The sequence below is a fragment of the Lemur catta genome, chromosome 7 (genome assembly GCF_020740605.2).
Source record: "Lemur catta isolate mLemCat1 chromosome 7, mLemCat1.pri, whole genome shotgun sequence".
NCBI lineage: Eukaryota > Metazoa > Chordata > Mammalia > Primates > Lemuridae > Lemur > Lemur catta.
In genome coordinates, this window is record NC_059134.1 from 95478808 (window position 1) to 95599627 (window position 120820).

Consider the following 120820-nt stretch of genomic DNA (forward strand, 5'->3'; position numbering starts at 1 on the left):
GTGCTTTGTATTATTTTTATTTTGCTACATTGCTATTTGGACAGGAAACCTGCTCATAATGATTTCTATCATGTTCAGTCAGCTAATTGACCAACCCATGTATTTCTTGCTCAATTACCTTTCACTCTCTGACCTTTGCTATACATCCACAGTGACCCCCAAACTAATGGCAGACTTACTGGCAGAAAGGAAGACAATTTCCTATAGTAACTGCATGATACAGCTCTTTACCACCCATTTCTTTGGAGGCATAGAGATCTTCATTCTCACAGGAATGGCCTATGATCGCTACGTGGCCATCTGCACGCCCCTGCACTATACTGCCATGATGAACAGGCAAAAGTGTAATGCAATCATCACAGCTTGTTGTACTGGGGGATTTATTCACTCTGCCAGTCAATTTCTTCTCACCATCTTCTTACCATTTTGTGGCCCCAATGAGATAGATCATTACTTCTGTGATATATATCCTTTGCTGAAATTGTCCTGTTCTAATACACAAATAATGGGTTTCTTAGTCATCGCTAATTCAGGCCTGATTGCTTTGGTGACCTTTGTCATCTTGATTTTGTCTTATTTTTTTATATTATATACCATCAGAGGATACTCTGTGGAGAGTCGCCACAAAGCTCTTTCCACTTGCAGTTCTCATGTGATGGTTGTGGTCCTGTTTTTTGCACCTTCTTTATTCATTTACATTAGACCCGCCACGACGTTTCCAGAGGATAAAGTGTTTGCTCTGTTCTACACCATCATTGCTCCCATGTTCAACCCTCTGATCTACACGCTGAGAAACACGGAGATGAAGAATGCTTTGAGGAAAGTTTGGTGTCGTCAAATAGTTCTGAAAGGAAAGTAACTTTTCTGAGTTATTTCTGCTTTGCATGCCGCGGTTCTATGAGACCACAGCTGTGAGTGAGATCCATTCTCATCATCTTGTCCTGTTGTTTGGAGAGATAAGTGGGCAGACAGGAAGCGCATCCCTTCTGTTGTTTTACACTGTTACATTGCCACCTCATCAACAAATTGAACGTTATTGTTGTTCCTACTTCCCTCCATCTTTCTTAATCATTAAAATTGCGATCATATGATATGAAATAACCAGATGATTTCTTAAAAATAAAGGATTATATTGCCTTGTATTAAAATACATAATGCATTTTTGCCTTAAAATGCTGAGAAGCTGAATAAAATAATACCTCCAATTTTTAAAACTTTTATTGACTATAAATACAGAAAATCAGACATATCACCCATGTATAGCTTATAAATTTTTTTCAAACTAGAGTATTATCATGCAATTAGCAATCAGATTAAGAGGCAGAAGTTACTATGCATCAGAGGTCCTCCTCATTCCTCTTTATGAGTAATACCTTCCAAAGGTAGCCACTGTAAGTTTTTAAGACCGGAGTCCACAGGAGAGGGGCAGCGCAGCTGAAAGTTAAAGTATCCCAGGAGAGAGAGAGAGAGAGACCCGAAAAGTCGCATCGTCCAGAAGTCTGAGTGGGTTTATATATGTTTTTAGGGATGGGGGTAGGGTTTTTTTTGGCAGGAAGATTTATGGTGGGGAGAACAATGAATCGTCCCTTGTAGTTTTAGGGCGGGTATTGAGAAATAGGAGGGGCCGGTGGTATGTGTGGACTCCAGGAACCGAGACTCCTATCAGGGTAACCATCCAGGTGTGGTCATCCTTTAACTTAGCTGGGCCTTACAGGCCTTGTCCTTGGCAGGTCTCCTGGGCTTCTTTTTTTTTCTATTAGGGAGGGGAGGGGTGTCTGCCACCAGCCTTACAGCCACAGTCTTCATCTCTAAAATCAATTAGTTCTACCTGTCCTTGCACTCTGTAGAATAAAAATGATATAGATTGTACTGTTTACTGTATGTCTTCTCATGATTACATTTGTGAGTCACTCCCCATGTTTGTGAATTTTCTGACTGTTTTCATGGATCTATAGTATCTTACTGTATGAATATATAACAATAAATTTATCCATTCTTTTGTTGCTAGACATTTGGGTGGTTTTCCATTTAGGGATGTCAGTGCTGCTTTGGAAATTTTGGAACATAACTCTCTGGTGTCTTCTACTGTTTTATTATACTTTATGTTGTAAATAAGACTTAAAATTTTAAGAAAGTGGTTGCCCATTTGTATAAATACTCTTTCATAATATATTGCTAATATAAAATAAATATACATTAAATGAAGACATTATCCATAGAAAAACACAATGCTAAGTGGAATAAAACCTTAGAAATAAGTATGTGAATCTTCTGGCATTCTAGGATCTATGCAATGGGGAACCTAAATTTTAAAATCTTAATTACATTAATCATAAATATACTGTATTTAAAGATGGAAGTTGTCAGAGAAGACATCGCAGAATATTCTTCACCACACTGTTGGCCAATAAATTAATATTACTATATTGAGACAGAAATGATTGCAGGAGTTTTGCAGGGCTTCTCCCTGAAGGAATATGTGAACGTGAACCTGTTAGTTCGGACGTCAAAAGCTGCCTCTCCTCGGGAGGGCGTCTCAATGGTCAGTAGCAGCTGCTTTCCAGGGTGATTCTGCAGTCTCAAGCCTGTGGTTTTCGCCTGCTTTGAATGACAAAGCAGGTTTGCATGGAGCCAGGGGACTGGAGCTGATCAAAGATGTGCCGCCCAGACAGACACCTATGGCTAAGAGCAATTAGCCTAAGGGACAGCTCTTGCTTGACTTCCAAAGAATCTGTCTCAATACACAATAACTAGATGAAAAATGGAGCCACTACGTCTCTATTTAACTTTTCTGCTAAAGTGACAGTTTTATCTTGGAATTTAGAAGTTTGTCCTAGAAAGATTTTGTAACCCTTTGTTCACATAGGGTTAATTAAGGGATCTATAGAAGCCTTAAGGGAGACTTTGAACCTAAAACAAACTATCTGTTATTATGTAAATCTGTTACCCCTGGCAACCAATCGCTGTACCTGTAAATACTGATGTAAAAATTCAGTCTTGGCCCTAAAATTCACTGGAATATTTTGGGGACGCACCGAGCACCCTCGCTTTTTCTATATTCATAAATCTATACTTTATAAACTATATTTCTGCCTCTGTGTATTATTTTATTCCTATCTTCTATTATTTTTTCATCCTTTGCAATGACCCCTGCCTGAGGGACCCAATTCTTTGCCGGGAGCATAGCTAACTCTCCGCACCACACACTCTTCAGCAAAGAAAAATAATGGATGGACGATACACGCAAAAAGTGACAAATCTCAAGAACAGAGTCCAGACAAATGAATAAATGCTTTGATCACTTATTGTGAAGCTGTAGAATTGGACAAACTAAAATTGGATGATAAAAATCAGAAAAGAAGTTGTATATGGGGGAATGGAAAGGAGGATGACAACTTCTGGGTTGATAAAAGTGTTCTACATCTTGAATTAGCTAATGGTTACATTTATCACAACTCATCAAAGCATATACTTGAAAGCTCTGCATTTCACTACAGTAAATTTTATCTCAAAGAAAAAATATATTACCAAAAGAAATTATCCATATCTCCTTGTCCTAAGAAAAAAAAATGCCTGTCAAATCTACAGAAACAAAGCTGAACAGAAACTATCATTAAGAATTTCATTCCCATGAATGGAAGATGTAAAATATTTTATTAAAAATTAATACATAAAAGTTACTTTGGATACATAAATTGGACTTCATCAACATTAGAAACTAATGCACTGAAAATTATGCCATCAACAAAGTGAATAGCCAATGCCTAGAGTGGGATAAGGTATTTGCATATCATGTGTCTGATAAGGGACTTGTTTCCAGAATATGTAAAGATCTCTTGCAACTTATTAATAAAAAGATAAATAAACCAATTAAAATAGGCAAAACATTTGTCCACAGAAAATATGCAAGTGACCAAAACATATGAAAGAAAGTGTTCAACATCTTTAGATAGTAGGAAATACAAACCAAAGCCACAATCAGGTATCTTTTCACAATCACAAGGATGTCTAGAATAATAACAGACAGAAAACAAGTGTTAACAAGGATGTAGAGAAATTGGAGCTCTCAAACATTGCTGTTGGAAATATAAAATGGTGCAGTTGCTTCGTAAAACAGTTTGACAGTTCCTCAAAAAGTTAAACATATATTGATAATTACCATATGACTCAACAATTCCACTCTTAGATACGTACCCAATAGAAATAACACATGTGCTCTCACAAAAACTTATACACCAATGTAAATAATAGCATTATTTATTATAGCAAGAACCTGGAAATAACTAACATGTCAATCAACCGATGAATGGATAAATAGAATATCATCTGACAATCAAAAGGAAAGAAATGCTGATGTGTGCTACAACATGGATAAACTTTAAGACTTCTATGGTAAGTGAAAGAAACAATTTGTAAAAGACTACGTATTCTATGATTCCTTGTATATGAAAAATCCATAGAAGCAAATCTACAGCAACAGCAGCAACAGAAACTAGATTAGTTTGCCTAGGACTGGGGGCGATGGTGGTGGAGATAAATGAGGATTGACTGCTAATGAAAATGTCTTTTGGGGGGGGGACAAAGATGTTCTAAAATTAGATTGTGTTGAAGGATGTACAACCCTGTGTACTAAACACCAATATACACTTTAAATGGATGAATTGTATGGTATGTGAATTACATCTCAGTAAGGCTACTATAATAGAAAAATGTTAAATCTACTGATACATCTCTACAGAATAAAAGTCAGTTGAGCAAGTATCATTAAAAATTTCTTTACCATGAATGGAAGATGTGAAAATATTCTATTAAAAAAGTAATACATAACTGTGACTTGGAGTCACAAATTGTCATTGCTATACTTCTAAATTATCAATATTATAATCAATAATATAATTTGTATAATTCACACAGAATGATTCTTAGTAAGTTTTACTATTATGAAATAAACAGTATGTAGCATAAATGGTCACCTGTTTCTATTTTGCAAAATGGTGCCATATGGGTTACAGCATAGACCCTTGCTTCAGTAACCAAGGGCAGGGCATGGTGCTGTCCTTGGGCGAAGGTCCTATGTGCTCCTGGAGAATTCCATGCTCTACGTGCCTGAGCAGCAGAGTGAAAAGCCCCAAGTGGAAACGAGGGTGAGGGTGGAGACCAAGCATTACACTCAGGGGGTCCCTGACATATCCAGCTCCAAATAAACAACCCCAAATTTCTGCCCTTACAACTATTAGATATTTTTCTGCTTTTGAGTATGAGCTGTTCGTTTTAGTTTTCAAGATAGCTACATGATGACTGTTCTCAATAAACCATGTACACTCTCCAAATGAGAGATTTAACATTATTTTGAAGAGTGTACATCTGAGATGGGAAGGAGAAATTTGGGTGAGAAAACTTAAGATCTTGAACCTGCAAATGCTCTGATCCTTTGGGCTGGCAGAGTCAGTCCTCTGCCTTGCTCCAAAATAATAGCATTCCCTTGAAAGGAGAATACACAATAGCTTCAACTACAACAGGATCCTTGAAAGATGGATATTTATGTTTCTCAAAATCAGGTGCCACAAATCCTTATTACCTCCAGACCAAAAAGCAGAGTCAATGGGATCTACTGGCAAGGGCAAAGAAAAGGTCAAGTCCTTTTTGGGTGAAGTGAGTGTCACTTGAGCAGTTAAGCAACTGAGAGCCAACAGCTGAGTGTGAGGGAGTTCTAGCCCAGGTGGTTGGAGAAGTAATTTGACAAGTTATCAACTGTCCCCCTAAGATCAGCTGCAGCACTGGCGACAATGATTGATTTTCTAATCCATTTTATTAAAAAGTCTTCTGAGGAAATTCCCACCACCTTGAAGAAATTGACTTGTACCTCTCATCTTCTCTGTTTTTATGAAAGAAGGCAAGGTATCTCACCATACAGCTAGAATCCCAATACCAACAGAAAATATAAACAGATGTTAAGTAAAACAAGGATGTGCTATACTGGACATTGTTTTAATGACAACTAGATTCTTGCACTTGTCTTGCATGTAGCTAGAGATGACCTAGCAATGGTCTGCACTTCACTATGGTATTAAGAGACTACAGATAAAGGTCTATGGAAAATCTACTCCATAGTGCAGGTCACACATGGGCATGATGTGACAGGACCTGGCTCATACACATGTGGGCACTTCGGGAGTTTTCCAGTGATTCCTTGTTGTTGCAAATGTGGTAGATCTTGTGGGACATTTTTGGAGCCTAAATATGCCTGATGGCTTTCTCAGCAAGTTTCCTTCCTGCTACAAATGCCCCTGATGCCAGTTTGGACTCTTTTTTCTCCTACAACTGCAGGATGGCCCCAGTGACACGGCTGGACCTTGTAGGGAAAATGACACACTGTAGAATGAACTTTGGTGTGAAAGGGGAGCCAATCAATACATTTTACCCCTTCCTAGCTATTTTCAGATTTGGAGAAGCAACATAGAGCCTCTCTTCAAAGATCTTGTGAGATCAAGAAAATAGCTGTGCTACTACCAAGTAGTGGGAAGCTTTTATGTCCCCTCTAGTATTTATTTTCTTCCCTTCCTGCCTCACTTAGTTTTCCCCCCTTGCTGCTTTCCTGAGATCGCACTCCCTAAAGTACTGTGAACGAAAGAGCTTTCATTGTGGGCTCTGCTTACTAGGGAACCAGGGCTATTACAAATACATATGACTTGACTCCATTTTTTGTACTGTTCCAAAACAGAAAAAACTAAATGATGGTGTTAGAGTTGAGGATACAGATGAAGTTTATGGATAGGGAAGACAGCAGTGACTAGGAAGGGTCACAAGGTAGGTGTCTGGGATGCTGAAATGTTCTATTCCTTGATGTAGTGTTTACATAGTGTTCACTTTTGATAATTATTTGAGTGCTGTTTTTATGAATGTGCAACTTTATATATCTGTACTATACTTGACAATATTTTAATTGACTTACTCTCATTCTACTATTATATGATATATAACTGTCTTTTATCATCCAAGAAGTTACTCTCACATGATATCCTTCCCTTGTTCATATTTCTATGTATAATATATGGATATTCATATTCCATTACTTACCTGTATTTAGCATTTCTTCCAAAACATATTTTCAAACATATCCTATCTCTTAAAGTACATTGTGCAAACTGGGAAAAGAAGAAGGTAAATTGACCTTCCTAACCACTCCTCTAACTGTGTTTAGCAGAGTAGGGGCCCCCAAAGATGTCCATGGCCTAATCCCTAGAACCTATGAATACGTTTTGTTATGTGGTAAGGGGAGATTAAGATTGCAGATGAAATTAGGTTTGCTAATCAGTTCACAAAGACGTTATCGTGCATGTATTCACAAGGTGTCTTTAAAGTGGAAATGTGAGGCAGAAGAGAGGTCAGACTTGAAGATGCTACACTGCTGGATTTGAAATGAAGGAAAAGGGCCACAAGGAGCAGGTAAACCCTAGAAGGAGGAAAAACCAAGGAAGCCAGTTTTCCCCAGAACCCCCAGAAGAATGCAACCACCCCAATGTCTCTAGTTTTAGCCCAGTGAGACCAATTTTGGAGGTCTGACCACCAGAACTGTAAGACACTGAATTTGTATCAATTTTAGCCACATAATTTGTGGTTATTTGTTTAAGCGGCGATAGGAAAATAAGACACTCATTAATCATGTTGAATGTTTCCACAAACTTGAGAACACTTGATCTGTCCCTTCCTGCTCGTTATTCTTTACTCATTTCATCTGCTAATCCCAGATAGTGAACGTATGAACAAGACCTCTTTGACATTTTGTATGCTGTTTGAAAAAGGAAGGTGGTGAGGAAATGTTAACCTATAACATTTATATATAGATTAAATATACTACTATAAAAAAAGAAAAAGAAAAAGGAAGGTAAGCAAGGCAAGGGTGAGGGAAAATAAAATAATAGCAATAGGAAAGGAAAAAGCAAGACTATCATTAGTGGTCAAGATTCAACTTTAATTATGTACAGTCAAAAAGTAGATGACTTAAAATCAACATCACAACTTGTCCCAAGCATAGGCCAGAAATGAATCTCATCCCACCTCTTTCTCCAGAAATCAGCATAGAACCAATTAAGAAGAAAAACAGTGAACCCCTATAGCACAATTGAATCCACTCTTTTCCACTCAAATGAAACTTTCAAAGAAGTAAAATAATTAAAATTCAATAAATAATATAAAACAGATGTTTTAATATATTTTATATCAAATATATACCATTTAATGTATATATCAAAGCAGCATAATTCATAGAACAAGGTTTACAATGATAAAGCTATTACTTTTGTTTGGGGAATTGCTGTGTATTAGGGTTATGATCCTAAATGTGAAAATTGTTTTTTATAGTTATCAATGTTTTTTTTAAATTTAATTTTTAAAAATTGAACAGATACTGGGAATTAAAGTTCATTGGTAGATCTACAATTTGGTTCGGACTATGGAGGAAGACTTTGGGGAAAAAGCTTTCCCCAAGGTCATTATCATTTTGCCTCATTCTCTTTAAATAGACCCATAAACAGTGGAGAAAAGAGCATTTATTGCCATAGGTACTGTGAAATGGCAGATTTCATTAGATGAGAGAAGCAGAAACAACGAAGACTGATTTCCACCAGACTTTGAGTTTATGATACCGGGCATTATCTGGTACTAATTATTCAGAAAACAATGCCTCCAGCATCATTCACACTTTACTTTGGACAGCTTTACCTAAATTAATTCAAGAAGAAATAGGAACATAAAGCAAACTCAAACTTTGGAACACACTGGTGAGATACTTTTTTTTCTGAGACTAATACAGAATGTATATGGAAAAAGGGAATTCAATTAAATTGCATAATATAATTACAAGACATTGGTCATTGAAATAAAAGAGAGAATTCAATTACTAAGATGATGATTAGATTATAACATTATCCATACATAACTATGAGATAGGGTAGCATGGATATGAATAAGTAAATGTTAATCATATTAAAGGAGAGTGAGTCACCATCATGTTTGAAATGCTCAGAAAGCGGAGAAAGGAATCCTTGATATGAATCTTGGTTGAAGGAGAGATGAGGTTTCCTCTGGCACCTTGTGGTATCGACAGCAGAGGAGCAATCTCCAGGCTGGCACGTAAATGCCCAGTTTCTTCTAGATGAGAGTCAAGGAACATAAATAACAGTTGCCAGAAACTGCTATGACTTGAGCTCTCCTAAATCGAAGGACTCTCTTAGTAGAGAATATTATTGTTTTTTTTTTTTAATTCATCAGGAAAACCAAAAGGGAATGGGTATGTACATTCAGGGGATACGCTTGAGTCTGTATCTAAATTATATTATTAACATTACTATTATTACCATGATTACTATTTTGCAATGCACAACAGAAGGCACAACTGTAATGACGACTCTACCAGCTCTAACATACAGAGCTGAGGAAACACAGCCCTGTACTTTTCCCAGAGCTGGAAGTGCCAGACACAATGTTGCAACACAGGGATGGCCCAGAGCACAGAGTTCAGTAGGAGTTGTTAGCACCAAACAGGATGGATCTTAAAGGGATGTGGTTTCTGGCAGATAATGTATAACTTGAGAAATTACTTACATCTATGGCTTAATTTAAGGGAGATTTTTGAAAGCCTCTTTACTCAAAACTATTCCACATACCCTTTTCAATTCAAACATAAAGTGACCCCCCTGGAGTGCCTGACATTTCCCCACTGAATATTTATCCATTTAAATAAATATTGTCGTTTTCCTAAAATCACTCACATTATCATTGAATGATGATCTATTCCAGAAATAGTTAATTCATCCAACTGGGAGAATGAATGTAGCTAGCATGAAATGTTAACGATTAGAAAGGTACATGTCCCTGGCTTGGGTGAGGCAAAGGCATGATATGTACCAAAATGTTTGTACCCCCATAATATTCTGAAGCAAAAATAAAAAATAAAAAAAAGCAAGGTACATGAAGAACTGTTGGCATTAAAGGGTATAGTTTTTCCTTTATTTGAGTCCTTTTTCTTTGTTTCAGTTAACAAACAATGTCTAAAATACCAAAGGAAAGCAAATCCTGGGGAATCCTAAAGTACTCTGAGTTTGCACGTGGATAAATTACACTTATCTTCCTTTCAAATCAAACAGGTCTAGCTTTGTATCTAGCACTGTATCTTCTCTTATCTCTGCCTCCCTATCAGGGTTTTATGGCTACTTCATACTGACAAAATTGATTTACTTTCAGGGTCAAAATAACTAGTAATATGACAGGTGACAGTGAAATGGAAACTCTCTCATCTCCCACATGGGATAAGACAATCTGTGAAGTTAAATGATTTACCTGGGGTTACAGCACTAGCATTTTTTAATAAGTTTGTGTCATTTTGTTCCTCTTTCTAATACACCACACCACACATAGATTATGAGTGCTTGAGCTCTAATGGGGCATGTGATAGATTCGCATGCACAAAGATCCAGTCTCAGACGAAAGGGAACTTACAGAGGTTACCCAGTGCTCATGAGAGATGAGTGACCATGGTAATGTTTACATGGGCAAAATGGGCATATGTCTTCACTTATGGGCCAGAAATAAAGCAAACATTTCCAGATATATAAATGTTACCCTATCCAAAAAATATAGAAATTGTTTCAAAACTGAGTGCTGCATACAAAATAAGAACTAAGTTTAGAAACAGAAGAATAAACATTGAGAAAACTGATAGAAGAGAGAGATTTAATACCATGTGAGATTGAAGGGAATTGGTTTGTCTCTCTAGAAGTCACTTCCTCATCTGAAGTGAATGAATCGGATATTCTATTGAGGCATAATAACATGACCAGAAGAGATGCGCTTCAATTTCATTAAGTATGTCTGCCAATCAGCATACTAAGTACCCATTTTTCCAGCAGTAAGTACCCATTTTTCCATTTTCAGCAGCAGTAAGTACCCATTTTTTCATTTTTAACTACTATGGTTATCCGTTGTTTCTCAGTTAAAATAAGTGCTGCATGTCCTTTTTATGTTTCTTGCAGACAATGTAATTGCCTCCTGGGAACTTGGCCTTGTGGACTCATTCCATGGAAAAAATAAACAATGTCACTGAATTCATCTTCTGGGGCCTTTCCCAGAGCCCAGAGGTTGAAGGAGTTTGCTTGGTGGTGTTTTCTTTCTTCTACACAGTGATTCTTCTGGGAAATCTCCTCATCATGCTGACAGTGTGCCTGGGCAACCTTTTCAAATCTCCTATGTATTTCTTTCTCAACTACTTGTCTTTTGTGGACATTTGTTACTCTTCTGTCACGGCACCCAAGATGATCGCTGACCTGTTAGCAAAGAAGAAAACTATCTCCTATGTGGGGTGCATGTTGCAACTCTTTGGGGTACATTTCTTTGGTTGCACTGAGATCTTCATCCTTACTGTAATGGCTTATGACCGTTACGTGGCTATATGTAAACCCTTGCATTATATGACCATCATGGACTGGGGGAGATGTAATAAAATGTTGCTGGGGACATGGGTAGGTGGGTTCTTACACTCCATTATCCAAGTGGCTCTGGTAGTCCAACTACCCTTTTGTGGACCCAATGAGATAGATCACTACTTTTGTGACGTCCACCCCGTGCTGAAGCTTGCCTGCACAGACACATACTTTGTCGGTGTTGTTGTGACAGCCAACAGTGGTACCATCGCTCTGGGGAGCTTTGTTATCTTGCTAATCTCGTATACCATCATCCTGGTGTCCCTGAGAAAGCAGTCAGCAGAAGGCAGGCGCAAAGCTCTCTCCACTTGCGGCTCCCACATTGCTGTGGTCATTATCTTTTTTGTTCCCTGTACCTTTATGTACATGCGCCCTGACACTACCTTTTCAGAGGATAAGATGGTGGCTGTATTTTACACCATTATCACCCCCATGTTAAATCCTCTGATTTATACCCTGAGAAATGCAGAAGTGAAGAATGCAATGAAGAAACTGTGGGGAAGAAATGTTTTCCTGGAGGCTAAGAGGACGTAACTGGAAGTGGTAATTTTAGTTGGATGACCTTAAATGTTCTGAACCTTGGTTAACTCACCTGTGTAATGTAGACAATTATAACCTCACAGGATTTTGGGGTGGAAAAGTGAAAGCATACTATGTTCCAAAGGTGGTATTTCTCATTATTATCATGTTTGTTATAATCGTTTATAATCGCTTTCCTGAAATATCTACTACAGAAATGTCTAAAAATCAGAATCTAAAATGCACGGACTAGCAATCCCTTTTTGCTTTCATTTGAAGATGGGTTTCTTTATTATTTTTTTTTTTAAGAAGGAGCAGTGGGTTATGAGGAAGGGTGTTCAGTTGTCTTATTTATTTATTTATTTTGATTGTTGTTGTTGAGGTAGAGTCTTACTCTGTAGCCCTGGGTAGAGTGCAGTGGCATCGTCATCGTAGCTCACTGCAACCTCCAACTCCTGGACTCCAGGCAATCCTACCGCCTCAGCCTCCCAGAGTGCAAGGATTTCGGGTGTGAACCACTGGGCCTAGCCTGAAGACATGTTTCTATTAATATTAAACTTCCCATTAGCTAATCCTGTCATCCTACTTAAAAGCAGAAACCTTCCACTTATAAAGCTGAGGGAATTAAAAAAAAAAGTCATGTAGAATGTCACAGTGTGTGGGCAGTATTTGTACATTTTTTGGGCTTAATTTGTGGGGCTTCAGGCAGTATTATTAGTCATATAGATTCTCCTAAAAAATTCTTTTACCCTCCTCCTTAGGCTATGTGTGTAGTTGTGGAAAATGATGAGGTCACGATGCGTGCTGACTGCTGACATCCAGGGAGCAGCCAGAGTAAAGGACTCCGTAGTTCACTGTGTGGATTTTCACTTGTCCTTGTAGATGTTGCTGCATGTGTGGTCACTGTCCTCCACGTGAATATCAGAAATCCTTTAGCTTAATTTTTCAAAAGAATAAACCTCCAATCTTTTGCGGAATAAAGTAGAGGAGGTGTCACCTGTATTGTGTGGAAAACGGCCTGGGAAAATAAAGTAATTGTGATGTAATTTAATGTCTGTTTCACTGCTACACTCTGTGGAATATGAAGCTCCAAACTTTTAGCATCTCAGAGTTTTGCAGGTGAATTAGCTTGCTGGTTTTCTCTGTTCCTCTTCAGATGGCTGTAACTCCTTCAACCCTGATAAGTCAGTTACCTAATACTTCTCTTTATGTTTCTAAAAATGTGTCAAAGTCTTTCACCAACTGGTATTTCCTGTCTCGTTCTTTTTGTCATTGTAGATTATCTTATAATTTTCTATTTTACTCCTATTTTAGTAACAATTCAGATGACAGAGGAAATTTATTTTTATGGATAGTTCATGACATTTAACAGAAATTCTATTTTTTTTAGTATACATTTGTTAGTTTGTTGTCATAATGCAATGACATAAAAAGAAGAAAACCAAAAGTTGCATAATATCACTGTATAGATGACTTATTTACATGAAAACATTAAAAATGCATGTTTTGAAAATTCAAAGATAATAATAATGTATAAAATAAAAAAAATTAATCACTTCTTTCTCATCCTTTCTCAAGAAGATACTTGTTGTTAGCAGTTTCTCCTAATTTCTTCCATTAAAAAATGATCTTATACCTACATACACTTACACTTTCTACTTTTATGCTGTGCTTATATTCACAGAAAGAAATACTATAAACATGGCTACATAATTTGCTCCTTTATATGTAATGTACCTTGACTGTCTTTCCACAGCAGCAGATACAAATGAAATCTGATGGTCCAGTCAAATTGGATGCGGATGCCCCTCACCACTACAGATACATGGGAGACCCTGTCAAAAAATAGTCCTCTCTTTGATGGCGAGTACATGTGGAGCCTATTCTTCCCTTCTTGTGATATGTTACTTCGGAGGATGGGCTCAAGCTCATAATATCCTGAAATAAATCAATAAATAAATAATAGTCCTCTGCTAGGGAAGGCCAAAGGTGCTGGCAGTGTGAGAAGACGAAACAAAGGTGGTAACATCCAGGGTTCGAAACTGAGCACGTGGCCAAGGTCTGGGAAACAGTGACTCAGAATCCCCTAGGGTTGTGACCAGTCATGTTTTCCAAACTAGACCTAAGGAAGGACAAAGAACTAAGGTACATTGTTCCCTACTATTCCAGCAATTCCCAGAACGATAACTGCTGTAGAACATCTCCCTTTTCCACCACCCATTCTAGATTTCTCTCACCCTTGGCCCACACTTAGTGAGTTTGGGCTGTTTGCCTTGTGGGGTGAGTGAAAACTTTGTGAGAGTTGGATTCCAGTTGCCTTGTTCTTACTGGGCTACATTTGCAGCAATTGTCCAGTTATAGCTATCATTGGGTGTACAAGTGCTAAGCCATATTCCACTAATTCTGTGTATTCTGGATATTGTCATCTCTACCCTAATCTATAGTAGCAGCCTAGCTACTCACAATAGTTGCAATCAAGTACCCCAGTCAGAAGAGTAACTTTTTTCTGCTTGCTAGTTCACTTGTATAAGGAGCACAGAATTGTGGTTCCTACTATGTCCTTGGCAGGTTATTTTTCTCTCCAAAAACCAAGAATTCCATTCTGGTGAAACTGCAGACTCTAGAAATGAGTTCCTGGGAGGGTTAACAGTAGGGAACATTCTACTTCCCCCTCTTAGGTCTCACATGATGTATGCCAGGCAAGTGGGGACCTCACGTCGTATGTCAGGCATTGGTTCAGTTACAGCGCAGGTACCGACTCTGAAGTGCAACATCCCAGCTCCTCACAGAGCTGACTTCTACCTAATCCCTTAATTGGTCTGTTAACAGGCCTTTCCCCTCTTCTATCACATGGATTCTTGTGGATGGTAAGTTAGTTGGTACAATCAGTTCCTCATTTTGAGATCATAAGAATATTTTCACATCTTTACCCACAAATAGGTATAATGTCCTTGGAAATGTTTAAGGGATATCATGTCAATCTTTCAGTCAGTCTTCAAACCATCAAATGTTGGTGCAGGCACTGTGCAGATGGATGACAAACTATACCTAAAGTGTGTATCATTTCTCATAAGAGTGACTTGCTGCCATCTTCCTGGTAGAGCAGGTCAGGTATGATTAACCTGGTGTCAGGTGGAGACTGTTCTCCCAGGGGCTGATGCAACATTGTGGGCTCAGACAAAGAATCTCCTACTGGTAGGTTGGACATCCAGAAGTTCCAGAGGCAGATAAGGAGAGCACATCACTGAGCCCATGTATAGCTTACATCCTCACCACTGTAGACATTGTTCATGTGCCTATTTGCCAGTACTGGAAGATCTTAGGCTAACTCATATCAGACCATAGTTCATAATGATCATCTGAAAATGTAAAGCTACTCTCTTGTAGATGCTTACTAGTGAGTACCCACTTTAATAGGTCTATTCACATAACACTTTCCAGGCAACTTTATCCAGGTTTTTTACTTTCCAGACATTTGATCAACAACCCATAAATTAATCACGGCCCTTGAGTCAACATATGTCCATAATCCAGGAGATCTTTTCCCCTATATAAAGTGGAAAATAAGCATATTATTCAGGAATTTGTCCACTAGCATAAATTCCTTATATTACTTAAGTTTGAGACCCCCTTTGAATCAGGCCATCATGGGCAGCAGTTCTTTTCATATTGATGCCAATGTGTTTTGGTGCCTTGTCTGAAAACCAGACCAAGATCCTTTCCTTCTGTGTCAGTTGATCATAGATTAGTCCTAGGAAGTCATTCTTTTGAGTTGAGGAAAAGGCATGGATTTAACAGCACTGAGTGATATGAGAATCAGAATCATCCATTTGTTCATGAATTACTCTGACATTCTACCCTGCTTAGAGCCAGCTCTTACAAGTTCAGGCTGCTGCACCCTCCAAATGCAAGACTTGTTGAATCCTATCACAGCCAGTTCATAGTACGTAGCTGAGGTGGAAAGTCTTTTGGTTTTCCTGAGTCACTCAGTACCTTCTGTACCTTCTGTGTAAACGTGAACTGATTGTATCCTCCCTGTCTATGAGGATCAAGAAGTGTGCTATTACCGAGTGCAAAATTTCTGTGATGATACTAGATGCAAAGTACTCAGGTAAAGGAGCTGTGATTGAAATCCCATCATTATGCTTCATGATACATCTGCTTTTAGCAGGGCCAGACAAGTAAATATAAAACGTGATAGCCATCTCCACTGCAGAAATATACTTTCCATCCAAATATTTCCATCTGTTCTGCTCGTTACTCCCTTCTGGATTCTGTTGAAAACTCATTGTAATAAGTTATATCTGTGATGAAACTATTTCTGTTTTAAGTCTAAAAATGTTCCTCTTGGTTATTACATTCTCTTTTAATCTGTTAATACATTCAAATTCCCTACCCTCAACTGGTTGCAATCTTTATTTCTAGCCTACCTAAATGTCTCTACCTTAATTTGAACTATCTATGTCACAAACATAGTAACCCTCATCATAAACCAATGACTATAATTACTATGATTCAAGAGAAAACCTAATATTGTCCCCAAATTAGAAGAGATCAAATTAGGAGCAAAAGGTAGATTTTGCAAAGAGAATAAATGACTACAACCCCAACAGTGAGATCCTTCCTAAGATCACGAACCCTTTCAGAAGGGTGAATTTTCTCTCTGTGCTCCATCCCTATTCTAGAATGATGTAGATAAACGTATGGTAAGATTTCAGTGTATAACCCCAAGAACTGAAAGGGAGATTACCTAGATTATATATACGGTCCCTTGTTACATGATGCTTCTACAATTATTTAAATCTGGTACTCTCTGCTGGGTCAGGGAGAGCAACTAGATTGATTATCAGACATGAGGCTTCCAAAGTGTCTAATAAAGGCAACTGTTTAAAAAAGAAAATTCTGTCAGGCTGTAGATATAAATGTTGGGCATATAGTTGGGTAACTAGTAGCAGGGAATTCCAGAAGTCAACATGGACAAGAGCATAAAAAATAAAAAACCAAAACCGCAAGTGATACCAGTCAGGCAAGAGAGGGAGAGACACAGCCATGAACAATGGCCAAGGCGATGGGCTTTATGTGTCTCTTTGTATCTCAACCTGTCTCTTCCTCTGCATGAAAATGGCTCAACATCAGCCAGTGTTTGTGTTCATATTGTCTGTTTTCCTAAAGGAACTAACAGTCATGTCCTAAGATAGAATTACATTAAATCAACAATAAGAAGATAATATTCTCTATTGACTTCTTCTAAGTCACTCCAAACTATAAGGAAGGATTTAAAACATTCATTCATCTTTTGTCATCTGAGATCAATTTCTTGCTCCACAACTTCCTCATGGCATTTTTCACTTCTGCATTCCTCAACCTGTAAATCACAGGGTTGAGCAAAGGTGTTCCAAGTATATAAAACGCAGCTATCATCTTATCCATGGGGAAAGTGGCTGCAGGGTGCGTGTATATAAATATACAAGGTCCAAAGAACAAGATGACCATGATGATGTGGGAGATGCAGGTGGACAGAGCTTTCTTCCTCCCTTCAGCACTGTGGTTTCTCAGTGTGCTTGTTTTTCCATTCTCGTGATACTTCACTTAGTAGAATGGGCTCCAGCTCTATCCAGGATAATACAAGAGGTGCTAGATCACCATTGTTTTTGTGGCTGAATAGAACTCCATGGTATACACATATACCACATTTTATTAATCCATTCATGTATTGATGGGCACTTGGGTTGTTTCCACATCTTTGCAATTGTCAATTGTGCTGCTATAAACATTCTATTGCAGATGTGTTTTTTATAGAATGTCTTTTGTTCTTTTGGGTAGATGCCCAGTAATGGGATTGCTGGTTAAAATGGTAGTTCTACTTGTATCTCATTGAGGTATCTCCATATTGCTTTCCACAGAGGTTGTACTAGTTTGAAGTTCCACCAGCAGTGTATGGGTGTTCCTATCTCTCTGCATTCATGCCAACATTTATTTTTTGTGGACTTTTTGATAAAGGCCATTCTCCCTGGAGATAAGTAATATCTCATTGTGGTTTTGATTTGCATTTCCCTGCTGATTAGACGTAACTCTGGGGCCTGATCTTCGTGTCCAGTCTGCTGCCAACAATGGAGTTCCGCTGTCAGGGAAGGAAAATCCTGGCCAGAGGCCTCAGCAGGTGCACCAAGCAACCCTTCTCATCAGGAGCAGCCTCCCAAGTGTGGTAGAAGAACCCTAATAAAATATTAGCGGCTCCCCCTAGTGGCAGATCAAGCAACCGCAGAAGCAACACATCCAGGCTGGTCTGCAGCAGCTGTGATCTGCCTTGCTCCTAAAGACCACCTACTGGCTCAGAGACTAAACAGCGCGTGTCATTATCCAAAGGTAAACCTAAAGCTAAGAAGCAACAGCTGATCCAGATGGGAAGTAATCAGCAAAAAAAAAAAACCCACAAAACTTCTGGAAGTATGAAGAATCAAACGGAAAGCACACCCTTAAAGGGTAACACCAGCTCTCTAGCAATTGATTTCAATCAAATTCAGAACACTAAAATGACAGAAGAAGAATTTTGAACATGGCTTGTAAGAAAACTCAATAATATGCAAGAAAAAATGGATAATGAACACAAAGAAACCACAAAAGAAATCCAGGACTTGGAAGAAAAATGCAGTAAAGAAATTTAAATATTAAAGAAAACTCAAACCAAACTCCTGGAAATGAAGAGTTTATTCAAGGAATTACAAAACACAGTGGAAAGCCTCAAGAACAGGATAGATGAAACAGAAGAAAGAATCTCAGGGATTGATTGAGAAAATTATAAAAGCAAAGACAAAAGACATGTATAGAGGAATAAAGGTAAAAATTGCAGTGTATTTCTCACCAGAAACATTGAAAACCAGAACACACTGGAGCAACATGTTTAAAATACACAAACAAAAATTTTCAACATAGAATCACTGGTCAGCAAAAATCACACTATTTCAAAAACAGAGGTGAAATAAATATTCTAGATAATATAATATCTATATAAACCAAGGAATGCATCAGCAGCAACTGTACTACAAGAAATGTTAAGCAAGTCCTTTAGCCAGAAGGAAAATATTCCAGATGGCAAGCTGGACTTACTGAAGAAATGAAGGCCACAAGAATTGATCCATGTATGTACAAATACCAGTAATATGATTTCTATGTCAGCAAAAGTAAATATTGATTCATTTTTCCTTATTGAAAAATGTAAGCTTCATCACAAAACAATAGAATTTTCATATTAATATTTTCTCACCCATATACTAAATATTAAATACCCAAATTTAAATGCCCACTTGATAGAGTGACAACACTCCTCCTAAGTCCTCTGAAAGTTAAGTGTGCTATCTCCTACAACACAGACCCAAACCAGGGTAAAAAACGAGTTTATTGTAATTTTTAAATTTAATTCTATTTTTAATTAACAAATAATAATTGTGTATATTGATGGGGTACAATGTGATTTTTCAATACATGTGCAAATTGTAGAATAATGAAATCAGGCTATTTAACATATCCATAGTCAGAATATTTAAAACACACTCTTTGAATAATTTTGAAATATGTAATATATTATAATTAACTGTAGTCACACTAGTATGCAATAGATCACTGCAACTTATTCTTCCTATCTAACTGAAACCTTGCACCCTTTGCCTAATATCTCCCCTTTCTTCAACCACTCCTTTCTCCCATAGTCTTGTAGCATCATTTTCCCTTCTACTTCAATGAGTTTGAATTTTTAGACTCCACATATAAGTGAAATCATGCATTTGTCTTTTTTAAAGTTTCATTAGCTCTGAAAAATATCATCAATTTATCAAAATGGCCTTAATTTAAGAAAATAACCAACGTATTTCACAGAATGGCTATATCTGTTTAATTCAGGTTCGTCAGGCATCTGTCAATTTAGATAACTGTCCTGTCCTCTGAGCATAGAAACCAGCCTTCAGACAGCAAAAGCCACTGGGCCCGGCTGTGTCCTGGAACTGTACCACGTTCTAGGAAAATGAAACTGCGTAAGAAAAGTGACTTTAACAATCTCTTCCTTGAAAACTGATTGGAACCACATTTACAGTGATAGGTACAATAAAGTGGAACAATTTTGCTAATTAGAGGAAGATTTAGAAACACGTATTTGGAAGAAAATGAGGAACAGATGATGTTCATGACTGCTCCTGGGGCGGCAGCCTCAGCTTTCGCACCTGGATCCCCTCCAGATGTGAGACGTCTTGAAATCTATTTAGAGAGGTTGAAAAATAGACCATTTACAGGACTAATAACTGAAATCCAACACTGTTCAGACCTTTCAGAGAAAGATAATAGATAAAGACTCTCAATCTGAAGGGAAAAAGAGAAGTTTGTTACTAAGAGACTTGACAATACTTTTTTTTTAAAGTGGGAAATTTGTGACACCTGTGGACAAATAAGCTACTGCTGTGATAAATGCTCATATAAACTCTGAAGACCACTTCCTAAACAGGTACTGATGGGAGGAGCCACAACACACCCTAATCCCTGCTTAGATTAGAAAAACCTGTTTAAAGGCAGGCGCTCACATGGTAGTAATGTTCATTGGGTGCTGGTCAGGTGGGGGCTGGGGGTGGGTAAACTCACGAGTAATGAAGAGGGAGCGCACTATATGGGGGAAGGGCAGGCCTCTAGCCCTGGCTTGGGTGAGACAAAGGCATTACTTGTATCCAAAATGTTTATACCCCTATAATGTTCTGAAATAAATAAAAAAGAGAAAAAAAAAGTACCAGGAAGGGGATTAAGGAAAAAAAAAAAATAGCAATTTCCACAGCTCTATGGCCCTTTAATTTGGCCCTTATGTGATTTTTCTTTTCCCCACAAGGTGGCACTCAAGTCAAATACTACAGGCCAAGTCTCAGCTCCCAGTTTAACCAAATCCTAGAGTATTTTGTGGATTTGCCTATCTTCGGGAAATGTTAATCAATTATGTTAATTTTTAAACAAGTTATGCTTCACTCTGTGAGCACCAGGTGGTCTCACTTTACGTTCCTGACCTGGATCTCAAAGGAGCTCTTGAACTGGTAGAGCATCACACGGTTGGTCCACAGTCCATTTACTCTCTCACCCTCCTATAGGACTATGTCACATCTCTTTATCTTTAAAACCCCAATACCTCCATCTTTTTCCTCAGTCTCAACCAATGGCTTTCTTTTCTACTTCACAGAGAAATCAAGAACCAAACAAAAAAAAATTTCTATAAACTCATACCACCCTCCAGCATGTATACCCACAAAGTCAGCCCCCCTGCCTGTTACCAGAGAGTTCTGCTCCCTGTAAACTGTATTGCTGCTGACTGGGCCAATATGCCACTCTGCATCTGATCACATTTCCTCTTGTCTACATAAGAGCAGTGGTCTCATAGTTCTCTCTCCTTAGCGACTTCTGCTCTCTACAGAATCATTCCCATCACCGTGAAAATATCCTATTATTTTCCCCATTTTGAAAATTCCCTTCTTTTAGCATAATGTCCTTCTGGTTCATCCACGTTGTTGCAAATGACCAAATTTCCTTCTTTTTCAAAGCTGTGTAGTATTACGTTGTGTACAAGTATCACATTTTCTTTTTCTGTTCATCCACCGATGGATATTAGGCTGTTTCCATATTTTGGCTATTGTAAATAACGTTGAAATGAACATGGGAGTGCAGATATCTATTTCCCATACTGGTATCCGTTCTTTTGACTGCATACTCAGAAGTGAGAGTGCTAAATCATATGGTAATTCTATTGTTAATTTTTTGAGGAACTTCCATAGTGTTTTTAAAAATGGCTGTAAAAATCTATACTAAATGAAATAAGCCAGGCACAGCAAGACAAATACTGCATGATCTCATTTACATGTGGAGTCTAAACAACTCAAACGTGCAGAAGCACAGAGTAGAATGGTGGTCATCACAGGCTAGATGGTAGGGGAGACGTGGGAAGGGAGATGTTCGTCTAAAACATTTGCAGAACTTTTCAAAATATTTTCAAAACTTCTCATTATATATAAATTATTGTAAATTATATGAATTCTTTTAAATATTATTAAATGTTGGTTACATAATACATTTGGAAAATTAACCATTCGATAAAATGATCACTTTACTACTACAGTTTTGGCAAAATGGCTTAGAATATAGTGTAAAGCACCAAGGGTGGAAATTATTCCAGTACCCACAAAATTCCCATTTTGTTTCCTTTTTTTTTCTGTATTGCCTTCATATGGCCCAGTATGAAAAATGTATTCTTTCCTGTGAATACCCACATTCCATGTTTTATGTTCGTATTTAGCACTTTGCTTTGGTTCCCTTGAGCTTCTTTCCACCTGACTTCACTTTGAAAGATGTTTCCCACACTCCCTGCATCTTGTTCTTTGATTGTAAATTAGGTTCCTCCAATTATATATACTCCTGAGATACTTGGAAGATGTTACTGCAAAGGCTGTTTTCTTGCTGCTCCTGGCAACTGATGAATAAAATGAGACTAAGTGAAGATTAGTAATTAATTCACGTAAGTCCAAGGTTTCACAGCTGGTATGTAGCAGATAAAGCATTCCAATTCATATCATCAAAGTACAATTCAATATCCTGAATAATGAAACGTGGCTTTATTTGGTGTGTAAATTCCCATAATTATGGTTAAACCCACTGCCAATTACATCTTCAGTCATGAAAGAATGATTTGACTAACTTGTTAGAAAATTATGACAAAGTTGTTGCCATACTCATCACCTGTGTTTTTCAGCATAATATTCCTTGGTGAAAATGTGGAACATATAAAGATTCTCTGAAAAGGATGTTTTGTGTTAAAATCTCACAAAGCAATTTTTTTCCCAAAAGATCTGTGTGTCTCTCAATCCTCTTTGAATCTGTTGAAGTTTTGGTAATGGCACTCCTGCTGTTGGGTGGCTGTAGTTCTAAGGACTGCTTTCCTAATTAGTTTTCTGAGCAATTACACACATATCTAGAAATTCTAATTACCCCAAAATATTACAAACAACACCTGAAATATTACAAATTACTATAGTTGCAATTGTTGCTGAAATTAGAAGCAGCAGAAATAAGAATGTTAGGTAACACATGCCCTTATTAGCTCAATGTAGCCTTTTCACAATGCATACATATTTCAAACCAACATGTACATAATAAATATATGTAATTTTTATTTGTCAATGAAATGATAAAAAAGCATACCAAAAATTAAAAGATTTCTGACTTTTTATTATCTTCTGAGAGTCACGTGCTGCCTTAGAGGTTGGAATACAAGTCAAGGGTCAGAATTTGAGAAGTATTGAAAACATATCATTTAATCCAAGGCACAAGCAAGTTTTTAAAGAATAATATCAAAGCTAATAAACGGGAGTCTGATTGAAAGATGCCAAGAATTCAATGGGAGGGGTGATAAAATTATGAGTGAGAAACACACATGCAAAAATTGGCAACAGCAAATTTGGAAATGACAGGACTCCAGGAGATGCTGTAAGTCAGTTTGACAATCTCAGAATGGAAAATATTGCTAGCTTATGAATTATATTAGGGAACCAAATCTTGTTTTCCACTTATGTTGCAGAACTGCTCACAGATAGCAATTGCTGTTGAATAACATTTTGTGCCTTAAAACAGAAATTATTCTGAAGTTTGAAAATAAACAATGAATGCAAAGGAGCGTATGGCTCTGTTACATGATGACACGGGTAAAGCTACATAGTCAATTAAGAAATAAGATATTATTTTAGTATTTAAATGAGGAGGTGAACAATGTTTTGTGGTTGCTAACCATGAGCTAGGTACCATGAAAAGCATTTTACAAACATTTGCTTTCTCTGTCTTCCCCTCTCTCTCTCCCTCTCTCTTTACTATGATAAAGACATATAACATGAGATCCAACCTCTTAATAAATTTTTAAGTTAATAGTACCATATTGCTAGCTACAAACACAGTGGTGTACACCAGGTATCTAGAACTTTTTCATCTTGCATAACTAAAACTTTATACCCATTAACATAGGAAGCCTATTGCTCTCTTTCGCCCAGCTCCTGGCAACCAACATTCTGCTTTCTGCTTCAATGACTTTTTTACTTTAGACACCTCATAAGTGGAATCGTGCAGTATTTGTCTTTTTGTAAAGGGTTCAAGGTTTATCCCTGTTGTATCAGAAAGAATGTCTTTCCTGTTTTGATCGCTGAATAATGTTCCATTACATGTATATACCATATTTACTTTTTAGCACACATTTGTTTATTATTTTTCATGTTCTACATACTAAATTAGCCACTGAAACTCAAGTGGTGAAAAATAGACAAAGGGCAGTGTTCTTGTGGTGAATATATTCTTGCGAAAGACATATAAATATTAAACAATATAAACTAAATGAAAAGTATAATTTCAGATAGTGATGAATATGAAGAAGAAAATAAAACAGTGGTGTGCTAGACAGATGTTGATGTGTAGTGCAATCATTAGAATAACTGCTGGTTTAGAGGTTGCAAGAAGTAAATACATAGCTGTGTGTTACTTTCCTCCCCGTCTTCCCCCACCATGAGCAGGTTATGTCAGCCCATGTCGAAATGGCTCCAGTGACTGTGGTAACAGTGGATAGTTAATGAAAATGACCCTAGAGCAGAAGCCAGTGCATAATCTGACAGTACTGGGTTCAAAAATTGAGATGATCATGCTAGTTCTTGATAACTTATAGGATGTTGAAGATAAATGAGTCAATGTGAATGAAATCACCTTATAGAGTGGAAAACTGTTGTGATTTCTATCGTTAATGTTTATTTCTAACTTTGTCTTGTGGTGTCTTTCCTGAGAATGGCCACAGTTTTAGCCTTGCTCTGATCAGGAATTCAAGGGATGTGGTCATGGTTGCTTAAAGTGTGTCTTTCATGGGTCCTTGTTTATGGTGGCAGCCAGCCTAATGCCTAAGTGTCATGACACATCTCCTCAGAAGCTGAACAAAAACTGTTTCTGCTTTCATCTAAAAATATAGTCAACCAGAATTTGAAAAGAACCATGAAATGATTTGGTAAATTCCCTATTTGGCTACCTCTTTAGCAATTGTTCCTAACTGGGGAATGTTCCTAATTATCAATTCCTTGGTGACTCAGAAAGCTTTTTCCCTCATTAGCCTCATGGATGATTAAGGCTTCTGCTTTAAACTTTTCTTTGTAAACAATAGAAATTTTAGTTTTAAATATTTGACCGAGAGTTAATAATTGGATGACTTTTCACCCATTTATATCTGGGTGGCTTGCCTTCACAGGTAGAAACATCAAGTTTAAATAATTTCAACTGGTTCTTGGAGTCTCTGAAGAAGTTACTGCATATGAATGAATCTTGGGTGTGGTAAGATCTTAGGTTACACCTCAGGTGGCCTTAGAATCTTTATACAATTGTAAAAGCTGAGCTCTACGGGTCACCTTATTATTTGGTTATATAGTATGTAATTTTAGCAAGTGCATAAAATTATAGCATAGAAATGATTTTCAAAATCTAAAATTATTAATTTTATCAATGTTATTGAATAAGTACATATATATATCTAAAAGTAGATCTCTTAATATCTCAGTAATTCACACTCAATACCTCTTTGCTTTACCTGTGAGCATCATTATTCTCTGAGCAAGGAACTTTGAGTTATGAACTTGAGTTTCTGTTTGAATTCTAACTTGAGTTAGACCAAGTTATTTTGCTTGATCTACTTTTAAATCCTTTTGAGCAGGTTTTTAAAAAATTAAACAAACCAATCTCTAAGATATGAAAATTGATAAATAAAATAATATGTGTGGATTTCCAAAAAATACTCATAGGCAGCAATAAAGGGAGTGGATGGTATATTTGGAAAAAAATGCTAGATTCTTTGATGCCCTTTTTGCTTTTTTACAATTTCTCTTTAATCTCTTTATCTCTTTTTGCTCTTTCTTCCTCCTTCCCTACATCCTCATTTTCTGTCTCTTTCCTCTCTCTGCCTTTGCAGGTATATCTGTGTCTCACACTCTTTCTTTCCTTCTCTCTCTTTCTCCTTTTTTCAAATTGGCCCCAAGGGCCTTTCTTCTTTTCCTTTCCCATATTGGTCTATAATTTATGACTTTGAAAAAATGTGCTATTTTCCTTTAAATTTGTAATATTTTTTCAATACCATGTTGGAGTGATGGTTTTAATTTAGGAATGGGTTCAATTTTTATATTGTCTTTGTGTCAAAACATAACTACTAAGTTTAGTTGTAAGCGGATCTACTTTACAGGAATGGCTGTAGCAACAGTGGCTGTGATGATGATGGTACTGGTGACAGTGGTGCTGATGGTGGTGATGATGCTGGTGGTTTAGTGATGTTGATGATAGAGGTAACTTAGGAGTGCTGGGCAGACACTAATAAGTTATTGGAGATCACAGTTTTAAAAATTACAATATTATTGCCATTTCTACCCTGAAAAATTCTGTTGGACTTAGTTACACTCCCACTAACTAGTTGTTAGTTATATAAAAAGATAAATGGACTCGGAAAATATTTGTATTAAAGGCTTGTTTTGAAGTTCTTCCATGATAAATCTAATTGTCTAGTTGAGTTCTCACAGAGCTTCATATGCTATCTAGGTACTCAGGCATTTATTGGGAAATCTCACTCAGAGGAGTAATTAATTAATGCCAATAAGAACTGAATGTTTGTGTTTCAAGAGCACAGAGTCACTCCTGTTACCATTCATCTAGTGAATCATCCTTATACTGCAGGTGAGGAAACTGAGGCTCAGAGATGCCAGCAACACACCCAAATAACAGATCATGGTAGCAACCCAACCCGGAATAAAACCCACTACTCATTTCTTGACTCCTGAGCCAGCATGCTTTTTACTTCACAAGAGCTGTTGCAAGAAAGACCTCAGCTGTTGGGGTAGCAGTGGGAGGATGAGATTAAGTAATATATGGCGAGTCCACAGTCTGCTGTGGCTGCTCTGCACTTTGTGTAAGGGATGGGGGTGGAGTGGGTTATTGAAAGCAAGGGTGACCTTTTAGCATCCACAGAGTGGTATAACCTAAATACCAATGTGAAGCTATGCCTTTTGAAAAATGCCTAAGAAATGGCATCTAGTCTGTGCTTAAAAACTCCACAGTAATATGAGACATGTTTCATTTCAGCTTTCATCTTGGTTGCAGCAGTAACTCCCCTTGAATATCACGTAATCTCTTCTCTTCTCCTGTGGCGGAACACAGTAGGTAAGAATTTGAGTTGTGTGATCAAAGTGCCAGCTCCACAACAAAATAATTATATAATATTGTGCAAGAGATTTAACTTCTCAATGCTTGTTTCTCTTTACAATGGGAGTAGTACAGGCACCTACCTCATATGGTATCCTAAGGTTTAAATGAGGTAATATATCTAACATACTTGGCACTGTGCCCAGCAACACAGTCAACCCAAAAGCTAATTGTTGAGTTGTCGTCATTATTATGCTCAGAATCCTTTGCTCCATTTAGAGGACAAAGGAAACTGAAAGGAATGACCTGGACTGACTCAGGTTCAAATCATTTATATTGGGGATCTGGGTTTTTGCTGGACCATCATGTTTTGCAATCTTCATCATTAAACAATATATTAACCAGAGATTACATAATCATTACTTTTAGGTATATGATCATTTAAAATGTAGAAATGAAGTGCAAAATTATAAAATAATTATTTTTTTGAAAAAAGACACAAAAGAATAATTCCCTTTATCAACTTGTTTTTAAGATAAAATGGGATAATTATAAAGTAGTTATAAATTATAAAGCATATTTATATTTATAAGTTATAAAGTATAATTATAAATTATAAAGTATTTAAAGTAATTGAAGAATGATAGGCTAAGAGCATACTTGCTGAAGAAGCAATATTGATGTTTGAGGACACTGATTCTGGAATCAGAAAATATGGTCCACGTTCTGGCTTCACTTCTCACTAGCTATGCAACCTTGGTCAAGTTTCTTAAGCTCTGCAGGATTCAGATTCTTCCTATGTAAAACAAAGCAAATCATGGAATTATTCTAGTACCAGGAGTATTTTAGTGCCTAGAATGAGGAATTGCCCCCAATATGAGGCAGGTGCTCAAAAAGTTGGCCATTAATAATAACAATCATAAAGGTAGGAGAAGGAGGGAGAGAAAGCCATTGCACATGGAAGAACAATTTAGAAAGAAAGGAGAAAAGGTTTGGGGAAACCTTGTATTAATGAAGTATCTGTTTTTTTAAATTCTTTATTTAGCCCATTCTTAAAAGCCAAAGGTTTGGATGGCAAATAAATTAATAAAAAACAATTCCCACACAGTCCTGGAAATATAGGAAGCCAACTAGTCACTAATGATAAATCATATGTTGATTTTTTTTAGGATTCTCAACTCTCAGCTGGAACTCATATCAGCACCTGACAAATGGAAAATAAAAACAATGTGACAAAATTCATTCTTCTGGGCTTTATAGAGAACCCAGAGCTGCGGAAAATATCTTCTGCCATGTTTTTAATCATGTATGTGGCCACAGTGTTGGGAAATCTACTCATCGTGGTCACCATAATCACAAGTCAGAGTTTGAGATCACCTATGTATTTTTTTCTTACCTTCTTGTCCATTTCGGATGTCTTCTTCTCTTCTGTTATTTCCCCCAAGATGATTGTGGACTTTCTCTCTGAGAGCGCTACCATCTCCCTTGAAGGCTGCATGACTCAGCTCTTTGCAGAGCATTTCTTTGGCGGTGTCGGCATCATCCTGCTCATTGTGATGGCCTATGACCGCTACGTGGCCATCTGTAAGCCCCTGCACTACACCAGCATCATGTGTCCTAGGCTGTGCCGCCTGATGGTGGGAGGGGCTTGGGTGGGGGGATTTATTCATGCAGCAATCCAGCTCCTTTTCATGTATCAAATACCCTTTTGTGGTCCTAATATCATAGATCACTTTCTATGTGATTTGTTTCAGTTGTTGGCACTTGCCTGCATGGACACCTCTATCCTGGGCCTCTTAATCACCCTCAACAGTGGGGTGATGTGTATAGCCATCTTCCTTATCCTGATTGCCTCCTACACGGTCATCCTATGTTCCCTGAAGTCTCGTAGCTCTGAAGGGCGGCGCAAAGCCCTGTCCACCTGTGGCTCCCACCTCATGGTGGTTGTGTTGTTCTTCGTGCCGTGTATTTTCTTGTACACGAGGCCTGTGGTCACTTACCCCATTGACAAGGCAATGACTGTGTCTGATGCAATCATCGCACCCATGTTAAATCCCTTGATCTACACCCTGAGGAATGCAGAGGTGAAAACTGCCATGAAGAAGCTTTGGATGAAACAGGAGACTTTGGTTGGCAAGTAACTGTCATGCTGAGAGTGTTTCCCCTATGCAGTAGTCTTTCTTTCAGAAATGAGTGAGAACTAAACCTGTGCATTCTCCCTGGCAGCCAGGGGCACCTTTTAAAACTACAGACTCTGATTTATGATTCAGATTATTTACAGTTTAGAGATTATGACACTCTCCTGTTTTATACTTGTACTCAGTTCCCATTGCCTCAGAATCTCCTAGTCTTGACCTAGGATTCCCTGATCATCTTGCTGCTGCCTCCACCTCTGCAAACGCATCTCGAACCCTCACCCGCTCCCTCCCTAAGCATCAGCCCTAGAAGTACACAAGCCCTTCCCCACCTCAGTGCTTTTACTTCTCTCTATCTGAAAATTAGCCCTCACACTCTGCAGCTGGTTGTTTCTCTCTAACTTCCAGTAGTTAGATTAAGTTGCATTTTCTCAGAGAAGCCTTTCCCCTCCATGACTCTATTCGAATTTTCTTCCATTCCTGCCATTATTCTCTATCTTAACATCTTCATTTTCCTAGTAACAATGACCAAAAGTATAATTATCTTTGTATAATTACCATTTGACTTCTGCTACTTTCCATCTCCTTCTCCAGAATGATGTCAATGAGGGAAAGACTTTTGTTTTATTTATGCTTGGCACCTGTTAGGTTTCCAATAAGCATTTGTTTTGTAATTATAGAATACAAGAGCTTTTGTTTTCCAAATAGACAAATTTAGATGGTTAGGGAAGAAAATGAGACAACCATTAATTTAGTTTAATTTAATTTAAAATAAAAAAAGTCAGAAAGTGATTATTAGAATGAGTTAATGGAAATGGAGGGCTAGGATTATATTTTAGAGGATACTTAATAGTGAGTAGACAGAGAAGGATTCTCTAAGTAGGTGACATTTCACCTGATTTTATATTCTTTTCATATTTCCTTAGGAAAAGTTATTAAATATGTTAATTAATAAGTTTAATAATAATGAAGAGCACCAATAATTGAAAAAATGATCAGAAGATAATAGACATATACAGATTAGTAGAGTGAAGAATCTAGAGAGAGAAAACTCTCATGCAAAACTACCATGGTATTTTCAAGAAACCCTAAAAGACCAGTGTGGGTGGAACATAATGATCCAAGTAAAAAGTAGAAGAGGTTTGAGAAATGTAGCAATGTATCAGATTATGAATACATCTAAGGTTGGAGCCCTCCCCAAAGCCCCAAAGAGAATGAATGTTGTTATCACCTCTTCAAAATGACCCAAGGTCAAAAATGTGTTCAGAACACAGGTAGACTAATTTTTGTGCTGTAGAGGAGTTGTACCACATGGCATGGAGAGATTTTATAGCTAAAAATAAATGAATAAATAAATATAATTTTTAAATAAAATAAAATAAAGATTTTGTAGCTACCTTCTTGTGTCCTTTAATTTTCAATTGTAGAGCAAATGTCAAAATATCTCCTTAAAATATTTCAGATTATGGTAGCCATCTTGAATTTACATTTCTTTATTTTTTTCACTTATCAACACAGAAGAAAATTCAATAATAATGTGATTATTTGGATCTTTATTAAAACCTTATGATGATTTTTTATTATAGTCATAGAATAAAAACATTGGAATGGACCTTAGAGTGATGTCCTTAATCTTATATTTGTATATGTGAGGATTAATAACTTGACAAATGCCAATCAAATAAACAGCTTAATATTAGTTTTAGGTTTATGTTTCTTATTGTATAGTTGAGAGTTTTTCTGACAACATGATCCTATAATTTAGAGTCAGTTGCCAGTTTGTTCACTTTTCTGTGGATGATTAAAATTAGTTCTCATTAAATGGGGTGCTTCTCTTTTTTATTAAGTACTTTTCCACAAGTAAGTCTTGGCAATTTTTTTTTATTTCAAAATATTAAGGGGGTACAAATGTTTTTGTCACATGCATATCTTTTACAATGCTTACGTCAGGGCTTTTAGTGTAGTGTTTTCTAGTTTATATTCTTGATGTTGAGAGACATATTTTATGATTATAATTCTAATTCTTTGAAATGTGTTGAGAATTGCTTTGTGGAGCAGCATGTGCTTGATTTTTTTAAAATGTTCCATGTGCAATTGAAAAAGAATATGGATTTTACAGCTGTTGGATACATTCTTCTCTGAAGTCAATACGTGAAAACTTTTAGTGGTGTTGTTTAAAGCTTAAATAATCATATGAATATTTTTCTGTGCATAGTTTTGCCTCTACTGAGAGTTGAGCTAAAATCTTCTTGTATTATTGCTGATTTGTCTATTTCTCTTTTTAGGTCAATCTATTTTTTAAAAGTCCAGTGAAGCTATGTTTTTAGGTGCATACTAATTTATAATTGCCATATCTTCCTTTTACTGACCTTTTGCTATTAAAAAAAATTTATCTCTGGTAGTGCTTTTTGTCTTGAAGTCTAGTTCTGCCTGATACTAGTAACAAAACTGTTCTTTTGGTCAGGGTTTATGTTGTTTCTACCTTTTTTGTCTTCTTATTTAAGAAATTTCGCTTGTTAGGCTCTTACAATTACGTTCTTTTTTTTAATATGGAGAACTTAATCATTTATTTTTAAAAATAAAATTAATCATTATAAATATTAAAAAGTTGAAAAACAAAAGATTTTGGCATGGATGCAGTGAAATGGGAACATTATACACAGTTGATGGTAATGTAAACTAGTACACAGCCACTATGGAGCGCAATGTGGAGATTCCTCAGAGAACTATTAATAAAAGTAGACCTATATTTCAATCCAGCAATCCAATTACAGGGTATCTACCCAAAGGAAAAGAAGTCATTTTATAAAAAAGACACCTGCACTCAAATGTTTATTGCAGCACAATTCACAATTGCAAAGAAATGAAACCAGCATAAGTGCCTATCAACTCACAAGTTGATAAAGAAAATGTGGTGTGTATGTGTACCATGGAATACTACTCGGCTATTAGAAGGAATGGAATAATGTCTTTTGCAGAAATGTGGGTGAAACTGGAGACCATTATGCTAAGTGAAGTGTCTCAGGAAGGAAAAAACAAATACTGAATATCCTCACTTATAAGTGGGCACTAAACGAGATATACATGGTCATAAAGTGGTGTCATGGACATTGAAAACTAAGAAGGGGGGAGGGATAAAAAGCTCCCTGTCAGGTACAATGTACATTATTCTGGTGACAGTTACACTGAAAGTCCTGACTTCAGCATGATTCAATTGATCCAGGTAACAAAAAAAATTTGTACCTTGTAAACTTTTTGAAATAAAAATAATTAATCATATTTTTTTATTTTAATTTACCATCTTCCTATTGGTTTTATATTTATAAATATTACCTATATTTAATATTCATTTTTTATTTACTCCCATATTTCTTCTTTCTCATAGTCTTCATTCTTTCCTGCGTTTCCTTTTTTCAATTTCAGAGCTTTTTCCATTTTCCTGAAGATCAGTCTTCAGAGGTCTATATAGTATCATCTGGCTGGTCACAGAATCTCTAAGTATTTATTTGTTTTTTTTCATTTGGTCAGGAAAATCTCTGCATTTTGCTTAAGTTTCTATAAGATTTTAAAATTGATATTTAGTTCTATGTGCACATATATTTCCAGTTAGCACCATGAAGATCTATTTCCTTCATCTTCTGGTTTTCACCACTTCTTTTTAAGAAATAAGTTGTCAGTCTTACTGCTATTTTCTTGAATGCAGTACGTTCTTAATAGTCTCTCTTTGTATTTTGGTCTCATTATGCTTGACTTTTTCTATTTACCCTTTTAAAATTATTCTTTTTAAAATTTATTCTTCATGAAACTTTTAACACCCTATGAATGTACTGCTTAATGTCTTTCAACAGTTTTAGAAAATTTTTGGCTGTATCTTTTCAAATATTTTGGCTACCCTATTCTCTTTGTCTTCTCTTTCAGGAATTGTAATTACACTAAATGTGCAGTACAGTTTAGCACTGTATCCTTTATACTTCTTTTATACTATTTTCTGCATTTACTTTATTGCTCTCAACATTGGTCTGTATATTTTTTTCTAATATTTCTTCTAATTCACTAATTCTCTATCAGTTTCTAGTCTGCTGTTAAAGCCAATCATTGAGCTATTAATTTGAGTTAATATATTTGAGTTTACAAATGTATTATCCATCTTGTTTTTTTAATTTTTTGTACATGCTAAGCTTATTTTAAAATGCATGTTTTTTATTATTTGAATAATCTATATCTGTTTTTATTGCTCTTGCCTTTCACTCAGGCCTTGTCTTCTCCTATACTTTGTTATTTTTAAGTGCCAGATTTTGTATATAAAATATCGTCATACAATTCAAGACTTTTCTGATGTTTTCTTTTTTAAGAAAGGATTTCCTGTGTTTCTAGCTGGCAGTCAGAATTGGAGAAGTAAACATCCCGGATAACATTCATCCAATCAAGAAATTAGATGATTAAAGCTGGGCTTGATTTCCTTTGAGGACCACTCTATGGTCTAAACTCCCCCACTCCAAGAGTAAAGCCCTCAAATGGTTTCAGATGAAAGCCTGGCTGTTAAAAAAGACTCTTCTCCTTGGTAGACCTTGAATTTCCTGTCCCTCAGGGTAAAACATGTATAGAAGTTTCCTCCCAACTTTTCAGGCTTTCATTTGTGGATTTTAGGATTATTCCATATTTGTATAGAAAAGAGACCCCACTTGCAGAGTTTAGCTCTCTGACTTTCCTTCAAAATATTGGTACCACAGATCCTTTGTACCTTGCTAGTTTTATAAATGCTTTCAAGCTCATGCATATTACATTTTTCTAGTTCCTCTGGTTGTTCTTATTTGGAGATTTGAGGTAAAATGAAACATTTTTGCTATCTCTATATTTAACTTTCTAGTTTGGCAATAGATATTGGTTACAGAGAATTACCATGGATTATGGCATGTTTTGAAGCAACATTTCCATCAGTTAATATTTTTGATGTATTTTTTATTGCAGTAAATAAATTCAGATTCTAGGCAGTTGTAGGCATCATCTATTCTAGCAAATACTTTTGCCACATAAGCAGAAAGCATTAGTAGTTCTTTGAATTCAGCTGAAAGGGAAGTACAGAATGAAATCTTATGCATATATTAGTACTTCATCTTGGAGTCATATTTTAATCAACAGTAACTTTGATCACATCAGGTAGTTCTTCAGAATTAAAATGGTTGTGCATCTTTTAGTACTTACCACTAAGAGAGGCACAGTGCTTAGATTTGGCCTTTAAGTTTTAGAAATAATACATAGGACATCTGCGTTGGCTGGATGCAGTCGATTTATTAGCTAAATTGAAATCTGCCAACTTTTACTGGAGGCCATTGCATGATAAAGATCTTTGGCTGGTCAGATAGGTGTTTATTTGACTCTTTATCTAAGGCGCTTATGGCACAGAGATCCAATATTTAACTAAACATATGATGAAATAAAGATGTGCAATAGAGCCATATAAATGGAAGAATTATTTTCCTGATAAAATAACTCAGGGGATTTCTGAAAACTCTATTTTCTTCCCAAGTTTGATACATATTCAGTTGGTCTCTAGTCCTCTAGGTGTCATGCTTTCTTCTGATATCCATCATTGCTTGTAGAAATTTGCAGAAGGTCTCCATTTCCTCGGATGAGACTGGGGACATACAGGGAGATGCTTTTAATAAGGAAAGCAGTGGTCATAGAGGTATGTTATTTGAATGACTGAAAAACTAAAGATTTTTTCTTCTGCCTGTAAGAACACTCTGTCATTAGCCTTTCCAACAAGTTAGATCCCAGCACTTGCCTTGTTAGATACCGAAATTAATAGCTAGGCACATGAATGTTATAATTAATGCTCAAAGTAAAGTGCTTTTTGGTTGCTTCTTCAAAACTGAGAAGAAAAAATTTCAGTAACTAAGTTTAGTGTTGATAAATTTGTTGTTTATTTTTGGCACCAAATAATGGAGCTGGCATGTTAATTTCCACTAATTAGGTCAATTTTTACATAGTCAGGCAAACATAGCATCTCTGTTTTTTTTGAATGAATTTTCTCATCAGGTGAGAATATTCAACTACGTTGGTACAGTAAATATTGATATTATGTTTAAGTGTCTTGATGTTTTAGGCATCTTCTTTGAATACTTCTACATCTGTGAAAGAATGAGATAATGGGAAGTCTGTATGGAAATATAGAAACTGTAGCCACTTGCAACAATTTCTAAATTCAATCATCATCCACATATTACCATGTGTTGTATGATCACACATGGATGCATGAGGTATCTACAGTTACAGTCAGTGAAAGAAGCCTTGATTTTCCCAGACCAAGGACAAGATTCAAGAAGTGAGTTCTTGAAACTGACACAGGATACTCATTGAAAATTCCTGTGATGTGTTGAAATATAACAACCTCTTAAATATCATATATTTTCACTGGAGAAATCTGAATTGGAAAAATTAAGCTAGCAAAACACAGAAATTAATCAGAATATACAAAGTGTATTTCATTTTAATATACAGCCTGATAGGTGTTTGTTTTCCATTTTGCCAAATACATAGAGAAACACATTGCACATTATGTGTATAACACATAAACCCATGGATTATAATCTCAGTTTTTTGGATATGATATTTTACATGATGTATTAACAAAGCTGTAGAATTACTTTAGATATATTTGAATTAGAGAATTTAAAATTGCATATCATACCAAACATGTTAGAGTATAAAGGAAAAAATGCTTATTATGTTCTAGAACCAAGATATTGGCATTTATGTAGGAATCTAAAAATTGTCCCTGCAGATATGTTAATATATATATATGAAGAAACAATTGCCCAGGGAAGTACTTGTCTACTGTCATTTAGAAAGATTTATAAGACTATAATTTTAACATACTACAGAGAGTATTTTTGTTAATATGGGAATTTATCTTTTAAAAATGTCATGTTCTTAAGAATCTATGTTAAATTATTCATATTCTATGAATGTGTTAACTTATTGTTTTAAGTTGAAAGACTAGGAATACTACCATTTGGTTTTTAAAGTATTAAATCTTTGACGACTTAAACTTCAGAGGATAGTTTATGTACCCTATTTTACAAGTAAATATTAATAGTAAAATTGCCCAATAGAAGATTTATCCTGGTTAAATCTGTCGGTGATTAAAGCGAGAAAAGGCACTAAACCTTGCGGAAAGTGAGATGTGGATAATAAAAGAGAATTGGATACAAGACTATCTTATACAGTTATGTTTTTTTGACAGTTATGCCATTATCAGTCTATAGCTTCGAAATTGACAGAACTCCTGAATTATGTGAAAGAGACTTGTACAATGTTCATCACAGCTGGTTTCTAGCGAGAGCTCAAACTCCTCATACACCTGACGTCCCCCACTGCCAAATCCCTGTAAGTGGAATCATCTTGTGCACATAGGAGGTGTATTAATTCTGTAATATTCCTCACAAATGAATAACCAAAAATTTGGGGTTTGTATCTATACTTGTCCCATTCTTCTCGGTTCTTTAACTTTGTCCTTAACCATCAGATCTAGAAACTTTAGGAAATCAATGATTTTTCTTTTGGAATTTTAAAAGGTTTTCTTTATGAGGATCTGGTCTGTGTTTGTTATGGCTGCCCCGTGAAGCCTCCTGTGTATCCGCAGGGACCCTCAGGAGATTGGGCTCCCAGTAGTACTTCCTCCCTGAAAGAAATTTTTCTGAAGAAGATTTTTAAAAGAAAACTAACCTCACTTAATTATCACATTAATATTCTTATTATTTGTGGACATTCATTTATTAGCTATAATTTCTCTGTTTCCCGATTTGATCTTTCCTTTCTTTCATTTTCTACTGTGCAGCTTTCCCTCTGGTGACGGGTCCAACTTTCCCCCTATTATTCTGCATACTTGACGTCAAAGTCCATCCCAGCACAGGTATAATTACTACTCATATATAATTAAGGAGGTAATTCCTAAGATGTATAATTTTATTGTATTCCCAGAAAGAAATTAATGAGTATAGGTGAACTATTCTTTCTACCTTGGACTATTTCTATAATTCTTTTCAAGTTAACCAAGATCCAGATGATTTCTTTTGATTGAATGTTCATAGTGACGTATTCAAGAACACTAATAATAGCTCTCATTTATAGAGGCTTTACCAAGTGCCAGGCACTTTACTTTGCTGTAATACAACAACAACCCTAAGAGGGTTATCCTCATTATGGGTATCCTCATTCTAAAAACAATGACACTGAAGGACAGAGAGTTTTATTAAGTGGCTCAAAGTCACATAGTAAGTAAGTGTTGATGCTGGGATTGTGGCAGAGGCAGGGTGGCTCCAGAGTCCACATTATTCACTGCTGTGCTGTGCTCTCTCTCTAAGAATGTCTAGGATCTTAAATAGGTAGGCCCTGATGAGAAACTTAGAGTCATTATTTGCTCACTGTAATGATCAAATCCCATTTGCCACTGGCTTACATTTTGCAAGGAACAGTGACAATCTGGGAAATTGCTATTTTATTATAAAAAATAAGAAAAATGAAAAAAAGTCAGCAGAGTAGAATAAAGTAGGGCTGCATTGATGGGATCATAGAGAGTTCCAATAAAAAAGATTTTGAACCTGTTTGGTTCAATCCTATTATTTTCCAATGGGCAAACCGAGACAGGCTTGTGATTACATTTAGAAAATGTCTCAAACCCATGTCTTCTTACATTGAGCTTGGAATTCTCATTGAGTTGCTTCTTTTTGGAATCTGGACAATGAAGTTCTATTTTTGAGAATTTTCAATGCCTAAAAACCATTATAAATAAACCCCTGTCCCACTGATCTTTACCTCACTTTTCAGTGTCTATTTTCTCCTCCCTCACTACCTAGCTCACCCCAAGAGTTTTGAAAAAAACTACCAACTGTTAATGTGCTGGTTGGTGATAGCCATGAGTTAGTTCAGTTCTCTTCAAAATTAATTGCTAAATATCAGGATAATGTACGTGAGTGTGATAGGAATTGTCCTACAGGTAAAGAGGAAATGAAGAGAATTACAGCTTCTTAAAAAGTAGACAGTAAGAGTCAGACCAATAAATAATGTCCTAAATAACTTTGTAGTAATTTAATACAGTTCACAGTCCAATCTCTTGATATTTAATGAGAGATTCATAAGACAGAATACCCTTTCAGACATGCAGTATCGAATGTATGACAGTGATTGCCATAGCATTGAGTGAGATATTTCAGAAGAGGTTTGTATGTTTGGTGCTACACAGATGATATTGTAAAGATGCCACAACTGCTACAAATTCAAAGGACTGACTCTACGCCAATTTATTTATTTAAAGTTCATTGTCACCACAAGAGAGTAACTTTCTTGAAAGCCAGAACACTTTCCCTGTTCTTTATAGCTGATATCCAAGCCAAGAAGTGACATATTTTACATAAAGAGTTAATAAATGTAGGAATGATTGTTGGGCATTTAACGATTCTTCTCTATAGGATATCTTCTAAGACTTAGAGATAGAAACTTTTACTTGTAGGAGCAAAACAATATCATCTGAGGATAATGGAGTTGTTAAATGAAGGTCTAGTGTGAACTTTAGAAGAAAAACTCACTGGATACTTAATAAATGATCATTGTACATAAACCACTGTTGAAGGTATGATGATGAAGATGTGCTGCATGACATCGTGGGTGTGTTCATAGTCCTGTTCACCATTTCATTACAGGTGCTGGTCTCCTGAGCTCTCAGCTCTGATACAAGACTTATAGAAGAGTGAATGGGAGAGAGTAACAATGTGACAGAATTTGTCCTCCTGGGCCTCACTCAGGATCCTGATGGGCAAAAAGCATTATTTGTAATGTTTTTACTCACATACATTGTGACGATGGTGGGCAACCTGCTCATCGTGGTGACTGTTATCAGTAGCCCCTCCTTGGGCTCCCCAATGTACTTCTTCCTGGTCTCCCTGTCACTCATGGATGCTGCCTATTCCACTGCCATTTCACCGAAATTGCTTGCAGACCTACTCTGTGATAAAAAGATGATTTCCTTCCCAGCATGCATGGGCCAGCTCTTTATAGAACACTTGTTTGGTGGAGCTGAGGTCTTCCTTCTGGTGGTGATGGCCTATGATCGCTACGTGGCCATCTGTAAGCCTCTGCACTATTTGACCATCATGAACCAACAGGTTTGCATTGTTCTGTTGGTGGTGGCCTGGGTTGGAGGTTTTGTGCACTCTGTGGTCCAAACTGTCTCTGTGTACAGTCTCCCCTTCTGTGGACCCAATGTCATCGACCACTTCGCCTGTGACATGTACCCGTTATTGGAACTTGCGTGCACTGACACCTACTTTTTAGGTCTCACTGTGGTTGCCAATGGTGGAGCCATGTGCATGGTCATCTTTACCCTTTTACTCATCTCCTATGGAGTCATTCTAAGTTCCCTTAAAAGTTACAGTCAGGAAGGGAGGGCTAAAGCCCTGTCTACCTGTAGCTCCCATATCATCGTGATTGTCCTCTTTTTTGTTCCCTGTATTTTCATGTATGTTAGACCTGTCTCCAACTTTCCCATTGACAAATACATGACTGTGTTTTATACAGTTGTCACTCCCATGTTGAATCCTTTAATATATACCTTGAGAAATTCAGACATGAAAAATGCTATGAAAAAACTCTGGTATAAAAAGTTAGCTATAGATGGACTAAGAATCTCTTCCCACTGAACATGTTTATTACCAGTTCTAAGCAACAAACAGTAAATTCTAACCATGGATTTTGTAGTCAATTCAATGGATTCTCTAGAAATGCTTCTCTTTATTTACACAAAGTCAATAGAAAGGTGGATTAAATTACATTTTCAGATTAGAATCAATCAAATAGAAAATTTCTGCAGGATAAATACAAGGCACAGGTATCCTAGTATAAGTAAAAATAAAACTAAGCTCACTAAGTTTATATTGAAATGGGACTTAGAAGAAAGTGGTTTATGCTTTTCAAAGGAGAAACAAGCTGTTTTTGAAAATTTACTATCACTCTCATTTAGTTTGGCTAACATATAGAACAAATTTCTCGTGCCAAAACAGTGGATTTTAAGTTTTAATGTTCATTATTCTATCAGCAAAGCAGCTTTCTGTAGCTGCTCAATTCATTTTGTCATAAGATTACTTCTGTTCCTCAGGTCAGTGACCATCCATTTCTAGTTCAGGACATTTGGTTGACATGATACTGTGTTTAGAGAAACTATCAGTGGATAATTTTGTTGGCTGGAATGTGGATGATGAGGAAAACATATTCTAGTTCTTAATTATGATATAGAGACTTCACTTTGGTTTCTCTTTGTGAATTTTCTCACTAGCTATCAACAGCATTTTTGCCATTCTTCTGTAAAGCTTCTCATTTTGTCTTCATGATGCTGAAGATATTGGTAAAGACATGTGTTAGTTTGCATAAGCAATGTGTTTCCCTAAATGTTCATTTCAATTTAAATACTTACACATTGAAGAATGATTTGCTGAAGTATAATTAACTGCTTTTTCAATTTTATAATAAAAAAGTTTTTATCAAACAGCAGCTATCTTGGAATATCAGAAACCAGGAAGAATATAAAATTGCTTTCATTGCAATATGGAACATTATCTATGCTTTGTAAAAGTTTACAGTTTTAACAAATAAATTTTATTATGTATATTTAAGGTATACAACATGGTGTTATGGGATACACATAAACAGTAAAAGGTTACTACAGTGAGGCAAATGAGCATATCTATCATCTTACGTAGTTACCCATTTTTTTGTTTTTGTGAAAAGAGAAGCTAAAATATACTCATCTAGCATGAATTCCAAATATAGTACAATTTTGTTACCTATACTCCTCATGTTCTACATTAGTCAGAGGATACAAAGTAGCAGAAGAAGACATGAGGACCAGTGAATTTAGAGATCTAAAGTACAAATTTACCTTACTAAATGAAAATGTATTTTAACATTCTTATTATTTTAACTGGAGCTGGGGTGCACATGGGGACGGCTCACCTTGCCCCACACATCTCTAGCCAGGGCTCTGCCCTGCTTCTGGACTCACACCCAACTTCCCTCACCTTCCCTCTGCTTCCCTGAGCTTGACACAGACTTGCACTCAGACCCTCACATGTGGGTTTGTGGCAGCATCAGACCAAGGCCTGTTGTTGCCCACGGGACCAGGACCAGGAAACAACTGCATTCTTAGAAAGGGAAGGCAAAGACTTGAGGGCTGATGAAAGTGACCTTTCACAAATGGCACCAATAAAACTGCCCTGAAAGGGGCATAGGTGGGCAAGTAATAAAATGTTTTAAAAATAATAAAACAAAGTAATAGAATTATTTTATTCATATCTTATATGGAGTTTATTCATAAATTATATAGCTTCTTACCTAAAATATTATCAATGTAATTGAAGCTACTAGTGTGTACTTCCCTGATGCTGTTTCTCTGCCTTTCCCCTAAGGTAATACCAACACTAAATGTACCCTTAAACTATATCATGTAGATTTTATTATTGCTTACCTTTATTAAAATTACATTTATGGTACAAGATTTTCTGAACTTTACTTTTATCCACAATGTTAACTTTCTAATATTTGGTCACATTGGTGCATGTTGCCTCAGTTGCATCATTTCCCCTGCTTGTATAATGCATTGTGTGAATATAGTACAGGTTATGTAATCACTCAATCAGAGACCATTTGGGTTGTTTCCAGTTTTGCATATTGCACACAGTATTGCTATGGACATCCTGAAAGAAATTCTTTTGTGTTAAGTAGAATGTTTATATGTTTACTTTTACAGATGGCTGTAGTTTCCCCTAATGCTGTGCTACAAGTTACACTCCTACCAGCAGGACATAGCACTCCCATTATTGTACATCTTCACCAAAATCTGATATTGTAAGATGCTTGATATTTTTGCTAATAAATGCCAGGAAGAATTTGGCTGACTTTTACAAGCTTTGTTATGTTATATCTTCATCATTAAGCTCAAAATATTTTCTAACTTCTATTGTTATTTATTTTGCCAATGGGTTCTTTAGAAGTTATTTGCAATTTTCAAACATACAGAAATTATCTGGCTAATTTTAGGTTTTTATCTTCTAGCTTATATTCTTCATGTTCAGAGACATACTTTATGATTATTAATCTTTGAAATTTGTTGAGAGTTGCTTTATGGAACAGCATCTGATTGATTTTGAAAAATGTTCCATGTGCACTTGAGAAGAATGTGTATTTTACAGCTGCTAGATGCATTCTTCTCCTGTATCAGTAGGGGACGTTTGTTAATGGTGTTGTTTAAATCTTAAATAACTTTATGAATGTTTTTGGGTGCATAGTCTCGCCTTTACTGAGAGTTAAGCTAGAAATCTTCTCGTATTATTGTTGATTTTTCTGTTTCTTTCTTTAGGATAATCTAGTTTTTAATCCTGTTTTGCAGTCTATTTTTGTCTGATATTAGTAGAGAAATTATTCTTTTGGTCAGGGTTTATGTAGTTTATTCTACTATTGTATTTTTACCTTTTTTTTAGCCTTTTATTTAAGACTTTTTTTTTTGTAAGGCTCTGACTATTGAGTTCTGTTTTATGTAAACAGGTGACATTTACTCATTTATTTTTTAAAATAAAAGTAATCATAATTATTAAAAAGTCAGAAAACGATAGATGTTGGCATGGATGCAGTGAAATGGGAACACTTATAAACAGCTGATGGTAATGTAAACTAGTGCAGCCACTATGAAAGCAGTATGGAGATTCTTCGGAGACCTACTAATAAAAGGAGACCTACCATTCGATCCAGGAATCCAATTACTGGGTATCTACCCAAAAGAAAACAAGTCATTTTATAAAAAGATACCTGCACTCGAATGTTTATTATAGCACAATTCACAATTGTCAAGATACGGAACAAACATAAGTGGATAAAGAGAATGTGGTATATCTATACCACAGAATACTACTCAGCTATCAAAAGGAAAGGAACAATGTCTTTAGCAGAAACATGGGTGGAACTGGAGACCATTATCCTAAGTGAAGTGTCTCAGGAATGAAAAAACAAATATCACATATTCTCATGTATCAGTGGGAACTGAACAGGAGATATACATGGTAATAAAGTAGGGTAATGGACATTGAAAACTAAGAAGCAGGGAGGGATAGAAAGCTCCCTGTCAGGTACAAAGTACACTATCCTGGTGACAGGTACACTGAAAGCCCTGACTTTAGCATGCTTCAGTTCATCCATGTAACAAAACCACTTGTACTCTGTAAATTTTTTGAAATAAAAATAATCATATCTTTGGATTTTAATTCACCATCTTCCTACGTGTTTTACATTTATAAATACTGCCTATAGTTAATATTCATTTTTACTTACTCTCATATTTCCTGTTTCTCGTAGTCTTCATTCTTGCCTGCATTTCCTTTTTACCACTTCAGAGCTTTTTCCTTTTTCCTGAAGATCAGTCTTCAGAGGTCTGTAATGTATCATTTGGCTGGTTATAAAATCTCTAAGTATTTTTTTTTATTTGGTCAGAAAAATCTCTGCATTTTGCTTAAGTTTCTATAAGATTTTAAAATTGATATTGAGTTCTATGTGCACATATATTTCCAGTTAGCCATGAAGATCTATTTCCTTCATCTTCTGGTTTTCAGCACTTCTTTTTAAGAAATAGGTTGTCAGTCTTACTGTTATTTTCTTGAATGCACTATGTCCTCAATAGTCTTTCTTTGTCTTTTTGTCTTCTTATGCTTTACCTTTTCTATTTATCCTTTTAAAATTACTCTTTGTAAAATTTAGTCTTCATGAAACTTGTAACACACTACGGATTACAGTTTAATCTCTTTCAACAGTTTTTGAAAATTTTCAGCTGTATCTTTTCAGATATCTTGGCTACCCTATTCTCTTTCTGTTCTTTTTCTGGAATTGTAATTACATTAAATGTGCAGCACAGTTTAGCACCATGTCCCATATACCTCTTCTATGCTATATTCTGCATTTACTTTATTGCTCTCAACATTGGTCTGCATATGTTTTCTAATCTTTCCTCTAATTTACTAATCCTCTATCAGTTTCTAATATGCTGTTAAATACAATCATTGAGTCTTTAATTTCAGTTGTTAGATATTTTATTATAGCTTTCAAATTTATTATCTGTCTTGAGTTTTAATTTTTGTAGATACTAAGCTTATTTTAAAATGCTTGCTTTTTATTATTTGAATCATCTATGTCTGTTTCTATTGCTTTTTCCTTTCAACCAGGCCTTGTCTTCTCCTATACTTTGTTATTTTTAAGTGCTAGATTTTATATATAAAAAGCTGTCAGATGACTCAAGACTTGTGACGATGTTTTCCTATTTTTTTTTTTGATAGAGTCTCGCTCTGTTGCCCGGGCTAGAGTGCCGTGGCATCAGCCTAGCTCACAGCAACCTCAAACTCCTGGGCTTAAGCGATCCTCCTTCCTCAGCCTCCCGAGTAGTTGGGACTACAGGCATGCACCACCATGCCCGGCTAAATTTTTCTGTATATATTTTTAGTTGGTCAGATAATTTCCTTCTATTTTTAGTCAGCTCTTGCTCAGGCTGATCTCGAACTCCTGAGCTCAAACAATCCACCCGCCTCGGCCTCCCAGGGTGCTGGGATTACAGGCATGAGCTACCGTGCCTGGCCCATATTTTCCTATTTAAGAGAGGATTTCCTGTGTTTCTAGCTGACATCTAGGATTGCAGAACTAAAGATCCCAGATAACATTAATTCAATCAAGAAATTAGATGATTCAAACTGGAGCTTTATTTACTTTGAGGACCCCTCTATGGTCTATTCTTCCCAACTCCATGGCCTAATCCCTAGAACCTATGAATATGTTTTGTTATGTGGTAAGAGGAGATTAAGATTGCAGATGAAATTAGGTTTGCTAATCATTTCACAAAGACGTTATCCTGTATGTATTCACAAGGTGTCTTTAAAGTGGAAGAGTGAGACAGGAGTGAGGTCAGATTTGAAGATGCTACACTGCTGGATTTGAAATGAAGGAAAAGGGCCACGAGGAAGCAGGTAAACCCTAGAAGGAGGCAGAACCAAGGAAATGAGTTTTCCTCAGAACCCCGAGAAGAATGCAACCACCCCAATGTCTCTAGTTTTAGCCCAGTGAGACCAATTTTGGACTTCTGACCACCAGAACTGTAAGACACTGAATTTATTCAATTTTAGCCACACAATTTGTGGTGATTTGTTAAAGCAGCAACAAGAAACTAACACCCTCATTAATCATGTTGAATGTTTCCACAAACCATAGAATTTTCCATTGCTGCTCTTTATTTTTTCCTTATTTCATCTGCTGACCCCAGATAGTGAATGTATGAGCAAGATCTCTTTGACATTTTGTGTGTTGTATGAAAAAGGAAGGTGGTAAGATAGGGTAGAAAAAGGAAAGCAAGAGTGAGGGAAAAGAAAATAATAGGAAAGGAAAAAGTGAGACTATTATCGTGATCAAGATTCAACATTAATTGTGCACAGTCAAAAAGTAGATGAATCAAAGCCAACATCACAGCTCATCCCAAGCACAGGCCAGAAATGAACCTCATCCCACCTCTTTCTCCAGAAATCAGTACAGAACCCATTAAGAAGAAAAGCAGTGAACCCTAATAACAGAATTGAATCCACTCTTTTTCACTCAAGTAAGCCTTTCAAAGAAGTAAGATAATTAAATATAAATAAATAATATAAAACAGATGTTTTAATGTATGTTATATCAAATATATACTATTTAATGTATACACTGAAGCATAGTAATTCTCAGAACAAGGTTTACAATGATAAAGCAATTCCTTCTCTTTGCAGAATTGCTATGGATTAGGGCTATGGTCCTAAATGTGAAAATTGATTGGTGTTTATATTTAGCAATGGTTTTTTCAAATTTAATTTTAAAAAATTGAACACTGGGAATTAAAGTTCATTGGTAGATCTGCAATTTGGTTCGGACTATGGAGGAAGACTTTGGGGAAAAGCTTTCCCCAAGGTCATTCTCATTTTGCTCATTCTCTTTAATAGACCCATAAGAAGTGGAGAAAAGAGCATTTATTGCCAAAGGTACCGTGAAATGGCAGATTTCATTAGGTGAGAGAACCAGAAACAATGGAGACTGATTTCTATCAGACTTTGAGTTTATGAGATCGGGGATTATCTGGCACTAAATATTCAGAAAACAATTCCTCCAGCATCATTCCCACTTTACTTTGGACAGCTGAACCTAAACTAATTCAAGAAGAAACAGGAACATAAAACAAACTCAAGCTTTGGAATACGCTGGTGAGATACTTTTTTTTGCTGAGACTAATACAGAATGTATATGGAAAAAGGGAATTCAATTAAATTGCATAATACAATTACAAGACATTGGTCATTGAAATTAAGAGAGAATTCAATTACTAAGATGATTAGATAATTACATGTATCCATACATAACTATAAGATAGGATAGCATGGATATGAATAAGGAAATGTTAATCATATTAAAGGAGAGTGAGTCACCATCATGTCTGAAATTCTCAGAAAGTGGAGAAAGGAATCCTTGATATGGATCTTGGTTGAAGGAGAGATGAGGTTTCCTCTGGCACCTTGTGGTATCGACAGCAGAGGAACAATCTCCAGGCTGGCACATAAATGCCCAGTTTCTTCTAGATGAGAGTCAAGGAACATAAATAACAGTTGCCAGAAACTGCTATGACTTGAGCTCTCCTAAATCGAAGGACTCTCTTAGTAGAGAATATTATTATTATTATTTTTTTAATTCAGCAGGAAAATCAAAGGGGAATGGGTATGTACATTCAGGGGATACGCTTGAGTCTGTATCTAAATTGTATTATTAACATTACTATTATTACCATGATTACTATTTTGCAATGCACAACAGAAGGCACAACTGTAATGACGACTCTACCAACTCTAACATACAGAGCTGAGGAAACACAGCCCTGTACTTTTCCCAGAGCTGGATGTTCCAGACACAATGTTGCAGCACAGGGATGGCCGAGAGCACAGAGTTCAGTAGGAGTCGTAAGCACCAAACAGGATGGATCTTAAAAGGATGTGGTCGCTGGTGGACAATGTATAACTTGAGATATTACTTACATCTATGGCTTAATTTAAGAAAGATTATTGAAAGCCCCTTTAATCAAGACTATTGCACATACCCTTTTCCATTTAAACATACCAATGAACCCACTGGAGCTCCTGGCATTTCCCCACTGAATATCTATCCATTTAAATAAATATTGTCCTTTTTCTAAACCCATTCACATTATCATTCAATCATGATCTATTCCAGAAATAGTTAATTCACACAATTGGGAGAATGAATATAGCTAGCATGAAATGTTAATGATTAGAACGGTAAATGTCCCTGGCTTGGACAAGGCAAAGACATAGTATGTAACCAAAATGTTTGTACCCCCATAATATTCTGAAACAAAAAAAAATTTAAAAAGAGGAAGGTACATGAACAACTGTTGGCATTAAAGGGTATAGTCATCCCTTTATCTGAGTCCTTTTTCTTTGTTTCAGTTAACAGACAATGTCTAAAATACCAAAGGAAAGCAAATCCTGTGGAATCCTAAAATACTCTGAGTTTGCGCAAGGATAAATTACACTCATCTTCCTTTCAAATCAAACAGGTCTTGCTTTGTGTCTAGCAGTTTCTTTTATTGCTGTATCTTCTCTTATCTCTGCCTCCCTATCAGGGTTTTATGGCTACTTCATACTGACATAATTGATTTACTTTCAGGGTCGAAATAACTAGTAATATGACAGGTGACAGTGGAATTGAAACTCTGTCATCTCACACATGGGATAAGACAATCTCTGTGACGTTAAATGATTTACCTGGGGTTATAGCACTAGCATTTTTCAATAAGTTTGTGTCATTTTGTTCCTCTTTCTACTACACCACGCCACACATACACTATGAGTGCTTGAGCTCTAATGGGGCGTGGGATAGATTTGCATGCACAAAGATCCAGTCTCAGAGGAAAGGGAACTTGCAGAGGTTACCCAGTGCTCGTGAGTGATGAGTGACCATGGTAATGTTTAGACGGGCAAAATGGGCATATGTCTTCACCTATGGGTCAAAAACAAAGCAAACATTTCCAGATACATAAATGTTACCCTATCCAAAAAATAGAGAAATTGTTTCAGAACTGAGTGCCGCATACAGCATGAGAACTACGTAAATTTTAGAAACAGAGGAATAAACTTTGGTAAAAGGTGAGAGAGGAGAGAGATTTGGCACCATGTGAGATTGAAGGGAGTTGGTTTGTCTCTCTGGAATTCGCTTCCTCATCTGAAGTGAATGAATGGGATATTATATTGAGGCCTAATAACATGACCAGAAAAGATGCACTTCAGTTTCTCTAAGTATGCCTGCCGGTCAGCACATTAAGTACCCATTTTTCCATTTTCAACCACTATGATTATCCGTTGTTTCTCAGTTAAAAATAAGTGCTGTGTGTCCTTTTTATGTTTCTTGCAGGTAATTTAATAGCCTCCTGGGAACTTGGCCTTGTGGACTCATTCCATGGAAAAAATAAACAATGTCACTGAATTCATCTTCTGGGGCCTTTCCCAGAGCCCAGAGGTTGAAGGAGTTTGCTTGGTGGTGTTTTCTTTCTTCTACACAGTGATTCTTCTGGGAAATCTCCTCATCATGCTGACAGTGTGCCTGGGCAACCTTTTCAAGTCTCCTATGTATTTCTTTCTCAACTACTTGTCTTTTGTGGACATTTGTTACTCTTCTATCACGGCACCCAAGATGATCGCTGACCTGTTAGCAAAGAACAAAACTATCTCCTATGTGGGGTGCATGTTGCAACTCTTTGGGGTACATTTCTTTGGTTGCACTGAGATCTTCATCCTTACTGTAATGGCTTATGACCGTTACGTGGCTATATGTAAACCCTTGCATTATATGACCATCATGGACTGGGGGAGATGTAATAAAATGTTGCTGGGGACATGGGTAGGTGGGTTCTTACACTCCCTTATCCAAGTGGCTCTGGTAGTCCAACTACCCTTTTGTGGACCCAATGAGATAGATCACTACTTTTGTGATGTGCACCCCGTGCTGAAGCTTGCCTGCACAGACACATACTTTGTGGGTGTTGTTGTGACAGCCAACAGTGGCACCATTGCTCTGGGGAGCTTTGTTATCTTGCTAATCTCGTATACCATCATCCTGGTGTCCCTGAGAAAGCAGTCAGCAGAAGGCAGGCGCAAAGCTCTCTCCACTTGTGGCTCCCACATTGCTGTGGTCATTATCTTTTTTGTGCCCTGCACTTTTATTTACATGCGCCCTGACACCACCTTTTCAGAGGATAAGATGGTGGCTGTATTTTACACCATTGTCACTCCCAGTTAAATCCTCTGATTTATACCCTGAGAAATGCAGAAGTGAAGAATGCAATGAAGAAACTGTGGGGAAGAAATGTTTTCCTGGAGGTTAAGGGGACGTAATTGGAAGTGGTAATTTTAGCTGGGTGATCTTAAATTTTCTCAGCCTTGGTTAACTCATTTGTATAGTGTGGACAGCTATAACCTCACAGGATTTGGGGGTGGAAAAGTGAAAGCATACTATGTTCCAAAGGTATTGTTTCTCATTATTATCATATTGTTATAATGGTTCACAATCAGTTTCCTGAAACATCTACGACAGAGATATCTTAAAATCAGAATCTAAAATGCACAGACTAGTAATCCTTCTTTGCTTTCATGTGAAGACAGGTTTCTTCTTAAATTTATTTTTTAAGAAGGGTTGGTGGGTTGTGAGGAAGTGTTCAGTTGCCTTGTTTGTTGTTGTTGTTTTTGTTGTTGTTCAGATAGTCTCATTCTGTCACCCTGGGTAGATTGTAATGGTGTTGTCATCGTAGCTCACTGCAACCTCCAACTCCCGGGCCCCAAGCCATCCTTCTGCCTCAGCCTCATGGGTAGCTGGAAATACAGGTGTGCTTTTTTCTTTTTCTTTCTTTCTTTTTGGTAGAGATGTGGTCTCACTCTTGCTCAGGCTAGTCTCGAACTCCTGAGCGCAAGTAGTCCTCCTGCCTCGGCCTCCCAGAGTGCTAGGATTGCAGGCGTGAGCCACCGCGCCTGGCCTGAAGACAGGTTTCTATTACTATTAACCTGCCTTCCCATTAGCTAATCCTGTCATCCTACTTAAAAGCAGAAACCTTCCACTTATAAAGCTGAGGGAATTAAAAAAAAAAAAAGTCATGTAGAATGTCACAGTGTGTGGCAGTGTTTGTACATTTTGGGGCTTAATTTGTGGGGTTTCAGGCAGTATTATTAGTCATATAGATTCTCCTAAAAAATTCTTTTACCCTCCTCCTTAGGCTATGTGTGTAGTTGTGGAAAATGATGAGGTCACGATGCATGCTGACTGCTGACATCCAGGGAGCAGCCAGAGAAAAGGACCCCGTAGTTCACTGTGTGGATTTTCACTTGTCCTTGTAGATGTTGCTGCATGTGTCGACACTGTCCTCCACGTGAATATCAGAAATCCTTTAGCTTAGTTTTGCAAAAGAATAAACCTCCAATGTTTTGCAGAATAATGTAGAGGAGGTGTCAACTGACGTGTGTGGAAAACGGCCTGGGAAAATAAAGTAATTGTGATGTAATTCAATGGATGTTTCACCCCTACACTCTGGGGAACATGAAGCTCCAAACTTTTAGCATCTCAGAGTTTTGCAGGTGAGTTAGCTTGCTGGTTTTTTTCTGTTCCTCTTCAGATGGCTGTAACTCCTTCAACCCTGATAAGTCAGTTACCTAATGCTTCTCTTTATGTTTCTAAAAATGTGTCAAAGTCTTTCACCAACTGGTATTTCCTGTCTGGTTCTTTTAGTCATTGTAGATTTAATTTATAATTTTCTATTTTACTTTTATTTTAGTAACAGTTCGAATGGCAGAGGAAATATATTTTTATGGATAGTTCATGATGTTTAACAGAAATTCTATTTTTTAAAATATACATTTGTTAGTTTGTTGTCATAATGCAATGACATAAAAAGAAGAAAACCAAAAGTTGCATAATATCACCATATAGACAACTTATTTACATGAAAACATTAAAAATGCATGTTTTGAAAATTCAAACATTATAATGATGTATAAAATAAAAAAAATTAATCACTTCTTTCTCATCCTTTCTTAAGAAGATACTCGTTCGCAGTTTCTCCTAATTTCTTCCACTAAAAAATGATCTTATACCTACATACACTTACACTTTCTGATTTATACTGTGCTTATATTCACAGAAAGAAATAAACATGGTTACATAATTTGCTCCTTTATATGTAATGTACCTTGACTGTCTTTCCACAGCAGCAGATACAAATGAAATCTGATGGTCTAGTCAAATTGGATGTGGGTGCCCTCACCACGTTACACAGGAGACCCTGCCAAAAAGTAGTCCTCTCCTAGGGAAGGTCAAAGGTGCTGACAGTGAGAAGACGAAACAAAGGTGGTAATATCCAGGGTTCGAAATTGAGCATGTGGCCAAGATCTGGGAAGCAGTGACTCAGAATCCCCTAGGGTTGTGACCAGTCATGTTTTCCAAACTAGACCTAAGGAAGGACACAGAACTAAGGTACATCATTCCTTCCTGTCCCAGCAATTCCCAGAACCATAACTGCTGTAGAATACTTCCCATTTCTACCACCCATTCTAGATTTCTCTCACCCTTGATCAGCACTTTAGTCAGTTTGGGCTGTTTTCCTTGTGGGGTGAATGAAAATTTTATAAGAGTTTGATTCCAGTTGCCTTGTTCTTATTGGGCTATTTTTGCAGCAATTGTCCAGTTACAGCTATCATTGGGTGTGCAAGTGCTAAGCCATATTCCACTAATTCTGTGTATTCTGGATATTGTCATTTCTGCCCTAATCTATAGTAGCAGCCTAGCTACTCACAATAGTTGCAGTCAAGTACCCCAGTCAGAAGAGTAACTTTTCTCTGCCTGCTAGTTCACTTGTGTAAGGCGCACAGAGTTGTGGTTCCTACTATGTCCCTGGCAGGTTATTCTTCTCTCCCCAAAACAAGAACTCCAACCTGGTGAAACTGCAGACTCTAGAAATGAGTTCCTGGGAGGGTTAACAGTAGGGAACATTCTACTTTCACCCCTTAGGTCTCACATGATGTATGTCAGGCAAGTGGGGACCTCACGTCGTATGTCAGGCATTGGTTCAGCGCAGGTACTGACTCTGAAGTGCAGCATCCCAGCTCCTCACAGAGCTGACTTCTACCTAATCCCTTAACTGGTCTGTTAACAGGCCTTTCCCCTCTTCTATCACATGGATTCTTGTGGGTGGTAAATTACTTGGTACAATCAGTTCTCAATTCTGAGATGTTGAGAATATTTCCACATCATCTTTGCTCACAAATATGTATAATGTCCTTGGAAATGTTTAAGGGATATCATGTACATATTTCAGTCAGTTTGCAAACCATCAAATATTGGTGCAAGCATTGTGGAGATGGATGACAAACTATACCTAAAGTGTGTATCATTTCTCATATGAATGACTTGCTTCCACATTCCTGGTAGAACAGGTTCGATATGATTATCCTGGTGTCAGGTGGATGACTGTTCTCCCAGGAACAGATGTTGTATTGAGGGTGCAGACAAAGAATCTGCTACTGGCAGATTGGACATCCAGAAGTTCCAGAGGTGGATAAGGAGAGCACATCACTGAGCCCATGCACAGCTTATATCCTCACCACTATAGACACCGTTCATGTGCCTATTTGCCATTACTGGAAGATCTTAGGCTAACTCGTATCAGAACATAGTTCATGCTGATCATCTGAAAATGTAAAGCTATTCTCTTGTAGATGCTTACTAGCTAGTATCCCCATTAATAGGTCTATTTACATATTGATCAATGACCCATAGATTAATCACTGCCTTTGAGCCAATGAATGTCCATAACCCAGGACACTTTTCCCCCTACATAAAGTGGAAATCAAGAGTATTATTCAGGAATTTGTCTACTAGCATAAATTCCCTATATTACTTAACTTTGAGACCCCCTTTGAGTCAGGCCATGATGGGCAGAGATTCTTTTCATATTGATGCCAATGTGTTTTTGTGTCTTGTCTGAAAACTAGACCAAGATGCTTTCCTTTCATGTCGGTTGATCATAGACTAGTCCTAGGAAGCCATTCTTGTGAGATGAGGGAAAAGCATGGATTTAACAGCGCTGAGTGATATGGGAATCAGAATAATCCATTTGTTCATGAATTACTCTGACCTCCTGCCCTGCTCCAAGCCAGCTCTTACCAGTTCAGGCTGCTGCACCCTCCATACGCAAGACTTGTTGAATCCTGTCACAGCCAGTGCGTGGTGCGTAGCTGAGGTGGAAAGTGTTTTGGTTTCCCTGAGTCACTCACTACTTTCTGTACCTGCTGTGTAAACGTGAACTGATTGTATTCTCCCTGTCTATGAGGATCAAGAAGTGTGCTATTGCCGAGTGCCAAAATTTCTGCGATGATACTAGAGGTAAAATACTCAGGTAAAGGAGCTGTGATTGAGATCTCATCATTATGCACTGTAATACATCTGCCTTTAGCAGGGCCAGACAAGTAAATATAAAATGTGACAGCCATCTCCACTGCAGAAATGTACTTTCCATCCAAATATTTCCATCTGTTCTGCTCGTTACTCCCTTCTGGATTCTGTTGGAAACTCACTCTAAGTTATATCTGTGATGCAACTATTTCTGTTCTAAGCCTAAAAATGTTCCTCCTGGTTATTACATTCTTTTTAAATCTGTTAATACATTCAAATTCCCTACCCTCAACTGGTTGCAATCTTTATTTCTAGTCTACCTAAATGTCTCTACCTTAATTTGAACTATCTATGTCACAAACATAGTAACCCTCATCATAAACCAATGACTATAATTACTATGATTCAAGAGAAAACCTAATATTGTCCCCAAATTAGAAGAGATCAAATTAGGAGCAAAAGGTAGATTTTGCAAAGAGAATAAATGACTACAACCCCAACAGTGAGATCCTTCCTAAGATCACGAACCCTTTCAGAAGGGTGAATTTTCTCTCTGTGCTCCATCCCTATTCTAGAATGATGTAGATAAACATATGGTAAGATTTCAGTGTATAACCCCAAGAACTGAAAGGGAGATTACCTAGATTATATATACGGTCCCTTGTTACATGATGCTTCTACAATTATTTAAATCTGGTACTCTCTGCTGGGTCAGGGAGAGCAACTAGATTGATTATCAGATATGAGGCTTCCAAGGTGTCTAAAAAAGGCAACTGTTTAAAAAAGAAAATTCTGTCAGGCTGTAGATATAAATGTTGGGCATATAGTTGAGTAACTAGTAGCAGGGAATTCCAGAAGTCAACATGGACAAGAGCATAAAAAACAAGAAACTGAAACCACAAGTTATACCAGCCAGTCAAGAGAGGCAGAGACACAGCCATGAACAATGGCCAAGGCGATGGGCTTTAGGTGTCTCTTTGTACCTCAACCTGTCTCTTCCTCTGCATGAAAATGGCTCAACATCAGCCAGTGTTTGTGTTCACATTGTCTGTTTTCCTAAAGGAACTAACACTCATGTCCTAAGATAGAATTACATTAAATCAACAATAAGAAGATAACATCCTCTGTTCACATCCTCTATCTAGGTCACTCCAAATTATAAAAAACAATTCAAAACCTTCATTCATGTTTTGTCATCTGAGATCAATTTCTTGCTCCACAACTTCCTCATGGCATTTTTCACTTCTGCATTCCTCAACGTGTAAATGACAGGGTTGAGCAAAGGTGTTCCAAGTGTGTAAAACACAGCTATCATCTTATCCATGGGGAAGGTGGTTGCAGGGTGCGTGTATATAAATATACAAGGTCCAAAGAACAAGATGACCACGATGATGTGGGAGATGCAGGTGGACAGAGCTTTCTTCCTCCCTTCAGCACTGTGGTTTCTCAGAGAACGCAAGATGAACACATAGGAGAACATCAGCATGACAAAACTCACTGTACAAATGGCCCCACTATTGGAAACCAAAAGTAGGTTGATCACGTAGGTGTCTGAACAGGCAAGTTTCAGCAAGGGCTGTAAGTCACAGAAATAATGATCAATGACATTGGGACCACAGAATGGCAAACTCAGGGCAAAGAAAATCTGAGCTGAAGAGTGCACACAGGACCCCACCCAGGCAATGGCCACCAACACACCACAGACATGGGGGCTCATGATGGTCATGTAGTGAAGGGGCTTGCAGATGGCCACATAGCGGTCCACTGCCATGAGGATGAGGATGAAGATCTCCCAGCACCCAAAGAAATGGGTTGTAAAGACTTGGATAATACACTCACTGAAGGAGATAGTGGCCTTCTTCAAAAGAGCATCCACAATCATTCTAGGGGCTGTTGAAGTAGATAAGCAGGCATCACATAACGATAAGTAGAAAAGGAAGAAGTACATTGGGCTCTCAAGTGCCTGGCTGCCTTTGATGGTAGTAATAATCAGCAAGTTACCAAACAACATCCCCAAATAGAAAAGTAAGAAAGTGAGAAACACTATTTTCTTCCAAAAAGGATCCTGTGTCAACCCAATGAGAATGAACTCAGTCACATTATTACTCAGTTGCATGGTTTCATGAATGAGGAGAAGGGGCAAGTGTGAAATGGTTTATCTGCAAAAAATAAAGGAATTAATTTATGGTGTACTCTGTGCTATTATGGAATATTTTCAGCAAAAGCAAATGTTTCTCATCAGGGACATTTCGTTTGTGGTTTCTGAATTTTAATGACTACTTCATGGGGTTATTATGAGACTCAGAGATGCTTATAAAGATGATACTTTCCTATAGCATTTTCAAACGCAATTCCTTCTTAGCTGCAGAATGATTCTGATTAATTTTGCCAATTCAATAAATGTAACATTTAGATGTATGGGTCTATTCTAATATTAACTTCACTTTTTTTCATTTTCAACAATATTGGGGCCCATGCTTTGCATGGTATATCACTAAACATTTAGGTTATATTTGACTGCCCTGCCCTTGGATTTCCATGATAGAAAGTATCCTGTCACTGGGGAAGGATCCCTCCAAAGGGAAGGTTCCACCCACCCCCTTACATCCAACCAGATCATTTCTACTCTCTTCACCTCCAACTTCTTTGGCATCTGCTTCAGCTGGTCCCTTCACTACCAGTTCTAGGTGTGGTATTTCCACACAGTGCCCTACCTCCTGTGGACCACACCTGTGTGCTGGCTCACACACCTGCTCAGGTGGCTGGTGCTGGGGCTCATGGAGCTCTCCTGGAATAGGTACCCATCCACATTCTGTGGCTCTGCCGCCCTGTATGTATGCCATGCTGTCATCCTGCTGCAGCTCTGGCTGGGTCTGCAGGATTTCCCTAAGAGCATCCGGCACAGCAAGAAAGCCCACTGAAATCCACCCTTTTCCCTCCAGTGCATTCTCATGACCCTGAGTGGGATGGACTCTGTGATCTTCCAAATAAACCTAGCCAAGTAAAAAAAAAACAAAAAACAAAAAAACAAAAAAACCACACCACCGCTTAGATAATGTCTTATTTACACATAGTTTATACATTATGTATTTATATTGGCATACTTTTATGAATGCATAATAGGCTCCACTTCTTTGCAAAATTTCTCCTATATGTTCTAGGTTTAAAAGAGTAAAAGGAAACACTTATCGCCTCTAAATTATCTACTGCTACCTTGAAATGACCTTGTCATATCTAATACTTATACTAATGAACAGTTACTTCAGTCATCTTCAAACTTCAAGTCCCAACTGAATAAACTTCGTCTAAACATCCTTTTTTGATTGTGATAAAGTATATTACCTCTGCTGCTCTCTAAGGGCTCTACTTACACTTTTTCTTATCCTATTACGTATATTTGCTTAAATGTAATTATGTGAGTGCTTCTTTCAGCTTCCTTACTGGAATAAGATTATTGGCAAGCTATGTGTTTCAGGCCATTATTCTCCACTGTACCAAATCCAATGTTTGTATAATTAAGTTCTTAGTGTTTTTTGAATTGAACATTCTCTCTTACCTCTCAAAATGTAGTAATATTTGCCTGATTATTTTAGTACTATTCTAATAACAAAAGACATTCACATCATTAATTCACTGGGGCTTTCTATCTATTATGGATGTCTATCTATTACGGATAGACAAATATGCTCCTCTTTAGAAAACATGTCTGAGAGCTGTTTGAAATAACTTAGTGAATCAGCTCCACAACCTGGAGTCAAACAGGCTGCACTCTGCACAGCAAGACACTGCCGTGAAACACACTGGGACTGTCACTCTCATAAAAGGATCTTTTAAAGAATTTCTTGTTGTTTTACATGAATCTTTGGCCTGGAAGGGATACAAGGAGAGCCTTGACACATGTCATGGCTTCCTGGTATTGATGCACATTTTGGGGGATTTCTATGTGTATGACTCTATATTCATTTTTTTTTCCAGAGGACTGTTAACACTTTTCATCAGGTTCTCAAAGGAATCAGACACAAAAATGAGCTACAATAGTCCAGAGACAAAACAGTCTCCATAACATAGCACATCATTTATAATAATACAATAACTACCGCAGTGACCTCAGCTCTTCAAACAGGTTTGGCCAACTTTAGAATGACTATATTGCCCCACCCCCAAAAATATTAAATAGATGGTGTGTTGGTGTTGGAGGTAACAGAGAAAAGCTTAAAGAAAAGCAATGAAGAAAAGGTGGAGGATGGATGAGGGTCAAATACAGTGTCAGGTGCTTCTTCTGCACCTCTGTATTGTCCTGCAGAGGACATAAGGCGAAGCGTTGTTAAGGAATCTGTCTTCATCTACCCAAACTCTCTAAATCAGTTATACCAGACTTCTATCTTTGTAAGAAACTCTATGTTCACTTTATTTCTATTCAGAATTTACTATTCTCTGTGCAAAAGAAAACAGGTTGTCTCAAACTGTTTTATCCTCCACACGCCCAAGTTAAAGAGTGATGTAACCTACCCACCTTGATTTCCTCACCCTGTGTACATGAATCCAACAACTCCTGCTCTCTGGTCACAGGATGCCCTGGAAAATAGCCAGGCCTGAGGACCAAAATATAACCATAAAATCCAACACCCATCATCTATGCTTCCTATATCTGGTTGCCCCAAATGTCATGAAAATAATGTTTAATTATCCCTCTTCCCAAATCTTACTAGACAGAGAGCAGGAGCATTGTCAAGGGTACAAAAGATGACATGGAGAGAAGGCAGGGCAGGGACAAACATTTAGCAAAAGGGAAGATTTTTATCCAAGATATTTTTAGTAATGTCCCTACCACATGTATTGCATAATATCTTTCAGCTTTAATATAAAGTGTTTGGACTCTGCATTTCCAAGCTTGCTCTGAATATTTTCTGAGGAGTAATTGTCCAATTTTCAAACTACATATATCTCAGTTGTGTGTTAACTGCAAATTATATTCTTATGATGCCATTTAAGAAACATACAAGGAGTAAAAATTCCATGCATTGATAATCTATTCAAATCTGTCACTTATATATGGAAAAACTGACATTCTCTAGAAGCTTTACCAAGGTTATTATATTCTATTAACCATTCCTTTAATTATTTATTGAACAAAATCTTGTCTAAGTTTCTGGTACCCATAGCTCTTAGAGAGGACTTGTCCTGCCTACCTGCCTTCCATTAAAGAAAAGAAAAAATTTATGGAATTTTCTGTATTTTGCCATCTCAAAAACCTGTAATAAACCTCAAGTCATATAATGAATGCATCCTTCTCTGCCCCCACAACAATGATGAATTTTCACGTGCTTGGTGCTAAGAAAATATTTTTTGAATTCAAAAGTTTGTTTTGTTCCAAAGCTTATATTTCATTCAATTTCCTTCCTATATTAACAGCAAACTTATAAAAACTGGGTTATTCACTTTTTCCTGTTCCTTTCTCAGATGATGCGGGAACAGTATAATCACAAGACATATCATAATATCCTGAAATAAAAATTAAAAAAAAGAAAAATATTTCAAAATTATGTTGAGTTAATTTGTAATCATGACTCTCTGAGCTCTTAAAGATGGAAATAACCTATCACTTACCTGTGAGAAGACTCTCTAAATTAGGGTCATCTATCCAGGCCTTTTTAAAAGCAGCCTTCACATAGAATAAAAAAAAAAAAAAAAAAAAAAAAATTCATTGTGCAATCCAGAGGGAATATTATAACACATAATGATGTAAGATATTAGCATATCCTAGAGACTATTAATCCCTAAAGTTTCCTTTATTTGATAATCAGAAACATCTCAGATGTTATAACAAATTTAACTTGTGATTTGCCTATTTAAACTATAACAATAGCAAGTTAACACTCCTCATATTCAGTAATCAGACACAAACAAAGGTGTGGACATATTAGATGCCTCAGGCACACCAAAGGTAGGAGGGAAAAAGAGAAAAATTACAAATGGATTGTGGAGAGGGTTATAGAAAAACAGGAAAATGAAAAAAATAATATCATTAGTAAAAGAGGAAGAGGATCAATGGGAAATAACTCTGCTCCCACCCAGAGCCCTAAATTTTATTCTGTGCATGAGGAAACAAAACTTTCTAGCTCCTGTAATACACTTGTAATATATTTGCAACCCAGGGATGGCAGTGTGGGGTTCTTTTTGTTTTTATCAAGATGGGGTCTCATTATGTTGCCCAGGCTGGTCCAGACTCCTCTCCTCAAGCAATTCTCCCACCTTGGTCTCCCAGGGCTGAAATTACAGACATGATCCACCACGCCCATCTTGGAAATAGGGTGTTCTGAAACCAGAGGTTCATTCTGTGGGCTACAGACAACACCCACAAATACTCACAGATTTATAGCAAGTGGTCTGAGGATTTAAATAATGTATAAGGGGCATTAATATCATATTACTTTCAAATTCATTTCTATTGATTTTACTAACTCATGTTAGTAAAAAGACATTTAATAAGGAATACATTTTATTGAAATAATATTATTTCACCAAATATTTATTGAAAACCTTCTATGTACTAGGCTCTGTGCTTGCCACTTTACGTAAGTTACATCTTTGAATTCACGTAGTTGTTACATGAGGTAGGTATGAACAATGACATTTCACATGAGAGAAAACTGAAACTCATGGAAGTTAAGCTGCTTGACCAGGTTACATATTTAGTAAATTCAGTATTAATGTTTGTACTGACTGTTTTATTCTGTGTTTTTTCCTGTTTGCAAACATTTTCCTTACACTACCGAAAATTAAAAATAGGGAGTACCAGAAAGTATGAGGATGAAAGACATTTGTACTGCTGAGTAATGGTATTATTTACTATTAATTTAATTGCCAATTAGACATGGCAATCAGATTCACTGCTAATGTATGAATATTGGCTCCTACATATTGGTGGACACTCCAGATGTAACTTGAAGAGAGTATCTCTGTATTTATTTATTTTCAGTTTGGCTTTCTTTTGGATATCAAACATTAACCAGATTGGGATTCTTACAGTATCTATAATTATAATACTAACATCCTTTCCAAAGTGAAAACACAGAGATGACATGCACAGCTGGAATCGACACTAAATCACTTCAGGGACAAACGCGAACAAGGTCACAAAGCAAAATAAAATGGAAGCCAAATAAAGCAACATAAATGGAGTAAAATAAATGGGGCCAGTATGTGGCAGTTTTTTTATTTTTTATTTTATTTTTTGAACCTGTGACCAGCTCTAGCCCCTCAGGAGAAGGACCCAAATGCCCCAGGCGGTGGGCGGGACCCTGGCACATCCAGGTGAGGCCTTACCCTCCACCACAGCAGAGGTGGGTGGAGGAGTGTGGCCGGGCAGGGCTGGGGCAGGTCAACCTGTCCTCAGGCTCCACAAAAGCCAGGAAGGGAGCTGCTTTGGTAGGGGTTGAAGGTCTGCTCCCAGGCTGCTGGAGAAAGCTACCAGGGAGGGGCTGAAGCAGCCCCGCTAACCCAGAAAGTGGCTGGTGGAGGCAGGGGCTTTCTGAGATTCACACTCTGGCTGTCAGGAGTGGGTTTCGCTCTTCTCCCCCATCTCTTGCTCCACGGTTTCCCTCAGGCATCTGCCAGGAGGCAGGAGCTCAAACCAGCAGAGCCCAGGTCCTGCCCTCGGCTGAGAGCACTGCTTTCCTAAAAGGGGAGGGGTGCTCCAGGAGTGCACAGTTGCTGGGACCCACGCTGCACTGTCCTCTGTGTTCTCTGCACATGGGCCATCTCACCTCCTGAGATTAGTTCACGTATTTCCCATCTGAGCCACTGAGCACCGTGTTCAAGTTCCAGGGGCATGTGATCTGGCCCGTGGGCCTGTCCCCAGGTCCCCCAAGTTTAATCCCTGACCATGCCAGGAAGAAACGCGCTGGTCCTGAGTCACCCGTAGAGTGCTCTAGCAGATTCCATGTCCCTCTGCTTTGCGGTGTGCCCTGCTCTGCCGTAGCAGCCAGGCGAGCAACACCTGGGTGGGCCGGCAGGCAAGGAGCTCACAGATAGAGCTGCCCCTCAGTCTACTTCAGGTCTTTAAGAGGAAAGGTGTGAGCCTCACTCTCTGTGGGAGCCTTGGTGTGCTAGGTACACCAACAGAGGGGAAGCAGCCGCTTCTCAGAGTCTTAGTTCAATCATAGCTCTCTAATGCCACAGGCGAGGGGCAGTGGGGAAAGGAAGAAAAGAGTCTGAATGGAAGAAAGCCAGCACTCTGGTCATCTCTGTCCCTCTTTTTGGAAGGCAGCCCCCCTGGAATGTCTAAGCTCTGGGATCACACAGAATCCTTGGGGCCCTGTGCCTCCCACAGTCTGTGCCTGGGCTGGAAAATGTTTGTGTGGGAATTAGCAAGACAAAAACTGAGCCACTGAAGCCCCCTGGGGAAGACAAAGGTGCATGCTGGGTGGAGAAGCAATATGGCACCTGCCATCTCAACTGGGGTCTATGGGGATGGGAAGCAGCCCCAAGGGGGTGGCAGCCTGGTGCTTTGTCCTCAAGAAGCTCCCAGTTCACTGGCAGCAGCAGCCCTGGGGCTTGTTGGCATAGACAGGCTCTTCAGCCATTCCCAAGCCTGCTGACTTCTAGAGTGTGAGGCAAGGAGAAACAAAGCCCACCTACTCTTTTTTCCTGGCTCCAAGCCTCTCTGTGGTTGATCTCTGCCAATATTTTGTTCCTTCTTGTTCTGCTTCACAACTTCCTGTGGAATCCCTGGTAGTTCTGGCACTTTTCCCTCAGAATTATGCCCAATCAATTTCTTTTTTTCTCATGTAAAAAAATTCTTTTTTTTTCATCCCTTCTTTCTGGGATGATCTGGCAGCTGATGTCTCTAGTCAGTCATCTTCTTGTACTATATTTCAATATGTGATAGGCCTTTCTTCTTTTTTTGTCTAGGGTTCCCTGTCCATGTATTGCATATTTATTTTTCAATATGAACAAAGTTGGCTTATTAAAAAGTATACTGTTAGTGATTTTACTGGGGATCTCTTTAATATGTGGATTACTTTGTGGAGAGTTGAGATCTTTAGGATGTTGAAATCTTTAGGATATCAGTCATAATTAGTGATATTAGATGGAACAATTCCTGGAACTCACACAGGAACTGGAATAGTTTGGGCTTCCCAAAATAGAAAGCCTCATAATTCAAAGTGCATCAGGAAGAGTGTTCAGAAATGCATGGCCTTAGTAGTGCGTTAAAATTTGTCATAAACTAAACACTTCTTTAGTCCCACTTAACATTGTTCAAGAATACTTATAGGAATGCAAAATATCCAGCAACTAAGATAAAATTCATAAAGTCTAGAATCTAATAAAAATATGAAGTATCTAAAGAAGCAGAAATATATAATCCCCAATCAGGAGGATCAATTCAAACCAACACAAAAATTACAATGAATTTGTCATTTGTAATTTGTAAATAAATGCAAGTTATTGTAACTGTATTAAATATTTTCAAGAAAATAAAGATAATATTGATTATGGTATGTAGAGATAGGGAAAATATAAGAAAGAGCTACACTGAAATTCTGATAATAAAGAATACGGTAACTGAGATGAAAAACACACTGGATGAAAGAATAACAGAAGGTTGGACACTGCCAAAAATTGGTGAGTGCGTAAAAGATCAGTAAAATAGAAGATATAGCAATAAAATTAAAGAAAATGGTAGTTCTACTTTTAGTTCTTTGAAGTATATCTCCATATTGCTTTCCATCAAGGTTGTACTAATTTGCAGTTCCACCACCAGTTGCAAGAGTGTTCCTATCTGTTCACATCCACACCAGCATTTGTTGTTCAGGGACTTTTTTATAAAAGATATTCTCACTGAAGTTAAGTGATATCTCATTGTGGTGTTGATTTGCATTTCCCTGATGATTAGAGATGTTGAGTAATTTCTCATATATTTGCTGTCCATTAGTCTGTCTTCTTTTGAAAAGTTTCTGTTCATGTCTTTTGCCCACATTTTTGAGTATTTACCCAAAGGAAAAGCAGACATTCTATAATAAAGACATCTGCACTGGAATGGTTACAGCAGCACAATTCACAATTGCAAAGATGTGGAAACAACCCAAATGCCCATCAAAACATGAATGGATTAATAAAATGTGATATATGTATACCATGGAGCACTAGCATTAATTGATTAACACATATATGCACATATGGAAGTAACATTCATTGGGTATTGGGCAGGTGGGGGAACTGGGAGGGATGGGTAAATTCACACCTAATGGGTGTGGTGTGCACTCTCTGGGGTATGGGCACACTTGTAGCTCTGTCTTGGGTGGTGCAAACACAATATATGTAACCAAAGAGTTTGTACCTTCATAATATTGTGAAATAAAAAAAAAGGAGGAGAGGCACAAAAAAGTACATTGAAGAAAAAAAGAAAAAGACAGACTAAAAAACAAATAAATAGAATTTCAGTGGGCTGTGGGAAAACATCAAACAGCCTAACATATAAGTAAGTGGATCCTGAAAGACTTATATGGGAGAAGGAACAGAAAAAATATTTATGGAAATAATGGCCAAAATTTTTATGATGAGAATTATAAACCCACAGATCCAAAAATCCAACAAACTCCAAACACAAAAATTATGAATAAAACAACACTAAAAGATATAGCATAAAAAATGGGCAAGGCAGTGATAAAGAGAAAACTTTATTTATTTATTTATTAAAAAATTAATTAATTTATTTTTCTTTTTTATTTTAGCATATTTTGGGGGTACAAATGTTTAGGTTACATATATTGCCTTTGCCCCACTCGAGTCAGAACTTCAAGCGTGTCCATCCCCTAGACAGTGTGCACCGCACTCATTATGCGTGTATGTACCCATTCCTTTCACCCCACTCCCATCTGCCTGACACTCAATGAATGATATTACTATATGTGCACTTAAGTATTGATCAGTTCAAACCAATTTGATGGTGAGTACATACGGTGCTTGTTTTTCCATTCTTGGGATACTTCACTTAGTAGAATGGGTTCCAGCTGTATCTAGGATAATACAAGAGGTGCTATATCACCATTGTTTCTTGTGGCTGAATAGAACTCCATGATATACATATACCACATTTTGTTAATCCACTCATGTATGGATGGGCTCTTGGGCTGTTTCCACATCCTTGCAATTGTGAATTGTGCTGCGATAAACATTCAAGTGCAGACGTCTTTTTTATAGCATGCCTTTTGTTCCTTTGGGAAGATGCCCAGTAATGGGATTACTAGGGCACACCTCTAGTCCTAGGCACTGTGTAAAGGATTTTACAAACATTTGCTTTCTCTGTCTTCCCCTCTTTTTCTCTCCCTCTTTCTCTTTACTATGATAAAGACACATAACATGAGATCCAACATCTTAATAAATTTTTAAGTTAATAGTACCACATTGATAGCTACAAACACAGTGTTGTACACCAGGTATCTAGAACTTTTTTATCTTGCATAACTGAATCTTTGTACCCATTAACATAAGCAGCCCATTTCTCCCTTCGCCCAGTTCTTGGCAACCAACATTCTGCTTTCTGCTTCAATGATTTTTTTACTTTAGACACCTCATAAGTGGAATTGGGCAGTATTTGTCTTTTTGTAAAGGGCTCAAGGTTTATACCCCTGTTGTATAAGAAAGAATGTCTTTCCTGTTTTGATTGCTGAATAATATTCCATTACATGTATACCACATTTACTTTTTAGCATACATTTGTTGATTTTTTTGATGTTCTACATATTAAATAAGCCAATGAAACTCAAGTGGTGCAAAACAGATAAAGGGCAGTGTTCTCGTGGTGACTATATTCTTGCAAAAGATATAACTACTAAACAATATAAACTAAATGAAAGGTATAATTTCAGATAGTGATGAGTATGAAGAAGAAAATAAAACAGTGGTGTGCTAAACAGATGTTGATGTGTAGTGCAGTCATTAGAATAACTGCTGGTTTAGAGGTTGCAAGAAGTAAATATATGGCTGTGTGTTACTTTCCTCCCCGTCTTCCCCCACCACGAGCAGGTTATGTCAGCCCATGTCGAAATGGCTCCAGTGACTGTGGTAACAGTGGATAGTTAATGAAAATGACCCTAGAGCAGAAGCCAGTGCATAATCTGACAGTACTGGGTTCAAAAATTGAGATGATCATGCTAGTTCTTGATAACTTATAGGATGTTGGAGATAAATGAGTCAATGTGAATGAAATCACCTTATACAGTGGAAAACTGTTGTGATTTCTATCGTTAATGTTTATTTCTAACTTTGTCTTGTGGTGTCTTTCCTGAGAATGGCCACAGTTTTAGCCTTGCTCTGATCAGGAATTCAAGGGATGTGGTCATGGTTGCTTAAAGTGTGTCTTTCATGGGTCCTTCTTTATGGTGGCAGCCAGCCTAATGCCTGAGTGTCATGACACATCTGGAAGTTGAACAAAAACTGTTTCCACTTTCATACATACATAATGAGTGCGATGCCCACTGTCTAGGGGATGGACACGTTTGAAACTCTGACTCAGGGGGTTGGGGGGACAAGGAAAATATACATAACCTAAACTCTTGTACCCCCACAATGTGCGGAAATAAGAATAAATAAATAAATAAATAAATAGTCAACCGGAATTTAAAAAGGACCATGAAATGATTTGGTAAATTCTCTACTTGGCTACCTCTTTAGCAATTGTTCTAATTGGAGATTGTTCTTAATTATTAATTCCTTGGTGACTCAGAAAGTGTTTTTCCTCATTAGTCTCATGGTTGATTAAGGCTTCTGCTTTAAACTTTTCCTTATAAACAACAGAAATTTTAGTTCTAAATTTTTGAAAAGAGTTAATAATTGGATGACTTTTAACACATTTATATCTGGGTGGTTTGCCTCCACAGTTAGAAACATGAAGTTGAAAAATTTCACCTGGTTCTTGGACTCTCTGAAGAAGTTACTTCATATGAATGAATCTTGAATGTGGTAAGATCTTAGGTTATACCTCGAGTGGCCTTAGAATCTTCATACAACTGTAAAAGCTGAGCTCTAAGGATCACCTTATTATTTGGTTATATAGTATGTAGATTTTAGCAATTGCATGAAATTATAGCATAGAAACTATTTTCAAAGTGTAAAATTGTTAATTGAGGAAATTTTATTGAATAAGTACATATATACCTAAAAGTAGATCTCTTATTTTATGTCAATAATTCACACGCAATACCACTTTGCTTTACCTCTGAGCCATATTTATTCTCTGAGCAAGGAACTTTGAGTTATGAACTTGAGTTTATGTTTGAATTCTAACTTGAATTAGACCAAGTTATTTTGATCTACTTTTGTATCCTTTTGAGCAGAATTTAAAAAAATTAAACAGTCTAATCTCTAAGATATGAACATTCATAGATAAAATAATATGTGTGGATTTCCAAAATTACTCATAGGCAGCAATAAAGGGAGTCGACAGCATATTTGGAAATAATTACTAGATTCTTTGATGCCCTTTTTGCTTTTTTACATTTTCTCTTTAATCTCTTTATCTCTTTTTTCTCTTTCTCCCTCCCTCCCTAAGTCATCTTTTTCTCTCTCTTCCCTCTCTCTGCCTTTGCAGGTTTATGTGTCTCACACTCTTTCTTTACTTCTCTCTCTTTCTCCTTCTTTTTAATTGGCCCCAAGGGCCTTTCTTCTTTTCCTTCCCCATATTGGCCTCTAATTTCTGACTTTGAAAAAATGTGCTATTTTCCTTAAAATTTATAATATTTTATCAATATTATGTTGGAGAGATGGTTTTAATTTAGGAATGGGTTCAATTTTTGTATTTGTCTTTGTGTCAAAATGTAACTACTAAGTTTAGTTGTAAGTGGATCTACTTTACAGGAATGGCTGTAGTAACAGTGGCCATGATGATGATGGTATTGGTGCTGATGGTGGTGATAATGCTCTCGGTTTAGTGATGTTGATGATAAAGGTAACTTAGGAGCTCTGGTCAGACACTAATAAATTATTGTAGACCATAGTTTTGAAAATTACAATATTATTGCCATTTCGACCATGAAAAATTCTATTGGAATTAGTTATACTCCCACTAACTGATTCTTCATTTTATAAAAAGATAAACATAACTCAAAGTTCCTTGCTCACACCTGGAGGATGGGCAGGCACTAGCATTAGCTGAGCCCACAGCTCATTGCTGTCTCCTACCAGTTGATAAATGTCTTGGATTGTGCTGGTGCCTGCTGAATCCTTACTCATCTGTTAGGAAATCTGAGATGTGTGAAAGATGTAGCAATCCTTAAGCATCTCCCTGTGGAAATAAGAGAAACATATAATGAGACGAAATAATGATATACAGAAAAAATGTTTTACAAGTAGGTGGGATAAATATTCAGGCTGGTGAAGACAGCCATCGGGGAGGACCAGTTGATAGAAGACACAGAGAGAGGCAGGAGGTAAGCCTAGACACACAGACATATGTCATGATCAGGAAAAATTCAACAATGTGTGATTGCTGCTTTCCCAAGCTTTATGACTCACACTGCTGTTCTGTGAGCCAGGAGTTGAAAGTATCAGGGGGGTCTGTGAAGTGTAGCAGTTGGAGTCAATCACATGCCTAGAAGAAACTGTGAGAAAGTTACACAATTTCTCTAAACCTCAGTTGCTGCTTTAGCAAATCCAGATAATTATGATGCTTACTTTATTTGGGTGTTCATGATAATTAAATGAGAAAAAGCTTTTTGGTCATTGCCCATACTTCATAAGCAATGCAAACATAATAGCTACAGTTTCTCTTTTGCTAATTGCACTGCTGCAGAAATTGAGGCTTGGGAAGGTTGAGATTGCAGAGCCAGTGAGTATCCTGGCTGTGCCTTAGAGGTAGATTTGCGGATCTACCTCTGGATCCAGGAATATTCCCTGAGAAAAGAAAGGCGGTGTGGAAAGAAACTGGGTGTAAGTCTGGCAGGAAACGGGTGGGACTGACAGAGGAATAAAGTGCTGAGGACAGAGAAATAAAGTCCCATCAGTGAGGGACTGGTGGTGGGAGTTGAATTTCAGGTGGGAGAGTTCAATTTTGTTCTGCATCAGCAGGGGATCACTCTAGGTGCCAAACCTTAAGGACAGACAGGGCACAGATATTACCTAAAGCAGCACTTTCAATTTTCATTTTTTTTAAAAAAATTTCAAAATATTAAGGGGGGGTACAAATGTTTTTGTTACAAGGCTTGAGTCAGGGCTATAAATGTGCACATTACCCAAATAGTGTTCATTGTACCCATTAGGTGGGTTTTTACCTTTCCCTTCTTTCCCCCTTCCCCCTGCTTGATTTCCAATGAATTTTACTTCCCTCTGTGCACTTGTGTGCCCATGGGTTAGTTCCAATTTATTAGAGAGTACATGTGATGTTTGTTTTTTCATTGTTGAGATACTTCACTTAGGATAATGGTCTCCACTTCCAAATTGCTGCAAAAGGCATCGATTTCTTGAACATGAAAATGAACCACTCCTTAAGGAATCTTACTCAGAGGAGTAATTAATTAATGCAAATAAGAACTGAATGTTTGTGTTTCAAGAGCACAGAGTCACTCCTGTTACCATTCATCTAGTGAATCATCCTTATACTGCAGGTGAGGAAACTGAGGCTCAGAGATGCCAGCAACACACCCAAATAACAGACTACGCTAGCGACCCAACCCGGAATAAAACCCACTACTCATTTCCTGACTCCTGAGCCAGCTTGCTTTTTACTTCACAAGAGCTGTTGCAAGAAAGACCTCAGCTGTTGGGCTAGCAGTGGGAGGATGAGATTAAGTAATATATGGCGAGTCCACAGTCTGCTGTGGCTGCTGTGCACTTTGTGTAAGGGATGGGGGTGGAGTGGGTTATTGAAAGCAAGGGTGACCTTTCAGCATCCACAGAGTGGTATAATCCAAATATCAGTGTAAAGCTATGTTTTTTGCAAAATTCCTAGGAAGTGGCATCTAGTCTGTGCTTAAAAACTCCACAGTAACATGAGACATGTTTCATTTCAGCTTTCCTCTTGGTTGCAGCAGTAACTCCCCTTGAACACCACATAATCTGTTTTTCTCTTGACAGTAGGTAAGAATTTGAGCTGTGTGATCAAAGTGCCAGCTCCACAACAAAATAATTATATAACCTTATGCAACAGATTTAACTTCTCAAGGCTTCAATTTCTCTTTGCAATGGAAGTAGTGCAGGCACCTACCTCATATGTTATCATGAGATTTAAATGAGGCAATATATCTAACATACTTGGTACAGTGCCCAGCAAAACAGTTAGTCAGCCTAAAAGCTAATTGTTTAGTTGTTGTCATTTTTATGCTTAGAATCCTTTGCTCCATTTAGAGGATAAAGGAAACCGAAAGGAATGACTTTGACCAATTCACATTCAATTGATTTATATATATATATATATATTTAGTTTTAGGTTTTTTTTCTATTTTATTTTATTTTTTTTATTTCAGCATATTATGGGGGTACAAAAGTTTAGATTATGTATATTACCCTTTGGGGATCTGGGTTTTTGCTGGATCATCATGGTTTGTAATCTTCATCATTGAACAATATATTAGTTAGAGATTATATATATTCATTACTTTTAGGTATGTGATCATTTAAAATGTAGACGTGAAGTGCAAAATTACAAGAGAATTACCTTATTTTTTTGAAATAAGGCACAAAAAGAATAATTCACTTTACTAGATTGTTTTCACGATAAAAGAGGATAAAAATTACAAAGTATTTAGCACAGTTATTGGCGAATGGTAAGCTAACAGCATACTTGCTGAAGATGCAGTATTGATGTTGGAGAACACTGATTCTGGAGTCAGAAAATATGGTCCTTCTTCTGGCTTCACTGCTCACTAGCTATGCAACCTTGGTCAAGTTTCCTGAACTCTATGACAGTCAGATTCTTATCTGTAAAATAAAACTAATTATGGAATTATTCTAGTGACAGGATTATCCTAGTGCCTGGAATGAGGAGTTGCCCCCAATATAAGGTAGGTGCTTAAAAAGTTGGATTTAATGATTACAATCATAAAGGTAGGAGAAGGAGGGAGAGAAAGCCACTGCACATGGAAGAATAATTTAGAAAGAGAGGAAAAAAGTCTTTGGGAAACCTTGTATTAATGAAGTATCTATCTTTTAAATTTTTTGTTTAGCACATTCTTATTAATAAAAGCAGATGCTTGGATGGAAAATAAATTTATAATAAAACAACAGTTTCCACAAGGTCCTGGAAGTATGGGAAGCCAACCAGTCACTAATGATAAATCATATGTTGTCTCTTTTCAGGATTCTCCACTCTCATCTGAAACTCATATGAGCAATGAAAAATCAAAATAATGTGACAGATTTCATTCTTCTTGGCCTTATAGAGAACACAGAGCTGCGAAAAATATTTTTTGCTGTGTTTCTAACCATGTACGTGGCCACAGTATTGGGAAATCTACTCATCGTAGTCACCATAATCACAAGTCAGAGTTTGAGATCACCTATGTATTTTTTTCTTACCTTCTTATCCATTTCGGATGTCATCTTCTCTTCCGTCATCGCCCCCAAGATGATTGTGGACTCTCTCTCTGAGAGCGCTACCATCTCCCTTGAAGGCTGCATGACTCAGCTCTTTGCGGAGCATTTCTTTGGCGGTGTGGGCATCATCCTGCTCATTGTGATGGCCTATGACCGCTACGTGGCCATCTGTAAGCCCCTGCACTACACCAGCATCATGTGTCCTAGGCTGTGCTGCCTGATGGTGGGAGGGGCTTGGGTGGGGGGATTTATTCATGCAGCAATCCAGCTTCTCTTCATGTATCAAATATCCTTTTGTGGTCCTAATATCATAGATCACTTTATATGTGATTTGTTTCAGTTGCTGGCACTTGCCTGCATGGACACCCATACCCTGGGCCTCTTAGTCACCCTCAACAGTGGGGTGATGTGTGTGGCCATCTTCCTTATCCTGATTGCCTCCTACACGGTCATCCTATGTTCCCTGAAATCTCACAGCTCTGAAGGGCGGCGCAAAGCCCTCTCCACCTGCAGCTCCCACCTCACGGTGGTTGTGTTGTTCTTTGTGCCGTGTATTTTCCTGTACATGAGGCCTGTGGTCACTTACTCCATTGACAAGGCAATGACTGTGTCTGAATCAATCATCGCACCCATGTTAAATCCCTTGATCTACACCCTGAGGAATGCAGAGGTGAAAAATGCCATGAAGAAACTTTGGATGAAACAGGAGACTTTGGTTGGCAAGTAACTGTCATGCTGAGAACATTGTGTGTTTCCCCTAAGCAGAAGTCTTTCTTGCAGAAATGAGCGAGAACTAAACCAGTCTATTCTCTGCTGGCAGCCAGGGGCACCTTTTAAAACTATAGACTCTGATTTATAATTCAGATTATTTGCAGTTTAGAGATCATGACACTCTTCTGCTTTATATCTGCCCCTAGTTCCCATTGCTTTAGAATCACCTTGTCTTGTCCTATGATTCCCTGATGGTCTTGCTGCTGTCTCCACCTCTGCAAACACATCTGGAACCCTCACCCCCTCTCTCCCTAAGCATCAGCCTTAGAAGTGCACAAGCCTTTCCCCATCTCAGTGCTTTTGCTTCTCTCTATCTGAAATTAGCCCTCATCCTCTTCAAGTCATCGTTTTTCTCTAACTTCCAGTAGTAGTTAAGAGATTAAGTGGCATTTTCTCAGAGTAACCTTCCCCCATGACTCTGTTCAAAGATTCTTCCATTCCTCCCATTATTCTCTATCTTAACATCTTCATTTTCTTAGTAACAATGAGCAAAGGAATAATTATTTTTGTGTAATTACTTCTTGACTTTTGTTACTTTCCATCTCCTTTTTCAGATTGGATGTCAGTGAGGGCTGGACTTTTGTTTTATATATGCTTGGCAACTATTAGGTTTTCAATAAGTATTTGTTGAATAATGATAGACTACAAGAGGTTTTTTTCCCCCAAAATAGTCAAATTCAAATGGTGAGGGATGTAAATGAGATAGTCAATGATTAATTCAAAATAAGCAACAAAAAGAGTCAGACAGCGATTATTAGAACAAGTTAATGGCAATGGAGGGCTATGGTTACTGTTTGGAGGGTACTTCACAGTGGGTAGGCAGGGAAGGAGTCTCTAAGTAGGTGACATTTCAGCTGATTCTGAAGTCTTTTGAAATTTCCTTAGGAAAAGTAATTAAATATATTAATTAATATATTTAATAATAATGAAAATCACTAATAACTGACAAAAATGATGAGAAGGAAATAGACACATACAGGTTAGTTGAGTGAAGAATCTAAAGAGAAAACTCCTGTTCAGAAACTACCGTGGTATTTTCAAGAAACTCTAAAAGACCAGTGTGGGTGGAACATAATGATCCAAGTAAAAAGTGGAAAGAAGAGGGACAAGAAATGTAGCAAGTGTTAGATTATGTAGTGACAATACATCTAAGGTTCTAGCCCCCTCCCCATATCCCCAAAGAAAATGAATGTTGTTGCCTTTTTGAAATGACCTGAAGTCAAAAATTCTTTCAGAACACAGATGCACTTTAACTTTCATGCTGCAGAGGAATGGCACAACGTGGCATGAAAAGATTTTATGCCTATAAACAAATAAATAAATATAATATAAAAATGAAATAAAAAAGATTTTGTAGCTAGTTTTTATTTCTCCTTCAATTTCAATTCTAAAGCAAACTTCACAAATCCTTATTAAAATACTTCAGAAAAATAGTACTTGTTTTTTTTTTAACTTTACATGTTGTATTTCTTCTCCTTATCAACACAGAAGGAAATTCTATAAAAGTGTGATTGTTTGCATCTTTGTTAAAACCTTATGATGATCTTTATTTTATTATAATCATATAATATAAATACTGGAATGGACCTTAGAGTGAAGTCCTTTATTTAATAGTTGTATAATATGTGAGGATTAATAACTTGACAAAGGTCAAATAAACATCTTAACATTAGCTTTAGGCTTATGTTTCTTATTTCAGAGTTGAGAGGTTTTCTGACTATGTGATCCTATAATTTAGAGTCACCTTCCAGTTTGTTCACTTCTTTTCTGTGGGTGATTAAATTTAGTTCTCCTTAAATAGTGTGTCTCTCTTTTTTATTAAATACATTTCCACAGATTATCATTAAAGCAGAAGAACATGTGTGGTGAATTGATATTCGTTCTCATTATCCTACCTAAATGTGTGATATCTGTTGAATATATTTTTGCTTCCTTTGCATAGAAAACAGAGTGACAGTCAGTTAAAGTTAAATACAGACATCTTCTCTGAATTTGATACACTGATTTGTTTTGAGCTTAGGGCAGCAATAAATTCAAGGAGTTGCAGAATGAGGGTGCAATGTGATGTTCTACAGGGATAGGTAGATAGTAACAAGGGATGATGCTTTGCTAGGTAGCAAAATTCAAGTTAGAAAGAAACAGTATCAAAAAAAAAAAGAAACAGTATCAGAACTTTTGGTAGAATGTCAACAAAGTATCATCTAAAAGAAAAGAGTGATTCATAAGTTACCAAGAAAATGAGAAAACCCAAATCAAAAGGACAAATAAGATCCCTGCAATAACCTGTACTATGATCATTTTTTCCCACACCACCAGAGGAAAAAAAAAGTTAGACCAAGAATTAACCAGACAGAGAGCCTAGGCAGGTCACTAAAAATCAAATGGAAGTGTCTCAAAGTTGGGGCTGTGTTTACCTGATTTCTATTTACTTTGTTGCCTGCCCTTGCTGCCTATAATGGTTATATGGTAATGATTTTAATTGTTGAATAATTTATTTATATATTGTTTTAAATGATTTAAGTTATTTCTTTTAATCATTCAACAAACATTTATTGATTGTTGTTTCAATGAGTGATACCTTGTATTTGACAAGAGATAAACAAAAATGAAAAGATTGGAAATCATTATTTTTTGAGCCCCTAAAAATGGACTGGGTGACTTTTTCATGTACTTTGTCAAGTTAATTCTCTCAAAGTAGCTGGAAATAAATGTACTCATCAACAACATACTCATCAGAAATACAATGATCTGAGAAAAAAGCATTACATGCCAAAAATTGCGCAGATCAGGGAGGGGGGTGGCTAGAATTCAAAATTATATTTGTGCAAGAACTTCTGAATATTTTAAGGCAGAGTGTGAGCCAGTCTCTCAGTCAGTGAGGTATCTAGGATCATGCAGATTAAGCATGCATTGAGTTTACTTTGGCATAGATTAAAAATTGAAATGTTTGAGTCATTGAGTAATAATAGTATCAAATATTTATTGATCACACATTATATAGCAAGAACTTTGCTAAGCAGATAAAATTTTGTTAAGTATATTGCCAGGTGAGGTATATATTTGGTTTTAGATCTTGACTTTACTACTTATTAAGTATATGGCTTTGAGCTAATTATTTAATTTCTCCATGAGTTTTCCACTTTGTAAAATAGGTTTATTTATATTTACTTCTTAGAGTTATTATGAGGATTTAAAAAGTTAATGCCTATAAGGTGTTTGGAAGAATGGTAGGCACATCTTAATGCTCAAATTGTAAGGTAATATAAAAGTCATTAGATCGAATGATGGTTAGTGTAGTTAAATAGCTTACTGATGTCATATACTTACACATAGCAAGGCCAGAATATAAATCTAAGCAGTTTTACTTGACTATGTTTTAGATTATACAAAAATTTGCTTTTTGTAGTGGTAGAGTAACCAAGGGTCATGTAAAATCTTAACTGAAAAGTATCATAAATCATCGAGATTAGATTAATTATTTCACAGACTTGTAACCTAGAACAAGTGAGTATAAGTTTCTAAAGTGAGTGAATAGCTGTACTAAAAAATGAACCATGACCTCTTCTTTCCTAGCCTATTGTTCTTGCAGAGGGGCTGGTGTGGCTGTAACAGCATTACTCCTGTTTTAGAGCAAGAGGAGGTTCCATGCTTTTTATTCAGGTACATGAGCTGTAACTTTCTTGCTCTTTAGAGATGAGACACATTTGTGGGAGAGAGAAACAGGTTGAGTATGCAGGGTTTTTTATTACCTATATTTTATAGACTTAGGGAGTTTGGCTTAATTTATTATCCCATTTTGTCATCTACACAAAGGGAATTGGACTACTTGGTTAACAAGGTCATTATTTTACCAACAGATTTGAAACTGAAACTAAATTATTAGAAACTCTGGTCAACCCCAACTACATTGCCTAGATTTTCATAAACTAAATCTTGGTTTAATATTTGCAGAATGGTGAAGATATTCAAACTACTTTATTCAGTCTATATTAGATTTTAATTAAAATTTCTTCTATTTATAACCAGGGAATTTGACTAGTGAATCTCAAAGTTTCCTTCTTACTTAAATGATTTTATGATCCTAAAATTTGTTTTCTTCACGGGAGTCAAATTTATCAGACTGTACTTTTGACAACTGTTAGAGCAGAGGTCCCCAACCATTTTGGCACAAGGATGGGTTTCATGCAAGGCAATTTATCCGCGGATGGGGGAGTGGGTGGGGGTGGGGAATGGTTTCGGGATGATTCAAACACACTACATTTATTGTGCAGTTAAACCTCTCTGTTAATGATAATCTGTATTTGCAGCCACCCCCCAGCGCTAGCATCAATGCATCAACTCCACCTCCGATCATCAGGCATTAGATTCTCATAAGGAGCGCACAACCTAGATCTCCTGCATGTGTAGTTTACGATAGGGTTCATGCTCCTATGAGAATCTAATTCTCTTGTGAAGATCTAATGCTTCAGCTGATCTGACAGGAGGAGGAGCTCCCGTGGTGATGCCAACGATGAGAGCAGCTGTAAATATAGATGAAGCTTCCCTGGCTTGCTGGCAGCTCACCTGCTGTGGCTGTGGGCCCACTTCATAACAGGTCACTGACCGGTACCGGTCTGCAGCCTGGGGGTTGGGGACCACTGTGTTAGAGTCCTGACCTGCTAACACTAGCGTTTAAATAACAAATTCAGGCATTAATAATCTCTATTTAATAAAACATTGACCATTTATTAATTTGAGTTTCACAACCATTTTGTGACAATGTCCAGGCAGATTTCCTCATTTTATAAATGAGGTAACTTTAATTTGGAGAAATAAAGTGTAACCCAAATTCACACACTCTGATATAATTAGATAGCAGAATCCAGGTGCCAATTATTTCTCTTCACCTTCTTTCCTATGAACTTTCAATTTTTTTTCTCTGAATCATTCAGTGTCAAAATTCTTCTTGGGTTTTGGCAAGAGCAATAAGTTGGACAAAATAAGAAAGAGAAATGTAGACTCTAATTAAAAAGACTGAGAAAAATTGATTTGCAAAATATGATAGAGTCAAGAGCAAAACTATCCAGGTAAAACTGCCTTCTGCTCCTCTTCTTAGTTTTAACTACTGCTTTATTCTGTGGTTGGTTGAAGTATATAATTGTAATTTAAATGCCTGCAGAAGTAAATATACCTCTGTTATAAAATTCAGCATTTTTCTGTCTACATTATAAATAAGGAAAAGGCAAACTAGAAATCCAAAATTTACTCTACCCAATTTCATGGGCTTCTTGCTGAGAGATATTACTTTCCACTTTGTAAATATATGTATATTTTATAAATACATATATATTAATAAATGTATACAATGTAAATGTATATTTACATTAATCTTTAATTTTGTCTTCTACTTCACTCTAAAATGATTTTGAGGTAGTACATATTCCACTAGTGATCACCGGTAAACGTAACATTTTGTAAACATATTGTGTATGATTTAAACTTTCCTCTTTAACAAATTTTGAGTTAGTAAGGATTTCAAACTATGTCTTTCATAAGGATTTAATTACATATTGGGTAATGTTTGGCAAGTAATAGTAATTATAAAACATCTTAAAAATTGAATGTGTTTATATTTACTAATGTCATAACGTTCTGAAAGAATAACATAGGGAAATCACAGTGAGACTAGTCAGGGAAAAATACTTTTTATAAAATACCAGGTTTTTCTGTTTTGAAATTCTGGAATCATATCCATTAAACATAATTTCATGGTATTAATATTATTATCAATACTCTCCATGGCATTTCTGACAATAACCTATGCATTTTGTATTTTCAGGTGGCTGTTATGTATTTTTACTGCTCTGGACCATGGAGAGTAGGAATAAAGTCCCTGTGTTTATTCTCTTTGGACGTTTTCAAAATAAGAGCATTGAATTCCTCTGTTTTGTATTATTTTTATTTTGCTACATTGTTATTTGGATGGAAAACTTGCTCCTAATGATTTCTGTCACATACACTCAGCTAATTGACCAGCCCATGTATTTGTTCCTCAGTTACCGCTCATTCTCAGGTCTTTGCTGTACATCCACAGTGACACCCAAACTAATGGCTGATTTACTAGCAGAAAGGAATATCATTTCCTATAATAACTGCATGATACAGCTATTTATCATTCACTTCCTTGGCGGCACAGAGATCTTCATTCTCACAGGGATGGTCTATGACACCCACTACATGGCCATCTGCAAGCCCTTGCACTGTGCTGTCATCATGAACAGGCAGAGGTGTGACACAATCATCATAGCTTGTTGTACTGGGAGATTTATTCACTCCACCAGTTAGTTTCTTCTCACTTTCTTCTCACCGTTCTGTGTTCCTAATGAGGTAGACCACTACTTCTGTGATGTGTATCCTCCTCAGGTGATCCTACTTAATTCTTATATACCACTATCATTGAACATATTACATGTATTGAAATTGCCAGCGTGTCACTGTTTTCCTACCATTAATGGGTAAGATTTGCAAGGGAATGTATTAGGTTTAACATAGGAATTATTCAAAATGCATTTGGGGAGTGAATGCAGTGATCCTATCAGCCAGCTTTGAAGACATCTAAATATATCAAATAGAAATATTATAGATTCAAATTATTATAGGTATTCAGGCTATACTTATAGTTGTTATTCAATATATAACTCTGTATTTTCTTTTTAAAATTGATGACAGTGTAAGTGACCAGGAGACAGTGCATTACTTCTAGTCAAAAATGATAAATGGAGAAAATAAAAATAAATATCAATAGATGTGCATGTTTGAATGTGGTCACGTAATTACCGTCTTTGAAAAATTCATCCCTTACATATGAAAGAAAATGAGATGGATTGAATGGTCTTTAAAGTACATTCAAACTATAAACATCTTGCTGTTTCTCTATTTTCTCTTTAAAACAATACAATGAGATTTTTAGTTTCTTGATTTAAATTATGGTATTATTCTGCCATCTGGTGGATATTATGTTTTTACCACTTGTAAGAAAAATTTGTTCTCTCAGTTACTATTTTGGAGATGGATTTTGTTCTACTGGACCATATGAAAACAAATTCTATCAATTATCATGCAATTAGCTGAGAATGAGACAACAAATAGATGAGAATCAATTTGGTAATAGTGGTGGAAAGTAAAATATGTTGTTCTCATTATGTCAAATGAGGATAAACTTTATAAAACAAAACATTGCCTCATGTAAAAGAAGAGAGAATACTGTACTGGGATTTAAGAGATCTGGGTTTTATTTGTTAACTTCTGATATAATTAGGTATGTTTCCCTAGAAAAATCATTAAAATATTCAAATTTTGGTTTATCATACAATATTTTTGCAAATCTTATTAAATACATTCAGACTTTCTTTGAAAATTAAATGCTATATAAGTTTGTAACTGACTTGTAAATATACAATTCCGCAAAACATAAAGGAAAATGCAAAATGCAAACAGCCTGTGATTTTTATATTTATGTAAATATGCATATGTGGTTTATGCATAAATGCTTATGTTTCTGCATTTATCAATCTTTCACTATATGTCTCTGTATCTATATCCATATGTCTATTTGTCTATCCATCCATCTATCATCTATCCATATCTAAATTAATGTTTCCCTTTAGCCTTCTGTTTCAAACATCAGGCATAAAGAGGATTTTCTTGCACTAAGATTTAGGTAATACTATTCCAGATATCATTTGTCTTCTGACAATGGATAAGAGGAAGTCTCTCATAACTAATCCATTTTCAAATTAATACTATGAATTTTCCAATTAAATCCAGGAAGACTAAACTCACTGTGTATTTTAAAAATTAAAAAAAATTGCATAGATCTTAGGAGTCCACTTCAATGAGACGTGACAGTTATAGAAGCCTGTGTAACTCGTTTACCCACTTATGAGCTATGCCTGGGTAACAGTTGCTTCACATTCTTGTCAGAAATTGGTATTGTTAGATTTAACGTTGTTAGTCATTTCTATCAGGCGAGTAGTGGTATCTCATTAGAATTTTACCTTTAATTTCCCTGGTAAATAATTCTGAGCATTCTTACAGTGATTATTGGTCATTTTCTGTCTATTGAAAATTGTTTGCTCATTTTAAATTGGGTTGCTTGTCTTGTTACTGACTTGTTAGTGTTTTTTCTAATGTAATATTTTTATTGGGATAAAATTCCCAGAACATAAAACTTATCATTTTAAACTATAAAATTTTATAGCATAAAGTATATTTATATAGTTGTACAACCATCACCCTGTCTCAAGATCTTTTTCTACATCTCAAGCTGGGAGCCTGTACCCATTAAACAATAACTCCCAATATCTCCCTCTCTCGGTCCCTCATAAACAGTATTCTAACCTTTTGTCTCTGTGAATTTGACTCTACTAGGTACCTCATATATATGGTATCACACAATATTTGCCTTTTGTGTTTGGTTTGTTTCGCTTAGTCTAATGTTTACATTGTGTATCCATGTTGAAGCAGGTACTGAAATATGTTTTTTCATAGCAGCATCACAATTTTATATTCCCACCAGTAATATTCAAGGAGTCCAATTCCTTTATATCCCCCCAACATTGGTTATTTTTCATTTTGTTCTTTTTCTTTTTTCCTTTTGTTTATATAATAGCCATTAATGGGTGTGAAGTGATATCTCATTTTTGTTTGTTTTGTTCTGTTTTTGTTGTTGTTGTTGTTCATGAAAATTTTAATGGTTTGGAAACCAAAATATCTCAGCTTCATCCTGATTAAGAAAATGGATTTTTAATGTAGTTTACATTTTAACTAATGAGGGTCAACTCACACAGTTTATTGTCCTTGAGAAAAGAAACTTGGTTTTAAGAGCCTAAAATATGGCATTATTTATTTCTCACCAAAGGAACAGATGAGTCAATATTTTTCCCTGCTAATTAAACAAAAACTAGTAATAATAATAAAAGTATACTATAGCTAAGTATACCTTACCTACAATCTGGTATACATCCTATTGGAGTATAAGTGAGGACTAATTAAAATTATGATTTTATTTTTTTCACCTATGCATGTATTCAAAATTTATTTATTAATTGGTCTTATTAATTCCATGACAGTTTTGCTTCTCAAACTAGATTGTAAACAGCAAATGTGTCTGCACCTTTTTAATATTATCAAAAGAAATTTGTTCTGTTTTATTTTTCTCATAAGAACAGATACATGAGATCTACTCTCTTAGAATTTTAAGTGTACAATAGAGTGAAGTTAACTGTAACCACAATATCGTACAGTAGAACTCTAGAATTTATTTTTCTTGAAAAATGAGTTGCTTTTCATTGTGTTTTTGATTTTTGTTTCCCTAATGATTAGTGATATTACGAATCTTTTCATATGCCTATTAGCCATGTATATATCTTCTTTGAAGACAAGTCTATTCAGGTTTTTTGCTCATTTTTGAATTAGGTTGGTTTTTATTGTTTTGCTGTTGATTTGTAGAATATTTTAAAATTTAAATGGAAACTTTAAATAATTCATAAAAAGTGGAATTAAAAATAAAATATAGATTTTGTTTCTCAACATAATCTCCATCAAGTTTAAGACACTTTAGTAAGTAATAATACCAGCCATTTAGTCCATTTCTAAATAACTAAGGGTCTTCAGAATTTAACCATGCCAATGAAGTATTTTTTTACATTATCAACAGAAGAAAAAAAATCTTTTTTTTAGACTAAGAAACAAAAAGAAGTTAGAAGGAGCCAAATCAGGACTGTAAAGTGGATGCCTAATGATTTCCTATCAAATTCTTACAAAATCACCCTTGTTTGTTGAGAAGAATGAGCAGGAGCATTGTGTTTGTGGAGAAGGACTCCCTGGTGATGCTGTCTTGGGCATTTTTCTGCTAAAGCTTCTGCTAACTGTCTCAAAACCTTCTTGTAATAAGCAGATGATATTGTTCTTTGGCCATGCAAAGTTTCAGCTATTACCTTTAGGTCTTTGATCCATTTAAAGCTAATTTTCTCATGGTGTAATATAAGCTTTCAAATTTATTTTTTTGCATGAAGCTATCCAGTTTTCTCAACATCATCTGTTAAAAAGATTACCCTGTTCCTATTGAATAATCTTGGTACTCTCGTATAATTTATTTGACCATATATGTATGTTTACTTCAGGTTTGTCTATTCCATTCCATTGGTCTATATGTCCAAATATCTCACTGTTTTGATTACTGTAGCTTTGTGGTAAATTTGAAGTCAGAAAGTGTAAAATCTCCAATGTTATACTTTTTTAAAGATTGTTTTGGTTATTTGGGTTCTCATGCAATTCTGTATGAATTTTAGAATGGGTATTTGTTACTTCTACAGAAAACGTCTTGGGGATTTTTAGAGAGATTTCATTGTATTTGTAATTGTTTTGGGTAGTATTAGCACCTTAAAATATGAAGCCTTCCAATCTATGAACATGAGATGTCTTTCCATTTATTTACGTTCTTTTTAATTACTTTAAGTTACATTTCATAGCTTTCAGTGTGGCATTCTTTTTCTGTTTGGTTAAATTTATTCCTAAGTATTTTATTATTTTTGATGCTGTGGTGAATTAATTGCTCTTTAAATGTCCTTTTCAAACTGTTCATTGAAAGCATAGAAATGAAACCGATTTTTGAATGTTGAATTTGTGTCCTACAACTTTGCTGAAGAGAGTTAATTTTACTTCTTCCTTTCAAATTCAGATTCCTTTAAAAAATTTTTTCTTGCCCAATTTCTCTGGCTAGAACTTTTAATTCTATCTTGAATGAAAGTGGTGAGAATGAATAGCCTTGACTTGTTCTTGATCTTTGGGGACAATCTTTCAGTTTTTCATCATTGATTATTATATTAGATGTGGGTTTCTCATATACATCCTTTATTATGTTGAGGAAGTTTTCGTCCATTCTTAGTTTTGTGTGTGTATGTGTGTGTGTGTGTTGTTATTATGACAGAATGTGAACTTTTGTCAAATTCTTTTTCTGCATCAGTTGAGAGAATCATATATTTTCCCTTTATACTATTAATGTGGTATATTGCATTGATTGATTTTTGTATGGTATTAATATTATATTGATTGATTTTTTGTGTTTATTCCTGAAATGCAATTCCACTTGGCATAGTATTTAATTTAATGTCATTTATTTATTTATTTTAGAGACAGGGTCTCTCTCTGTTGCCCAGGCTGAGGTGCAGTGGTGCAATCATAACTAACTGCACCTTGAATTCTTTGGCTCAAGCCATCCTACCACCTCAGCTTCTCAGGAAGCTAGGACTACAGGTGTGCACCACCATGCCCAACTAATGTTTCATTTTTTGCAGAAACAGGGTCTCACTATATTGACCAGGCTGGTCTTGCACTCCCAGCTTCAAATGAGGCTCCTCTTTTGGCCTCTCAAAGTGCTCAGATTACAGGCATGAGTGACTTAATTTGGCCTTTAATTTTCTTTAATATGCTGTTGAATTCAGTTTCTAATATTCTGTTGAGGATTTTTTTGCATCCCTGTTTGTAATAAAATTCACAGTAAATTTTGAAAACCATTGATATACATACCTAATGAATTAAAGAATAAAGCACATCACATTTGATGAAAAGTTAAACAGCTCTTTATAGAAGTTGAATAGCTATTTATTGCATAAAAATGAAGCTCACAATATTATATTAAAAAGATAAACAATATAACTATGATACTTATTGTATAAGCTTTGTATCCAGATATACACTGATATATATATATATATATCTGTGTATATATATATACACACACACACACACACATAAGCGTGAGAAAACCAGAAATACAACAGAAATTAAGTATAGTTATCTCTAGATTTTTCCCAATAGCTGATTTTTTTTCCTTTTGTACATTTTTGTATTTTACAGGTATTTAAAGTAAAAATGTATTCAGTCTGCTTCAACATATTTACAAGAAGATCATGGAATTAAAGTTGATAATGAAATTATTCCTCAATCTTTAGAAGAAGTTACATAAGTAGTATGTCACCTGGGACATTGTTTCATCTAATTGTTCAGTTTGTGGTCTCCTAAGCAATACTTTAATTATATTCTCTAGGGTTAACATCTCTAAGGCCTTGGTGGCATATATGTGTGACACAATTTAGCATCAGAATTCAGTTTTTTGGTTTCTGTTTTCTCTTTGTTATCATTGAGTTTATTTTCAAAATATTAGGAAGAGAAAGTCATTTCCTAGAAACATACACTGAAATATATCTTGCTACTTTTTTCAGGTTTGCTATAATATTTAAAATCTGAGTTTTTGGCAGGAACTTTTCTGGAGTCTATTAATCTTTGCAAAGAAGCTTTAGTAAATGAATAAGTCAAATTCTTTTGCCCTTAGGTGAGTTGATTCAATTCTCACTTTATTTCACATTAGAAGGAAAATAAGGTGTTCCAGTAATCTTTGCAGGAGGCAAACTCATGTGTAAATCTAACTGCTATGATTACTACCTAGATCCTCTAATTAGAAATATTTGATTCATTATCTGTCACCATATTTATTATTATTAATCGGTCTGCACTACCAGGAAATATTTGCATTTTTTCTTGATAACAATCTTCTCTTTCTTTTTATGCACACAAACTTTACATTTAATAAGTAACAAGAATTATATGTTGTATTGTATCACTGCAGTTATACACATTATTTCTCAGATTAATTCTTAGAGGCAAATAAATTTTGAGGACAGGACTGATATTTCAAAAATTTATAGTTTCTAAAATACCTATTATTGTGCTGAGTACATAGGAAATATGCAATTAGAAAGTCAGAGTGGCTGTCACTAGATAGGAGGGAAAGAGTATGCACAGCACCTTGAGCCCTCAGTCAGCTGAATGTGAATGACAGCTCCGGGGGCTAATTGAGAGATTGTAAACTCTGGCCCAAGTCTGTTTGTATAAATACAGAGTGTAGGAGGCAGATTAAAAACCCACACAGGTGGAAAAGATGTCTGGGTAAGAATGAGCTGAATATATATATAAGAAAATATATTTGTCTTTGACAGGGATAATTTTCCTTTCGACCCTGGGCTGCTCAGATTTTGTTAGAGCAAATCCAGGGAGAGAATACAGACTTTCGAAAAAGTTTGAAAAAGTGAAAAAAGTGTGCTCAGGTATGAAATTTGCACTCAAAGTATTTTGTGTTAAACTGAAAAATACATTTAGGAAGTAGTAATAAATGTAGTAGAAGATCAAATCACAAATATCAAATAAAATGAAGCAATTAAAGGAGAGCAATTAAAGAAGAAAATCTTCAGGTATATGTGAATTATATCTTCATATATACATGCAGGAAATGTAAGTGCTATATATCGTCTTAGAGTATTAAATCGTGATAATTCAGTGAAAACTTGAGAGCATTTAGTTTCAGCTTGTGATAAAAGCATGTAGTTTTTAAAGGATTCTGTGTTGAATGGTATTTCTTTAATGCTGAGTCTTATTTTAGCTTTCAGTAAGCAGTTATGATGTGGTTCTGGATTATGATGGCAGAAAAGGGCAGTTGACTTATTTTGAAGGCACTCAGAACATTTAAAAAAAATAATCCAGTGTATCATTCCCCCCCATCAATGTCCTCATTTTATGCTAATTTAGGATGCTTAAGTCTCATGAGGTTTCATTACAGTTACTTGTTGTGTAGGACTCAATATGTATCTCAGTGTATTGTAAGTTTACTGTGTGGTCTTGATTTAATAGGAAAGTCTAATTTCTTTAGCATTATTATAAAATTTTGCTGCAATATATGTATATTATATATCAATAGCTTATTTTTTATTTTTTTCTTCTTCTTTTTTTAAATTTTTTTAATTCCAGCATATTACAGGGGTACAAATGTTACATATATTGCCTTTGTCCCACCCGAGTCAGAGCTTCAAGTGTCTCAATCCCCCAGATGGTGCACACCACACCCATTAGGTGTGTATATACCCATTCTCTCCTCTCCTCTGCCATCTGCCCAATAGCTTATTCCTTTACATATGCCTTCATTTAGTCAATGAGTATTATTGAGCACCTATTATGTCCTAGTGTTCCATATTTGCCCTTGTGAATTGTATTTTATCGTTCAGTAACACTGATAAAATGGTAAATGATAAAAAAGTTAAATATGTATTGTTACAGGGGTTGCTTGAAGTTGATATTTTTCAGAGTTTATAGTTACTGATAATGACATAGTTAATAGTGTAACTATGGCTATGAGAAATAAGTTAAGTAGAGATACAATTGTTGCAAGAGATGAAGAAACTAAGAAACTAGAGAATTGGTAGTACTGTCTGTGTGTCTATTGAAACTAATTCAATACAAAAAAAATCTCTAAGTAAAAACTGTAGTAATTTATCAGTAAGCAATGTCTAATCTTTGGAGCATTTGAGGTAGACTATATTCACCAACTGAGCATGATGTTGTATGTAGAAGGCTCTCCAGCATAATGAAAATGGTCTGGACATATAATTATTAAGTTTGTTTCACCCAAAATCATTCTGAATACCTTACATTATGATACACCAAGAAGAGGTAACAGATATTTATAATTTTCAAAAATTAGGTAACTGTGGATGATCAAGTACATTATTCATTTACAGGAAAGATCTAAAATATATGGAGAGAAATGTGTGAAAGTGTAAGATCACTGGAAACAGAACTTTGGAAATAGCTGTATAAAAATAGTAAAAAAATGCAATGACCATTATAGTGAGTCATTAATTTTTTAATTTTCTTTTTTGAGTTCTAAGTTCTCATTGTTTAAAAGGGGAAGAAGGAAATAAATTGTTGAAACTTGTGATAATTTTTACTTTCAAACTCTGATTCATACAAAAATCTAGACTGGCCTTTCTCATGAAGCTAGTTGCCTCTGATGATACTGAGTCTGATTGTTAAAAATATACCAGGGCCAACTGCACTTAATTTCTTCCTCTCACACCTCCCATCTTTTATTATTTCACTTATACCAATTTAATATTTATTTTATAACTATGATATAGGTAAATTATAGCTTTTGAAATAATGTAATGGCTGAAACTGTTTTTCATAGCACTCTTTATGAATAATCATTAAGCCTCTCAACATTTCCTCATTTTAATCCACTTTCTCCAAGTTTTTCTTCTCACTTCTCTCAATCAACTTTCCTATTTTGTCCCAGGAACCAACAAAATCAGACTTCTGGAGTCACCTTTATCCTCTTGGGCTTCTCAGAATATGCGGACCTCCAGGTGCCCCTGTTCCTGGTGTTCCTGGCCATCTACACGGTCACTGTGCTGGGGAACCTGGGCATGATCGTGGTCATCAGGGTCAACCCCAGACTCCACACCCCCATGTACTTTTTCCTCAGCCACTTGTCCTTTGTGGATTTCTGTTATTCCACCACAGTGACACCCAAACTGCTGGAGAACTTGGTTGTGGAGGACAGGACCATCTCCTTCACAGGATGCATCATGCAGTTCTCCTTTGCCTGCATCTTCGTGGTGGCAGAAACCTTCATGTTGGCAGTGATGGCCTATGACCGATTTGTGGCCGTTTGCAACCCTCTGCTCTACACAGTTGCAATGTCCCAAAAGCTTTGCTTTTTGTTGGTGGCTGTGTCATACTCTTGGGGTATAGTCTGTTCCCTGACACTTACCTACTTTCTACTGGAATTATCCTTCAGAGGAAATAATATCATAAATAACTTTTTCTGTGAGCATGGTGCCATCGTTGCTGTGTCCTGCTCTGACCCCTACATTAGCCAGAAGGTCACTTCAGTTTCTGCTACATTCAATGAAATAAGCAGCCTGATGATCATTCTTACTTCCTATGTTTTTATTTTTATCACTGTCATGAAGATGCCTTCACCTGGGGGGCGCCATAAAGCCTTCTCCACCTGTGCCTCCCACATGACCGCCATCACCATCTTCCATGGAACCATCCTGTTTCTCTACTGCATTCCTAACTCCAAAAGTTCATGGATCATGGTCAAGGTGGCCTCTGTCTTTTACACTGTGGTCATTCCCATGCTTAACCCCCTGATCTATAGCCTCAGGAACAAGGATGTAAAAGACACAGTCAGGAAGTTAATCAATGATAAGTTTTTATGTCATAAAATATAATGTTAGAAATATTACTTATTTATCTTGAGATTACTGGTGTAATAGTTCACTATCAAATCAGTACATGAATGTTTGGTAGCCCTCCCTTGTCTGTTTACTCTGATGTTTAGTAAAATAACTTTTAAAATTATAAATATTATTGAGGATGAAATCTCAGACTACTTAAGCCAAATACTTGATTCACATGTTGTAATACAAAGGTTTCTGTGTTAGTAGAGTTTACCTTATGTTTTCCCAGTTCAACCTACAGTCCAATTTAACTCTTGTGAAGTTAAAATCCAAGGTCCATCTGTTTGGTAGTATGTCTCAGCACTTCATTAGAGTTAATGATGTATAATGCTCCATTGCATGGATATGCCACCTTACGTTTACCCATTTGTTATTTTATGGACATTGAGCTGTTTCCATTTTTGGCTACTATGAATAATCTTGCTATAACATTCATGTACAAGTTTTTTTTGGATATTTGTTTTGATTTTTCTTCACTGAATATTAATATCTAGGAGTGGAAACGAGGTTATATGGCAACTCTATGTTCAACTTTTTGAGGCATTGCCAGATAATTTTCCAGAGCAGTTGCACCCTTTTGTAGTCTCATCATCAGCAGTGAATGAGGTTTCCAATTTTCCCACATTCTCAGCAACGCTGATTATTTTCCCTTTTTTGATATTATAGCCATGCACATATCTTCTGACTCAGCAGTTCCATTTCTAGAAATGTGTACTGTGACACACACTATCATACAAAATGACATATTTATAAGGTTATTTATGTCAGCACTGTTTTAATAACAAAATATGGGAAATACCCTATAATTCCATTGGTAAGCCCAGAGAAATACATTATGGCACATCCATACAATTGGGACCTATGCAGCTATTAATAAAAGTGAGGAAGCCTCCCTTGTAGTGATATGGAAAGACCATCAAAATATGTTCAATAATAAAAGCAAAGTGTCAAACAGTAAGTATATGGCATGTTATTTATTTAAAGAGTGTGTGTATGTGAGAGAAATTTATGGTATATGTATAGAAATATCTCTGCTGGAATACGCCAGGTGTGGGGAAAACTGGGATGGCTGAGGACAGGGGTGGAAGAGAGAGTAACTTTTCACTGGAAACATTTTTTTAAATACTTTTTCAATTTTACGCAATGTTAATATATTGTCCTGTTCAAAATAATACAATGTAAAGCTTTAAAACACTGGCAGCTCAACAAGACTTAGCTGCAGGCCTGATACAAACAAGAGGCTGCCAGCCAGGGACTTCTGCATTGCCCAATTGACCCTCATGTTGAGAGGAAACTGCTACCCAGGGAGGCAATGTGACTTGCCTCAGGTCACACAGTAGTCAGAGGTGCCATCAGGGGTTAAGTCTAACTCCAGAGCCCTCCCATCTTACACGACAAGAACACTCTTGTTTGGAGAAAGTAATGGGGGGAAATGAGAAACAACTGGCAATGGCAAAGAGATAGGAAAGGAGCCTGTATTAATTTCCTGTTGCTGCTGTCACAAATTACCACTAATTTAGTGGCTTAAAACAATGACATCTATTCTTTTACAGTTTTGAAGGTCAGAAATCCCAATCAGCTTTATTGGGCTAAAGCCAAGGTGATGGCAAGGCTGGCTCCTTCCGGAGGCTCTGGGGACAGAATGCATGTTCTTGTCCTCAGCTTCTGGTGGCCCCTGTATCCCTTGGCTTGTGGCCTCTTCCTCCATTTTCAAAACACATCCCTCCAATCTATGCTTCATCTCATCAAGATCCCTTTGATTGACTCCTCTGTGACCCCCTGTAAGGGGAGACCATTCTATTTAGGACCCGCCAAGATAATTCAGTGTAGTCTCCCCATCTCAGGATCCTTAACTTAATAACATCTGCAAAGTCCCTCTTGTCATGTTAGCTACTTATTCACAGGCTCTATGGTTAGGATGTGGACAACTTTGGGGCCATTATTTAGCCTACCATCCACAACTAAGAGATGCCCAGGCATTTCTGGCAGACAAATAAGATGGAGGTATAAGGACAAGAATCAGAGTGAGGAAGACCACAGCATTCAGGAGGGGGCTGCAGGAAAGAGGGAGCCAGGTATGAGCCAGGCGGCAGGAAGCAGGCAAGAGGGAGAGAAGGCAGACCAGATGGACTCAGTCAGATAAGAGCCTGTCTGTGTCTCTTGCACCCTCTTCTTCCCTTTCCCTAGGGCAAATATCCATGTATAGGAAAACAAGAACTGAAGGGTGGTTTCCTAAAGAAATCCACCTCTCTGACAGCCTGAGGGGGTATCCAGGCCAGATGCTGGCTTCCGAAATGAAAAACAAAAATGACAAACAATGTACCATGGAGTGCTTCTCAGCCATAAAAAGAAATGAATTCATGCCTTTTGCAGCGATTTGAATGGAACTGGAGACCATTACCCTAAGTGAGGTATCCCAGGAATGGAAAAACAAATGCCACATGTACTCTAATAATTTGAAACTAATCAATGGGCTCACATAGACACAGAGAAAAGTAAAAGTCATTGGAAATCAATAAGTGGAGAGGGGGAGGAAGGAAGGGGTTAAAACCTACCTAACAGGCACAATGGCCACTATTCAGGTGATGCACACACTAATGGCCCTCACTCAAGCATTTTAAGAACTATCAAGGTAACAAAAACATTTATACTCCCTTAATATTTGGAAACTAAAAACCAACCAACCAACAAACAAACAGCCCTATCCTGGCACTTTTGGCACAGGGGAGGGACAGCTAGAAGAGGGGCTCCTGGACTCTTTCATCCACATTTGAGATCAGCCCGTGGGAAAGCCCCATCCCCATACACAAGGCTCCCATTCATGCTCCAATGAAGGCCAGAGCTGAAGGGAAAGACTGTAACATTAATAAAAGGATACACATCCCCATCACCTACAAACACCAGCCTTGTCCGTCCTTTGAGGACATCAAGGGGTGGGCAAGACTCACCAGATAGGAATATAAAACCAGCTCCAAGCAAGAGAGGGCCCAAAATTAATGGACAACACAAGACCCTATCCAGGTGTAACAACTCTATTTGGCTGCTTAGATCTCTTTGGTCTCTCTTTTGGTTATTTATACATTTTCTTGAAGAGTCCTGGCAAGTTATCTTGGGGGTGTTTCCCATTCACATTGTCTGATTGTTTCCTTTTCATTACATTTGGGTTCAACGGTTTCTTTTTTAAAAAAATTCTGTATAGGCAATTTTGGTCCCATCAAAAGATATTTGATGTCAGGTTGCCCCATTTGGGGGGATACTGTTCTACCACTTGGTTAAGAGGATGTCTTTCAGTCTTTCCCTACTCCAGGTGTAGAGAGTGAGGATGCTCCTGCTGAAAGGCAGATGTTCTACTCACTGCCCGAGCCCTGCTCACACAGTGACCCTGGAGATGTGCGTCATGGGGTTGGACTGGCAGGTCCAGGTGCGTGTACTTTCAGTGAGAGCGTGGGGTAGGCCTGTATTGCAGCCTGTGCTGATGGTGGTTTCTCATATCCTTCTCCAAGAGTACCTAGGCCTGGTCAGGGACACGTTTTACCAGGTGATGCACCTGCTTGAATACTACCTGAGCACAGGCACAGTGTGTCTATATTGCCTGCAGCTGCTGGGCATCCAGCAGATTTTCTTTTCCTTTCTCTTTTGTGATCGCTTGATTAGCAGATTCAGGAATCACATAGATGTTTTAAAAAATAACCAGCTCTATGACCTAAAAGGCTATACTTCAGAGTGCAGCTGGTCCTATGACCACAATTAAGATACATGATATATCCTCACACTGTCAATCATCTCATTAAAATACCTGTAAAAATTAAGGTGTATTCAGGAGTACTCAGGGTATAACAATACGACTACAGAGAGGAATGTAAAAATATGTGTTGTATAACGTTAAGTGCACTGTTAAACACATGCTCAAGTATAGAAATTCAAAATGGAAAGACTAAAAATAATCATATCCACTACACAGGGTTTTTCAATAGACTTGAGAGTGGTGTTATTTTTGCCATTTTCAGAAATATAGCCTCTACATATAAACTTTTCTTATGAACAAAACACAACATGTTAATGGTGTAAAAGAAATTTCATTCTAAATTGAAGAAGAGGAAGCGTCCTCTAATTATTCAATCATGATTCTCCAGGGCCCGTGTCTCCAAGGTTGGACAGTTATATGTACAATAAACAACACAATCATGGAACATAGTTTCCAGGTCTGTCTTTAACTCAAGGGTGTCTTTATGCTCCTCCAAAATTTCTCGACAACTGTAAAACTGTCATTAGTTGACTCCTGTACAGAAGTTTGTTTTGTAAGAGTCACCCACTGCCTTTAAAGTAACAGGAAGATTTATAAGAACATTTTACTTTTGAGAGGGATTATGCATGCAGTAATTAATAATAACAAGGAAGCCATCAATAAGAAAATACACATCAGGAAAATCTGGCTTTTGGTGAGTTGCTTCAATATTCATTCTTAGATGAGGTATATTAAAATCTGGAAAGCTTTTGGGAGGGGAAAACTTATATCAGCTAAGTATCTACTTAAGTCATCTAATAGTGTATATTCCAGGTGATAAAGTCTACTTTTACTGTTCTTAGGATCATTATACTGAATTGAAAACTTTGTCTTTAAATGCTATTTTAGGTACACTAAGGGTTTTAGATGAATTGTTAAATGTAAGTTTTGTCCTTAAGAAATTTAATGAATTCAGAAAAAATAAAGTAGCATACACACATGAAATTAGTAAAATATGCGAGGCATTTCATAAGGATTGTGATAATATAGCATCAAGGAAAATAGAGCAGGAGAAAAATAGTGATATTTGTATTAACCAAAGAAGTTTTCTTGGAAGAACTATATAGGGAATTTCTCATTTAGAGCTGATATGGTGGCCGGGCGCGGTGGCTCACGCCTGTAATCCTAGCCCTCTGGGAGGCCGAGGCGGGTGGATCGCTCGAGGTCAGGAGTTCGAGACCAGCCTGAGTGAGACCCCGTCTCTACTAAAAATAAAAAGAAATTATCTGGCCAACTAAAAATATATATAGAAAAAAAAATTAGCCAGGCATGGTGGCGCATGCCTGTAGTCCCAGCTACTCGGGAGGCTGAGGCAGTAGGATCGCTTAAGCCCAGGAGTTTGAGGTTGCTGTGAGCTAGGCTGACGCCACGGCACTCACTCTAGCCTGGGCAACAAAGTGAGACTCTGTCTCAAAAAAAAAATAAATAAATAAAGCTGATATGGTATAAAACACTAGAGGAGAAAAGGTGTCATTTCTGTAGTTTAGAAGCAATAAATTTTTATATAATAAAATTTTAAGATATTTGTATAAGTAGAAAATTATATTTAGTGACAAAATAATTTGTTTATATTCTTCTGGGAGGGATATTGTAGAAATCCATATAGAACAGTTTCAATTTGATGCATTTTGCAATAAAGTGCCGTCAAAAACATCTAAATTATTATATCTAAGGGTAGAGGATAGTTGGGTTGAAGTTTCATAGGCCAGGAAGGAACTTTGTATCTAAATGACAACTGGTGATGATGAGAATGAAGAGGAAGGAACATTTTGAAATTTCTGTTTTTCTTTTTTCCTGACTGACTTTCCAATAGCCATAAGCCTGAGATTACAAAAGGACAACCAGAAAGCACCAGACCGTGATGAGAAAGCAAGGGGAAAATGAAGATTATATATCATTGTGTTGAGAAATCAATAATTTGAATTCAAATCTGAATGTTGGACTGAAAATGATTGTGAGGTAGGTAAGGAAGAAACACATTTAAACTATTCTCACTTTTCAGGTCGTTATGGTTCCCTGTATTTATTAAACTGAAAGCACATATTTAACACAATGTGGGCAATAGTCATAAGTTAAGATAAAAATATTTTATAAAAGCTTAACAAATTGTCCAAATCATAATGGGATACAGAAAAATAGGATGGTCCCTGATGATCAGTAACATTGATGAAGGTATTCTAGACAGAAAGAGAGTCCTGAATTAAGGCAAAGATTGTGCTCAGGGATCCATCCACTTAGAATTAAAAGTTCTGCAGGCAACACAGTAAATTAGAGAAGATTCTAGTAGCATATAAAATTAATAATGAATGCACAATCCTTAACTTTGTTCAAAAATTCTAATTATATAAGCATGGGGTTTGTGGCTTAAGAGTGAACTATGGTTAAAGTTCGACACAGTAGTGAATTGACCCAACTCAGTTCAAAGAATTAACTACAAATTTCAATTTTATTTGACATATAGCAATTATAAACAGATTCTCGAGTTCATACACTGTTGGCCTAGATTAGATTTCATTGGAGTAGTAGGTCTAGTTGTTAGTACGGATGTTAGAGCTCTAATTTTTTTTTTTTTTTTTTGAGACAGAGGCTCACTTTGTTGCCCGGGCTATAGTGAGTGCCATGGCATCAGCCTAGCTCACAGCAACCTCAAACTCCTGGGCTTAAGCGATCCTACTGCCTCAGCCTCCCGAGTAGCTGGGACTACAGGCATGCGCCACCATGCCTGGCTAATTTTTTTCTATATATATTTTTAGTTGGCCAGATAATTTATTTCTATTTCTAGTAGAGATGAGGTCTTGCTCAGGCTGGTCTCAAACTCCTGACCTTGAGCGATCCACCTGCCTCGGCCTCCCAGAGGGCTAGGATTACAGGCGTGAGCCACCGCACCTGGCCCAAAGTGAAATTTTTAAGAATATCTCCAAAATATTTCTTCAGGAGATAGTTTTATATCATTCAGCATTTTGAGCCATATAAATGACCATGTGGTGGGTATATCATTGACAGACCATTTCTGATCAGACCACTTAAAGACACTCTTAAGTAGATGTTCGATGAGTCCTTCATAGTGATATAAACCTAGAATAGGTAATAATCCAACATATGAATACAGAACTGTGAATGGTTGACAAGATACATCTTTCCCCAAAGGAATTTGCTACCATGTATTTATTTATATACATTCGAAGTGCTTGATCTTCTCAAGGACTCTTCTGCCATGATTAACTGACTCCTATGATCTGATTAACGCTTTCCTGATTTTGCTCTATGCCTCCTTTGCTTTCATATAATTATTTTTTATTATAGAGCATTCAGTGCTCCAAGTATCACGTAGATTAACAGATTATATATATTTATGTACATATATATAAACTAATTTTTAAAAAAATTTTAGATAAGAAAACGAAAGTACTAAAGGCTAAAGCTCATTGTCCATAATCAAAAAGACACCAAGTTGTCAAGTGAGACTCCAAAGTGAAGCAGAAAACTATGAATACAAACTGACCACACTTGTCCTCACTGGTTTGCACTGGGCCTCTCCTGAGTGCCTGACACCTCACCTTCTCAAGTTCTGCTGCTCAGTTTTCTTTTTTTTTCTTTTTTTCTTTTGTTCTTTCTTTTTCTAAAATCAAGGATCATGGTCCTAGGTGAAGGAAACCAGAGCTCCGTGACCACGTTCATCCTCTTGGGCTTCTCAGAATATCCACACCTCCAGGCACCCCTCTTCCTGGTATTCTTGGCCATCTACACAGTCACTATGGTGGGGAACTGGTTCATAATTGTGGTCATAAGAATTAATCCCAAACTTCAAACACCCATGTACTTTTTCCTAGGACATCTATCCTTTCTGGATTTTTGTTACTCCAATGTATTTACACCCAAACTGTTGGAGACCTTGGCAGTGGAAGACAGAACTATCTCCTTCAGTGGATGCATGGCACAGTTTTTCTTTGGCTGTGCATTCGTGATCACAGAAATGTTCATGTTAGCAGCAATGGCCTATGACCGGTTTGTGGCTGTGTGTAACCCCCTGCTCTACACAGTTGCCATGTCTCGCAAGCTCTGTGCTCTCCTGGTAGCTGGGGCTTACATATGCGGTGGACTCTGTTCCATGACACTCATGTATTCTCTTTTGGAACTTTCCTACTGTGGACCTAACATCATAAATCACTTTGGCTGTGAGTACTCTGCCATCCTCTCTCTGGCCTGCTCTGACCCCACCTTCAGCCAGATGGCCTGTTTAGCCATTTCTATATTTAGTGAGGCTTGCAGCCTTCTGGTCATCCTCACCTCCTACGTCTTCATAGTTGTCACTATTATCAAGATGCCTTCTACAGGTGGACTGCGGAAGGCCTTCTCCACCTGTGCCTCCCACCTGACTGCCATCACCATTTTCCATGGTACTGTCCTCCTTCTCTACTGTGTGCCCAACTCCAACAGCTCATGGCTCCTGGTCAAGGTGGCCACTGTGTTTTTTACAGTTGTGATCCCCATGCTGAATCCCCTTATCTATAGCCTTAGGAACAAAGATGTGAAAGAGACAGTCAGGAGCTTAATCAACTTCAGATTTCATTCTTGCTCATAATAATTTAAGTACATTTGTTTATTTATGTCGATGTCCAATGTTTTTCATATACTTTGTTGATGACTGTTTAGCATTATTCTGAATAAACATATGATTATGTTTTAATCAATTAAATATAGCATATGCCATGGTTTTTAGTGTTCAGAATGTCTTAAAATTATCTTCAGTTTAATATAATTATAATGAAATCTGATTCACTTCTTCCCAGGAGGTTTGAGAAAGAAATATATTTCAAAATCATCCCCCTGGATACTGTGGAAGTCAGGATGATGAAGAAGAAGTCTATATTTAGGTATTTGCTACTGATGTTATGGTTAACTTCAAGCTATGCTTAAACAGTGCTGCAAACATAGGTGATAAGGGCACGTAGCCAGGTAGTGGATTCATGCTCAAGTTCTCATAATTGTTTTGACTCAGCAGGTTCTGTATAGCATAAATTTTTGTTCCCCTTTAAAACTTTATTTCAGATAAAATGAGGATCTTAGGGTCTATATTGTGAAAAATATCTGCTTGCTTTAAGAAGTTGCTGCTGAAATTATTGGCTACCATTTACAGGCATCACACATTTTTTGAATGTCAATGTATTATATTTTGGTTCAATAAAAGGTGTTGAAATAATGCTGAATATCAAGAGAAAGTCCAATTTTCTTCTAAGAATACTTACATCTATTACTGAGTGATATAATGATCAAGATTAATAAAAGCTACTTTTGGATCACCCATTTTTATAATACACATTTCTCCAACTGGTCTTCTCTGTAGCAGTGAATGGGGTCTTCATTTACTCAGTTGCTTAAAGAAAGAAGAAAACATTATTTATTATTCCAGAGTCTCTCACAAAAATCTTACAGTAGTCATGTTCTTTCTATCTCCAAAATAGATCTTCTTCATGTCTCTGCTCACTAAGCCATCATTAAGTTGGTATTAAGCAGTTAATAGAAAATTAATCTATTTCATTTTTCATTTCTTTTAATTTCAGCATATTATGGGGGTACAAATGGTTAGGTTACATATATTGCCTTTGCCCCAACCGAGTCAGAGTTTCAAGAGTGTCCATTCTCCAGACAGTGTGTACTGCACCCATTAGGTGTGAATATACATATCCCCTCCTGCCCCCTCCCACCTGCCCAACACCCGATGAATGTTATTACTATATGTGTACCTAAGTGTTTATCAGTTAATACCAATTTGGTGGTGAGTACATGTGATGCTTGTTTTTCCATTCTTGTGATACTTCACTTAGTAGAATGCGCTCCAGCTCTAGCTAGGATAATACAAGAGGTGCTAGATCACCATTGTTTTTTGTGGCTGAGTAGAACTCCATGGTATACATATACCACAATTAGATGGTGGACAAAAGCAACTGCCAGCCAGAGTGTCTCTGCAAGAAAGATAGATTTTAGATGAAAGTGAAAAAAACAATCAGGCAGACAAACAGATCAGATGAGGGTCGGAAGGAAGGGTGCCTGAAACTACAGGAGACTCCGTGGGAAGAAGTTGTGGAGCAGAACTGATTGGAGAAAGGCATCAACAGAGTCCAAACCATGAGAGGCTTGGAGACCAGCGACGAGGGTAGGTTGAGCGGTTTAATTTCCCCTCCCTTGCATCTCAGACTGCTGGTGGGCTCCTGAGCTGCTGGAGAGACCTGCCGACACCAGCCCAGAGATGACTGCTGCCAGTGAGCCATGAGCCTCTTGCAGACAGGGCACCAGGCTCCCAGATCTCTCGGGGCACCTCCCACCCCACCTGTGATGATGGGCAGGAGCCATATTGCTTCCTTCTCCCCTTCTCCTTTCCTACCCATGGCTGCCAAGAGAGACGATTTAGCCACCACCCAGAGGCATCTGCAAAGAATAGGACCTTTCCTTTTGGGGCCCTGCAGCTGACTGAGGGGTCCTCGGGCTGTGAGCTCCCTATCAGCCGGCCCTCCCAGATGCTGCTTTCCTGGTGACTCCAGCAGAGTGGGACAAATCCTAAGATGGAGAGATATTGATCCAGCTTGGGCACCCAGTGGGTGATTTGAGACCAGCACTCTTCTTCATGGTGAGGTCAGGGATTGATTTCCAGGGCAAGAGAACGGGGATGTAGGCCAGATCCCCAGATCCTGTACACCCCCAGGAGAACAAAAGGGATATTTGTGAACTAGTCTACTGGGGTGTGTATGCCTTTAGGGCCAGATCAGAGTGGGTCCTAGCTGCAGCATGCACGAGGGGCAACCACCCTCCCATGGGAGGGCTGTGCTCACATCACAGTCAGGGGAGATCCTCTGGCTTGTGGTCCTGCCTGCCAGCAGAGGCCCGGGAGAAACTGTGGAATAGGGGAGGGTGGAAAGGAGCATGAAGAATCTTTGGCTGAGTGGGGCCATTTCAGCCCCTCCCTGGCAGCTTTGCCCAGAAGCAGAGAACAGATTTAATAAATTAAAGAATATTGCACATCACATTTACTTGAAGAAAATTTGAACAGCTATTTGTAGAAGTTGAATAGTTATTTATTATATAAATATGAAGAGCTCGATACAATGTTATATTACAAAAGTATAACAAACAGTGTAACTACACTTGTGTAAGATTTGTATCTGTGTATACACTGATACTTAAATACCCATATAGGAGTGAGAAAACCAGAACTAGAACAAAGATTATGAATAGTTATCTCTTGATTGTTTCCTAATAGCTGATTTTTTCTTTTGTACATCTTTTGTATTTTATAAGCATTGAAAGTCAAAATGAATTAACTCTTGTTCAACATATTTAAAAGAAGATCATAGAATTAAAGTTGGTGATGAAATTATTAATATTACCCAATCTTTAGAAGAAATTACATGCAACCAAAATATCACATGGACCATTGTTTTGTCTAATTGCTCGATTTGTGGTCTCCAAGGCAATACTTCTATTATGTTTTCTACTGTTAACATCCCTAAGGACTTGGTGGCATATATGTGTGACACAGTTTAACACCAGGATTCAGCTTTTTGGTCTCTTCTTCTTTCTGTTATTGCTGAGTTTATTTTGAAAGCATTAGGGGAAAAAGTCATTTTCCTAAAACATTTATTGAAAGACACTTTAGGTTTGATATTTTAAAAAAGTTGAATTTTCAACAAGAACTTTCCTAGATTATATTCATTTTTGCAAACAAGCTTCAGTAAATGAATAAGTCAAATTGTTCTCCACTTAGGTGAGTTGCTTTAATTCTTACTTTATTTCATTTTAGAAGAAAAATAATGTGTTTCAATATTCTTTGCAGGAGGCAAACCCATGTGTAAATCTGACTGCCATGATAACCATTTAGTTCCTCTAACTAGAAATATTTGATTCATTATCTTTTACTATATTTATTATTATTAATTGTCCTGATTTATCAGGAAATATTTTCATTATTTTTAATCACAATTTCCTTCTCATGTTTTATGAGTATAAACTTTAGTTTTAGTGAGTAATAAGTTGCTGGGTGTGGTGGCACATGCCTGTATTCTTAACAGCTTTGGAGCCTGAGGCAGGAAGTTTGGTCTGAGTCCAGGAGTTTGAGATTACAGTGAGCTATTTTCCGCCACTGCACTCTAGCCTGAGTAACAAAGCGCGATCCTGTCTCAAAATAAATAAATAAAAGGAATAAAAATTATTTGTCGTATTGTATTATTTGCAATTACATGCATTATTGCTCAGTTAATTCTCAAAATAAAACAAATTTGAGGCCAGGGCCTATATTTGATAATTTCACAGTTTCTAAAATGCTTATTACAGTGCTGAGTATATAGAAAATATGAATTAGAAAGCCAGAGTGGACATGGCTAGAAAGGAGGGAAAAAAATTGCACAGCACCTTGAGCTCTCAGTCAGGTAAACGTGGGTGACACTTCTTGGGACTAAATTGGAGATTGTGAAATTTTGTTCAAAGTCTGTTGCTATGAATACAAAGTATAAGAGGTGGGTTGAAAAGCTACACAAGTGGAAAAGATGAATAGGTAAGAATGAGCTGAATATATCTATATCTATACATGCATATGAAATATATTTTTCATTGATGGTGATGATTTCCCTTTTAATCCTGAGCTGCTCAGATTTTGTTAGAGTAACCATAGGGAACAAACATAGATTTCAGAATGAGCTTGAACAAGTGAAAAAGTGTGTTCAGTTACGGAAATTTCACTCAATGAGTTTGTGTTAAACAAAAAAACACATTTAGAAATTAATAATAAATATAGTAGAAGATCAAATTGCAGGTATCAAATGAATCTAAATTAGCAATTAAAGAAAAATTACATGTGTATATAAATGATATCTTTATTATATATATGCAGGAAACATAAGTGCTGTATATCTCCTTGGAAGATAAAATCATCATAATTCAATGAAAACTATAGAGCCTTTAATTTCAGCTTGTGATAAAGCCTATGATTTTTAATGAATTCTATGTGGAATTGTATTTCCTTTATACCTAGTGATATTTTGGCTTTCAGTAAGCAGTCATGATCTGATTCTAGATCACAATGATGCAATAGGGCAGTTGAGTTATTTTGAAGACACTTGGAACATTTAAAAAAAATAATCCAATGCATCGTTTTTCCCCCAACTGTCCTCATTTTATACTAATTTAGGATGCTTACGGTCCCATGGTGTTTCACTACAGCTCCTTGTTTTGTAGAATTCAAGATGTGTCTCAGTGTGTTATGAGTTTACAGTGTGGTCTTAATTTAATATGCAAGTCTAACTTCCTTATTATCATTATAAAATTTTACCCCATACATGTATATTATATGCCAAGAGTTCATTCACTCACATATACCTTCATTTACTCAAGTGTTATTGTACACCTACTATTTCCTAGTGTTTAACATTTGCACTCTTTAATTGTATTCTACTGTGTAGCAATAACGATAAAATGGTAAATGATAAAAAAGTATTATATTCTTACAGAAGTTTCAAGAAATTGATATTTTTCAGAGTTTATAGTTACTGATAACGACATATTTAATAGTATGACCATGGCTATGAAGAATAACTAAAGTGAAGATAAAATTGTTGGAAGAGATGATAAAACTAAGAGAATAAGACAATGCAAAGATAATGTATGTCTATGGAAACCAACTTAATGCAAAATAATCCATAACCAAATGAAAACCATAGCAATTTCTCAGAAAGCAGAATCTAATATTTGCAGGATCTATGTAGACTAAATTGATCACCTGAGCATGACGTCATAGAAATATCTCCAGCAAAATAAAAATGGTCTGGATATATTATTGTTTTCACTCCAAATCATTCTGAATACCTGACATTATAATACACCAAGAAGAGGCAACAGATTTTTATAATTTTCAGTAAGTAGGTAACTAGATGATCAAGTACAATTATTCTTTTATAAGATAGATCTAAAATATATGGAGAGAAATGTGTAATTAAGTGTAGGAAGGTCATTGGAAAGGGAAATTTAGAAATAGCTACAGAAACAATAATAAAAAAGGAGTAATGACCATTTCAGAGAGTCATTAATTTTCTAATTTTCTATTTTGAGTACTAAGTTCTCAAGCTTAAAAGGTGAAGATGGGAAGAAATTATTGAAATTTATGATAACTACTTCTTTCAAGATAAGCATTTTTCAGTGAACTCTGATTCATACAATAAGCTAGACTGGCCCTACTCATGAAGCCAGTTGCCTCTGATGATATGAAGTCTGATTGTTTAAAATATACCAGGGCCAACTGCTTTATTTTTTTCCTCTCTGAACTCTCGACTTTTATTATTCCATGCATAACAATTTCATATTTATAATTGTGATATTAATGAATTCAAGCTTTTGAAATAATGTAGTGGTTGAAACTCAATGTTTTCCATAGCACTCTTTGCGAATAATCATTAAGTCTCTCAACATTTCCTCATTTTAATCCACTTTCTCCAAGTTTTTCTTCTCACTTCTCTCAATCAACTTTCCTATTTTGTCCCAGGAACCAACAAAATCAGACTTCTGGAGTCACCTTTATCCTCTTGGGTTTCTCAGAGTATGTGGACCTCCAGGTGCCCCTATTCCTGGTGTTCCTGGCCATCTACACAGTCACTGTGCTGGGGAACCTGGGCATGATTGTGATCATCAGGGTCAACCCCAAACTCCACACCCCCATGTACTTTTTCCTCAGCCACTTGTCGTTTGTGGATTTCTGTTATTCCACCACAGTGACACCCAAACTGCTGGAGAACTTGGTTGTGGAGGACAGGACCATCTCCTTCACAGGATGCATCATGCAGTTCTTCTTTGCCTGTATCTTCGTGGTGGCAGAAACCTTCATGTTGGCAGTGATGGCCTATGACCGATTTGTGGCAGTTTGTAACCCTCTGCTCTACACAGTTGTCATGTCCCCAAAGTTCTGTGCAACATTAGTGGCTGGGCCCTACGCATGGGGTATAGTTTGTTCCCTGACACTCACCTATTTTCTACTGGAATTATCCTTCAGAGGAAATAATATCATAAATAACTTTGTCTGTGAGCATGCTGCCATTGTTGCTGTGTCCTGCTCTGACCCCTATATTAGCCAGAAGATCATTTTAGTCTCTGCTACATTCAATGAAATAAGCAGCCTGATGATTGTTCTAACTTCTTATGTTTTTATTTTTATCACTGTCATGAAGATGCCTTCACCTGGGGGGCGCCATAGAGCCTTCTCCACCTGTGCCTCCCACATGACCGCCATCACCATCTTCCATGGAACCATCCTGTTTCTCTACTGCATTCCTAACTCCAAAAGCTCATGGCTCATGGTCAAGGTGGCCTCTGTCTTTTATACTGTGGTCATTCCCATGCTTAATCCCCTGATCTATAGCCTCAGGAACAAGGATGTAAAAGACACAGTCAGGAAGTTAATCAATAACAAATTATTTTGTCACACATTGTAAAGTCCAGAAGATTTCCTTGTTCATTTTCAAGAACATTGTGCAGAATTTTCCAACAGTTCTAGAATTTATAACAATTCGAACTCCATTTTCAAGTAGCAAAGTAGTGCTTTTGCTTTCATGTAACCTCCAATTGACTGAGTATTAAGCATGTGTGTAATTTAAGGTTTAGTAGATAGCTAAAAAACAATAAGTAGCACAGTAATTAAATCTCTATCAAAATTAAGTCTTTAAACTCAGATTTTGTTATGGATAGATTTCTTAGTTATTACACATTACTAATTGTCTCCTTAGGTAAATCTTCCATTTTTTTTTTCAGTCATTGGAGAATGGGCTTATAGAGTTGTTTTGAAAATTCATAACTTACCATGGGAGAGGATGCATCAAATGCAATATAGTAAAGTAAATGATGTTCAACACTCAAGCACTACATTTTAAAGACATATTTATTTCATTCCACATAGGGAATTTTGGTACATTATAAGCATAGATAAGGCATATCTCTGCACCACAAAGTGCAGAATATCGTTTGGTTAAATTTTATTGGTTAATATAAATTTTATTTGGTGATTGTATACAAGTATTAAAAAAATATAAAAGCTACATGTTTCAGAAATAGCTGTTTCTAAATCCGAATTTGTCATTCACACCAATCTTGGTTTGTCTATAAGTTATCTATTGATCCATAAAAAAACCCACGAAGTTTCAGTGATGCATAACATTAGGCAATTATTATTATTATTATTATTATTTGGTCAATTGATTTGGCAGCACTACTAATATTTTCAGTACATTGGGTTATATAATTTTAGTATTATATAATTTATTTAACTTTTAATTGTCTGTCAACCAGAGGTCATATGCACTTAACTAGATGTTCCAATCCAGTACTTTAATGGGCTATGTGTAAGTTATTTAAAATATTTTAAGGAAAGAGAAAAATATATTTAGGGAATGTGAACACAGTATAAAATGAACTATATTTGGCAAATTCTGTAAGTCCTTGGATTTAAAATCCTAATCTTTTTTTTTAAAGCATAGATGATAGCTATTAGGCATATTATAATCTTTGAAAGTATAATTAGCTTTCTGTCTTGCAAGGGAAAACAAAACAAAAACTAAAAATAAAAATAAAAAAAAAAACCCTCTGGATAGCTGCAGACTGCTTTTGAATACATTGTTGTTTTATTTTGGAAATTGCTTTGGAATGGACATTCAATTACACAAATGTAATGCAGAAATTCTTCAAGAACTCCCAAGTTGAAATTTTAATATGAAAGTAGGTGTTTTAACTGAGGAAGTAAGTTTATGTTTGGTAATATGAACTAATTCATGTCAGATTGTGCTAAGTAATGATCATGTTATATTCTCTTCTTAATTTAAATTCTTGTCTGTGTCGTGATAGTTGTGTTTTTCTTTACATTTATTTCAAAGGACTTGGCAAAACATTTGGTGAAGATATTTACAATAGTAAAGGAATAATGTACAGAATTAATAGTCACTTCTTAGTGGAGGAATATTATAAAAATCATATGCAGGCTACATTATGTAAATGATAATTTTCAGATCATGTTTATCAATAAATAAGACCAGGAAATTTACTGATGTTGGACAATTGTCTTATTATATGAGTATCCCAAGAATAGCAGATGATTTTTTCCTTGAGTAACTGGCTTCCCTAATGTTCATCATCATAGAGAACGATTGGTCATAAAGTGAAAACAAAAAGGGAATTTGTGTGGGCAGGTAAGGAAATGGATTGTGGAGTTCCCACATCAATGTCTTGTGTTTCCTGATTGTTCTGCTTAGATGGAAAGGGCATTCAAGCCCAAGGGCATTCTTGGTGAAAATAACCACATTCCAAGCACAAGGAAAGAGCCCAAAAGGATGTATTAATACATGAAAACAACTCTAAATTTGTGGATCTGAGTGAGGCAACATTTTCGGGTGGTTTTCTAGTTATTTTTTCTATTTTGTTTCTATTTTGCTACCTCTGAAATTACAGTAAAGCCTTACTAAATATAACAGCCTTATCATCAGTGTGACATGGTTAGAGAATAATACTAATACTATGCAAACTCACTCAGAAAACAGAATAAGAAGGAATACTTTCCCATTCATTTTATGAGGCTAGTTTTACCACAATAGAAAATTACAGACAAATTACTTTCACAAATATATTTGTAAAAGTGCTAAAAATATACAAAATCAAACACATTAGTACATAAAATTCTAATATTAATTACTTACCACATTGCAAAAATAATATTGTGGTAAGATCCCTTAATATGAGAACTATGCTCTTAATAAAATTTTTAAGTACATAAGGCATTACTTTTAAATATGTTGTACACTATGTTGTATAACAGATCTCTAGAACTTTTTCATCTTGTATAACTGAAAATGTATATCCCTTGAACCACAACACCCAGTTTCCCCTCCCCCTGGGCCCTGGCAACCAGCTTCTATCAGTTTGGCTAATTTAGATCCCTTGCATAAGTAGAATCATTAAGTATTTGCCCTCTGTTACTGACTTATTTAATCTAGTATAATGCCCTCTAGATTTATCCCTGTTGTCACATATGGCAAGCTTCCTTCTTATTCCATTGTATGTATATACCACATTTTCCTAATCCATCTAAATGCCCAATCACCGATGGCTGTTTTCGGCTATTGTGAATAATGCTGCGGTGAACATGTTATCATAGATATCTCTTCAACATCCTAATGTCAGTTCTTTTGTATACATACCCAAAAGTGGGATTGCTATGTCAAATAGTACCTCTATTTTTAATTTTCTGAGGTGTCCCCATAGGGTTTTCCATAGTGGCTACAATATTTTACAGTCCCACCAACAGTGTAGAAGGATTTCTATTGCTCCACATCCTCACAACACTTATAAATTTTTACTTTTTTGATAGTAGCCACACGAACAGGTGTGAGGCAATATCTCAGTGCAGTTTTGATTTGCGATTCCCTGATGATTAGTAATGTCCAACATCTTTTCATGCATATATTGGCCATTTGTATGTCCCTTTTGGAGAAATGTCCATTCAAGTCCTTTACCTATTTTAATTGGATAATTGATTTTTTGCTATTGAGTTGTACGTGTTCCTTATATATTTTGGTATGAACTCTTTATAAAACGCATGGTTTGTAAATATTTTCTCCCATTTCATGGGTTGCCTTTTTAGTCTGTTGATTATTCGCTTTGCTGTGCAGCTTTTTAGTTTGATATATTCCCGTTTATCTATTTTTGCTTTTGTTGCTTATGGTTTTGGTGTCATAGCCAAAAAATAGTTACCAAAACCAAAGTCATAAAGCTTTCTCCTTATATATTCTTCTAGAAATTTTAGAGTTTGGGTTCCTATATTTAATTATTTAATCCATTTTGTGTTTATTTTTGTTTAGGATGTAAAATGAGGGTGCAATTGCATTCTCTGCATTTAGATATACAGTTTTCCTAACAACATTTATTATAGATACTATTCTTTTTCCCTTTGTGTATTCTTGACACCTTTGTTGAAGATTAGTTTGCTATATATGTGTGAGTTATATCTGGGCTCTCTGTTCAGTTCCCGTAGCCTATATGTCTGTTTGCATGCCAGTCCATGCTGTTTTAATTATTTTACCTTTGTAGTATATTTTGAAATCACGAAGAATGATGCCTGCATCCTTTTTCTTCTTTCTCAAGTTTGTTTTATCTATTTGGGTCTTTTGTAGGTTCATATACATTTTTTTCTATTTTGTAAAAAAATACCTTTGGAATTTTAATAGTGATTGCATTGAATCTGTAGATTTCTTGGGTAGTATGAAAATTTTAAATATATTGAGTCTTTGAGATGGGAGGCATAAAAGTTAACAGAAAGAGTTAAATGATAAATGTTAGAGTAGAAAGAAATGAGATAGATAATATAAACAACAAATAATCAATGAAACTCAGAGGGTTTTTTTTTAAAAGACAAATAAATTTGGCCAAATCATAGTGGATTAGAGAAAAAAGAGAAAATACACAAATAAAATCAGAAATGGAAGAGGAGACATTGCAACTGATGCCACAGAAATTAAGAGGTATCATAAGTTACTAATAAGAACAATTACATTCCAACAAATTGGATAACCTACAAGAAATGAACAAATTCTTAGAAACATAAGACCTACCATGACTGAATCATGAAGAAATAGAAAATCTGAACATACCTAAAACTTGTTATTAAGCAAGTAATCAAATCCTATCAATAAAGAAAATCCACAACCGGATGGCTTCATTGATGAATTCTACCAAACATTTCAAGAAGCTTTAAGATCAATCCTTTTTAAAATCTTCCAAAAACTAAAGAAGTTAGAACACTTTGAGACTCATTTCATGAGAGCAGCATTATGTTGATAGCAATGCCAGACAAAGATACTACAAGAAAAGAAAACTACAGGCCAATAATCCTGATGAACATAGATTTCTATTGCTTTTTATATGCAGTTCCTTAGTTTTATTGTTTCTGAGACTTGTGACCAATATCTCTTGCCCTTGATTTCCCTGTGAACTATAAATACGGGGTCATCTTCAATGAAATCAGCTTTATGTAATGAAATATTTACAGGTGCACTGTCTTATTGCCTCTTCTTCACTTACAAAGGAGAACCATAACCTCAGCTGTACCATGAATATGGTGAAATTTAAGCTGAAAGGAACCTGGGGCCCTGTATTACTACGTGGAACAGAGCTGCCCAATATTTAGGAATGCATTTTGGACCTTGAATTAGTGGGAGATAAACTTTTATTAGTTTAAGATACTGGCCTTTTTATGTGTATCTTTAAAGGAATGATGGATAGAGTTATCAGAATTAATGAATATATTTTCCTTTCCATAAACTGACATTTTTCCACAAACTGGTTTATTTTAGAGACATACACTTCAATTTTTGCAGATACAATAGTACATATAATCATTTGAAGATCTTTTGGCCACATTTGAAAGACCAACACAAATTTTTTTTTTTTCATTTCAGCTTATTATGGGGGTACAAAAGTTCAGGTTATATATATTGCCCATGCCCCCCCATCCCCCCGAGTCTGAGCTTCAAGCGTGTCCATTCCCTTGACAGTGCACATTGCACACATCATGTAGGCATACACCCATCCCCGCCCCCCACCCCCCACCCCCCGAGTCAGAACTTCAGCGTGTCCATTCCCCAGACAGTGCACATGACACTCATCACGTAGGTATACAAATTGTTTTCTATTAAAAAAAAACTAATAGTGTGAATAGAAATTGTAGTTTATAAAATATTCTTAAAGGAAAAATAAACAATGTAACATTATTTAGGAAGCTCTATATTTAGATGTAAAGTAAAATAAATATACCTTCATAAGAAGAGAGAGAAAATAAAGTCAACAAGGATTAATAATAGCTATCTCTGGACTATGTTTTACAGGTGATTTTTCCCTGCATATTTCTGTATTTCACACTCATGTACAGTCAACATATATTTACTATTAAGATTAATTGAGTAATGTTAATGATACAAATGCCCCAGGGCTTTAGAAAAGTAATATACAACTAAAATACCACTTGGGACAGTGTTACGTCTAATTGCTCACATTTTAGCCTCCAAGACAACAAGTAAGTATTCTCTAGTTTCCAGGTCCCCAAGGTGCTGGGGACATATATTTGTGACAGTTTGGTACCAGGACTTAGTTTGTAGGTATGACCTTATCTCTGCTATCTTTGAGTTTTCATAATACGTTGGGAAAAAAGTAACATATGGAACATTCATGAAATATACTGTTGTTTCCTATTACTGTTTTCAGGTCTGTTTTTATTAATTGAGTACTAAGCAGGAACATTCTTGTAATTCATTAATCTTAGCAAAAAATTCTTCAGTAAATGAATCACTCAAGTGCTTCTGTATTTAGGTGAGTTTATTTTGTTCCTTTACTTCATTTTAGAAGGAAAGTATTGAGTTCTAGTAATTTTTGCAAGAGACAAACACATGTGTAGGTCTAAGTCTCCCCAAATCCACTTGGTTTGACTAAGAGAGGGCCAATGGCCATATATCATAATTTTTCTTTCTTTCAAATAATATCAATCCTGGTTTTCTCATTGGGTATCTGCCATGTATTCTGCAATGAAATCTGCACTTCTGCAAAGAGAAAATAATATTTTAAAAGGGCCTTATCTTTAAATTTCCTATAATCTCTAAGGAGGTGAGTGACAGTAAAAACCAAATCTGTAAATGATAAGATGTAGCTTATGGTAATTGTGAGTTATAAACATTAATGTTTGCATATATAGAGAGGAGAAGAAACAATGAGTAATATTTATAATAGTAGATGGTAAATTAAGCATTGGAAGTGTGAGAATAAGATGGAAAATTAAATTTTATGTAAATCAACATGTGCTATGTAATAGCTTGATAAATCAACCATGACTAGATAATGAATATCTTAAGAAATGAATTGAACATCTAGATCTGGGCAGTTTTGGAAAATCCAAGCTAAATAAGGTATATTGGAATAGTTGAAATAATTGGCTGTGAGGTTAAAGTGATTATGGAAAGTTATCCTCACAGTGTTGCAAAGAATATCATAAATTGATAGTATTATCACTCAGAAATACAGCCATAATCGAGTTTTGTAGTGCTAAGATGTTATAAATGATGGTTGTATAGGAATTGTTGAGAAATTGGTCTTTTTGGATGATATATTTCCTACAGGCACAAGCCTGTATGAACCAGAGAAAGTTATTATGTGATGGGAATACATATAGGAGAATGAGAAAAATATTGATATATGTCTTAGAATAAATCTCCAAATGAAATCCTACAGTATTTCTATTGTGTGGGTTCAGAGAATGATTTTATACATTGAATTCTCAAATATGCGTATGTTTTGATACCTGTCCTGCTTGTGCCTAATTTAGACAACCATATAAGTTTTCTGAAATCACACATAATTCTAATGAATATAAAACTGAATATCAACTATCCTTCATTCCATGTCTTATAATCATTTACTTCATTAGCAAAGTCTCTATTTCCATTCTAATGATGTATGTTATCTTATTAATATATTATCTCACTTTACTGTGGAGAAAATGCATAGTGGCATCAAGGAATATTCAAAGAATATTATGGCGTCCTATTTGAGATGAGTCTCTATCCTGACATTTGTCCTTGGCAAAGCTTTAAACTTGACTTAAAATGGGAGAATGGGTTTTTGCTACCACCTAAAATTTATTTGTATTATACAGTACTTTCATATTTGTTACTGCTTGTCACAAATATATTTGCCACATCAGAAAATGAAGAGTTTTTTGTTTAATATTGGTTCAAGTATTTTATCACTGCAGACACAGCAATATTTTATTGTGATCACCTTCTAATAAATAATGTAATATTTCCTTAAGAATAACATTAAAAATGTTTAAAATTAGTTCAAAGTGAGTGAAAAAGTTCATCATATTCTAATAGTACAGCAAAGCTCTAGCATATGCTGAGAGTATGATGGAGTAAGAAGGGCACTTTAAGAAAAATAAAACAACAAATAAATGTTAAATTTACCCCTTTACAGGTATATTAATATCTTATAATTTGTTATGAGTTTTAAGTTAGTTGTCTCATAGCTAAAGAGGTAAGGCAGGAATGAAACTATAGGAACATAGGACATATATTTCCTCCAACAGAAATATTTTCACTATACCCAGGTTTATGCAGAGAGTTGGAATGGTCCTTTTCATGTAGCCGGCTGTCTATGATGATAGTGAGTCTCATTATTTGAAATATATCAGGGAATACTCTGTTTTCTTTTTTTGTTCTTCCTGTCTTAATTTTGTTTTTATTTTTCTTTTCATAAAAAATTCTTATTCACTGTGTAATTGTTAAAAACAGTAACTTTTTAATTTTTTAAAAATTTCAATAGATTTGGGAGTACAAGTGGCTTTTGCTTATATGGATGGTACAGTGGTGAAGTTTGGGCTTTTAGTGTACCATCACCTAAATAGCGTACATTGTATCCAATAGGTAATTTTTCTTCCCTGCTCCCACCCTCCCTGATTCTGAATCTGTTATATCCTCTGTATGGGCATTATTCCATTAGTATCATTCTCATTTATAAGTAGGTACATGAAGTATTTGCTTTTCTGTTCCTGAGTTACTTCATTTAGTATAATGAACTCCAGTTCCATTCAAGTTGCTGAAAAGACATTATTTCATTTTTTTTTCTGTTATAGCTGAATAGTATTCCATGGTGTACAAATGCCACATTTTTTTATCTATTCATCAATTGATAGGCATGTAGGTTGATTCCATACATTTGACATTGTGAATTGTGCTGTGATAAACATGTGACTGCAGGGGTCTTTTTGACAAAATGACTTACTTTCCTTTGGGTAGATTACCTAGTGATGAGATTCCTGGATCAAATGGTAGGTCTACTTTTAGTTCTTTGAGGACTCTCCATGTTATTATCCATAGAAGTTGTACTATTTTCCATTCCCACCAACAGTATATAAGTGTTCCCTTTTCACTGCATCTGCACCAACATCTTGGTTTTGATTTTTTAATAGTAGCCATTCTGATTGGGGTAAGGTGGTATCTGATTGTGGTTTTAATTTGAATTTTCCTGATGATTAGTGGTATTTTTTTTTAACATTTTTTATATACTTATTGGTCATTTGTATATCTTCTCTTAAAGATGTCTGGTCGTGTTGTTTGCCCACTTTTTAATGGGATTACCTGTTTTTTTCTTGCTGATCTATTTGAATTCCTTATAGATTCTACCTATTACTTGTTTGTCAGAGGTATAGTTTGTGAATATTTTTTCTCATTCTGTAGGTTGTTTGTGTATTCTATTGATTATTTGTTATGTTGTGAAGAATCATTTTAGTTTAGTTATGTCCCATTTATTTATTTTCATTTAAGTCTCATTTGCTTTGGGGTCTTAGTCATAAATACTTTGCTTAGGCCAATGTCCAGAAGAGTTTTTACAAAGTTTTTTTCTAGAAGTTTTATGGTCCAGGTCTTACATTTAAGTATTTAATCCACCTGTAGTTAAGTTTTCTACATGGTGAAAAATAGGAATCCAGGTTCACTCTTCTGCATGTGGCTATCTGATTTCCTGAGCACCATTATTGAATAAGGAGCCTTGTCCCCAGGGTATGTTTTTGTTTGCTTTGTCAAAGATAAGCTGCTTGTAGTATTTGTTTTTATTTCTGGGGTCTCTATTCTGTTCTGCTGATCTACTCGTGTACTTTTATACCAGTACCATGCTGTTTTTGTTACTATAGCCTTGTGGTATAATATGAAGTCAGGTAATGTGAAGCCTCCAGGTTTGCTCTTTTTTCTTAGGATTTCTTTGGCTATTCAGGCTCTTTCTTTGGTTCTACATGAACTTTAGGTTTGTTTATCTCCAATTCTGTGAAAAATGACATTGTTATATTAATAAGATTGCATTGAATCTGTAGATTGTTTTGGGCAGTATGGTTATTTTCACATATTGATTTTTCTAATCCTTGAGCATGGGATATTTTTCCATTTGTTTGTGTCATCTATGGTATCTCTCATCAGTGTTTTGTAATTCTCCTTGGAGATATCTTTCACTTCCTTATTTCATTATATTCCTAGGTATTTTAATTTTTTTACTTATATTGTAAATGGGATTGACTTTTCCATTTGATTCTCACTTTAGTCGTTATTAGTGTACAGCAGTGCTACTGATTTTTGCATGTTGATTTTGTAGTGTGAGACCTTACTGGATTCATTTATTAAATCTAAGATTCTTTTGGAGGAATTGTTAGGGTTTCCTGGGTATAAGATTATATCATCAGCAAATATAATTTGACTACTTCTTTTTCAATTTGGATCCCCTTTATTTCTTTCCCTTGCTTGATTGCTCTTGCTAGGACTTCCAGTATTTTGTTGAATAGAAGTGGCACAAATGAACATCCTGGTCTTGTTTCATTCTTAGGGGGAATGCTTTCAACTTTTCCCTACTCAGTGTGATGTTGGCTGTGGGTTTCTTACATATGGCTTTTATTAATTTGAGGTATCTTCCTTCTGTGCCTAATTTGTTGAGTGTTTTCATCATGAGGGGATGCTGGATTGTATCAAATGCATTTTCTGAATCTATTGGAGTGATACTATAATTTTTGTTTTTGATTCTGTTTATGTGGTGAATCACATTTCTTGACTTGCCTATGTTGAAATTTCCTTGTATCCCTGGGATCAAACCCACTTGATCATGATGAATTATATTTTTCATGTGCTGTTAGATTCACTTGGCTAGACTTTTATTGAGAATTTTTGCATCTATGGTGCCTCACTTTGGTAATTCCAGTGGTTTGGGAGGTGCAGACTGGAGGGTTGCTTGAGGACAGCAGTTCAAGACCAACCTGAACAATATATTGAGACCCCCATCCCCACAAAAAAATTAAAAAATATTAGGGGCATGTCTATATGGTCCTAGCTACTTGTGAGGCTGGGGTGGAAGAATGGCTTGATGCCAGGTGTTTGCATTTACAGTGAGCTATGATTATGCCACTGCACTCCAGCCGGGGTGACAGAAGGAGACCCTATCTCAAAACAAACAAGCAAATGAACAAAACTGAGAGCACTAACTTTTGAAATAATGCAACAGTTGAGACCTCATGTTTTCAACAACACTATTAATTGAGATCCATTGAGTCTCTAAATATATCTTCCTTTCTCTTTCCTATTTCAAAAATGGGTTCATACTTCTCTGGATCATTTCTATTTTTTCCATAGGATCCAAAATAATCACACTGTTGGAGTCACCTTTATCCTCTTGGGCTTCTCAGAATATGTGGACCTCCAGGTGCTCCTGTTCCTGGTGTTCCTGGCCATCTACACAGTCACTGTGCTGGGGAACCTGGGCATGATTGTGATCATCAGGGTCAACCCCAGACTCCACACCCCCATGTACTTTTTCCTCAGCCACTTGTCGTTTGTGGATTTCTGTTATTCCACCACAGTGACACCCAAACTGCTGGAGAACTTGGTTGTGGAGGACAGGACCATCTCCTTCACAGGATGCATCATGCAGTTCTTCTTTGCCTGCATCTTCGTGGTGGCAGAAACCTTCATGTTGGCAGTGATGGCCTATGACCGATTTGTGGCAGTTTGCAACCCTCTGCTCTACACAGTTGTCATGTCCCAGAAGCTTTGTTCCTTGTTGGTTGCTGCATCATATTTTTGGAGTATAATGTGTTCCTTAACATACACATATTTTTTGTCCACCTTATCATTTTGTGGAACTAACATCATAAATAACTTTGTCTGTGAGCATGCTGCCATTGTTGCTGTGTCCTGCTCTGACCCCTACATTAGCCAGAAGATCATTTTAGTCTCTGCTACATTCAATGAAATAAGCAGCCTGATGATTGTTCTAACTTCTTATGTTTTTATTTTTATCACTGTCATGAAGATGCCTTCACCTGGGGGGCGCCATAGAGCCTTCTCCACCTGTGCCTCCCACATGACCGCCATCACCATCTTCCATGGAACCATCCTGTTTCTCTACTGCATTCCTAACTCCAAAAGCTCATGGCTCATGGTCAAGGTGGCCTCTGTCTTTTATACTGTGGTCATTCCCATGCTTAACCCCCTGATCTATAGCCTCCGGAACAAAGATGTAAAAGACACGGTCAGGAAGTTAATCAATATGAAATTATTATGTCATAAAATATAATGGTAGAAATATTACTTATTTTTCTTTGAGATGACTGGTGTGGTAGTTCAATATCAAATCAATACCTGAATGTATGGTAACCCTGTAGTTGACAGTTCAGTATCTATTTACTCTGATGTTTAATAAAATAACTTTAAAATTATAAATACTATTGAGGATGTAATCTCAGATTACTTAAGCCAAATAATTGATTCACATGCTGTAATACAAAGGTTTCTGAAAGTGTGGATTCTTCTGGATGCCCTGGGGAGCTTACAGACAGAAAATGAAAATTCAGGTTATCAAAACTCTGACACAATTTACTCTCAAAGAACTAGAGATATTTTATAGTAGCCTTAAAATCATCATTTTAAAGTATATGATTCAGTGGTTTATAGTATGTTTATAATATTGTGCTATCATTATCAATATCTAATTCCAGAATATGTGCATCATCCTAAAAAGAAAGCTCATAGCTGTGAGTGGGCACTCCCCATTTTCTGCAAATCCTCCATCCCCTGGCAACCACTAATCTACTTGCTGTCTCTATGAATTTGCCTATTTTGGTCATTTCATATAAATGGAATCATAGAAAATGAGGCCTTTTATGTCTGGGTCCTACCTCATCAGTTTTTAATGATGAATAATACTTAATTGCATGGATATAACACATTATATTTATGCATGTGTTAGTTTATGGATATTCAGGTTGTTTCCATCTTTTGGATACTAGAAATAATCCTGCTATGAAAATTCATGTGCAAGTTTTTGGGTGGATATATGTTTTGATTTTTCTTCACTATATATCTAGGAGTGGAAACAGGGTCATATGCAACTATATATTCAACTTTTTGAGGAATTGCCAGACTGTTTTCCAGAACAGCTGCACCATTTCACAGTCTCATCATCTGCAGTGAATGAATGTTCCAGTTTCTCCACATCCTCAGCAACACTGGTTATTTTCCATTTTTTGTTTTACATTATAGCCGTGTACATAACTTTGACCCAGCAGTTCCATTTCTAGAAATGTATCCTATGATGACACACACTACCATGCAAAATGACATATTTATAAGGTTATATATGCCAGCACTGTTTTTAATAGCAAAATATTGGAAATACCCTATAATCCCATTGGTAAAGGGAGAGAAAAACATTATGGCACATCCATACAATTGAGACCTCTGCAGCTATTAACAAAAGTAAGGAAAACTCCTCTGTAGTGACATGGAAAGATCATCAAAATATATTAAATAATAAAAGCAAATTGTCAAACACGAAGCATATGTTATGTTATTATTTGTTTAAAGTAGGCGTGTGTGTGCATGTGCAAAAATCCTGATTTATGTATACAAATATCTCTGCAGGCATATGCCAGATGCAGGGGAAAACTGGGACAGCTGAGGACAGGGGTGGAAGAGAGAGTAACTTTTCACTGGAAGCTTTTCTTTTTTTTTTTGAAATTCACTTTCAGTTTTACACAATGTTAATATACTATCCTATTCAAAATAATACAACGAAAAATTTTAAAACACTGAGAGCTTAACAAGACTTGGCTGCAGGACTGATATAAACTGAAGGCTGCCAGATGGAGATTTCCACGTTGTCCAATTTGAGCCTCGTGCTGTGAGGAAACTGGTAATTGCAGGAGGCATCAGGTCACACAGTAGTCAGAGGTGCCATCAGGGGTTAAATCGGACTCCACAGCCCCCATCTTGCACCTCAAGAACACTCTTGTTTGTAGAAAGTAATGGGGAAAAAGAGGAACCAACTGGCAGTTGATTTTTGTATATTTGTATTGAATTCACAAACATTACAAAATTTGTAATTCTCTCATCTACTTTTTCTCTTATCTGTTTTACATATAGATTATGTATTTTTATGTATGAAATGTTATCTTATGATAAATAACTGTTCTATCTATCTATCTATCTAAATATCATCTATATATTTATTCTTTGCTTGTACGCATGCATATATTACCCAGCTGTAGTGGGGTTAAAAGTTATAGTACAACGATTGACAAAATGAAGCTGTAAATATCCTTTTATGATTTCAAAAAGAAATATGTTTCACTATGAAGCATGTTGTTTCTATTGTTATTTAAATCTCCTTTATCAAAGTAAAAAACTTCTAATTATATTTGCTAAGGAAATTTTTGCATGTGTTAATATTAAATTTTAAAAGAACTAGTTCCTGTAAATATTTATATCATCATATGTCTTTACTCTTTTAATCTACTAGTGTGTGTGGGTTTTTGAAGTAACATCAATTGATTGCTAATTATTCCTGTCATGAAACATTTATATGAAAGTTTAACAAAATGACATTGCTCATAACTTTGCGAGGCCTGAATTTGATCAGATTTGTAACTTCAATTTACCTTGATACTTTTCCCTTATCTTCCACTGGAATCCTTTAAAATACAGTCAACTTTTGTATCTTAGGCAAATAAAATACTTTCTCCTTCTTGAAAGATGCTTTTGTTTTATCTTTAGCAATTATACTGTGTCTATATACTTTTTCTTTTAATGCCTATCTTGGCTTCTGGGATCTCAATACTTCTGAAAAAATATTTTCCTATGGCTTAATAAGTCATTCATTATTTTTAACTATACTTACTGTGGTAGTAAAATGACAATTATATAACTAACTCCATTTTCTCATTAATTATATGACTGAGAGTATTTGGCAACTTTCTTTTAAATAAATCTTTAACTGAATTTTTAGAAGTTTATCTAAATATTTCTATATTTTAACCAAAGAAGGTGCTATCTATACTTAAGATCCTCATCTTTTTAATTTTTATGTATAATTCAAATCTCCACCCCTCTGTTGAAACAGCCACAGTATGAGTTTCTGAGTCTAAAATTGTGTTCAGAACTTATGAAAATGATGGCTAAAGCTGTAGAGTCCACATATTGGAGACTGATAATAAGTTAGTACTATATACACAGATCATTCCTTAACCAAAACCTACATGCAATTCTGAACAAATTTGGAGCACTGAAATTTAGAATTACAACATAATACTATGCAGAATTAATAATTTTAAGAATAGAACTCGTTGCACAAATACTCTTCTGCCCACATGGGCTTCGGCTGACTTTATTTATTTATTTTTAATTTGTATGGACACATAATGGTCATATATATTTTTAGTGTGCATGTGAAATCTGATACAAGCATACCATGTATAATAATCAAATCAGGATAATTGGGGTATCTATCACCTCAAGCATTTATCATTTCTTTGTGTTAGGAACATTCCAATTCTGCTTTTCTAATTATTTTGAAATATGCAATAAGTTATTAACTATAACTATTGTGCTACTGAACACTAGATCTTATTCCTTCTATTTAATTGTATTTTTGTACCTGCGAACCAACACCTCATTATCCACCTCCCGTGACTACTGTTTCAAGCCTCTGGTAACCATTATTTTACTCTTTATCTCCATGAGATCACTTATTTTAACTCCCCCATATGAGAGAGAAGATTTAATATTTGTCTCTCTGTGCCTGGCTTATTTCATTTAATATAATGTCCTCCAGTTTCATCCATGTTGTTGCAAATGACAGGGTTTCATTCTTTTTTAATGGCTGAACAATATTCCCTTATGTATATAAACCACATTATCTTGGTTGACTCCATATCTTGGCTATTGTGAGTAATGCTGTAATAAACACGGGAGTGCAGGTAACTCTTCGATATACTGATTTTCTCTCTCTTGGTTACATACCCAGTAGTGGGATTGCTGGATCATATATTACTTCTGTATTTACATTGTCTTTATTTTATTATTATTCCTTTTTTTTTTTTTTTTAGTTTTGGCTCACCATACTGAGATATCTGTGAAATAAAAGAGAAAATATAAAATAACAAAAATACCTCCTGTTTCTGAGCAATCTGTTTTAAAGTGATCTTTTGCTTAGATTTTAAAAGTAATTTTATTGATTAAATCCCTGACTTGACTTCAATGGAAACAACAGGTCAAATGTACCGACACAGATCAGCCACAGAACCTTTTAAGCAGACATTTAATGTTTGCTAGCCATCCTCTATTAAAAATGAATTGGAAATACAAATGTTAATTAGCTGCCAAAATTTATCCTACCAATTTGTCTAAATCTGCTAATACTAGCTGCAGCATAATTTCCAATTCCTTTGAATACTTGTTGTAATTTTTGTTTTCAAATGTCTATACATATGGGCAAGTCTCAAGGATTTATATTCAGTGACCAGTGTCAGTATATTATTAGACCAGTATATTATTAGACCAATATTTGACACCACTTTCTTCCTTCCCTGATTTGTGCCTTAACAGGAGTGGATGCGGAAATCACATTAGATGGATTTCATAGAGGTAAATTATTTTTAAGACATGAAGATCAATATATCAATGATTTAGAATAAATTATATTCTAAGTCACAGAAAAGGAAGCTATCTTTGATTATTTTGTTTGTGGCTAATGACAACAAACTATTAGGATTCTCCAGGGTCTGTGTCCCCAAAGTCAAGCAGTTAAATGTAAAACAAACCACATGATCATGGAATATAGTTCAAGGTCTGTCTGTGTCTTCCTTAATAGCATCTCTCTGCTGCCTTACAGTTGGGAAAAAATGTCATTTTTTGATATGTCTATTGAATTATATTCTGCAAGAATCACAAAATGATTAAAGACCTAGAAAATTTTAGATGCAATTTCTATTTTAAGAAAGGATTTTTCTGAAGTTCTTAATACTAGCAGGGACACCTTCAATAAACAGTACATCAAGGAAATCTGGCTTCTGGTGAGTTGATTCAACCTAGGGTCATCTTTTCATTCTCATATGAGGGATACTGACATCCAGTAAACTGTTGGCAGGCAGTGATATCTGCCTAGTTCCTGGTTTATATGAAACAGGCTAAATTCGATTTTTATTATTTCCAGGACCATTGTCCTAAATTCAAAAATATGTCTCCATTGTTATGTTAGGTACTTCAGAAGTTATAGAAAATATGTTGAATACATGTCTTGTCCTAAAGAGGTGATATTTTTCAGAGAAAAAAGCTAAAAGAAACACACAAAGACTAGTAGAATATTACATGCATTGTATAAATATTGTTAAGATATCGGTGGAGAGAAAATAGAATAAGAAACAAAAGGCATTTGGATTAATAGCAAAGCTTTCTTGGAAAAGTTATACAGAAACTTGTGAAGTGATGACACAATGCAAAACCTGAAGGGGAAAAGGTGGCATTTTAGAGGAATAAACAATAGATTAGAAGATATAAGTGACTTTTTTTGTAAAATAAAGATTCAAACTACTAGTATGAATAAAACAATATTGTACTGACAAAATGATTTGGTTACATAGTTCCTGGAAATATTAGAGAAGCCAAGGTCAAAGAGATTCAATTTGGTGCATTTTATAATAAACTGCCTTCAAAAACACACTATTGTATTCCAAACTAAGAGAGAGTTGACAAAATTAATTTTACAGATTAAACTTCAGTGTGATAAGATACTTGGAAATGTGGTATCTAGATGAGTAGTTGATGACAGTGGAAAGGAAGAGGGAGGGTCATTTTGAAG

The 120820-nt window shown here is 36.3% G+C and overlaps 11 protein-coding genes across 11 annotated transcripts in view; 10 read left to right on the forward strand and 1 right to left on the reverse strand.

Annotated features, from left to right (window-relative positions):
- Positions 1 to 859, forward strand: part of LOC123642109 (olfactory receptor 4P4) — a 930-nt gene extending 71 nt beyond the window's left edge. Inside the window, exon 1 of the mRNA XM_045557022.1 lies at positions 1 to 859. This exon is cut by the window's left edge and continues 71 nt beyond it. Coding sequence (XP_045412978.1) covers positions 1 to 859 — 859 coding nt within the window.
- A 10201-nt stretch (positions 860 to 11060) lies between these two features.
- On the forward strand, positions 11061 to 12011 carry LOC123642110 (olfactory receptor 4S2). Its single transcript, XM_045557023.1, has one exon. The coding sequence runs from the start codon at positions 11076 to 11078 to the stop codon at positions 12009 to 12011; it is 936 nt and encodes a 311-aa protein (XP_045412979.1). The 5' UTR covers positions 11061 to 11075.
- A 16409-nt stretch (positions 12012 to 28420) lies between these two features.
- LOC123641812 (olfactory receptor 4C6-like) lies at positions 28421 to 29350 on the forward strand. The gene has a single exon (XM_045556746.1). It carries the CDS (start codon positions 28421 to 28423, stop codon positions 29348 to 29350), a length of 930 nt encoding a protein of 309 aa, XP_045412702.1.
- A 9746-nt stretch (positions 29351 to 39096) lies between these two features.
- Positions 39097 to 40041, forward strand: LOC123641813 (olfactory receptor 4A5-like). Its single transcript, XM_045556747.1, has one exon. It carries the CDS (start codon positions 39097 to 39099, stop codon positions 40039 to 40041), a length of 945 nt encoding a protein of 314 aa, XP_045412703.1.
- Positions 40042 to 48910: 8869 nt separating this feature from the next.
- LOC123641814 (olfactory receptor 4S2-like) lies at positions 48911 to 49750 on the forward strand. The gene has a single exon (XM_045556748.1). The coding sequence runs from the start codon at positions 48911 to 48913 to the stop codon at positions 49748 to 49750; it is 840 nt and encodes a 279-aa protein (XP_045412704.1).
- A 5320-nt stretch (positions 49751 to 55070) lies between these two features.
- LOC123642112 (olfactory receptor 4C16-like) lies at positions 55071 to 56003 on the reverse strand. Its single transcript, XM_045557024.1, has one exon. The coding sequence runs from the start codon at positions 56001 to 56003 to the stop codon at positions 55071 to 55073; it is 933 nt and encodes a 310-aa protein (XP_045412980.1).
- A 15213-nt stretch (positions 56004 to 71216) lies between these two features.
- On the forward strand, positions 71217 to 72222 carry LOC123641815 (olfactory receptor 4C6-like). Its single transcript, XM_045556749.1, has one exon. It carries the CDS (start codon positions 71217 to 71219, stop codon positions 72144 to 72146), a length of 930 nt encoding a protein of 309 aa, XP_045412705.1. The 3' UTR covers positions 72147 to 72222.
- A 6163-nt stretch (positions 72223 to 78385) lies between these two features.
- On the forward strand, positions 78386 to 88299 carry LOC123642113 (olfactory receptor 5D13-like). The gene is made up of 2 exons (XM_045557025.1): positions 78386 to 78456; positions 87357 to 88299. Exons 1-2 carry the CDS (start codon positions 78386 to 78388, stop codon positions 88297 to 88299), a joined length of 1014 nt encoding a protein of 337 aa, XP_045412981.1.
- Positions 88300 to 95726: 7427 nt separating this feature from the next.
- LOC123642114 (olfactory receptor 5D18-like) lies at positions 95727 to 96674 on the forward strand. The gene has a single exon (XM_045557026.1). The coding sequence runs from the start codon at positions 95727 to 95729 to the stop codon at positions 96672 to 96674; it is 948 nt and encodes a 315-aa protein (XP_045412982.1).
- Positions 96675 to 102141: 5467 nt separating this feature from the next.
- Positions 102142 to 103560, forward strand: LOC123642115 (olfactory receptor 5D13-like). Its single transcript, XM_045557027.1, has 2 exons — positions 102142 to 102164; positions 102636 to 103560. The coding sequence occupies exons 1-2, from the start codon at positions 102142 to 102144 to the stop codon at positions 103558 to 103560; spliced, it is 948 nt and encodes a 315-aa protein (XP_045412983.1).
- Positions 103561 to 109198: 5638 nt separating this feature from the next.
- Positions 109199 to 115477, forward strand: LOC123641816 (olfactory receptor 5D13-like). Its single transcript, XM_045556750.1, has 2 exons — positions 109199 to 109471; positions 114319 to 115477. Exons 1-2 carry the CDS (start codon positions 109443 to 109445, stop codon positions 115259 to 115261), a joined length of 972 nt encoding a protein of 323 aa, XP_045412706.1. The 5' UTR covers positions 109199 to 109442; the 3' UTR covers positions 115262 to 115477.
- Positions 115478 to 120820: the final 5343 nt, after the last annotated feature.

What these genes read in the sequence shown, in the direction of transcription:
- LOC123642110 (XM_045557023.1), top strand. Translation starts at nt 11,076, where the DNA reads ATGGAAAAAATAAACAATGTCACTGAATTCATCTTCTGGGGCCTTTCC.
- LOC123641812 (XM_045556746.1), top strand. Translation starts at nt 28,421, where the DNA reads ATGGAAAATAAAAACAATGTGACAAAATTCATTCTTCTGGGCTTTATA.
- LOC123641813 (XM_045556747.1), top strand. Translation starts at nt 39,097, where the DNA reads ATGGGAGAGAGTAACAATGTGACAGAATTTGTCCTCCTGGGCCTCACT.
- LOC123641814 (XM_045556748.1), top strand. Translation starts at nt 48,911, where the DNA reads ATGGAAAAAATAAACAATGTCACTGAATTCATCTTCTGGGGCCTTTCC.
- LOC123642112 (XM_045557024.1), bottom strand. Translation starts at nt 56,003, where the DNA reads ATGCAACTGAGTAATAATGTGACTGAGTTCATTCTCATTGGGTTGACA.
- LOC123641815 (XM_045556749.1), top strand. Translation starts at nt 71,217, where the DNA reads ATGAAAAATCAAAATAATGTGACAGATTTCATTCTTCTTGGCCTTATA.
- LOC123642113 (XM_045557025.1), top strand. Translation starts at nt 78,386, where the DNA reads ATGGTCTATGACACCCACTACATGGCCATCTGCAAGCCCTTGCACTGT. An exon ending in GTCATCATGAACAGGCAGAG is followed by an intron (nt 78,457 to 87,356) that starts GTGTGACACAAT and finishes ATTTTGTCCCAG; the next exon opens with GAACCAACAAAATCAGACTT.
- LOC123642114 (XM_045557026.1), top strand. Translation starts at nt 95,727, where the DNA reads ATGGTCCTAGGTGAAGGAAACCAGAGCTCCGTGACCACGTTCATCCTC.
- LOC123642115 (XM_045557027.1), top strand. Translation starts at nt 102,142, where the DNA reads ATGACCATTTCAGAGAGTCATTA. An exon ending in ACCATTTCAGAGAGTCATTA is followed by an intron (nt 102,165 to 102,635) that starts ATTTTCTAATTT and finishes ACAAAATCAGAC; the next exon opens with TTCTGGAGTCACCTTTATCC.
- LOC123641816 (XM_045556750.1), top strand. Translation starts at nt 109,443, where the DNA reads ATGAATCACTCAAGTGCTTCTGTATTTAG. An exon ending in TCAAGTGCTTCTGTATTTAG is followed by an intron (nt 109,472 to 114,318) that starts GTGAGTTTATTT and finishes TTTTTTCCATAG; the next exon opens with GATCCAAAATAATCACACTG.